General features: G+C 37.0%; 4 protein-coding genes, 2 long non-coding RNA genes, 4 other non-coding genes and 1 pseudogene across 11 annotated transcripts; 5 read left to right on the forward strand and 6 right to left on the reverse strand.

Moving 5' to 3' along the window:
• The first annotated feature begins 26,784 nt into the window (after positions 1 to 26,784).
• TRNAL-CAA (transfer RNA leucine (anticodon CAA)) lies at positions 26,785 to 26,865 on the forward strand. The gene has a single exon. It is a non-coding gene; the product is annotated as a tRNA-Leu (tRNA).
• A 536-nt stretch (positions 26,866 to 27,401) lies between these two features.
• Positions 27,402 to 27,475, reverse strand: TRNAW-CCA (transfer RNA tryptophan (anticodon CCA)). The gene has a single exon. It is a non-coding gene; the product is annotated as a tRNA-Trp (tRNA).
• Positions 27,476 to 27,629: 154 nt separating this feature from the next.
• On the reverse strand, positions 27,630 to 27,703 carry TRNAP-UGG (transfer RNA proline (anticodon UGG)). The gene has a single exon. It is a non-coding gene; the product is annotated as a tRNA-Pro (tRNA).
• Positions 27,704 to 29,207: 1,504 nt separating this feature from the next.
• Positions 29,208 to 29,294, forward strand: TRNAS-GGA (transfer RNA serine (anticodon GGA)). Its single transcript has one exon. It is a non-coding gene; the product is annotated as a tRNA-Ser (tRNA).
• A 20,323-nt stretch (positions 29,295 to 49,617) lies between these two features.
• Positions 49,618 to 65,447, forward strand: LOC18442821 (kinesin-like protein KIN-14L). The gene is made up of 20 exons (XM_088852345.1): positions 49,618 to 49,993; positions 50,087 to 50,244; positions 50,336 to 50,479; positions 51,086 to 51,320; positions 51,448 to 51,545; positions 52,849 to 52,920; positions 55,311 to 55,412; positions 55,644 to 55,718; positions 57,270 to 57,351; positions 58,313 to 58,408; positions 58,490 to 58,669; positions 58,748 to 58,854; positions 59,258 to 59,443; positions 60,344 to 60,501; positions 60,618 to 60,868; positions 60,977 to 61,140; positions 61,830 to 62,408; positions 63,041 to 63,438; positions 64,325 to 64,512; positions 65,109 to 65,447. Exons 1-20 carry the CDS (start codon positions 49,906 to 49,908, stop codon positions 65,186 to 65,188), a joined length of 3,441 nt encoding a protein of 1,146 aa, XP_088708471.1. The 5' UTR covers positions 49,618 to 49,905; the 3' UTR covers positions 65,189 to 65,447.
• A 2,136-nt stretch (positions 65,448 to 67,583) lies between these two features.
• On the reverse strand, positions 67,584 to 70,139 carry LOC18442820 (phospholipase A1-Igamma1, chloroplastic). The gene is made up of 3 exons (XM_006853032.4): positions 69,177 to 70,139; positions 68,567 to 68,845; positions 67,584 to 68,119 (listed from the first exon to the last, which is right to left on the reverse strand). Exons 1-3 carry the CDS (start codon positions 70,086 to 70,088, stop codon positions 67,700 to 67,702), a joined length of 1,611 nt encoding a protein of 536 aa, XP_006853094.1. The 5' UTR covers positions 70,089 to 70,139; the 3' UTR covers positions 67,584 to 67,699.
• On the forward strand, positions 67,980 to 70,397 carry LOC110007987 (uncharacterized). 2 transcript variants are annotated; one of them, XR_002282368.2, is made up of 3 exons: positions 67,980 to 68,866; positions 69,000 to 69,060; positions 69,234 to 70,397. It is a non-coding gene; the product is annotated as an uncharacterized LOC110007987 (long non-coding RNA). The 2 variants fall into 2 exon arrangements; XR_016044824.1 differs by having other exon boundaries at positions 69,009 to 69,060.
• An 8,166-nt stretch (positions 70,398 to 78,563) lies between these two features.
• LOC148783537 (uncharacterized) lies at positions 78,564 to 79,331 on the forward strand. Its single transcript, XR_016044837.1, has 2 exons — positions 78,564 to 78,758; positions 78,845 to 79,331. It is a non-coding gene; the product is annotated as an uncharacterized LOC148783537 (long non-coding RNA).
• A 22,785-nt stretch (positions 79,332 to 102,116) lies between these two features.
• On the reverse strand, positions 102,117 to 102,988 carry LOC18442817 (phospholipase A1-Igamma3, chloroplastic pseudogene; annotated as a pseudogene).
• A 6,326-nt stretch (positions 102,989 to 109,314) lies between these two features.
• Positions 109,315 to 116,939, reverse strand: LOC18442815 (phospholipase A1-Igamma1, chloroplastic-like). The gene is made up of 5 exons (XM_088874695.1): positions 116,699 to 116,939; positions 110,802 to 110,983; positions 110,389 to 110,643; positions 109,779 to 109,795; positions 109,315 to 109,692 (listed from the first exon to the last, which is right to left on the reverse strand). The coding sequence occupies exons 1-5, from the start codon at positions 116,937 to 116,939 to the stop codon at positions 109,416 to 109,418; spliced, it is 972 nt and encodes a 323-aa protein (XP_088730821.1). The 3' UTR covers positions 109,315 to 109,415.
• A 2,552-nt stretch (positions 116,940 to 119,491) lies between these two features.
• On the reverse strand, positions 119,492 to 120,598 carry LOC18442814 (pentatricopeptide repeat-containing protein At4g38010). Its single transcript, XM_088845707.1, has 3 exons — positions 120,344 to 120,598; positions 119,942 to 120,118; positions 119,492 to 119,815 (listed from the first exon to the last, which is right to left on the reverse strand). The coding sequence occupies exons 1-3, from the start codon at positions 120,596 to 120,598 to the stop codon at positions 119,492 to 119,494; spliced, it is 756 nt and encodes a 251-aa protein (XP_088701833.1).
• Between the last annotated feature and the right edge of the window lie 23,581 nt (positions 120,599 to 144,179).

Raw genomic sequence — 144,179 nt, forward strand, 5'->3', positions numbered from 1 at the left:
AGAAACCTTTCCCTTATACTAAAGGACAATAGACGAGAGCCCAACCTTCACAAAAGCACCATGTACACTTAGTCTCTCGGGGATTTATTTTTGAGTAGTTTCTTGATCTAAAATTCAGGGATCCACTTTAAAATCACTGTAGACGATAAAAACCAATGGTTGGGGAAAAATTACAAAATTTTTAAAAAATTAAAATACAAAAATTTACATGGTTAAGGAAATTGTCTATATCCATGAGACAACAAAACTCTCTTTCACTAATAAGAAAAACACTATGCTATCATGGAGAATACAAATGGCTATAATCTCTATCACACAAGCCCTAAAACATAGTGTTTCTCTCTTTCGACTACCCACCCAAATGAAACCTCACCCTCTTTTATTTTGCAATCACTTTCCCTTTACAAAAACAAATTTTATGAAAAAGAAACCTAAGGAACTTTATCTTATCATAGACACATGTGAGTTCTTTCCTTATACAAAAGGGTCACACAACACATAAAACTAGGGAAGTTCCTAAAAATAAGATTTAGCTTCCTCTATAATAGGAGGCATTATGATCACGTAAATATCTCACTATAAAACATGGCTGTACTGCAACATTCTCCCACTTGAACACATATTTTTATTATGACTAAGTTGCTCCAAAAAATTGTTGCGCTCCAATTACTAATCATCAAGTAACCACAAGCTCCAAGGAATTCTTGTACCAAGTGAACATCTCTTTCCTAATAGCTTTAATCAATACATTTGCTGGATTGTCACCAATATGATATTTTCACAATAAAATTCTTCCATCTTTTGCCACATCATAAACAAAATGGGAATCAACATCAATATTCTTAGTCTTATCAATGAAGGCTATATTCCATGCTAAAAACAAAACACTAGGAGTATCAAAATGAAGCAATATACCTTATTGCACAACTTGAAACTCACCAAGTAACCTATTAAGCTAAACTCCTTCTTCAGATGCATGATTAAGTGATATATACTTAGCTTTAATGGAGGAAAAGAGACCACAAACTACAATCTTGATAACCAACTAACTATACCACCTCTCAAAAAAAATATAGCTCATACTAGACATTCTTTCATCTAAATCACTTACAAAATCTGCATCAACATATCCAATAACTTTCAAATCCATCTCACTATAATAAATACTATAGTTCCCTTCAAATAATGAAGGTTTCACTTCATTGCGGTCTAGTGATCATGTCCAAGATGTGCCATATGCTCACAACTCCCATTGCTTATTTTATGTCAGGTATAGTACTAATTATAAAAAATATGAGGCTCCCTATTGCTAATAAATATGACACTCGATACATCTATGTATTCTTTGCTTTAGTGCCAAGATATTGTTTCACAAACACCTTCATGTGTACAGGAAATGGGGGTACTAACTGGTTCGATATTTGCATATTGAGCCGTAGAACGCTCTTCACATAACTATTATAAATTAGCCAGATTTTTTTATTTTTTTATCTCTAAGTAAACTTATCTCAAGAATTCGATTAATAGTTCCCATCTCTTTCATAACAAATTCCCTAGCCAGCTGAGTTTTAAATGTTGCAATATTCTCTTGATTTCATCATGCAAAAATCATGCCATCGACATATAATAATATGATCATAAAGTTTCCATCACTATAACCATGAAAATAGGCACAATGGTTTGGTTGGGTGTCGATCTCCTTGGGTCGTAACACCTTGCGGGGACCCGGATGTGTGCGACTGGCCCGAGATCGCTCTCTCGGAAACTGCAGTGTGTGAAGTGCACGTGCGGGCATGTACCAACCAATGAGAGAGAATTATAGGGTGTGAGATAGGTCCTACTTTACGATGGGTTTGTGACAGGCTCGGGCGTTTGCGGGTGCCCTCTTAGATTACGATGGAAAGCCCCTTAGCCTGAGGCTGGTTTGGCTCTAGCTCTTTTGCTTGCACTTTGCGGCTCACGAACACACACGTATAAAATTGCCAAACAAGTGGGTCAGAAGACCCTGACTTGTCATTAGATTATATATGTAAGAAGTGGGGTGTGGGGATGACAATAGACTATATGTCAGACGGCCTTCCGGTGCCATCTCGATAAATCTTATGCAAATAAATAAATAAATAAAAAGATGATTTATGTAGATAAGTGAGGGATATCATGATGGTGGGGGGGGGGGTTGGTAGAATAAGAGTCGAGGGAGTAGAGGGTCAAGGAGCGAGGGGGGGTTGGTAGAATAAGAGTCTATGGAGTAGAGGGTCAAGGAGCGAGGGGGGGTTGGTAGAATAAGAGTCGAGGGAGTAGAGGGTCAAGGAGCGAGGAGCTTATGAGAAATAGAGGAGGAAAGAGTGTAAGAAGAGAGAGAGGGAGAAACGAGAATGAGGGAGAGAAGAGAGAAGAAGGAGAGAGAGAGAAAGCGAGGAAGAAAGAGAGAGAGAAAGAAGGAAGAATCGAGAAAGAGAAAATAAGGAAGAGAGGGAGAGCAAGGGAGGAGGAATGGGAAAGGGTGAGGAGAAGAGGGAGAAAGAAAGAGACCAAGAGAGAAAGGGGATGAGAAAGAGAGAGAGGGAGAGCCAGAGAAAAAAGAGAGAGAGAGAGAGAGGTCGAGAGAAAGAGAGAGCATGAGAAATCGAGAGAGAGCGGGGGTAAAAGAGAGAGAGGGAGAGACTGAGAGAAAGAGCAAGAGAGAGAGAGAAAGAGAGAGAGAGCGAGAGAAATAGGGTAAGAGAGAGAGATAGCGAGGAAGAGAGGAAGGAGAGAGGGGCCACCGACCTGATCGGGTGGAGAAGGAGAGAGATAAAAGGAGAGAGAAGAAAGAGAGGGGGTGGAGGCTTAGCTGTCGACCCGACCAGATGGAGAGAGAGAGCGATGGGAGAGAGGGTGAGAGACGAGAAAGAGAGGGCTGCCGGCTCGACCCGGTGGAGAGAGAGGGAGAGGGAGAGGGGAAGAGGAGGGGTGGGCGCACCGACCCTACTGGGTAATGAGAGGGGGAAAGAGAGAGAAAGAGAGGGAGAGGGAGGCAAGAGAAGGCTGTTGGCCTGCCTGGATCAGGAGAGAGAGGGGAAAGAGACGAAGAGGGAGGCGGGCTATTCTCACATCTCCAACTCTCACTATTTTACAAGTCATTATTTCCCATGTAAACAATGCCTACATCACATGGTTTGTATTTATAGAACCAATTTTTATGTGGAGTTATGTGAAAAGATGCACCTGAAATAAGTAGCCAATAATGTAAAATTTCCTCTTTATCCACAAACAAAACTTCTCTATTTTCAAGAAACTCATTTTCTTATGGTAGATTTCCTTAAGGCACACTTGAACTAGGCTTCGTATTAAAAACCATATTTAAGGCCTTCCTAGATTCCTTTCTGTGCCTTATAGTGTTTCTTTGTATGACCTAAATTTTCGGAGCCCCAACATTTCACTTTTTTAGATCCTCTCTATTTGGATCTTGATTGACCTCTTCCTATAGTTCTCTCCATTGATCTAACTCGTAGAGGAATCCTGACCAGACTTTTACTTAGATTGTTATTTCAGAAGTGCTGAATTAATGTAATCAAATTTGAAAGACTTCGCACTATTGAGATTCATGATCAATTCATCCTGTGATTATGGCATAGAACAAGGTAATATGAGTGCCTTATCTTCTTCATTAATTTTTATATCTAGTGCCATCAATTTATTAATCAGGATATTAAACTCATTTAAATTCCCTTACAGAGAAGAAACATCACTTATCTTGAGATTATAAAGTTGTCAATTGAAGAAAAGCTTTATTAGGAAGAGACATACCATCATAAGTAATTTTCAGCCTATGCCATAAATGTTTTGCCGTATTTTCTAAGGAGACATTCAATTAAACAAATTTATTTAAAGCCAAAAAAATATCTACCTTTGCCAACACATTCTTTTTATCAAACTCATCATCATCCATCTTTGCAGGTTTCTTTTATTTGCCACTTACAGCCACTAAACATTCATCTTGCACCACATCATTTTTAGCTTGGTTAAAGTTGCCCCAGCCCTCTTCAAATATTTATCTGCCAAAGACCTCTTGCCTAGCAAAGATCTTAAACCTTAATAATCCCAATTGTAGAGGCTAACAACCAACATTTGGAAAAAATAAAAGGGAAAAAAAAAAATAGTAAAAAATTAAAAAAAACAAAAATATAAAGATTTATGTGGTTAAGCAAATTGTTTACATCTATACGGCAGCAAAACTCTCTTCCACTACTAAAAAGTACCACGCAAACATGAAAAATACAAAGATTTACAATCTCTCATTCACAAACCCTAAAATATGGTTTTTAATTATCTAGAATACTAGCCAAAAAGGATACACTCTCTTATTTTGCACTCACTTTCTCTCTCTGTAAAATATCTTTTATAAAGAGAAACCCAAGCAGAAACCCCATGTAAGGCCCATCCTATTATTTCATTTCTTTTAGGACTGAAAAGCTTATCTCTCTATAGATCACATAGCCCATAAAACTAGGGAAGTTCCTAAAAAATAGGATTTAGCTTCCCATATAATAGGAAGCATTGTAATCTCTAAATCTTTCCCCAATAAAACATGGCTTCACCCCCCAACAACTATTAGATGATTGTTTTCAAGAATAAAAATTTGATTTGACTTTTTAAACACTTAGATGTAATATTTTAAAGTTGGACAGTCTCCATTCAATCTTATAGAATTTGTTTTAGGCACATATAAAAGGGTGCAGTTGACATACGGATGCATCTGTAGCTAAAGAGGTAAGGTGCACCTTCAAATTTTATCATGGTATACAATTTTGATGTAAAATATTCTTAGGATTAGCTCAAAATATATTTTTATATCTAATTATAAAATTTTAAATTTTAAAAATGGTTAAAATCAAGATCTATTAACATATGAAAATCTTGAAAAGACGGTGTAGATAATATGTTGTAAAATGCACTAGTTCTAAGACTTAAAATCTTTTTATTTTTCATGGTCATATATCGCGATGTCGAGATGATCAATCAAGGGGTTTTTCAATATTAAAACTACCTTTTCCATAGATTTTTGAGGTGCATCGGAAGTTCCTTATATAAACTTTTTCCCATATAAAATGGGCATAAACATTTTTCAAGAGTTGGTCGGTGGGTTGAAGAGGTTACATCTTCAAAACCTTGGGTCCTTGGAATTACTCCTCAATAAGTCTTCATAAGAGCATACAATATTTTGACAATTTTGACATGATACTTTCTTTTTCATTTACCCTTTCCCTTTTTCTCCCATTGCATGTAAAATTTGTTTTTTTTCAACTGATTGTTCAGTCTTGAAGAGAAAACATTGTTATTGCCTTCATTTTCTATTGTTTCATGCTATTGCAGTAGTTTGCTGGATGGTTGCATCATCTATCAAATAGTGACCAGGGTGACTTAAATCTCTTTTACTCATATTTATTTGAGGCTAGTTTGGAAATTGTTCTTATTTATTGATATGAGTTATTTTTATTTTTGGACAGTTAGCTTTGCTCTGACATTTTTACTGCGTTTCTCCATGCATATTGTCTTCTTATCAAGATGGGGTTATAATGTCCTATTGTTTACAAATGGTGTTGTCTTAAGAGAGGGAATGTATAAGTAGAGAGAATATAAGAGGACAAAGAAGACAAGTTTTCTTAGAGTATTTTAGTGACTTTTTTAAAGAGAAAATAATATTATTAGAGGTTTTGTGGTTTATAACCCTAGTAATTTTCATGCTTGTATGGTTTTTTCTGTTTTTTTTTTCTTTTTATTAGTAGAAGAGAAAGTAGGGAGCCGTCACTCGGTGTGATGGTAAAAAGCTCGGATAGCCAGCACAAGAGCGCGGGTTGAAGCCTTGAGAGTGACCACTTCGTGCATAAAGCAAAGATTAGGACCACTTCAAACCCACCTCTCCCGGGATCTTGTATAGGCAGGACCAGCACCGGTTATGGGTTACAACTTTTTTTTTTTTTCAGCTGAAGTGAGAGTTTGCTGCCCCGTAAATATATTTGACTATCGACCCATATAAATATTTTGTGTTTTATCGTTATGCAAAACTTTCCTTTCTACTTATTTCACCCAAACTTGGTTTTTTATCATGCAAAAATAACAAGCAAGCAAGTTTATGATTGTTCCTTGCTGTTCTTTTGTAGAATGCTGTTCTTTTAAGTATTTCGTTTATATTGTAAAAATATACTTGTGTGGCTAAATCTTGGGACGTGTGTCTTATCAAACATTCCAAGTGCGACAAGCAATCAATTTCATGCCGAAATTTTCATTGGGAGAAAATTGTACTTATTTTTATTTGGGAAAGATTTCTATACTTCCCCTACTGTAGGGTGAAAAAAAAGAGTAATGGGATCTTGTCGGGGAATATATTTTTTTATTTTTTTCTTTTCACTCTTTTTTTTTTTTTAGCAAAGATCACTTACAAGATCTTAAAAACCTTGATGCCACTAAACCAATTTTTTTTTAATCAAAGAAAATATCCACAAATTTTATGCTTGTGAATATAAAAACAATATAATTAAATATGACAATAAACAACAAGAGAGTACAGAAAATTACATCAACCGGACTTATTACACTCCACACCGAGTCACCACCATCCGATGACGCGTGATCAATGATCAACCTTCAATCTCAACTGGAAAAGCAAGTTTAGATCAAGCCACACCAATGAAACATGAACCCCTTTGATCACAAACTCAAACCCTAGGTGAATTCCCTTAGGAACGTAATTTGAGAGACATAGATTCTCTTTTTTTTTACTACACCCTAAAACCTTTAGCCATAAATCTATAGTTGAAAGATGAGAGAAAGAAGAACTCTATAGCCTAAACCTACCCCTTTTCACAATGTGGGAGAGATAGAGATCTCAAAGATGAGAGAGTAGGGCATGCCCCCTTTGGGCTTTCATAAGAGAGAGAGAAACATTATTAAGAGTTAGATATAAAGATAAGGTGTAGAGATTTTGGGTAGAGACAATTCCTTTCTATAGACTTTAAACAAGATTAGAGTTTCTTAGGATTTTCTTTGGCTTGCCTCTCATGTGAGATTGAATAGGAACTATTGATCATGGGTGACTTGTGGGGTGAGAAATTTGAGTTCTTCATTTCATAGATGGGCCATCAGCATCATGAAAGGTGCTAGACCATTTATCCCCCTCTTTCTTTTGATCATTATCCCATCAATATAAATCAAATAAAATAATATACATCATAATGTTGTGCTTTATCCAAAAATATGCACAAGCCTTATCATGTTTTCTAAAAGACTCGGCCAAATCTTTTTCAATCTTATAGTAACTTGGCCTCTAAGCCAAAGTTATTACTCTTATTAACTCAATCCTTCAAAATAGGCAAACCCCCTAAAATTTGAGCATTCCACCCATGTGGTAGCTTTTGTTAGCCCCCACCAATTTAGGCCATGGATGGCCCATGTCCACAATGGGCCATGTGGTGCCTTTTTTGAGCCCCCACCAATTTAGGCTATGGATGGCCCATGTCCACAATGGGCCATGTGGTGGCTTTTGTTAGCCCCCACCAATTTAGGCCATGGATGGCCCATGTCCACAATGGGACATAAAGAGGAAGAAAGGCAGGGTAGAATTTTACCCTTAACCAACCTTCATTCTAACGTCCCAACCATTATCCCTCAAGAAACTTCTTGTTTACTTGAAAAGGAGTCTTCGCCCTCTGCCCCCAGTTCTGAGCCACCTTGGCCAGAAGATGAACTAGAGGTCATTCCTGATATTGAACAAGTCATGGGGATAGAATTCCCGGCTCTAAGGATCACCTATACGCCGGACCATTAGAAAGTCCTGCATATCCCCATTGTGCTCTTGAAAGCAGAAGTGGCACATCAACCGTTGTGAAATATTTTTCAAAATCCGGTTGCTATAAGTATAGAGGATGCTCCTTGATTTTTTTGTAGATTAACCTATTTTTGATGAACACATGCTCCAAATTTCAGGTCATTCTGATTTGTAAAAAAAAAAGAAAAAAAAATGAAACACTACTAGACAATCGTGATTGTGTGATGAACTTTGGACGGTGATGAGGGTAGGTGAAATCACTATTCATTTTCCCCTATAGGCATTTTGTAGTATCTTCATCTAATATATACAAGCAATAGTTTGATAATAGTATGACAGTTTAAAATGATTTTTCATAAAGACTTGGTGGACATTGCAAGCCTATGTGGTTTTCTATAAACCATATTCATAGACTTAGGTTTTTCTCAAGTCATCCAATTTAATTTTAAAATACATGTTTAACTTTCATAAATCATTTTACCGCATTCACCTTTAATTTTCTACCATGTCAAGTTCATGGCCACAAAACAAATCATAAATACCATCTTATAATTTTATCCAAAATAAAGTATGACTAAAAATGGTTATTAAAGCCTTGACACAATACTTCCTTTTTGATAAATATAGAGATTTTATCAAGAGATCATCATCATATGTAACACATCATATTATAGATATTTATTGGGAGGATGGTCACTAAGATCGAGTTTCATCAGAACACTCCCTTCGTGCTTACATATTTGAATGAGCCACACTCATATCTCGTGTTTCATACTTAGGTTCAAAGCCCTTGATCAAACCATATCTCCATTTGTATCACTACCTTAAGTAGTTCATACTCAAGCACAAGGAGGCACAAAAACATAAGGTATTCAAAACTCTCCTTCAAATTTGTTAGCACCTATCACCTAATGTCCATACACTCCACACCTATTCATAAAACAAATAGTCAAAAAACAAAGAAGTTTATGAAATTTAAAATAAAAAGGTTATTGAATCATCTTTCCCTATATGATATTACCACGTAATGTGAGATATATTTCATACCTCAAAACCATGTATTGTGGTACTTGGGTTTTCTTGATTTTTTGCTTTTACGTGTTGACAAGATTTTGTGATATTGGAACAACACGTATTGATGGAGAATTTCACATGTCACGAAGTGTCCATCACTTCGGCACTTGGATTCTCCCTTTTTTACACCGCGAAAAAACAATCTTCTTCATCATATCATTTTAAATATCACAAATTTGATTTTTCTACTGATCTTTAGTGTTTTTTTGCTACCACTACGTCTCTTTATGTATCTATTCATTTCGAACGAACCAAAATGCTTTTATAGGTATTATGTTTCCTCTTCTTTCTGCTATTCTCAGATCGAACACTCTTCATATAGAGCGTCATATCTCACAAACTCTGTATTACCTCTATCTGAAATTTTACTACAATAAACCATACTTGTGACACACTATAAAACTCTTTTTAAATGAGCCTTAAAAAGTTCTCCATTATTAGGAATTCAACGATGTGGCTTATAATGCCGTATTTTTTAATTTACTGCAAAATAGAATATGAGTATCCCATGATAAAATATAATATCTCTCAACTCATAAAGAGATTATCTTCGAATCCTTTTGAATATTGAAATAGACTCAAAAATATAAAATGGCGCTCAGTTTCATCCCTAAATCATATCATTTAGTGAGTCTTCGGTTTAGTGACATTTACGTCACAATGCAATTTTTTCAACAGAAAATCAGGTTAAACACCTCTCAATAAAAAAATTGTTTTTTTCAATCCTTAAATAATGTTTTCCTTTTGTATTGCAAATGAGACTCAAAACCAAATCATAACATCTTGGTATGAATCCTAAATAATTTCGTTTCTTCAGATAAATAAATAAGTGACATTCACGTCACAAAATAAATCATACTCCAGAATTCTAGAATGAACACTATCTAGTAAAATTATTATTTTTCTCTACTCTCATGGAGTTTTCCTCTCAAACGAATTTTATTTGAACTTAGACATATAATGGTAGCACATATGTTTTCATAACCATCATATCACTCTGTTAAGTAGGCTTAATAAATATAGTTATTCATGTCTCAATGAAAAACATACCAAATTGCAGAAAATTCAGGATAACCTCTATTCAATCCAAAATTTTTATTCCTCTCTTTCCATAGGTATTTCTGTCTCAAATAAATTTTATTAGAAATTAGACTCAGAATGTAAGTATAAAAACTTAGTGTAGGCCCTAAAACATTATATTAAGAATAGAAATAAAATCATGACTTCCAAGTTATTGAAATAGTTTTTGTTGCAGAAAACAACACATGTATACCCTTCAATAAATTGACCATATCTTTCAAACCATAAAAAATTTCTTGATAAAACTATTTTTTTTTTAAATTAGACTCAATTTGATGGGGGTCACAGTTAAATTTTAGATAAAAATAAAATTATAAGGTTGGTGGGAAAAATCACAGAACTCAATAGACAGTTCTTGGATTTTGCAGGGTTAGAACTAACACCCTTCATTGATGAGTCCATAACTTACAATTCCCTTAGAATCTCTCACCGAACTTTTGCAATTAGATCATACTCTAAAAAATACATAATATTACTGATGTATGTAATAGAAAAATACATCATTATCTTCTTCATATCAATTCTCTAAAATAGCCCGGAATACCCATTATGCAAAGTATTTTTTCGGTGTTTGAATATGCCAATAATTTTTAACCGTGGGTGTATTACATAACTACAAATGTCATTTTCTGTCTTATATCTCATTTTCAAGCTTGATCTAGACTCAATAAAGAGAAAAGACAACTAATGACATTGAGTATTAATAGCTCTGATACTAATGAAAGAAAGACTAATGGATACCAATGAAAGAAAGACTAATGTAATCTTGACGGGGAATTTTTTTTTTATTTTTCTTCTTTTCACTCATTTTCTTTTCTTTTCTTTTTCTTTTGGCAAAGATCACTTACAAGTAGTTTTATTACAATAACTCTTGCTTCAAAGAAAATAAAACTAACAAATCTAAGATATTAAAAACCTTAATGCCATTTAAACCAAATTTCTTTTAATAAAAGAAAATACCCACAATCCTTATGCTTAGGAAAATAAAAACATTATAATTAAATATAGCAATAAACAAAAAGAGAGTGTCGGAGATTACCTCAACCGGGTTTATTACACCCCATATCGAGTTACCACCATCCGATGACACGAGATCAATGATTAACCTCAATCTCAACCAGAAAAACAAATTTAGGCCAAGCTACACCAACAAAACATGAACCTCTTTGATCACAAACTCAAACCCTAAGTGAATTCCCTTAGCAAATTAGTTTGAGAGAGATGAATTCTCATTTTTCTTGCTACACTCTAAAACTCGTAGCCATCAATCCATAGTTTAGAGATGAGAGAGAGAAGAACTCCATAGACTAAACCCTTAGCCCCTTTTCATAATGTGGGAGAGAGAGAGATCTCAAAGATGACATAGTGGGATGTATCCTCTTTGGGCTTTCATAAGAAAGAGAGAAACATTATTAAGAGAGAGATAGAAAGATAAGGTGTAGAGATTTTGGATAGAGATAATCCCTTTTTATAGGCTTTAAACATGATTAAAGTTTTTTAGGGTTTTTCCTGGCTTGCGTCTCATGTGAGATTGAATATGAACCATTGATCATGAGTGACTTGTGGGGTGAGAGATTTGAACAATCAATTCTATATATGGGTCATCAACATTTATGGAAAGTGTTAAACCTTTATCCCCCTATTTATTTTGACCATTATCCCATCACTATAAATCAAGTAAAATAATATAAATCATAATGTTATGTTTTATCCAAAAATATGCACAAGTCTTATCATGCTTTCTAAAAAATTATTCAAATCTTTCTCAAGATAAACCACATTTCCAAATCTCATAATAACTTAACCTCCAAGCAAAAGTTATTACTCTTATCAACTCAACCCTTCAAAATAGGCAAACTCCATAAAAGTGGTGCATGCCACCCATGGGGAAAGGAAGCCCCTAAAATTTGGGCGTCCCACCAATTTAGGCCATGGAGGGCCCATGTGCATAATGGGCCCTCAATGCTTTTTAAATATTTTCTAAAAATTAATAAAGTATTTTAGAATTAATTTGAATATTTAAAACATTAAAATCAATATCTCATTTTTTATAAATCCAAATTTTATAAATAAAATATCCAGAGATCTAGAAAAATTCAAATAATAATTCTAAAATTATATCATCATAAAATAAAAATAAATAAATTCATTAGACGAGATAAAGACCCATATGATCTAAGAATAAACATTTGGGGCACTCCATCTTCAACGTGGACTACGGTTCACACTTGCTTTATCAACCGACCAAGTGTTTCTCATGACCCACTGTCTATGTACGGGCTCATTAGTAAGTCACCTAAGTCTGGTAGAAGAGCCAACGGGTTGTAATCTCGGTTTGTAGATTTTATATTATCCTTTAAAGACGTGCCAAAGTCACCTAGACCTGATCCAACCATAACTCATATGGCGCATATAGGTATCTCTCATGCATGCATAAGCTTAACCCTAAAAGATGATTCGCTTTTCCAAAATGGCTATCATTATGCATGTCGTGTGATAGTACATGAATGAGGCTTTGGCTCCCATCTTTGAAGGCTACCATTACACACAAAGGTTATAAAATCTATTGGCTCACTCATCCGGGCATACTCCTACCTTATTAAGGGATGATCTATTAAAACCCCTATCGGATAGTTTTCGACACAGGTAAGATATGTTTTTCCCAACTGACTGGCCTAGCACGTCATGCATAGTCTAGTATAAGCGAATATCGTTTTCTTAGTATGGTGCACAAGGGACTACACACCCACATAGTTCATATTCCACTATATCATTTCATTTTACAAAAACTTATAAGGCCTTCAATGGCCACACTCACCCAACATAGGGGTCGTCCAATTTTGATCAAGTGAGGCACTAACTGTTTGATCTATATCTGACGCTTCAGAGGATTTTGTTTTTAATTTTTTTACAAATTATATGATATGAAATTTGGTACATACCATCATCTCAATGGGCACAGCTAACACGAATGTTAAAAAAAATGTTTCCACTAAAATATAATAATACCCCTAAAATTTTGAGGGGTATTTTGGTTACTTTATTTTATTGAAAATATTTTTTTATATTTTTTATTTTTTTACAGGTGCGAGTTTAAGAGAGCAATGGGCGCTCAAAATTTGATGTCAAAATGTTTTGTAGAAAAAAATTAAAAATAAAATTGTTTAGAGACATGACATTGTAATTAGAGCCATATATAAGTTTTATACATTAGAAGAAGTATAGAAAGCTTGCCTTTTTTTTTACAAGTTCTATTGCTTCAAATTGTCTGAACTGCTTTCTCTTACGCCTACGCTTCCTCTCTTGAACCTTCGAAGTGTAACTTTTTTTTTTTTTGGGTAAATCAGTGAGGTAGAAGGCCCTCTACCCATATTTCATTAATAAAAGATAGAAAAAATTACATCCTATTACTTACAACTCTACAATAGGAAATTCTCTCTCTCTCTCATTCTCTCTCTATCTCTGTCACACACATTCGCCTTAAACTCCAATTTCTCCCATGCCCACTATCTAAGCTAGTTTTTTGAGATCAAAGAGAGAAGGGGGAGAATCAGATGATTGTTGAATTTCTCCATTTTTGCCCTCTCTTTTAGCAAGTTCAATCAATCCCCATTTTATGCGCTCTCTCTCTCCCATGTCCATTCTTTGTAATGTTTTTGTCTGGTTGTTATTTGGAGGAATCATTCAAAGTTTATTTGTTCAGGCTTCAAAGTCTTGAAGACCTCTTGCTTTTCCTGCTTATTTCGAGCTTTTCTACATCATCACAACATTTCTTATGAAGCTTTGTCTGGTTTGAAACTTTTAAATTCTGTTTTCAATGTTTTTAAAGTTGGCCGGGGCGTTGGACTCTGCCCTAGCCCGAGATGAGCAACTCGGCTTCGTCCAAGTGTGTTAGTACGGTGGGTGGCCATGAGGCCTCACATGTACCACATTTTTCTCTCTAAATCTAATTAATATGTTTTCTAAAGATACTATGTACTATTTATCTTTAAAAGGTTTTTTAGAGAGAGAAAATGCTTTTTCTTATAGATTGTAAATATCTACCCATCTCTCAGGTATTGAAGGCCACTTCTTAGATAATCCAAGAAGCAAAGCCGAACGTTAGAAAACGACCTCATCTCATCCTTCTATAAGTTAGGGTTTTATAGCCATGGAGGGGCACATAGAGATAAATAAAAATATTCTCAATAGTTCTGAAAAAGCTGTGGCTCTCTGCTATTCATAGTCTAACGACATTGGCATCAATACTTGAGATTTTTGGAGGGTTATCTCCTCACATTAAAAGTTCAACAAAGTGGACTAGATCGAGTATTGCGTGGGGCCTAAAAGGCTCTAAAAAATAGAAAAAGGAGTTAAATTTTGTTGTTTAAATAATGTAAAAATTGTAATAAGTGAAAGTACACCAAAAGATAATATAAAAAATCCAACAAAGCTTTTATATATATAGGAAAAGACTTCTGTGAGCCAATGGGCTCACAAGAAAAAAATGAGCCTAATGACCTAGATTGAATCTGGGCCGATCTAAAGATCATGGATACCCGATAGTATTTGAATTTTAATTTTTTTTTACAAATCCAAATCACTTGAAATTTTAGAAGTTTGTTGATAAAAAATAGATAAATATTCAAAAAATATTAAAAAAATAGTTTACATAAAAATTACCAAAATACCCCTATAAAATTTTGAGGATATTTTAGTCATTTTTAATTAGGATTTTTTTAAAATATTTTTATTAAGTACGGTTTGATGATAAGAATATTCACCTAAAATTTCAAGTGAGATGGATTTTTTTAAAAGAAAATTAAAATTCAAACACTCTGGGTCATTAAATTGGCCCAGATTCAATCTGGGCCATTGGGCTTATACTATTCTGTGAGCTAGTGGGCTCACCCTACCATTTTCCATATATATATATATATATATATATATATATATATATATATATATATATAGGGAAATGATCTAATGCAACGGTTGTTTAGTAGTATAATGCAACCCAACCTATAGAAAACCATATTTTTAGCATTTGTATGACCTCAAATTTTGTACACACATTCTCTTCATCCTCATAATCAAAATTAGTACGCATCCAACATTGAATGTCGATCATCCATTTGGTGAATTTCAAGATCTAGGCCTTAACAAATTCAAAATCACTTTATTCTTTTTTAGCATTATTAATCTAATGATGATAACACTGTATAAAAATTTTGAAAATAAAAAAATCCTTTTGAGGCCTATATCTAACCATCTTAATAAAATGGATAGCTTATATTATTTAGGCTAGAATGAAAACTTTCTAGAACATTTTTTCAAAATTTTATTTTTTGTGTTTCTTCTTCAGAATGAAAACAGTGTACACTTAAAAATTCGTGTCAATAAATGTCTCTAACATGGAATTTGAAGATGGTTGCATTATACTACTATACAACCATTGCATGAAATCCTTCCCCATATATATATATATATGGAAAATGAACTTGCATATTAGTGGGCTTACAAGTAAAAATATGCCCAACGGCCTAGATTGAATATGGGTCGATTTGACGGTCACGATCTCATTTCGTGTTTGAATTTTTATTTTTTTCTATAAATCTAAATAACTTGAAATTTTAGGCGTATGTTCTTCAAAAATAAGGGAATCTAATAAAAATATCAAAAAATAATTTACATGAAATAAATTAACCAAAATACCCTTAAAATGTTTCGGGAGATTTTGGCCATTTTTTTTGCGAATTTGTTTTTTTTCATAGTTTTATTAGATGTACCTTGATGAGAAGAACACACGTCTAAAATTTCAATTTATTTGAATTTGTAAAAAAAAAATTAGAATTCAAACACGAAATGAAGTCATGACTGTCAGATCGGCCCATATTCAATCTGAACCGTTGGGCGTATTTTTACCTATAAGCCCGCTGCCTTACAGTAGCAAAAAATCCACAAATAATTGTAAAAAATGTCTAAATTACGTGTATGATTTTTATATATTTTTTATCCCACATTTGTTATAATTTGAGGGTTGTTTTAATTTCTTTTAAATGGCCCGAGTTGCACCTCATCATTTGGCTCAGCAAGGATCCTGGTCATGGTAAATCGCCCGAGTCCAAGTAGAATCCGAGCTTTAAATCCCTGCATGATATTGATCAAGAAAATGGATGACTCGACCGAGTTTAAAATCCTAATATTGATCAAGATTTTTTTTTAACTTTTATTTTTATTTTCACAAATTTTCACCCACAATTCAATTTAATACTTCTCTTTCCCTAAAAAATTTTTATTGATAGGGGGCTGCTATGTTTTGATTAGAGGGTCATCAACACTATCAATGAAGGGGCGTGTTATATCAAAATTTATGATAGGGTAGGCAAACAAACATATGATGTAAATAAATAAGACTTAGTAACAGGAGAAACAAAATACTCCATAATTTTCTCAATGTAAAATTGAAAAAACTAGAAGTGTTGTAAATGATGAGCTTCTCTAATTTGACGTCCAAACTAGCTCTTAATCAATATCATGATCCAATGTTTAAATTAAGTGTCAATTCTCCAAATAGGACACCTAAGATTTTAGTTTATTTTCAAAATTCCACTTCGAAGAGGATAACTCCCAATATCTAAATTTCATGAAATAATCTTATGAGCATGGAAGGTTTTCAAGTGACAAATACAAATTAGAGTTCAATTAGAAGGTAAACCTCACTGTAATACCCTCATTAGATAAAAACATTAATAGTGGAGCCCATCTGTCAGAGACCGGTCCTCCAACACACCTGACAATGGGTTCGATGCCCAGCTAGCTACGCCCACGCCTAGGTCTGGTCTGGGCCTGAAGTGTCTGTCTCATGTTCTTATTAGGCGAGGCAGTTCTTGCCCTACACGGTCCGGCTCGGTCTTGCATATGGGGTATGCCAAAGCCTAGTCCCTTTGGTTTGGCTGCTGCCCTATCGGACCGGGCCAAGGTCATCTGGGCCAATTGGTAGGCCTCTTGATATCTAGGTTCATAAGAGAGATGGGGTTTTAAAAAAATATGTTTTGAGTCCTAAGAAAAAAAAAAAAAAAAAAAAAAAAAAAAAAAATAATAATAATAATGCAAAAGCACAGAAGAGTTCATTTTCTAAAAACAAAATTTCTAAGCTCTTTTCTAAAGTTTTTAACCTTTTTAACCTAGTGTTGAAATCACTCTTGGAGACCATGGAGCCCTTCATTAGGGCTGGAAACGGGCCTGCCCTATCCCTAGCTCAGCCCGATTTCCCTGAGAGCTGGCCGTGGCCCTATCAAGGGCGAGCCACAACCAAAATTAAAGAAAAACAATGCAAAAAGGATAAAAATAAGGGTAGGGCCTGGCCAATCTTAGCCAGACCCAGGCCCTAATTTTTTAGGGCCCAGGGCGACCAAGCCGGCCCCAGCCCGACCAAGCCCGTTGGGGCCACCCGGCCCATTGTGACCCTTACCAATCATAAATGAATTATGCACGCAACTTATGCTTTTTATTGTGATGTTGGAGGACACCAATTCTAGGGTGCCCTAGGTTAATGTCCCACATTTTTGAAGAAGGCAATCAATCATATCTGTATTACACAGTGTACTTAAAAGTAGTCATGAAAGTGTTGTTTTTGGGAAGAGTCATTGCATATTTGGAAGGAGGTGAAAGAACAAGGTAAAGCTTTCCAGGGCATGATGGGGTCTCAAACAGTTTATAAACAACATGAGATCCTGGTGACCAATGGCAGGAGTCTTCAATATGATAGTAGATCACCATTGTCGTGATTAGGTCTGCTTTATTCTTTGTATGATTGTTCAAAACTATTCTGACTTTATCTTTCTCTCTCTCATTCTCTCGAATGTGTTATTATCCTAAAATGTTAGGTTTATTAGTTTATAAAAGGGAGATTTACAAAAATAAAATAAAATTCCTTTTTAATTTTTAAAGTTAAAAAATTCTCTTAAATAATTTACATTTTATACTTAAATTCCACTTTTTGACTATATATTTAATAAAGCTCAAATTTGATATGCCTATACTACTCATAAATCACACACTTATAAAAATTGTCTAAAAATAAATAACAATTAATAAATGATAAAATACTGCCTATATTATTTGGGGGTATTTTGATAAATTTATTTATTCTAATTTTTTTTTATAGGTATGTGATAGTGGGAGTATGGATCTACTAAATTTGATTAATCAGATACATAGTAAAAAGGTAAAATTAAAATATACTATATACTTTCAAAAAATGGGACTTAATTGTGAAATATAAAATATACAGGGGCTTTTGTAAATGTCCCTTTATATAACTTAGTCTTTTATTGACTAGCACATATGGGGGGGGCATAATGTCCACTTACTCTCTTAGGTGAAAGAGCTAGTAGGAAGATTTTTTGGATCTGAAATTCTGGGATCCACATAAGAATCACAAGTTCATTAAAAAAAAAGAAAGATTTGATTTCTTTGGCACCTATATCTAGTTGTCTAAATATTGTGACAATCTACATTCCATTTTAGATATTATTTTTTTCAAGCTCACAAAGATTGCATTTGAAAATTTTCTTTCGAAGTTGGTTGCCAGGTTGAAGATGATATATACCCAAATATTGATTGTTATTTTCTCAAGCTTCAAATTTATTACTATTATTTTTTATTGAAGACTTATGTCTCAAAAATCCTTACTTTGACATTTTCTCATGAAATATCTGTGTATTTTTTGTGCAATAGATTGGTATCCATGTTTTAAAGCAAGTAAGACTAATGAAGGATGCTTTTGTCTATGCATTTCTTGCGAAAATTAAGAGTCTTCCAACTTGGTTTAAAGTGACAAAACCACAAATAACTACAATTATATCTCCAGAATTTAAGTGAGGCTCATATAAAGGAGCACAAGAAAAAATTTATATCCAAATCTTCTACAAATAACTTTAGAAAGAAGAGGCTCATAAAAAGGAGGAAAAAAGTGTACTTGTTTTTAAGAAGAAAGTGTCTAAACTACATATTTATATTCTAAAGCAAATAGGGGTAGCAATGGACTCAGGCCCAGGTCCAAAAATTAGACCTAGTCGGTCGGGTCCGGGTCCAATCTTGGACTTGAACACTATTTGGGTTCAAGTCTGGGTCCTAAATGGTCCGGTCTGATCTAGGCTAGGAAATATATTTAAACATACATATATTTTAATTTTTGGTTGGGTCGGATCGGGTTCAAGCCAAATCCGAATTTGGATCCGACTCCCATAATATTTTTTCAGGCCCGACCCGAGCCGTTGCCAACCCTAAAAGCAAAGGACTTAAACAATACTTTCTAAAAGCAAAAAGACAGTCTTTCACGATCTATAAAAGTTGTTCAAGATGCTTCCCATAGCATGACTTAAAACACAAGGACCTTTTGAATTTCTTTTGAGCATGATTAGAAAGAGTAGGCATCTTTTCCAAAGGCCAAGAACCGAAAGTCATACTAATTCTCAATCAAGGAGCCCACATGCACCAACTGAAAATCATAAAAGATGTTAACCCTTACTTTAGTGACTATTTTTGTATTATGCACAAGGAAGGAATTCAATGCACTAAAACTTAAGTTCAAGGGATACTACTCTCTCTCTCTCTCGTGTACTTGTGTGGGGAATGATTTTAGAAAGGAAAAGTAGTTTTTGTATCAGGGGATGCACTTCTACAATAATGTCCCTGTCACATATAATATCCATCTTGACAATGGATATTACAAAAGGATGAGGTTTCTATAAGGTGTCAATTTTAAATAATCACAATAAAGTTCACCCCAAAATCTCGTTATAGGATGTATTTTAGGTGTCGAAACTCTTATGATCACCTTATAATGTATTTTTCACTCCTATTATGAAATTGAAAGCTCCAATGTTGGGTTTATGTGGCCTTTAAAGGCTTTATGAGTGTGTATTGAAATACTTTTATTATTGTGAAATATAAATACAATGGGAGTGTGGTCCCTCGAGGACTATAGTAAGCAAATGATGTTTGCTTATACCAGACTGTGCTTATCGGTCTAGGCCAGTCGGTTGGAAAACCCAAGTTACCTGGGCAAAAAGAATTAATCAATGAGGGTTTTGGGTTAGCCTTTGATGATGTCGAAACTTATGCCTAGATGAGTGAGTCGAGGGACTGTGTGACACTTGTGTGTGATGGTAGGCCTACTGAGATAGGGGCCAAAACCTCATCTATGTTCCATCACACGGCATGCATATTGATAGATCATTCGGGAAAACCAGATATCCACCTTTGGTGAAGCATATGCATGTACGAGAAATACCCCTATGCGCCATAGAGCTGTGGTCGCATCAGGTCATAGTGACTTTGACTCGTCTCCATGGGAGGACTTGTAATCTACAGATTGGGATTGGGATTGTGACCCCATGATTTATCGACCTGACTTTGGTGACCCGCTAATGAGCCCTTACTTGGACTGTGGGTCATGGAAAACAATGGGTCGGTTCGATAATACTAGTAATGTATGTAGTCCACAATTGAATGTAGAGTACCCCATAATTACATATTGGATTCCTAAACCCATATAGATCATTTTTCCATCATATTAATTAAATTGTGTTCATTTTATTATTGAAATGATTTTAGTTTTATTATTTGAATTTTTATGAATTTCTCAATATTTTATTTATGATTTTTGGATTTATCAAAATACAGTTATTGATTTTACAAAGTTATAAAAATTTAAATATATATATTAACTTGTTTTATTTAAATTTAAAAATATTTATAAAATTCCATGGGGGGCTCAAAATGCACATGGGCTCACCATATGGCATGTGGGTGGGGGCCCACATGTGCCACATAGGGGTGGCACATCCGACCCCTTTGGATTCTTTTTATTTGCTTTGTGTTCAAGTCTTTAAGTTATGGTAACTTTGTTTTGTGGCATATGGTCAAATCTTGAAAGGGAAATATTGACCATGGCTTATTTTGTTTTATAGCAAGTTTGCTTTAGAGGGATATGGTCAATTTGATTAGATAGTAAATATTGTCCTCATCTTATTTATATTTGGTAGTATTTATTTGCTTGATAATATTTGATATATCCCTATGGAATATGTGAGATAGATCATGCAATTTTATGGAATGCATGACATTTATTTTATTCAAATATATTGATGGGAAAATTGTTTAAGGAAAGGGGGATAATGGTCTAAGAACCTTCCATAATGTTCATGGCCCACTGATGGAATGGATGACTCAGATCTCTCACCCCACAAGTCACTTTGATCAACGGTCTAGATTCAATCTCATGAAAGAGGTAAACTATGGAAAAACCCTAAAAAACCCTAAACCTAACTTTACACCATAAAAGGGGATTTTATTTCTTATCTCTACACAACCTCTCTCTCTCTCTCCTGGAGGGGCACGCTCCACTCTCTTTCCTTTATATTTCTCTCTCTAACCTTCTCTATCCAAAAACTCTCAAAGAGGCACGCCCAACCCTAGGTAGTTCTCTCTCTCCTCTCTAGACCTAAGAAGAAACTTGGGTAAGAAATCCGAAGGAAACCTAGAGTTATTTTTCGGGGTTAGGGTTTGGTAGAGATTTTAAGGGTGGTTATCTAGTTTGGTCGAAATCAGTTTTTTCGGTTCGAGATTGAAGCTAGACCGTAGATCCCGTGCCATTGGATGTTGTGACTCGGTGTGGGGTGTAAAAAGCCCGGTGGAGGTAATCTCTGACATCTTTTCTTTTATTTACCTTTTTTCTTTTATTTTATATTATCAAGCATAATATTAGGTTGTATGAATGGCATCAAGTAGTTGAGTTTTATTGCTATCCAATTTTATTTTGGAATATCTATTGTTTGTAATAAGACCACATGTGAGTGATCTTGTTGCTAAAACATTAGGGGTGATTATTATTAATAACAATAAAAAAAATTATATTTCCCCAGCGAAAGATCACATAGGTCTTTCTTTTATTGGTATCAGAGCTAGTTTTACTTTATTACCATTATGAGTCTTTTCTTAATTTTGCTTGAGAATATAAATATATGGCTACTCGTACCTTCATTTCAGAGATCTTGAAAATCGAAATGTTTGATGGGACTAACTTTGCTTCATGGAAAAAAAAATTCAAATTTGTGCTCTATGAGGAAAACTTGCATGAGGTACTCTTTGACGACCGACCTCGTCGTCCAATTGACGACTCATCTCAAGTCATTAAAGATTAGTACGTCAATTAGAAGAGTATGAGTCAATCCATGACTACTCATATGCTTCTGAGTATGAGTCAATCTATACTGCAAGTGAGATTTATGATAAACCATGGCTATGAGGAGGTATAATGAGTTAAAGATGGCAGAAGGTACCAAGTTTGCAGATCATGTACACGTGTTTCGTGCGCTAGTCAGAGAGCTAGAAGACACAGGCATGAAATATAATGAATCTATGCAAGTGATTCATTTTATAAATTCACTTCCTAATTCATGGGAGACATTCATATCTTCCATCTTAGCTAGAAGGAAAGCACCAAAACTAGAGGAGCTCATCACTACAATCAAAGCAGAAGAGGAGAGGAAAAATTCAAGACAACTACCGACAACAACTCTAAGGGAAGCCGTGCATATGGTAAAATCTCCACCTGCTTTTAAATTTAAGAAGGGAAAAGGAATAAATAATTTTGGAAAGAAAAGAGATTTCAAAAAGAGAGATTTTGGAAATAAGGGAGCAAGGAGATAGACACGAACTTGCTTTATTTGCAAGAAGGTGGGCCACATAGCCAATAGTTGTCGGTTCAATAAATCTGGACGGACCAACAAAGAATTGGCATGTGTGGTTTTTGAGCCTATGCTGGCTGACCCCAAGGAAGCCTCTTGGTGTCTTCACTCGGGAGCTACGGCCCATGTCATAAACACCAAGGATAGTTTTCGTTCTTTCACTCCCATGGGGCCAGGACATCATCATATTTACATGGGAGGAAATCACAAGACTAATGTACCTGGAGTTGGCTCCTGTTATGAGGAAGTGATTAGTTTCGGTTCTTAAGATGTCTATGGCTGGATTCATAATCACTTTCATTGGGGAGAAAGTGGTGGTCAAAAATGGGAAAGATGTGATCATGACTGGACGACTTGTAGATGAGCTATTTACTATTGAAATAAAAGAGAATGTTGCTTATGTCTTATCCCCTAATTACTTGGATGCTAAGGTTAGGACATATTAATATCAAACGAATGGAAATATTAAAAAGGGATGGGATTCTTCAAAATTATACCGGAGATTTATCGAAAGTGTACGAGTTTTGTGTACAAGGAAAATTAATAAGAAAAAATACCACTAATGCAAAAAGAGCTACTAGCGTATTGAAAATCATTCATAGTGACATATGTGAACCTATGAATGTGACCACTAAAAGTGAAAAAAGATATTTTATCTCTTTTATAGATGATCACTTGCGATATGACCATGTGTACCTTATTCATACAAAATCAGAAGCCCTAGAAATATTCAAAGAATATAAAGCCCAGGTAGAGAATCAAACCAACCTGAAAATTAAAGTTCTTAGAATCGATAGAGGGGGAAAATATTTATCTGACCTTTTCAAAGAATTGTGTATTGAAAATGAGATCATCCATCAGTACACCACGCCTTATACTACTGAACAAAATGGTGTAGCTGCGAAAAGGAATATGACCTTAGTGGAAATGGTAAGGAGTATGATGGGGCATGCGAGTTTTGAGGAGAAGTCATATTAACGGCATGTTACATCTTTAACTGGATTCCCACAAACCACTTACTCCTCACGAAATTTTTACAGGTCGTACTCCCTCCCTTGAACACCTGAGAGTTTGGGGTTGCTTAGCCCATATCCTTATCCCACATCAAATAGAACCAAATTGCAACCCAAAACTATCAAATCTATTTTCATTGGTTTCCCAGATCATGGTAAGGGGTATCAATTCTACAACCTTGAAACATGTGTGGTTATTGAAAGCCGCGATGCTCACTTCTTCGAGGAAGAGTTCCTTGAAGCACGGTGAGTAGAAAACAAGCAGACTTTTATGAGGAGGCCAAAAACAAGGATGTAGTTCGAGACCCTGAACCTGAAACTTCTAAACCAACCCAACTTGATCCTAAACTCCCTAAAGAAAGTGAACATTTACCTAAACCAAGACGAAGTAACCGAGTTGTAGACCACCTCTTTACCTATAACAATTTGTCTACCATAGAGAACATTTTGATACGGTTGGGGAAGATCCAGATTTAGAACCTAGAATTCACCGTGAAGCCTTGACCTGTCCTGAAAGAGAATACTGGGTAGACCATGAAAGATGAGTATGTTTCCATTAACCAAAACCATATATGGGAATTAGTACATCTACCTCAGAAGCATAAGGCCATTGATTATAAGTTCAAGAAAATGTTGAACTCTGAAGGAAAAATAAAAAAAATACAAAGCTAGGTTGGCTGCAAGGGTTTTACCTAGAAAGAAATGATAGATTATGATGAAACCTTTTCCCCTGTTGCCGAATTTCCATCCATCCAAATCCTTATAGCTATAGCAGCCCATTTTAACTTTGAGGTTCATCAAATGGATGTTAAAAGAGCCTTTTTAAATGAGGATTTAGAAGAAGAAATTTACATGACCCGACCTGAGGGATTTGAGAAAAAATGGAAAGAAAACTTAGTATGCAAATTAAATAAATCCCTTTATGGCCTGAAACAAGCATCGCGACAATGGTATATAAAATTCTAAGAGACTGTTGCTCTTGCAGGGTTCTCCACAAATAATGATGATTATTGCATATATCAAAAGGTTAGTGGGAGTGATGTGGTTTTTATATCATTACATGTGGATGCTATGCTAATTGTTAGTAACTCAATTGCTCTAGTAGTAGAGACGAAAAATTTCCTTGCAAAGCCCTTCAATATGAAGGATCTTGGAGAAGTTTCATATGTGTTGGGCATCAAGATAATAAAAAATAGAAGAGAGAAGACTATCAAAGTTTCCCAGGCAACCTACTGTAAGAGGCTGTTGGAAAAGTTTGATATGGGTATGTGTAAGTCCATGTCTACCCCAATTGACAAAAAGACGAAGCTTAGTAATAAAATCTATCCTACCGAAGACATGGATATAAGAGTTATGGAGAGAGTGTCGTATAAGAGCGCAATTGGTTCCCTTATATATGCTATGACGGGAACAAGGCCTGATCTGTCATTGGTCATGAGTCTGGTGAGCCATTTTCAAAGTAATCTAGGAGAGGAACATTGAAAAGCTGTAAAAAAAATTCTCAGATATTTCAAAGAGACCATGAACTATGTGCTCACATATAAGGGGGGAACTGAAATAGCAATAGAGGGATATTCAGATGCAAGCTATCTCGTGGATCCAGATGATGTGAAGTCTACATCTGGGTATGTGTTTATGCTTGGAGGGGGTGCGATTTCTTGGAAGTCATAGAAATAAGATATTGTGGCCTTGTCCACCATGGAATCTGAGTATGTGGCATGCTGTCTAGCAGCCAAGGAGGTCGTGTGGATTAAGAAGTTTCTTAATCCACTTAATTTTCATCTTATACCTTGTGAGGCAGTGCGAATTTTATGTGACAACACTGGGGCTATTTGTGTCTTTAAGGAACCTCAGTTTCACAAGAATTCCAAGCATATTAAGCCTTATTTTTATCACCTAAGAAATGAGGTAAGATTGAAAGAGATCAATAGCAGCTACATATCTACAAATTTGATGATTGCAGACCTTCTGACTAAGGGAGTTGTCCCTAATGTTTTTATAAGACATGTGAGAGAGATGTGGATAAGAGAAAGTGAAGAAGAGAGAATGTAAGGCATTCAAAAGCCAAGTGGGAGATGTTGGGTTTATGTGGCCTTTAAAGGCCTTTGCGTGTGTGTTGAAATACTTTTATTATAGTGAACGATAAACTCAGTGGGAGTGTGGTCCCTCGAGGACCATACTAAACAAATGATGTTTGCTTATACCGGACCGTGCTTATCGATCTAGGCCAGTCGGTTGGAAAACCTAAGGTACCTGGGCATAATGAATTAACCGATAAGGATTTTGGGTTAGCCTTTAATGAGGTTGAAGCTTATGCCTAGATGAGTGAGCCGAGGGACTGTGTGACCATTGTGTGTGATGTTTGGGACCCCGCAAATCCATTCTTTTTCCTATTCAAAGATCAGCCCTTTGTCTCTGTGTTTGCACATCGAGAATTCTTTACAGATGAAGAGATGTCAAAGGGGCTTATTACTTCCCAAACACATTCTCCTACATCTATATATGAACGCTGGTTGATCAAGAATACGCAAGAAAAGCACTTCGAATTGTTGATTCATCGCCAGAGATGGCTTAGCACCAATAGTTCATTATCTAATGGATCTTTCCGTTCTAATACGCCATCCGAGAGTTATCAGTATTTATCAAATCTGTTCCTATCTAACGGAATGCTATTGGATCAAATGGCAAAGACATTGTTGAGAAAGAGATGGCTTTTCCCGGATGAAATGAAACATTTGATTCATGTAACAGGAGAAAGATTTCCCATTCCTTAGCTGGAAAGAAAAGATATGTGGCCATGAAATAGGGATTAAGTGGAATTGACTGGGTGGTAGAGTCGTGGAAACACTCGTTTATTCCATATTTTGGACCTTAGCTCCACGGAACAATATGCTACTGCTGAAACATGGAACAATTGAAATCTTAGATCAAATCCAAGCAATTTGATGTCCGACTAGGGCCTATATGACATGACCGATCGATAGAAATACTCCAAAACTCCATCTTTGTCACTTATTCCATATATCACACTAGATAGATATCATATTCGTGGAATACGATTCACTTTCAAGATGCCTTGATGGTGAAATGGTAGACACGCGAGACTCAAAATCTCGTGCTAAATAGCGTGGAGGTTCGAGTCCTCTTCAAGGCATTGAGAATGCTCATTGAATGAGCAGTTCAATAACAGAAACATATCTCGTATTTCTCGTTTTATACTCCTAGGGATCTTATTTCTGTTTTATACTATGGTATGGTTCAAGCATGAAAGATCGATGGAGTCTACCCTCCCTTTTCCAGATCCAAGTAATTTACAATAGAACTCCTTGGATTATCTGCTAACCACTCAATCAATTACTTCTTTCAGTGTCAATTGCCAATTCTTGGTCATTGAGATTCATGGGTGATTCGAAGTAATATTTAGGGATAGATATTACCTCTCTCTTTCTCCCCTTTCAAACAAATTGAAATGATTGAAGTTTTTCCATTTGGAATCGTGTTAGGTCTAATTCCTATTACTTTGGCCGGATTATTTGTAACTGCATATTTACAATACAGACGCGAGGATCAGTTGGATCTTTGATTGAGTAAGATTCACTTTTTTTACCTACTCCATACCCAGGAGTAGGTTTAATTTCATTGATGGTTTCAGTTTCAAGTTACTGTGATTCAGTACAAGAAGAAAGGAACCACGCTCTGTAGGATTTGAACCTACGACATCGGGTTTTGGAGACCCACGTTCTATCGAACTGAACTAAGAGCGCTTTCTCACGACAGTAGATATAGTTGAAAAAGAAAAGGGTTCTTTTTGTATCCCTAATTTAGCATGTATATATATATAGTCTCATTAAGGATTCTGTCTAATTCTAAGTGATTTCCAATTGATCCCTCGTTACTGCCCATAAGAGAAGTAATAGGTAGGGATGACAGGATTTGAACCCGTGACATTTTGTACCCAAAACAAACGCGCTACCAAGCTGCGCTACATCCCTTTCAATTGTTGTACAGTGTCATTGTAATTCTTGTTTTTTAATAGTCTGGGGAATGGAAACTGACCTACCCTTTGGTCCTGCCCGAAAGGGACCTTCCTTTTTTGAGCCCATTCATAAAGAACTTGAAAAAAAGTTTAAAAAAGGAAAAAGAAATGGTTTTTATTTGTAAGAATTTTAAAAGAAAAAAAAATATGGGTTACCAAAAGAGTTCTATTTATAAAAGGAGTAATGAAAGAACTTACAAAAGCAAATCCCGTTTTCTTATTCGGACTAAAGAGAGTCTATGATGGAAGTGAAAATAGGAAAGATTCCATAAGTAATAATAAGACAATTTCTGAATCACCTATTAGAAAATCACCTATTAGAACTGGATCGATGGATTGGACAAATTCTTCACTGACAGAAAGAAAAAGAAAGGATCTGTCTGATAAGACAACCACAATCAGAGATCAAATAGAAAGGATCAGGATCACAAGAGACAAGAAAACAAATTTCCTAACTATAGATATGAATAGCAGTCCTAATGAGACAAGTTATAGTGATAAAAGATCGGAATCACAGAAACCTATTTGGCAAATATCCAAAAGAAGAAGTACTCGATTAATCTATAAATGGTGCTATTTTATGAAAAGTTTCATTGAAAGAATACATTATTGGACCTTTTGAGTAAGAGTCAAGAAGATCTTAGGAAAATTCAACATTTTCGTGTAGAGGATGTCAAACGGGTATTGGACATTCTCAAGAAACGTTTTGCAATGAATTTATTTACCTAATATAATACCTAAGAATAAGTTTTCAATCCATTGTAGTTCTTTCTTTTCTTATCCGTTTTGAATTTTCAACACGGACTGTACTTCATGAGCTATTCGCAATTGAAGAGGTCTTATCGATAAAATTGCCATTTATCCGAGATCTAGGCATATTTAGCAAATCCACTTTACTTTATAATTATTCTCATTTCCCCTCGGGGAAACTGATCCCACAAACAAAGGAATTGTATAGTACGAAATGACATGACATAAAAACAAACAAATTTTCAAATAAAACAAAACAAAAAAGGTGGACCTTTCACTCAATTGGGTTCTTTTGAACAAGGATAGATAGGAAATCTTCGACTCAGATTGGATTGAATTTCAATATTCAAATTGAACAATATTCAAATTTTATTCAATCAAATTGAGTAGTATATCATACTCTATATTTTTATTTTATTATTTTTATTTCAATTTCATCGAAGTTGAAGAATCTAAAGAATTTTCTCTGATAGCTCGAGAATTTTTTTTGATCCAACCGGACCGGAAAAAAATGTTTTTTATCCCTTGAGCCTCGAAGGGAAGATCTTTCCTTAACGAAAATTTTTATTTTCTAATAATTAGAATATTCTAATTCTACTAATAAATTAGAATATTCTAATTCTACTAATAATAATAGATTGGTCGGACTTGTACTGCAAGAGTGACTCGCAATTCACTTGGTTCCTGAGCCATAATCATAAGATTTCGTAGGAGAGATGGCCGAGTGGTTCAAGGCGTAGCATTGGAACTGCTATGTAGGCTTTTGTTTACCGAGGGTTTGAATCCCTCTTTTTCCGTACCGTCACCTAATTTACCAACATTACCGACGGCAATGTATCAAATGCCAGTCGATAGCATTATTCCAACAAGTAATACATTTCCTTTACATATATAGAAATTTTCCATTCCTTACTTTTACTGCGGCCTGGCTGTGGTACGGAAAAGAATGGGGAAAGAGCGGACAAGGAATGAGTGATCCAATTATGTCTTATGTTATGGGTGAATAGGAGAAAAATCTGGATCAGACCCCTTAGCCTTAGATAGATCTTTTTTTTTTTTTTTCATCGAAAAAAGAAAGTGGCAAAATTGTCCGAAGCTTTCTTATTTCTTAATTTTAGATTTAAGTCTGACGGGAATAATATTCTACGATTAATAATTCATTGATTTTAAAACCGATTCATTTACTATCTATTATTTGATTCATTTATGTATGGACGATTACTCGCCCACTGTCCCTTCCAAAATATCGGGTTTCAAAGATATAGATCCCACAGGACAGACCAAATGCATGCTTTCTCGATTTAGTTATTGCTTCCTATTCCTACATCTGATTCATGAATTGTCTTATGCCTCATCAATCAGATGAAATTTATTAAAAAACTGTCAAGGAGCCCTTCTCTCGCTACCAGTTTCTTCTCAGATCCTATCTCCCTGTTCCATCAAACGAATGATTCTTGGATTTTATTCGTGATATTGAGAAAAGAAAAGATCAATAAATATCTCTATTGATCCTCCCAATTGTATACTAGACTTAGACTACTATAATAAAAAAGAAAAATAGAATAAAAAAAAAAGAAGAAAGAATATGAATTTTCATTGTATCGTATGTATCATTTCTTACTCTTTCATTCTTTATTTATTTTTTATTGTCTTGTCATATTTTCATTCGTATGAATCTCAAATTCCAGAGTTTTTCTTGTCATGGGCGAAAGAAACTTCGAATCTTTTCCCTTTTACTTACCTTACCCGACAGAAAAAAAGGGAGATACTTCTCCAGTTTTTGTCCCAGTACCCATTTGTCTTTGTACCCATACCTATCCTATATACATATTTTGGACCTTAGCTCCACGGAACAATATGCTACTGCTGAAACATGGAACAATTAAAATCTTAGATCAAAAAACTATGTATGGATGGTATGAACTGCCTAAACAAGATTTCTTGAACGGCGAACAACCAGAACCTATTACTCACTACATCAAACAATTTCCGTTAATGAAATAAATCTATTGGAAAAGAAAAAATACGCATGTCTGATGAAATGGTTGTTGCTATCTGCTCTAATAACGAATCATTGGTTTAACTGAATAACTAAATCAAATAGATAGACCTTTCTCTTCGTCTCAGGTCGATAGATCTTCTCAATTGGAATATCTCCTATATGGATAATACACATTCCAGTTGACCAAGCCTAATTCTAATTGTTTTGTTCCGAAGCAAAGCAAAGATATCAACGTAGGCCGGTTTGTCCTATTCAGATATTCACGACCAAGAGGCGCTGAATTCTCTTTCGGATAGGCCCTGGAAGGAGAAGGAAGGCTGGAATGCCAACAGACGTCTATTATCTAATTCACCCGATCCGATAGTACCCATTTTGGGAACGTCAAGTGCCAAAGTCACTGAATGGATAAGTGGCAATCCCTAAAACTTACTATGTAATGTACTCTATCTGCTGGGTAACGATGGGGCATTTTACCAATCTCTTCTCTTTTTTTTTCAATTTTATGTTTCAAACAAAAGAAACAAGTGCTCCTTCTAACATAAGATTCTAAGATTAGGGCCCATTAGATTAGACGTAAGAATTCTTATTCTAGATATTAAAACATACAAGTCCATCTACTATAATGATGCGTTTAAACATATTCATTAGATCCGAATTATTTATCCTATAAATCATGGAATTCATTCATTGAACCATGTTGATTCAGATGATTCCAAGGGTTTATTATTTGTTTGTTTTTGTTGTTATTTGTTGCACAAAAAAACTTTTTGAATGCCCGGTAGAAACAGATTTACCTAAAGAAAAAGCTTTTACAGCGGCTTTATATCCCTTTCTCTTCCAATAATTTCTACGAATATGCTTTTTTGACATAGAAGTACGTTTCTTTGGGACTGCCATTCAAAAAAAGGTTACTTATTCATTAGTTGAACGTGAAAACCTCATCCGTGTTCCATGTTCAACCTCATCCAAGTTCCATCACACGACATGCATATCGATAGATCGTTCGAGAAAGCTAGATATCCACCTTTGGGTGAAGCGTATGCATGTGCTAGAGATACCCCTATGTGTCATAGAGCTGTGGTCGCATCAGGTCATGGTGACCTTGACTCGTCTCTAGGGGAGAACCAGTAATCCACAGATTGGGATTGCGACCCCTTAATTCATGGACCTGACTTTGGTGACCCACTAATGAGCCCCTGCTTGGATTGTAGGTCCTGTGAAACACTGGGTCGGTTCGATAAAGCTAGTGTGGTCTGTAGTCCACAGTTGAATGTGGAGTACCTGTAATTACATATTGGATTCCTAAAACCATATGAATCTTTTTTCCATCATATTAATTAAATTGTGTTCATTTTATTATTGAAATGATTTTAGTTTTATTATTTGAATTTTTATGAATCTCTCAATATTTTATTTACGATTTTTGGATTTATCAAAATACAGTTATTGATTTTACAAAGTTGTAAAAATTCAAATATATATTAATTTATTTTATTGAAATTTAGAACTATTCATAAACTTTCATGGGGGGCCCAAAGTGCACATGCGCCCACCGTGTGGCATGTGGGTGGGGGCCTACATGTGCCACATAGGGGTGGCGCACCCCACCCCTTTGGATTCTTTTTATTTTCTTTGTGTTCAAGTCTTTAAGTTATAGTAACTTTGATTTGTGGCATTTGGTCAAATCTTGGAAGGGAAATATTGACTATGACTTATTTTGTTTTATAGCAAATTTGCTTTAAAGGGATATGGTCAATTTGAATAGATAGTAAATATTGACCTCATCTTATTTATATTTGGTAGTATTTATTTTCTTGATAGTATTTGATATATCCTTATGGAATATGTGAGATAGATCATGCAATTTTATGGAATGCATGATATTTATTTTATTTAAATATATTGATGGAAAAATGGTTTAAGAAAAGGGGGATAATGGTCCAAGCACCTTCCATAATGTTGATGACTTAACTATGGAATAGATGGCTCAGATCTCTCACCCCACAAGTCATCTTGATCAACGGTCTAGATTCAATCTCATTAAAGAGGCAAACTATGAGAAAATCCTAAGAAACCCTAAACTTAACTTTACACCATAAAAGGGGATTTTATTTCCTATCTCTAGACAACCTCTTTCCCCCATAATCTCTCTCTCACCTCTCTCTCTCTCTCTCCCTCTTTTAGAGGGGCACGCCCAACCCTAGGTAGTTATCTCTCTCCTCTCTAGACCTAAGAAGAAACTAGGGTAAGAAATCAGAGGGAAGCCTAGAGTTATTTTTGGGGGTTAGGGTTTGGTAGAGATTTTAGGGGTGGTTATTTAGTTTGGCTGAAATTAGCTTTCAGGGTTCGAGATTGAAGCTAGACCGCAGATCCCGCGCCATTGAATGTGGTGACTCGGTGTGGGGTGTATAAAGCCCAGTTGAGGTAATCTCCGGCATCTTTTCTTTTGTTTTATATTCTCAAGCATAATATTAGGTTGTATGAATGACATCAAGTAGTTGTGTTTTATTATTATGCAATTTTATTTTGGAAGATCTATTGTTTGTAATAAGACCATCTATGAGTGATCTTGTTGCCAAAACATAAGGGGTGATTATTATTATTATTAATAATAATAAAATTATATTTCTCTGGCAAAAGATCACATAAGTCTTTCTTTCATCCAAAAATATTGACAGATCTAGTAAATCTATGAACCCTTAAATATCTTGATAATGGACGATTTATATAATGCGTTACAAGATGTATTATTATTAATACTTGAAATTCAATTTTTCTTTTATATTCATACATATTGAAGTTAGTTCAAGTGGAAGGATTGAAAATGACAAGGGTTAGACCCAAAAAGACGTAGTTGGAAGTAGTCCGAAAAAATTTGGAGACTTATGGTCTCACTGAGGGTATGACCTTAAATAAAGTAGAATGACGGATTATGATTCGTGTTGCCGATCCCAATTAAATTGAGAAAAAACTATGATGATAATTCATACATACCGAAGTAGAGGTGATCAATTGGAGGGTTGTCTAACGACGACAACCTTTTCTGATGAGATTTGAGGTGCACTTTATTTGTACAGTATAAGGTTGACACCTTATATAAACTCTTTCCATTACAAAAATGGTAGCCCCAAAAAATACTAAATCGACGGTGTTAAAAGTTTTTTACTTCCTATTTTTGATGTTTGAGAGATTTTAATTCTCTCGCATTTTAAATCGAAACCCATCTCTAAAATAAATTTTGGACGGAGGACTCATTTAAATGAGTGAATAAGTTAACTCAAGAGGGCCTTGTCCTTTTAGAAAACCTGACAGGGGTAGATGCTTTATAATAGTGGTCACTACCACTATCACTTCAAAATCCCTTGCACGAGAGAGAGAGAGAGAGAGAGAGAGAGAGAGAGAGAGAGAGAGAGAGAGAGAGAGAGAGAGAGAGAGAGAGAGAGAGAGAGAGAGAGAGAGAGAGAGAGAGATCATTTTTCATAATATATACATACTTGCTGCATGTTTTGTTGAAAAACAACAACTTGCTATTCTCTCTTTCTTTGGAGTGACCTCAAATCCACAAAAATGCATAACAACCCATGGATTCCCACCTAATCTTCATTGTATCAAACTCAATACACTTGAAAAATGGATTCCTTTTGTCTTTTGTGGTTTTCCATAGTTTCATTGTATACATATATGTTTGTGTTGATTCTTCATTGTCTTTTGTTATTTGTTCTTTTGTGAATTTAAGTTTCTTTTCTTTTTTTGTATATTGGTCACGAGACCCCAACTCGTCAAAATTTGGAAAGAATGTTCCAATTCACTATAGACATACATATAGCAAAGGGCTTTTTAGGAAAAAAGCCTTGTAAGAATTTTCTTTTATGGGTCATTTGGGAATAGCAAAGGGCTTTTTAGGAAAAAAGCCTTTTAAGAATTTTCTTTTATGGCTCATTTGGGACTATTTAGATAAAGGACCCGGTTTCTATGGGGCCAAGCCCACATATGTAATGCATGCCCTATTAATAAAGATATTTTTAGGTCAATTTTTTGACTTAATTTTTAAGGACATGGAATCTCTAACATGGAGATCACGAATATAAAAAAGAAGTAAATTTTAAAAATTAGAAATAATAATTCTAGTAAGAAAACATTTCGATCGTTAGCTTCCATTGTTTTTAGATGGAACACCTACCTGCATCTATACTTAAGATGGATGCTTTACACCTTTTGGATAGCATATATAGTTCTGCGGTCTAGACCGCATGAAATAATTTCCTTATATAAATGGGTGCAGTTTGTATAAAGCCAAGGCTCTAAATAATCAAAGTAGAGCGCACCTTCAAATAGTGTAGATAAATGTGGTTTCAATACTGAAAATCTTTGTGATAACCTTAAAATATTTTTTTATCTCTAATTATAAAAATTAAAGTTTAAAAAATAGTATAGATTGAGCAGATCTATGAAAACTTGAAAATCTTGAAAATTCATGGTAGAAAAGTATATTACAAAATGCACTATTTCCAAAACTTGAAATCCATTTTTTTCATCATGTACATGCAACTTGATATCGAGATGATCAATTTGAGGATATTTGAGTGTGAAAACAGCCTCTTCTAATGAAATTTTTGAGGTGCACTCTAATTTGATTGTTTAGAGCCTGGGCTCTATATAAACTTTTTCCTATATAAATATCTTGGATATGAATAACCTAGTGAGTCCTCATGAGATTTTGTTTTTGAATTTGGCTCTCCCACTTTTTATAGAGGTAAATAGACCGATTTACCCTTGTTATAAAAATAAAATCTTAAAGCTTCTCATCTCTCATTTTTTCCCATGGTTTCTTCTTCCCTCCCCTCACATCCTCTATTTGGAAAATCAAAGCATTCTTCCCTTCTCTCACATTTTGTTAAAATGGTTAAAATGTATTTTCTAGAAATTATTATGAGTGATGTAGTGAGGTTATAATTTGTAGTTTTGTGTAATAAGAAGTTATGAAACTACTAGATGGTTAGTAGTTATTATTGTAAGTTAGTGGTTATTGTTGTGAGTGGGAAGTTATTGTAGTAAATACGGTTGCAAGTGCCTCTATTTAAATAAAGGTGTGTGGTAAGAAAATTGGGTCACTTGTGTTAAAGTTAATCTTGGGTGTCAAGATTGTAATGCTTTTGTGTACTCCATTTTTCATATTTGAATGAAAGATTAGTTTTTCTTTCACCTCATTTTGGTTCTTCATCTTCTTTCTATTTGGTTGAGTCTTGGGCTAATATGACATTGTTACACTAATTGAGAAGCGGATTGTTATAGTGTTGTGGCATCCGTCTTTCTCTACATGGTATCAGAGCCACAAAGGTGGTGGTGATGTTGTCTTGACTCCAGTGGTGAAGAAGATCGATTTTTTCTTAAGATGGATTCGGAATTTAGTTGCTCAACAATCAAATTATAAGATATGGAGCTCATGTATGGGGTCTTATCTTGTTGGTGAAGACTTATGGGAAGTTGTCAGTAAGAATGATATGGATGCTACTGTATCATGCTTACGCATTAAAAAAATGGAAGGTAACAAATGCAAAGGTAGAATCCATCTTGAAGATATCTATTTCTCATAATCTATTTGATCATATTGTGAATTGCAAATCAGCTAGTGATATTTGGACTACTCTTGATAAGTTATTCAATAAAAAAGTTGTGGCTCGATTACAATTGCTGGAGAATGAGTTGGCTAACTCAACTCAAGGTAATATTTCAATTTCTCAATTATTCTTAAAGATCAAGAATCTTTGTTCGGAGATTTATTGTTTTGATCCGGAAGAACCTATTTCAGAGGCTCGAATGAAGCGACACATCATTCGTGGTTTAAAGTGGGAGTACATTCCCTATATTATTTCTATTCAAGGGTGGGCTAGGCAGCCATCCTTGGTAGAGTTTGAGAATCTTCTCACTTCACAAGAATCTTTGGCCCGCCAAATGGCCGGATTTTCAATTTCAGGAAATGATGCAAATGATCGCGTATGCATAGTCTCATTTCTAGAAAATCACTTTAAGATGGAGTGTTAAAATTGTTAAAGTGCGTTTTCTAAAAATTATATTATTCTTTATTTTATTTTATTATGAGTGATGTAGTGAGGTTATAATTTGTAGTTTTGTGTAATAAGAAGTTATAGAACTATTAGGTGGTTAGTAGTTATTGTTGTGAGGGGGGTTATTGTAGTAAATACAGTTTGTAAGTGCTTCTATTTAAAGAGAGGTGTGTGGTGAAAAAATTGGATTACATGTGTTAAGGTTAATCTTGGGTGTCAAGATTATAATGCTTTTGTGTACCCCATTTTTCATCTTTGAATGAAAGATTAGTTTTTCTTCCACTTCATTTTGGTTCTTCTTCTTCTTTCGATTTGGTTGAGTCTTTGGCTAGTGTGATATTGTTACACTAATTGAGAAGCGGATTATTCCGGTGTTGTGGCATCCGTCTTTCTTTATAATTTTGTAACATTCTCTCTCTAAAAAATATGAAAAGAGGCGATAATGGGGTTGGGCTTGGGGTTGAGAGAGAATGTGAGTGGGAGCAAAAATGAGATTGGGTTTCTAAAGAGAGAATATGAAGAAGGCAAAAAATAGGTTAAGTTTTTAGAGAGAGAATGTGATTAGAGGTAAACATGAGATTAGATTTTTAGAGGGAGGATACTAGATGAGACAAAATTGGGTTGGGTTTCTGAAGAGATAATGTAATAGTTGAGAAGAGCATGTTTGGTGTTTAGAGAGAGAATGTGAGGTGAAAAATGAGGGGGTTTTACACAAAGCAAGAGAGAAGAGCTTAAAAAATTAGGCTTTTAGAGAGATGGGCAAAGGGGTGGGAAGAAATTACGAGAAAAAATGTGTAAGATGAGAAAAAATTGTGACTAGGAATTTATTTTTAAAAGAGGGCTAAAATAGTCCAATTGCCCCTTTACAAGAAGGAGGGGAGCCAAAGCCAAAAGTACATTTTCGACAAGTCCAATGTCTTAAAAATAGAATATAGTAAGCCTTGTTCCATAAAAAGCCCTTATAATTAAGAAGAACAAATATTTTTATATTTCTAAACATTATGGCAGATATTATAAGCTTTTTCTTCAATAGTATAGTGTTTTAACTTGGCATGGATATTCCAATTTAGGCATCTGATTTGGGCTATTGTACTCATGGTTTTCAATTTCTAGCCAATATAATGGTAAGAACTTATTGAAACTCTAACATGGGCTTATGAATGCATACCTTTCGCTAATTTGATTTGATGAAAGGATAAGCTTGTAGTCATTTATATTTGGGTGCAGTTTCTATAAGGCCTAGGCTTTTATGAAAACAAAGTATGGCTTCACCTTGAATCCTCATACGAAAAGCACTTTGGGTACAAAAATCTCCATGATAGCTCTAAAATTAGTTTCCAACACCCACTATGAACTTTGAAGCTCAAAACCGATCTTATGGATCCATAAATATTATTTTTTAGGGCGAAATGGATCATCTAGATAAGTTGTTAAAATATACACTATTTTAAGGGCATGAAATTCTAAATTTTTTCCGTAACCATAATTGTCAAAGTTGAGATGATCAATTTGAAGGTTTTTTGTTTCCAAAGCTGGAATTTTCGGTGAGTTTTGAGGTGAAGTTTACTTATTTTGATAGGGGAGCAGCTCTATCAAAATATTTTGCTTTCAATTTTGCAACGAGTTAGTTATATGTGACTATCAATTACTTCTTAAATTTAAGCAAGTAACACATGGTAGTAAATAATTTTTACACTATATAAATGTTATCAATGATTGGTTAGCGGAATTTTTTATTAATAAGACAAGCATATACTAATATGATGTAAGAGGAGATTTTTTTTACAAGGTTACATAGGAATGAAACTTGAGACACTGTGCTATGAAAACCAAGCATCTACCGCCCAATTTCTATTGTATGGGGATATTTTATATTTACTGTCAAATACTCCTTAAAATATCTTCAGAAAACGAATAACCAGTGATTTTGGCATTGTAGAAAAATCATCAAAGCTTTTTTTTTTTTTTTGCTGAATTATTGGGGGTTTGTGCAAGAAACCACTCGCTGTACTAATATCTATGAAAAAATTCTCTATTGATACATCATTTATAGTAAGCCTTACTAGTAGTCTCTCTATCCACATAATGACTCTATCCACATAATGCTAAATTGGCTCTATCTCATTCAAGTTCAATTGGAAGGTTATATTTCTAATCTTCCATTTTTTTTTTTTGAAGGTAGATTTGGGTAGGTTGGCTATGTATGGTGTATATCTAGTACAACACTTGTTAGGAGGTATGAGTTAGTTCAAGTGGATAGCTAAAAAAGGACAAAGTGTTTGCCTAAAAGACATGATTAGAAGTAGTGAGAAAAGATATGATGACTTATGGCCTCACTGAGAGTATGACCCTTAATAGAGCGTAATGGCGAATCAGGATTTATGTAGCGACCCCAATTAGTTGGAGAATGGCTTTGATAATGATGACGATGAACTTCCATATATGTTTTTTTCTCTTCTATTCTTGAGAGGGATTTTCTCTTTTAGGATGTTATTATGAGTACTCGCCAATTTCTTTCTAGTCATGTGACCTAAATTGAAGTAAGGAGATGTATCAAAGCTTTGTTAAGAACTTGTTTTTGAGCTTCTTTTGAAACTGTTTATACTCGAAATTAAGGGTAGGAGACTATACCCCCGCTTTGATTTCGGGTGCAAACAAATATAAGTTGGTAGAGTATGGGTCATGTCAAATTATGCTCCGAAGGAAAATCAGATCCCAATATCTTATCTCTCTCGGATCACCGACAAAGCCGGCTTCCCCTTTATCTCAACCTTGGAACTCAACCAAGAAGATTTTGAAAAAGGTTTGAAGATAAGAGGAAGATTTTAAGAAAGTAGCTGTGAAAAGAGAACGAAAGAAGAAAACCAAAGATAAACAACAATGCTAAGAAAGTACAAATAAACAGAAGTAAAAAATCTAACTACTAGATGTAAAGAGAATAAGAAATTAAAAAGTATGGAGGCAAAAGAATATGGCTAATCTAAGCATGCGTAACATAAGATAAAGGAGAGAGATAATGTCATGGCGATGTGGGCATGATTGCGAAGAAGGAAGAGGATGGGGCCTTCATCAATGAGGCATAGAGATATGTGAATGAAATGCAAATAAGGATAATAATATAGCATGATGATAAATGAAATGGAAGAGAGAGCGAGAGAGAGTGGAAGACTAATATCAATGAATGATGTATAACAAGAGTAATAAAACCAAATATAAAAAATAAATAAGAGGATAGGATGTAAGAAAAAGAGTTAGGATGAAAGAAATGGAGAGAATTAGGAAGTAATGCATTGGAAGAGGGGAGAGAGATGAATAAGCACAAACTATTGACAAAAGATAATAAAAGGTGAGAAAGAGAGATGTAGCTACAAGAAGATGAAGATGACTAACCTATTGAATAAAATGTAAGGGGAAAAGATAACATTAATATAAAAGAGGGATAGAGAGTGAGAGGAATGAAGGAGATGAGATTCACATCACAAAATAAAGTGAAAGAAAAGAGGTAAAAATAAAATATCCCTAATTAGAATGAAAGAACATAATAAAGAAGAATCAACAATCTTTATATAGAATACGTGAGCTACATTATTAAATTAATGAAAGGGTGGAAGAAGAGTAATCACAAACCATCAATGAAATGGGTGAAACAAGGCATGAAAATACTATTAACGAATAGAAAAGATAAAGGATCAAAACAAGGATAGAGAATCTATGTTAGCAAGAGAGAGGAAACAAGAAGAGACATCGATATAACAAGCCAAGAAGAATACATGCTATAAAAGGAAAAGAAATGCCTACTTAATGAAGAAGAGAATGGGGGAGAATGATCTACCCCCACATTACTATAGTAAAGAGAGGAAGATGAAAAAACACAAAGATCTTAACTAGAAATAAATACATCCCAAGGAAGGAATGAAGATTACTTAATGAGGAGAATGAGAAATAAAAGAGGTTTATTGAGAAGATGAGATCTATATTGTTAATCAAAGAAAAAAAGAAAGATAATAAATAACACAACAGAAGAATAAATACAAATTAGCAAAGGGAAAGAATGGGAATAGATATAACTATCGTAGCACAATAAAAACTACAAATGAGAGAGCATTAAAAGAGGTAAAAATAAGAGAAATGAAGAAAATGTGCAAATCTAGCAAAAAGAAGATAAATACAAAGTTTATAAAAGGAAAAGAAGACTTAATCAAGAAATGAAGAAGAGAATGGGGACGAGAGAGAGAGATATATACCATTAAATGGGGAATCAAAGATCTCTATGTTTAATGGAAAATTTGAACAATCAACTCGAACTTTCTCGGTTCTTAACGTGGCAAGTAGAGATAGGAAGAAGGGGGCTCGAAAAGTTTGATTATCAGAACCACTTTCAGTTTGAAGTGTGGCTTGAAGGAGTTTGTATTTGTAACTTTGGATTGAATGGTTTGATATGATGGGGATTGCTCAAAGGAGATCTTCTCTCAAGCTCAAGCTTGGGCTTAAGATCAAGAAATTATTGGGCATAGTTTAGGCGCAAAAATTGCTAAAATATGAGGCAAGTATAACCGTCGTACTGACTATAACTCCGATATTGAATCTCTAAGTGATTGCTTAAAAATCTCACCCACATGTGTGATGAAGAGGTGGCCATGATTTATCAATTTTACTTAGGGAAAAGGGGCTGAATCATGGTGATAGCACCTCCACGCCCTAGTCAACACTTTGTGGTTTTCATTCCCACACTACCCTACAAACACTTTCAAGAACCTAACTCCTAAACTATTTGAGAAAAGGAGTAAGGCCTGTTTTTCCTATTGAATTACCCAAAAAATAAATATAAAATACTTAGGGGATATCTTGTACAACCAAGGTAACCCCATTTTCACACTCTATTAGAGGTTAGCCCATGAAGCCCTCAAGTTGTATTGGTTTTTCCCATATAGCCTTAAGCTTTTTAGTCTTGTGCCCATATTCTCAAATAATTTCATGTGCATTTTTGAGGTAATTTCTTCATTTTCACTAGTCACACATTTGAAATTATCTTCACCACTTCTCATTAAATGAGTTCTCATTTCAAACATTTGCTTTCAAGTCCACAATCGCCTTTTACTTGTGGCGTAGGGAAGCCACCATGTAATTTCATCCCTAAATTGGGAGATTGTTGGGGATCTTTTAAGGTCCAGGTCCCTTATGGTTACTTTCCTAAAAAAGTCATACAAGGAAACCTCCTTGAGCCATAAATCAAACCAAAAACAATTTTAGAGCCATATGTGGACACTCCTTTGAATTTTTGTTGAGGGAGTTCTCAAGAGAAATCCTTAACCTGAACCATTAGGGATGATACGAGTACAATAATCCTTAGAAAACCATAATCATAGTCCACACCTAAAAAAAAGAGAAAATATCTCCATAGACCCTATTTTTAGGTTTCATTTCTCCATACACCCAAGGCTTCAAAACCTATCTTAAAGCATAGAGATTCTATCTATTATATCTTCTAACCAACTTTGCCTACTTTTACCCCATATTTTTATCCCAAATAAATTTAAAAACTGACATCCTTTCTAACCCTCTCTCTCCATGTGTTTTTCTTTCTCTTCTCGTGAATCTCCCAAACTCCTCTCTCTATAAATTTGGGATTGAGATGGGGAGAGAGAGAAAGACTTGGAAGAACTATGGAGAGAGAGAGAGGGGTTTGGGAGATTCATGAGGAGAGAGAGAAACACATGAGGCGAAAGAGGGGGGTTAGTAAAAGATGTCTTTTTTATATTTATTTGGGCTAAAACAATATGATAAAAATAAGTAAAGATAGTTCAGGGTTTGGGATTGAGATGGAGAGAGAGAGAAAGACTTGGAAGAACTATGGAGAGAGAGAGAGGGGTTTGGGAGATTCATGGGAAGAGAGAGAAACACATGAGGCGAAAGAGGGGGGTTAGTAAAAGATGTCTTTTTTATATTTATTTGGGCTAAAACAATATGATAAAAATAAGTAAAGATAGTTCAGGGTTTGGGATTGAGATGGGGAGAGAGAGAAAGAGTTGGAAGAACTATGGAGAGAGAGAGAGGGGTTTGGGAGATTCATGGGGAGACAGAGAAACACATGAGGCGAGAGAGAGGGGTTAGTAAAGGATCTCTTTTTTATATTTATTTGGGCTAAAACAATATGATAAAAATAAGTAAAGATAGTTCAGGGAGTTAGAAGATATAATAAATAGAATCTCTATGAAAGTAGATAGATTTTGAAACATTGGGCCACCAAATATATCAAATCCTTCCAATACTATTTTAGATAGCAGGATAAACCTAGAAACATGTAGGTCCTTATAGAAAATCACTGACAAGAACCCTAAAGCGAGTGCAAATCTTATTGAACCACCACTAAGTGGAAGCCACATGATTTCTACATGGTCTGGAGCCACAGGCGGCTTAGTGATGCTAGATCGTGTCGTTAAAGGCTACCCACCTTCCAGAGGCTTCTAGAAAGTCAGTACTAGTTTCTAGAAACCTCTGAGCTATAAATAGACCCATGCGATGCAATTTCAAGATAAATGCAATAGAACATTAGAAACCTTAGAATTTTATCCTCCTTTTCCCCTTTCAACTCTAAACCCAATTTTTTCAAATAGCCCTGGTCATAAAGCCTTGAGCTTTTGAAATTTCTAATAGTCATTGAAGCCCCATAAACTAGAGAACCATAGGAAAAAGACAGCCCGAAGCCTCATTCCAATTCAAGATGAAGCCCTAGGCCAATCCTAGGTCGAATTCTCCTTTCAAGCTCAAGAAATTCTCTAGCTCAAGTGAAATTCAAGACCGAAGAGAGAGATGTCTCAGTATTTTTTGTTTGAAAAATACTTGTATGTATTTCAAAACAACAATATGGTTCTATGGTTATTTCCTAAATTGTTTTGTAGAGAAAGAAAGATATGGGTTTGAGTCCCACATTAAAGAGAAGAGAGTTTATTGAGTTGTATTTAATAACACGCATTCCCATGCATTATACTCTTAATACAAAAGTGAGAGAATGGTGCATGTGTGGAGTACGTTAAGCGTGTGACGTGCATGTGCGTGTGTGAGGGAGCAAGGGCGCTTGATGCATGTGCAAGGGCACTTGATAACGTGTACGAGGGCGCAAGGGCGCTTGATGGCATGTGCAAAGGCACAAGGGTGCTTGATGGTGCACTTTACACTTCCGCATGCTCACATCGGTGCCCTTGCCCGAGCATATGTACATGCTCAAGGGTCAATCTCTTTTTGTGAGCCCAGCTCGTGTGGGATAGCCAACGTGTGCGAGGGCACAAGGGCGCTTGATGGCGTGTGCAAGGGCACAAGGGTGCTTGATGGTGCACTTTACACTTCCGCATGCTCACATAGGTGCCCTTGCCCGAGCATATGTACATGCTCAAGGGTCAATCTCTTTTTGTGAGCCCAGCTCGTGTGGGATAGCCAACGGTCATCTAGCCGTTGATACGTGTGGAACATCCAATTGTCATCTAGTCGTTGATGAGATGGAGGCTAATAACATCAGCCATCAAGTGTACGTAAGTTGTAGCTATTGGTGGTGCATGTAACCACCACTACACTAAATGGGTAGCTTCTTGGTGCTCTATAATAAGGGCCCGCTTACCCAAATAAGATAATTACTTAAAACATATATTTGAGCCTCTCAACATCACACCATTCTCTACAATTCTAGGGAGTAAAACCTGTGGCCTAACCTCTCTCTCCTCTCAATTTTGTATCTTTCTCGCTCTAAACTATTAAGACTTTGGTGTTTAATGTGTGGGTTCCAAGCTCAGGTGCATAGAGCTTAGGAACATCAAAGAGATATCTCTATTTTTCTTGTATCCTGAAGATGAATTGTCCTTCTTATGCGCATCAAATATAGAATAGAAGGTGGGCAAATATCATATTGAGATAGTGCTCCTGCATATGCGAAAATACGAAGAGTTCAAGCTTCTAATTTTTCAAAATCATACCATCTTCTGCCCCCATTTCACCCACCAATTTTCCAACAATCTCTGTCACATAAGTCAGATCCAAGCTTTAAGTCTAGGCGTGGGTTTGCCTAGCCAAGTATATTGTTTACCTTTTTCTTTTAATTTTAGGAAAAGTATAAAAAATATAAGTTTTTTAGATTATTAGAAATAAACATCAAAATTTCCAAAACCTCATCCATACCTCTTTTCACCGCTTTTTGTATTTTTTACTAAAATACCCTTTACATAAGTATTAGGTTAGTGAAGGCATCACGGTTAACCCATAAGGGTTCAAATGTTCTTAGTGTGGGATTAAATCATAATGATTTTATTAGGACTGTGACAACGGGGCAGCATTAGAACCATTACGGCACTTAGATAACCGTGATGACTACTTTGATTATTATGATTTTTTAAGTGCCATGATGCTTCAAAAACTTAAACTCAATACAAATTGGCTTAGAACCCATCATTGTACTTTAAGTGCCATGGCGCTTTAAAATTTAAACCGAATGCAAATTGGCTTACAACCCGTTGGGATCATCACGGCTCTCGGTTGACCGTGATGCCTTCACGGATCTAAGACTACTGTGAAGGGTATTTTCGTTAGAAATACAAACATTGATTAAAAAGGGTATGAATGAGGTTTTAGAAATTTGGAATTTATTTTTAATAATCTAAAAAAATATATGGTTTTGATAATTTCCCTAAATTCTATTTTTCATCTTTACAAATATTTTCAAACCTTTATTTTGATTTCTTTACAACAAAGTAACTTGTCTCTTTTTTTCTTTTAAATTCTATTTTGCTTCTTTACAAATATTTCAAAACCTTTGTTTCGATGTCTTTCAAATACATTTTAAAGTTTTTATGCGGTTTTATGCGATTTTAAGCCAGCATGCAAAGGTGTATGAGAATCATTATAATGGATGCATCTTCTTATATGTTTAATTCAACATAATTTACTTCTATGATGAATTTTAAATGATTTAGTTTAGAGAAATTATAAAAATATATTTTAATTTTTGCCTAATTGAAAAAAAATCCTCAACTTTCATAAACTCCGTCCACACTATTTTTTCCTCAATTTTGACATTTTTGATTAAAATAGCCTTTACGGTAGTCGTATTATTGTAATGACTACCGCATTACGGTACTTTAAGACCGTAATGACCAATCTAAGCATTACTGTACTTTAACTACCGCATTACGGTACTTCAAGTACCGTAATAACTAGGCTAAGCATTACAGTACTTTAAATACCGTAATGCTCAAATTTCCAGGCATTTCGGTACTTTAAATACCGTAAGCACACTGTAATGCTCAAAATTCAAATTGGTTGAAATGCTACAAAGTACTCTTGAAACTTGCTCAAAAAAAAAAATTGGAGAAATATTTCTTACCTTAAAGGAGAAGTCTGACGAGATGTGACAAATGAAGGAGAAAGAGACCTAGTGAGCATTACGATCTTTAAAGTACCATAATGTTTAACATTGGTAATAATTACAATAATACGACTACCGTAAAGGTTATTTTGGTAAAACAAATGCCAAAACTGAGAAAAAATGGTGTGGACAAGGTTTATGAAAGTTGAGGGTTTTTTCTAATTAGGTGAAAATTAAGGTTTATTTTTTTATAATTTCAAGTTTAAAATACAAATCAAAGATAGCTATATTAGAAATCTTTAAGATAAATTTTGGAGAAAAAAAAGTGTAATTCATCGAGAATGGCACGTTATTGATTGTTTGAAGTAATGTTATTATATTCTCTTCTTGTTTTGGATAGAAAAAGGAAGCACTTCGGTTATTTGGGAAATTTGGGGGGAAGTCCTTGGATGTATATGTTAATCTAAAATAATGTATAACTTAGCTTATGTGAATTTTTTTACTAGAAAGGCGCATCTTATAAAAGGAAAAAGTTTATAAAAGATGTCAACTTTTTATTGTACAAATAAGGTGCACCTAAAAAACCCACTAGAGAAAGTTATTTTTATGCTGAAAAACCTTCAAATTGATCATCTTATCCTCGGTTTATTGAAAAGAAAAAAAAGGGGATTTTTAATTCTAAAAATAGTTTATACATTATTTGAACCGTCCATTTTCAAGATTTTCAAGTATTCATATATCTGCTTGATCGTCATCATTTATGAAACATTAAATTTCATAATCGAGGGCAACAATAGATTTTCATATCATCGCAACACTTTGTGGCACCAAAACTGTATTTTCGGAAGAGTTTTGAGGTGCACCTTACATCAATAGTATAAGCTTAACACCTTATACAAACGTCACCCCTCATAAAATTATGAATATTATGAGTTATACTTTCTAAAATTTTCTTGATATGTTCATTTTCATGGGGAAGTAATTCACTTTGCTTCGTGCCCTGAGGATGAAGACTTTGACAGGGGAAATATGAGAAATTCCTCGGGAAAATTACAAAAAACACCCTAAAATGGACTATCTATGCAACTTACCCCCACTCAAATCTTTTCTCTCACTTTTTCCCCCTAAACAACATTTCCTCGCAAATAACCCCCCAACCCAAAAGTAGCATGAGATAAGACTAAACTACGCTTGTTTGTTTTCACACGACCTTCCCTCTCCTGTTTTCACACACGCTCCGGCAATACAAACACGTGCTCCGGAATTCAATACAGGTTTGAGCCACAGCGCTCTGGCATTATGAGAACTTGCTTCGGTAGTGCAGAGACGTGCTCCGACATTCCGCTCCGGCAATGAAGTCTCTGGAGCTATAGTGCTTCGGCAATGGAGGACAGCGTTTCGGCAGTATAAACAAGCACTCCGGCATTCTAAATGTGCACTCCGGCAATACATGTTTGAGCCACAGCGTTCCGACATTATGAGAACGTGCTCCGACAGTACAAAGACGTGCTTCGGCAGTGCAAAGACGCGCTCCAGCAGTACATTACTTGGGACGCGCAAATTGATTTGGTTTGTACGGGAAGGGTATTTCCATAAAAAAAGTAACAACTATTTACCTTGGGGGGTTTTTGTGAGGAAATGTTGTTTTGGGGAAAAAAGTGAAAGAAAAGATTGGGGTGAGGGTTAAGTTGCATAGATAGTCCATTTTATGGTGTTTTTTGTAATTTTCCCAAATTCTAATGTGGTTTGAAGGTTTAAAGGGGATAATGATAGCCACAAAAATATCTTTTTAAGGGGTGATCTTTATGGAAAAGGTTTCTATACTTCCCATATAGCATAGAAAATTTATGCTTCCCCTACCATCCAGCCATCAAATTTTGATCAAGGGAGCCACTCATCATTTGATCTTAGATCCGACGTCTCAAAATATTTTATTTTTAGTTTTTTTATACAAATTGTATGAATATGAAATTTAGTACGTGCCATCTTCACATTGGGGCGCACCTGTAAAAAATATTAAAAATAATGTTTCGATTAAATATAATGACCAAAATACCCATTGAATCTTACAAGGGTATTTTCATAATTTTATTTTACTGGAAATATTTTTTTATATTTTTCTCTAGTGCGAGTTTAATAAAGGATTAGACGTACAAATTTTGGTGTCAAAATAGTTTATAGAAAAAATTTAAAATAAAATAGTGACATTGTGATTGGGGCAATCTTAGCCCTCCATTCAGAATGGACGGTTAGATAAGGGGGAAGTATATAAGTTTAATGTTGTAGGGGAAGCATAGAAAGCTTGCCCGATATTTATATAAAGTGCACGCCTTACACTATACATGTAAGGGAATATCTAAATTTTGCAAGAAGATTTATTTCCAGTATGGGAAACCTTACAATCATCTTCAACTATAAATATAGAATTTGAAATTATAAAAATAATACAGATTGAGCAGATTGTTAAACAGATGAAAATCTTGAAAATAGATGGTCTACATAATTTATTGTAAGATGCACTATTTTTAAGACTTGATATTCTTTTGTTTTTTTTAAAATCTATAAATCTTGAGGTTAAGATAATCAATTGGAAGGTTTTTTAACTTTAAAACATCTTTTTTTATTGGATTTTTGAAGTGCACCTTGCTCCTTTACTTCTGTAAGGTTGCAACCTTTTAAACTTTTTCCTTTTTGAAAAGGGGTGTTTTTGACACCTAATTGTGGGAGAGGAGGTATGTCATAAATTTTCCAATTTTAGTTCTAATATCTTTTAGTGGCCCCCAAAGGCAGCTTTAAAAAGATGGATTAATGTGTTGAATTAGTCGCATGCTCAATTGATTGGGATTGGCGATTTTGATCTGGATTGACTGATTTAATGTTATTTGTTAATTAAAAAAAGTTAAAACAATAATAAAAAACCAAAACTTGATGGAAATGGGCATTACCCATTGTTAGAAAAATCAGACGATCTAACCGCTAACCGCCTAGTTAGATCGTAACTAGTCGGTGGCCGGTTCCGGTTTTGGGCAGTTTTGGTGATCGATTGGTATTTAAAAAAAATTCAAAAAAATTATATAAATTCTCAAAAAAAAGAATTTGGTTTGTAATGTATTTTAAAATATTATTTACATTATAGTAAAGATTAAAAATTATTTTTATCAATAATAGTCAGTATAATTCAAAAATCGATTCGTTAAAATCTATTTTTTCATTAATTTTCAACTTCATTTGAAAGTGTTTGGTTTTAATCATTATTTATATGTTTTTCATATTTTAGTAGATTTTTTTTTTTTATCTTTTTTATTTTTTCAACACTTTTTGACCACCCGAGACTTGCCTAGTTAGAACGGTTGAATCGGCTGGTTTATTGGTTAGGTCGGTTAAACCGCTTCCGAGCCTATATCAGGTTAACCATTCTGGTTCAATTTTGCATAACACTGACTTTACCCAACAATTCTATTTCGGATTCTGATCTCAATTAGCAATTTTCAAACTTTGGTAATACCATTGGCTATATACTGATACAATGATGGACCATTGGTTAAAAAGTTCACCGTTAATGTGAAACAAGGGCTGGGATCTCAGTTCCCAAGCGATGGCAACCGTCAAAAAGCTGATTTCCCATACACAAGGGACGGTCCGGATCATCTTCTGTCCCTCCGCAGTTTGAATTTAAATCATCAACGTCACTCTTCCCGAGCCTCAGGTTTGGGTCCGGAGTAAACCCATTTAAAAATGAGGCTTCTCTGACCTAACACTGCAATGATTCGATTTCGACCGTTGTATTTTCAAAGCTCAGCTGCGAATACACCGAGGCTCAAGCCCCTAAAACCAAACCCTAAAAAAACCCTAGAATTGCAGAAGAAGAAAGAAGAAGAAGTAGAGGAAGAGGTATTTCCTTGTTTTGTTAAAGGAATAAGAAGTTGCGCCGCTGTTTTTTTTAAGAAGAAAAGAAGAGGAAGAAGAAGGAGAAGAAGAGGGGTTTCTTGTTAATGGCGATTTCTTCGGCTTCAACTACTCCATTGCGTTTTCAGAGATTAAGCGATGGTGATTTGGCTTCAAGAAAGGCTGAAGAAGCAGGTTTTTAATTTACTGTTGAACCCCGAGAGTTTTCGATTAACCTTGTTTCTGCATTTCTTTTGTTTATGGTCTGCATTATTTTCGTATTTTCAGCGAACCGGAGATATTTAGCGGCTTCATGGCTCGAAAGCATGGCTGGGCCTCTCAATCTATCGTCTCATCCATCTGAGGAAGAGTTTCGGTCTTTCTTGCGCAATGGTCTGGTTCTCTGTAACACGATTAACAAGATCATGCCTGGAGCTGTACCTAAGGTTGGGGTTATCCATTCCACTTTCGAACCCCTTTTTGGTCATGATCTTGATATTCGGTTTAATCGTTTTTTATCTTACGGGATTATGTCAGGTGGTGGAGAGCCATGGTGTTTTTCTTCCTTCAGAAGGGCAACAACCATTGCCAGCCTACCAGTACTTCGAGAATGTGAGGAATTTTCTTGTTGCTTTGGATGAGTTGAAATTGCCTGGTTTTGAAGCTTCATATCTTGAACAAGTAAGTTCACCCATATTTTCATTTCTCCAGATACTCAATTTATAGAAAACTATACTACACTAACTGTTCTTTGTAATATTTCTCACTCTGCTTAAATTAATACTATTGCTTTCATTTGTTGCGGGGTGTTTACGACTTTCAAAATTTTTCTTAGGTTTAATGAGTCATTTCATTAATGTATTTGAACCATTGTTTGAAAACCCAGGCTCGGCTCGGCTCCAGACTGGTCCTGGTTCCAGGCTGCGGGCCCGAGTCAATTTTTGAGTCTAGACAAGTTGTCTCAATCTGCAAAATTTGGGGTGAAAATAATCCCCTTAGAGACTGGGTATAACACCACTTTTCTTTACCTGTGCTCACTGCATTTCTTCCCTCCTAAAGAAGCTATATTTCCAGGGTTTTCTTCGAAATTTGTTCCACAAGAGTATGTGCCAAATTTGAGTTGAATCATAGATACTGTGGCATCCGGTCCTTGGGCTGATAAGAAGTTCTCCTTTTATTTAATTAATTAAACAACCCATCTTTTGGATGTGTTGTTCTTTGTCCTGGTTCGCATTTTTTATTTATATTTTTATTTTATTTGTGATTTTATGATTTGGGTTTTAACAGGGGACATTGGAGGCTGGATCAACTGTCAAAATTGTTGATTGTGTCTTAGCACTCAAATCATATTATGAATGGAAACAGTGTGGAGGAAATGGGTCGTGGAAATATGTAGCTTCCATGAGATCTCCCATGGTAGAAAACAGGCATTTGGACATGTTTGCATGCAATAAGCACTCCATGGATGCACCAGATAAACCTAAATCCAGTGATCAGAATGATGAACATCAGGCTCATAATGGTTAGACAGGATTTCATAGTATTGCTTCCTTAATTTGTGTCTCTTGTTTGTTCTTTTTGGCAGTCTTACGAGTTGACAAAAGTTATTAGTTTTTATATTTATTGTTGTTTACAATTTTCTTTTGAAGACTTGAGCCGTTTGTTCAAGCAAGTTGCCAAAAGCTTGTTCAATACGAAGGAGAACATTGATCAGAAGTTTCTGGTTTCAGGTCTCTGTGAAAATGAGGTGAGGTTGATTGCTCTTTGTTCTGTCTTTTTGTTTAATTCGAAAAAAGACCTAAGATTATGGCAAGTAACCAAATCAATCTGTATGTGTTTTGAATGCACCAATTATGTGATGGAAGGAATATTAGATGTCTAAAAGTCAGGAGAATATATATATATTTATTTATATATTTTTGATTAGTGGGTACTTGTCAAATACAAGAGCTTATCCAGAATGTCCCTATTGGCTCTCTCCATTTTCTCAGAATTACCATTTGTGTTGAGCATGCTAATACAACTGCTTCAAAATTTAGGTAGTTTAGATAAGGAAAGTGATAAATAGTGTTCTTTTCTCTTTCCTGGAAATAGCTAAAATATATCACCCTTTTATAAAATCTTGAGAAGGCATTCCTTTCTTTGATCAGTGGGCCTTCCTCATTCAAAGTGGACTATTATGTTCATACTTATTGTAATTTCTGGCTTATAGAAACAGTGTCCCAGATATTTAAGAAGGGTTGGTGAGGTTAAATAAGGTGCCCTTCTTATATCGTAAAAGTAAGGCACACCTCTAAATTTTTCCTGGAGATGTTTCAATGTCGCAAACCTTATGAGGGCTTGAAAATCTGTATTCGTCATTGGTTACAATATTTAAAATTTCGAAATTGCTATAGATCGAGCAGATCTGTAAACACAATTTTTTTTTTAAAAAAAATAGTCGGTCTAGATAAACTATTTTTTTACTTAAAATTCTTTTTTTTTCTTCGAAGCTGAGATGACCAATTGGAGGGTTTTCCAAAGTTGGTACACTAGTCTAGATGATTTTTGAGGTGCACGTTACTTCAATAGTATAAGGTTGACACTTTACTTAAATGTTTTCCATTTATAAATGACCAATATGATGCTAAAGCTTCTAAGACTATATACAATGACAAGTTTGTCTTCTATCGTGAATACGAAACATTCATGTTAACAACTGTGGGACAGTTTGTGGATGCATATGGAAAAATCTTGCCTATATTTATTTCTCAATTCAGTAGATAGAAAGGAGAGGTTTCGATTTTTCTTTTCTTCGGTTTATCAGATAAGGATATCTATGTTACATTATTGCTTTCCAATAAATTCAGTCCTCATGTGGTCATTTTCTAATCGCATGGTTGCCTTTTATATAATGATTACTGTTGCAAAACAAGGGTTATACTTTGCAGAAGAGATACGATTGGGTTATTAAGTCATCCATGAAAAGACTGGGATGCATTGTCCTTGATACAAAATGATAGTTTGTAACTTTATATGTTAATTTACTTATCATAATACTTGTTTTGCAGGATCCAATCAAAGTGCTTGCCAAGATTCTGTCTAGTTGCCAGCAAGAACAGCAACGGAATAAGTTTCCTCAGGTGAGCTAACTGAGAGTTGGTATTCTTTTTCTTGCATTAGTTGAACTTGAAATCTTAGAGTAGTTGTATGACTGTCCCTTAAATATTATTTTCATTAGTAAGACAAATACAATGAAGAAATTTAGGAGGGGGTTTTCATTAAGGTTGTTTAGACTTATGGGAAATCCACTTTATGGATGATTTTTCATCGTGAGTCATATCAAATAATCCATTTAGTTGGTGGTTTGGGAATTAACAGAATCAAAATGGCTGATATTGACTTAGTTAGCGTTGGAGATTTGAGTAAGAACAAGGAGGGCTATGGAGAAACACACTGTTTGAGGTTTTCATCTAAGGGCCTGTTTGGATAAACAATCAAAATATTTCTGGAATGGACTATCTTATCTAAAATTTCTATCTGTGGATAATGTTATTTTGTAATGTTATTTTGTTTGTTGTTTGGTTACTTAGTATGTACCTTGCGTTATTTATATATTATTTTATTTAACTTTTTTTATTATTTCCAGCTATTCTTTGGCTAAAAACATGTGATTTTCAGCAAGTTATTTTGAAATATGTTGGGGTTGTTGGATTCCATTAGTTTGATAAAAGGCATGATTTTATGAGTGTCCTTCTTCATTTGTAGACATCCATTCACTTGATGGAATTCAATCAAAGGATTCAATGAGGCCAAGAAGGGTTTCCAGCAACTGTTATTTTAGACTTGAGAAGGAACTGGGAGTATTATGGAGATAGGTATTGAGGCAGAATTATGAGGATTTGGGTTTGGGGGGGTGTTGCTGTATTGATGCATTTTCTGAGTTCTTGGGCTTGGAGCAAGGATCTACACTATTGAGCACTAGAGTACCAGGTGAATTAGGGTCTGTAGTTCATAAATAAGGGTAATTGAAAAGAGTTAAGTTCTGTTTGTGTCTGCTTTGGGGCTTGAGTCCAATAGAAAGCCTCTATGGGTGCATTTTCTAAGGCTGGTCCTTGGAGCAAGGATTTACACTATGGAGCACTTGAGTACCAGGTCAATTAGGGTATGTAGATCATGTGATAACTGAGATGAGTTAAGTTTTGTTTGTGTCTGATATGGGGCTGGAGTCCAATCCCAAAGCTAAGCTTAGGGTATCCTCCCTTTAGAATGGATTGGGGTAATGATGAGGTCAATATATTGCCCCCTTGACAAGTTGGATGTAATGTGATACAGTCCTCCACCTTTAACCCAAGACCTTGGGCTGCATGGGTTATGGACCCTCATCTCACATTCTGAATGTGTAGGTGGGAAGAACATGATTAGCATTGTGCGGAAGATGTAGTGATGCTCAAATGTTGACCTATTCGCTACTCGTCTTTCAGTGAACTGTTTCGAAATATGGCCTTTTGGTGAAACTCCTAATACGTCTCAAGTGTTTAAAACAGGATCAACAAAGGTAAATTTATTAAGATAGTTGATAGAAACTCTAGTGTAACATAATGATTAGAACTTGAGTCCTGTATTTCTGTTAATATTTAATATATTTCTAAATTATTCCTACTTGGACATCCTAAAATGAATAGACGTAAAGTTCAAGCTCTTCAAAATAATTTGAGTCAAACTATGTAGAGTTTATGAACATATGATCATTTTTGTAGTTGACTTCCAAGATATTTGTGCTTGTGGCGTGTGTCAATGCAGTGCACACCGTAATGATGGGCATTAATAAAGGCTTGAGGCCTTTCATGCAATCAGATATTTTTGATGCAAACTAAGACAAATGCTAAATACACTATAACTTGTGACCAAATCTTTGTGTTTTCTTTCCCCCTTCGCCGTTCCGGCCCCACAATGCCCCTGAGCCACACACATTGGATCAGCCTGATATGATTATAAATTTAAGGATTTTGACATGTAATGTACGTGATAAATAAGTTGTTTTTAACATGTAAGGAACTAGGTCTATGTGTTAACTTCCCCTCTTGCCCTCCACCAAGACACCCGCAATAATAGCAAACACGAATTGACTTTATATGCTTACAAATTTGTGGATTTTAACATGTAAGGAAGTGATTGCCAAATTGTTTTTCGTGTGTAAGTGGTTGCTCAAGTGTAAAAGAAGTTTATCAGAACATTTGTAGCTTTACACTTTTTGGTCTTCTGTAATATTTACGTGGGAAAACTAATTTTACTTAAGATTTCCTTGTAGCAATAATTCTTTGCTAATTTTATGGATATTTTATATATGTAATACTGATACTGACATGTGACCGGCTTAGATGTTGCTAATGCTTGAATGTTTTGTTTAAGCATTTAGTGCATGATTTGGATTTGTAAACCATATGAGCTTTGGAGAAAACTTCTACACACTACAAACATTGTGTCCAATAATAGAAAATTGAAGAAACTGATTAATTTTCTTTGTGTGTAGATAGATGAAGTACTTAAAGAGATATTTGTGGAAGGACATAACCCCTGTGCAAGTTCAGCACCAAGGACTGCAGATGACACTTCAACAATTGAAACTAACAAGGTATGAATTTTTTATTTGTATTTTGTTTTGTATGTTCTTTGTTAATTTCGTCGAACTATGAAATCAATTGGTAATCTTTGAAACGGAAATTAGGAAGTCCCTGTTTGAAGGGTTAGAAAAGCTTTTTTGGTTTAACCTGGTTTTCACCAGTTCGTGGTCGTTGGAATAGCCTACCATCTTAGTAGTTTAATCCGATTAGTTTTTGACATAAGCCTACCATTTTATATGCAGGGTTGCAAATCATGCCGAGGAGATGTCTATTGCACCCACTGGAGTCTTTTACAAACACAGGAAAAGGACATATCAGTAAGTTTGTCAGTCTTGGATAATTTCTTGCACTCCCTTCATTTGAATGTTGGTAAGATGTGCTTACTATATGTAATGTTTTATTATGAAGTTAACCACCATTACCCTTATGAACTGCAAAAGAGGCTTGTTTGAGTGATATGATGTGGGACAAATTAACAGTTTAAGATGCTCAGTTGTAAAAAGGATGCTTGAATTTCACCAGAGTGGCTGTTAGTTATGCTGATCAATTAATGGCCATTTTCTTTTTAAGCCCCCAAACCATAGTTGTTGGAACACCTAGGAACCCAAATCGTTTTAGGAACCATAATTGCGGAATCGCAGCCGGCTAGAAGATTATTGTCTTAGGAATCGTTGTCCATACAATAGGAATAGCTAAGAACGTGATTCTTAGTTTTAGCAAATCATGTTTCGATCAAAATAGATCCAAGTTCCACATATGGAATCGAGATTTCAACCTCCTTGGAATCGAAATTCCCATCCCCCTGGAATCGACACTCCAGGAGTCAAGATTTGTTAATATGCAGAATCAAGTTTTCGACATCTATGGAATCGAGTTTCTGACATATGTGGAACAAAGATATGCTGCTGTTTCGAATAGTGATTCTAACATATTTGGAATCTAGTTTCTGAAGTATATAGATCAGAGATCTATGCCAGTTTGAGATCGAGATTTACAATAATCTGGATTATGGAATGTGTTTGACGACCCCTACTAGGAATAGAGATTTCATTTTTATGGAGAAGGAAGCCACAAGCACATATTGAGCCTCATCAACTTTAGAAACTATATTGGATATCTCTTATTATAAGGTTACCCAAATTTTAAAGTGATTGTGTTGACTATTGAACTTACGGTCATTATATATAAAAGACAAGTATTTCTAAATTGTGATTTTGGCTTCATTATTATAAAGACAAAATAGGATTATGTCTACGCCATGGTTTTACTTTTAATTATATGTGTTGTATTTACCAGTTATATTTTAAATATAAAGCAAAGGCCATCCAAGGTTGCACAAGTAAAATAATGAAACCCTGCAACCACTAGAAGCATTCAAAGGAAGACTTCTACTTCATTTGACGTGGAATCAAGATTTAATCCTCGTTGGAATGTAAGTTCGATATATTTGGGAATGTCTACCCACAATTAATGGGTTCATGTTTCTAAAGAAGTGTTGGATCAAGATTCCGAAATTAAGGAATTGAGTTTTCTTGGTTCCGATAAATGATTTTTAAAGATGTATTGAATCGAGATTCCGAAATTAAGGACTCAAGTTTACTTGGTTCCGAAAAATGGTTTATAAAGATGTGTCGAATAGAGATTTTGAAATTAAGGAAACGCGTTTCCTTGGTTCCGAAAAAGGTTTCCGTGGAGATTCCTTAACGGAAACGCGGAATCGTTCGGAACAGGAAACGCGAGGTCGGTTGGAGAGATTCCGGTAACTATGGCCCAAACATCAATTAATAACATTTCAAATGGGAGATGTCTTGGAAGCTTACTTTTAACCAACTGCCATAGTTTGTTAAAGGCACTCTATTATTCTGCAGGAACTCAAAGCTTTATGCCAAAGAGCAAGGAAGGAATTTGAAGCCCTTCAGAATCAATGGCAAACTGACTTAAGACAGCTGGGTAAGGTCTTGAATGAAAAGAAAAATATCACATGCGGACAATATTTCTATCAGTTCTTATAATAAACTACAGAATATTACAGAGCTTAATCTTCAAATCCACTACCTGCATGAAATTGAGATTTGAATGTCCTTAATTTCCTCAACACATCCCTCAATCTGCAGTTCCTAAAACCATGTAAAAATGGAAAATTCTTTATCATTATTTAAAGAACAATTGTTTCATGCGGGCTGGACCGCATTTGTACAATATGCGGTCTAGAGGTATAAAGCATCATCCTAAAGATGGATGCAAATAGGTGGTTCATCTAAAAACAATTGTAACTAACGGTCCAAATATTTTCTTAGTATAATTATTATTTCTATTTTTCAAAATTTATTTATTTTTTCATATTCATGATCTCCATGTTGAAGATTACATGTTCTTTAAAAATTAGGATCAAATTATATTCTAAAAAAATATTTATTGCCAAGCCCGTTTTTCTACATGTGCGGGCTTGGCCGCATGCTAACCGTGTCCTTATTTAAAAGGTTATTTCTGGGGTCTCATAGTTTGTTTCAAGGAACAAATTTGAAGCCCTTCATAATGACTGGAAAACTGACTTGAGACAACTAAGGTCTTGTATGAGAAGAAAAATATCACATGCAGGACATATTTCTATCAGTTCTTATAAATAACAGAATATTACTCAGCTCAATGTTCAAATCTGTTACCTGCATGAAATCGAGATTCTGAATATCCTTAATTCCCTCCACACATCCCTGAATCTAAGGTGCCTAAAATCCTTTAAAAATGAAAAATTCTTTATTATTATTTGGAAGGTTATTTTTGGGCTCTCACAGTTTCTTTGATTGTTAGTCAGAGAATCTTTGAACTGTTTGAGTTGCTTAACTGCTCGGATGTAGTGGAAAATTCTTATGAAAACTTTAAATACTGTCCCCTCTACTTTATTCTATCCCAGGGAACCAGGTTAGAGACCTTTCAAGTGCTGCGGTTGGGTATCATCGCGTGTTGAAAGAAAACAGAAATCTCTATAATGAACTTCAAGATTTGAAAGGTTGGTTTTACTATGTTCTCTTATAATTTCAAGGGAGGTTAAGTATCAAAGACTACAATTTTCTGAGTGTTTCCGATGCAGGAAACATTCGAGTGTTCTGCAGGATCAGACCTTCAATCAGAGTTGGAAACCCGACCCAGAGTACAATAGATTCCATTGGAGATGATGGCTCTTTAATTATTGTAAATCCCCTAAAGCTACAGAAAGACTCAAAGAGGACTTTCCAATTCAACAAGGTCTTTAGCCCTATAGCTACTCAAGGTAAGTTTTATTTTGTGTGTATTTCCATTTTAGTTAATGCTGGTATTGTATGTATCTGAACATGATTTATTTCGACAGAGGAGGTGTTTATGAACACTCAGCCTTTAATTAGGTCTGTCATGGATGGATATAATGTATGCATTTTTGCTTATGGTCAAACTGGGTCTGGGAAGACACACACCATGGTAAAACTCCTAACCAGATTTCCTGGCCAGATTTGTATATGGTCCTGTCATCACCGTCCATTGAAGTGATGGACTTATAGACTTATAGAGAGAGATTGGCACCTGCCACTGTGGTAGTGTCACATTCTAGTGGATTCCCCTCTCTCTCCATCAATGTCTATCATTTCCATGGAAGGTCATGGTCCGGTGCACTGTGGGACATCACTGTCCATTGAAGTGATGGACTGATAGAGAGAGATTGGCACCTGCCACTGCGGTTGTGTCACGTTCTAGTGGATTCCCCTTTCTCTCCATCAATGTCCATCATTTCCATGGAAGGTCATGGTCTGGTGCACTGTGATTTTTCCTTAGTTTTGCTGGTTAATGTGTTTCACATTTGTTTTTATTCTGGAGCTTCTTTCAGTGTGGGCGTTCTGGGGGCTCTGACACTGATTTGGGAGTCAACTATCGAGCTCTCAATGATCTCTTTGAGATATCTCGGAGCAGGAGAGATGTTGTGAATTATAAGGTTAGAGTTCAAATGGTGGAAATATACAATGAACAAGTGAGAGATCTACTGGGAACTGATGCATCAGCCACCAAATATCCTGTCTATGTGTATACACACTTATACACATTTAAGCACCTATTGTCACTCATTTTGTTTCAAGTGACTTAAGATTCTCAATTTTTGATAATTGGAAATGATTTCCTTTTGAATCTTCTCCTCAATCTTCTATGTAGATGGTAAACTCCACTGTAATATCACATGCTTTCCATCTCCTTATGAAGCAAGCTTTCATTCTGTTTAAGAGTTTTTGTGGCATCATTTTTTGATTTATAATTGCTAGAATGTTCCTGGAATTGCTTTTATTTAGGTAGGTCTAGAAATGATCAAAATGATCAAAATGTTCGCAGTTTTAGATGGATTAAAACTCTATTTGAACCAGGTTAGGTAATTACATTGTAAAGAAAAATGGCAACAGTGGCAGTGCTATATTGCCTGTACAACAAGGCACTATATTGATTGTACAAAAAAGGGGTCCAGGAATCTTTATGAACATATTGTAAACACCACTTTTCGGAGGTAGTTTACATGATCTAGTGATTTGGTTTGGGGGCTCCAAATCTTTAATGTTGACCGCCTAAGGTAAACTAAGGCATTACGCCCTACTACACTGTTTTGAATTTACGAATCCACTTGAATGAATATAATTACAGCTATGATTAGGAATGATTATAATCATCATAGTTATGTTCTTTATTAACTAACAATGTTTTATTCATTTTCTATTTGTTTTCTTTGAAATTTGAGAAGAAGTACCCGTACTCCTGCGTAACCATCATACATAAAGCCAATTGGTTCACTTACGCACGTTACGATCCAGAATTAGTTCCCTTCAGTTGGTTTCTTATGGTTTGAGCAGCATTTACCAGCAAATTGTCTTTTGTGTAATAGTAAACCAGAAATTCAAATATTTAAAATGCCTTAACTCCTTGCAAGTTAGAGATAAGGATTTGTCCAGGAAACAATGGGTTGAGTGTACCTGATGCCAGCTTGCATCTTGTTCAATCGAGTGTGGATGTTATTAATTTGATGAACTTGGGTCAGAGGAACCGTGTTATCTGCTCAACAGCCCTTAATGATCGAAGCAGTCGATCTCATAGGTTGGAAGCATACATATAACTTATCTTGGTGTCTTATTCCTTTTTTTATTTTCTCTTCTTATTAACTGATGCTGATGCTGATTATGGTATGTTGTGATCTTGGTGTTTTCCTTCAGTGTCTTGACAGTGCATGTGCAAGGTAAAGATATGTCAGGATGCATTCTGCGCAGCTGCTTGCACTTGGTAGACCTTGCAGGTAGTGAGAGAGTGGATAAATCAGAAGTTATGGGTGATAGGCTGAAGGAAGCACAGTATATCAATAAATCACTGTCTTGCCTGGGAGATGTGATTGCAGCACTGGCTCAAAAGAACTCTCATGTACCATATAGAAACAGCAAACTGACCCAGCTCCTGCAAGATTCTTTAGGTTCTTTATTTATATTTAAACCTTCTTAATCATGTTATAGTTTGATAGAGAAATCAATTCGGCCATTCTGATTTCTCTTATTTGCCTATGACTCATATGCAACTCCAGGAGGGCATGCAAAAGCCTTGATGTTTGCTCATGTAAGCCCAGAAATAGATTCATATGGGGAAACAATCAGTACTCTGAAATTTGCTGAGAGGGTATCCACAGTTGAGATTGGTGCTGCTCGTTTGAATAAAGTAAATGGTGATGTTCATGAGCTCAGAGAACAGGTACATGAGACTTGCTTATGAGTTGCTGTAAGGAGGTGCTTAATCAAGGAAATCTGAAATGTTTACACACCTGTCACACACGCACACAGAAACATGTAATGTGTATAGTTTCTAGAAAATTAAGTTGTTCACACATGCACGTAAAGAATTTCCTGTGTCTATGCATTACTTTGAAAATTTGATATTTTATTTGCAGTTACTTTCAGAACAATTACAGATGTTTTTAAACATACTTAGCATGCACAAGAAATCACGATTGCGCATGGTAATATAAACATACTCAGCTTTACCTCAAGAGAAAGTGAATGTTGTATAAACATGCTCAGCTTTACATGCATTCATGAATGAAAAGAAATTTTCAGTAAACTCTCAACAAACTGGACACACTCAAGACATTCTTGTCATGCATATCCATCCATGCATGCAAAGAATTTCCCATCTATGCATTACTTCAAATTGGTATTTTATTATTTGTATTGAATCAAGAAGAACTACAGATATTTAAACATACTTAGCAACGCACACGGAATTGCCCTTGCACACAAAATTACCTCTAAAAAAAGGTGATTATCACATAAACATGCTCAGCACTACCCCTGCAGTATGTGCATGAAGCTTAAAGAAAATTGACAACTTTTGAGTATGTGATGGTTTCACTCTATATCCATCATGCCTGAATTAATGTGCAGGTGGAGAGCCTGAAGAAGGCATTAGCAAGAAAGGAAGCAGAAATGGTGGCCTCCTCACAGAAAATGAAAGAACTGAGATCCCCAATCACGAATCCAAAAGTAAGAAATGAGCAATCACTAGTGCGTCCACGAAGGTTGAGCATCGAGGGCCCAAATCAAGGGACAAAGGAGCAGATAACTAAAGAAGAGGATATAAAGGGATCCCAGTCTCCTCTAAAGCCAAAAGCTGTGATGGAGCACCCTCCACGCTCTCGAAGGTTGAGCATAGAAAGACCCAGTAATATTGTGAAGAATGACCAGCCAATGAAGCAAGTCGATTCAAAAGGTTCCAAATCTCCTCTGCTTAAACCAAAACTAAGTGTTGAACACCCTCTTAACCGTTCTCGGAGAGTAAGTATAGAAGGCAATAACATTGGTTTGAGTGAGCAGACAGCAAAAGCTAATGATACAAAGGAACCAAGATCTCTTCTTCCAAAGCCAATGTCAACATCTGAATGCACTCCAACTAGAGCTCAGCAGTCCAGTTTGGGTGACCCTGAAAGTGGAAGGAATGAGGACCGTATTCGAACACCACATACTGTAATATATTATTTCCAACTTTTATGAAGTCCTTTAATGCTACTATGTTATGTCCATCATCATTGCAATCTTTTGAAACAATATTCAACACACCTGACATATAATAGACGATTGCAGTACAAGAAGCTTGTGATATTTATATTCTTTTTTCAAAATTTAGGACTGGAGTATATTTATATTCTTTTTTCAAAATTTAGGAGTGGATTACACAAAAAGCTACCTAGTTTTCAGAATAATGTTTATTTCGTTTTCATTTTACTTTCTTCTGCATCAAGTCATGGAATTCACCTTTCTTTGCCTTTTACTTTTCTCGGGGCACTAAACAAGCAAGTTATATAAATCATGATCTCTATGTGAGAATTTTCTGTATCATGTTACATTTTGCGTTCTAGTGTGTTATTAATTGTCATGTATTTTAACATGTCTTGTAAAATTTTGAGCTGAGTTATTATTTATCTATTGTGGTGGAAATAGCTTATTTTGTTATTATTTTCCCAAAACATTATGTTCTTTTTTTCTAAACCTTTTATTTATTTATTTTATTTTAAATAAAACTTATTTTTATTTTAAATAAAACTTATACTTTTAGTTCCTACTAACCATTTTCATCTTGACCACAATTCCTCATGCAGGCCCAAAGATGTATGATGAATGGCATTGCCATGAATGAAGTGTATTCTGAGGCCTCTGAAGTTAATTCTCGAACTGCATATGGAAAACATCAGGAGACCGTTGCTAGAAGCACAGCCGAGAGGTGCCTTCAGTACATGGCTGAAACTACTCGAACTGTTGTTGACCAGGATGTACAGCTAGCAAAATTAGGGAGTGGCATAAATTTACAACTCCAACTCCAAAAAACACCTGAGCAGCTAAGACAAATAAATAAGGATGATGACAACAGTGAGAAGCAAAGAGAAACAAGTTTTATCCCCAACTATTCACAAACGAGCTCGAATTCCAGTAGAAAAGGATCTCAGCTTCGGAAATCATTTCTAACAATTGGGAGACTTATCCATGGCTCTGAGAAAAGGTAATAGGACATTTGTAATTCTATTCCCTGAAATGTGGTGTTTCCCATACATTTCCTCAGTATGGATTTTTTTAGTAAGATATGTTGTCATTGGGAACCGGATCTTATGAGTGTTTTACCTGGGGAAATTATCAGGAAAAATAAAATAAACTTATACTTTTCTCTTCTGTGTCTCTGTGTTGCGCACATGTCTGTGTGTGCGTGTGTGCGTGCATGCATGCCTACCAGGTGCGTGCATGCATGCCTGCCAGGTGCATGCAGTGCTCTGGTGGGTGGTTCACATACCTAATTGTTTTGGGCGAGTGGTTCACATACCAAATTGTTTTGGGCTGTTCCCCCGCTGGCTGCTGGTTGGATGGGCGGGGAGGGATCCCAGCCATCTAAAAATTTAGAAGAAAAATTATATGGTTCTATAGTTTTTGTTTCCCTTATAGTAGGACAATATTATCAGTTGTAATGGATAATTTGGAAATAACTTGTATTGGATATCGACATTTATGTTCACATATGTGTGCATACATGTCTGTGTGTGTGCATGCGTGCATGTATGCGTGCGCATGTGCATGTAGTGCTCTGGTGGGTGGTTCACGTACCTAATTGTTGTGGGCGGTTCCCCTGCTCTCTGCTGGATGGATGGGCAGGGGGATCCCAGCCATCTAAAATTTTAAAAGAAATACTAAATGGTTCTATAAGTTTTTGCTGTCCTTAGTAGGGCAATATTGTTTGTTGTAATGGATAATTTGGATATTCTTTGTGTTGGATATCAACATGGACATACATGTTCATATATGTTTCTACGAATTTGTATTCTTGTTTTGATTATCACAAGAAACTTCTGGAGTTTCTCAAAAGAATTGTAGATATTCATTTCTTCTATCACTTGCAGAAATCATCAGTCCATGTCACAAACATCGTCACCAATGTATAGTAATGGTCCCATCAAGGGTGATGGGAGATCCCCTACGTCCTCGAGCATCCCAGTTTTGCTTAAGAGGCAGTCACTGACTGGTGTGCATTCTTTGGAATTCGTGAGCTCAAGGAGATCTTCTCTTGGTGGGAGATCCATTGATTCATGTAAGTTGATTTATGCAGTTAATTTTACTGTTTAGATTCTGATTGATTGTATTGTTAGGATTAAGTTTGCATTTTCATTGAAACTGCTGGGTAGAATGTTTTCACTTGCTTTGTTGCATGTCTGTTCATCCATTTGTGTGTGTGTGGGGGAGAGAGAGAGAGAGAGAGAGAGAGAGAGAGACACTATCCATTGAGTCTGTTCCTTTTCCACGAGTCCCTTTGCATTGTGTGTGTGTGTATGAGAGAGAGAGAGAGAGAGAGAGAGAGAGAGAGAGAGAGAGAGAGAGAAAGAGAGAGAGAGAGAGAGATAGAGAGAGAGCAGGGCACATGTATATTATTTTGTTTCTTATGGCATATGTAACTTGCTTATTTAGTTTTTTTTTTCTTTGCTCTTTTGCTGATGTCAATGGTGTGCAAGAGGGGGAGTCTACTTTTTCTCTGTTTTTGCTTTTTTACTGATTTAATTTCTTTTTTTGGGTGGGGGACGGTTGGGGTTGGGGTTGGGGTTAGAGAGAGAGAGAGAGAGAGAGAGAGAGCGAGAGAGAGAGAGAGAGAGATGGCTCTAGAGTAATTTGTTATGTTCACATGATCTGCAGATGTGGATGGGGCTTGCAAAACTCCAACAAACCCCCAACCACTTAATTCTTCTGCTCAATCATCAAAGCGGTGGCTCTGATTGAAGCAAGTGCTGATGAAAAATTGAGAATCCTTGTTCTCTCTCTCTCTCTCTCTCTGATGTCTTGAAGGCATCCTTTGAACCATACAAAGAAGTTGCAAGAGAGCAACCAGTAGGTGGTCCATTTGGGAAGAGACTGAAGGAAGTGTACAATATGCGAATCCTGTACAGGAAAGTCTGATCAAATGAATCAAATTTTGTTTCTTTCACATTCTTCTGCAATGAATTATCTGCCCAATAAGAATTACATTTGCATGGAGATTTCGTCTTGTTTTCTTGTTCTTTCATTTCCAGATGGTTCTCTCGCATATGTCAACGATCGTCTTAGTTGGGATTTGATTCAAGGAGTGCACTGAATTTTCGTACATTTCTTTAACATCAACCCAGCTGTCAAATGTCAGCAAGGGATGGCTCGGGTGTCTCGTTCTTCCTCTGAATGTTGCTAAAAAAATTCACACATTGTGCTTTTAGTTGAAGATTTTTTAACACATTGTGCTCTTAGGAAACTGCTGTTCTTTAATTTTATATGAACTTTTATGATGCTTTCATCCATGGCTCAATCTGGACTGTTCCCTACACTCAGAGAGAGAGAGAGAGAGAGAGAGAGAGAGAGAGAGAGAGAGAGAGAGAGAGAGAGAGAGAGAGAGAGAGAGAGAGAGAGAGAGAGAGAGAGAGAGAGAGAGAGAGAGAGAGAGAGAGAGAGAGAGAGAGAGAGAGAGAGAGAGAGAGAGAGAGAGAGAGAGAGAGAGAGAGAGAGAGAGAGAGACGAGAGAGAGAGAGAGAGACCTGTTAAATTAATTAGATTAATGGGCTCGAATTGGGCCTGAAGGGAGTCTTATCTGATTGTGATATGTGAGGCTATCTCTTTTTATTAAATATCTAATGAAAACCAAGGGATTGTATTTTATGAGACCATGTATTCTTGTTACAAGGAGATCACGATTGCTATTGACCACTAGATGTCAATTTCATGATTTGGGTATGTCACAGAGTATATTTTTTTTTTAGAAATTTTTTGTTTAGTAAAAAAATCTAATGTACAAAAATGATTGTGGCCTCTTTGCATAAAAAGTAAATCTCCCCTCTATATACTTTTCCTAAAAGAAATAAAATAGGGGCTTGTGATGTTATGATGCTATTTTATGTAAAGGTGGTTTTCATCATAATGTGGTGCTCCACACATATGATGTCTCTTTGCCATGACTTGGCCATTTGTTCATTGTCTTTTTTTGATAAGTTAGGCATTATTTAATTGTCCCCACCTGTTGGTTTGAGACCTTTTTATTTGTTTTTTTTTTTTTTTGGGTAAATAAATTGGTGTAAAATTTACCTATCTTTCCTCTTACAATTTCTCAAAATTTGGGGTTGCACAATAATGAAGGGGAGTCAAAAGCAAACAAGTGGAAAAAGCAAACAAGTCCTGCCGTTGCACAATAATGAAGGGGAGTCAAAAGCAAACAAGTCCTGCCGTTACCTTGCAGTAAACATTGTTTCCATTTTATAATGGAAAAGGCTTGCGTAATTCTGTGGGTCTTTTAAAGCTGCAGACCAAATTTTATTAGACAATGTTATGCTTGTCATATGATCGCAACCTTGACAATCACATATTTTCTTTAAAATGGATGTCAGAAAATAGTGCATCTTGTAAAACATTACATAATCCTTTGTTTAAAAATGGATGTCAGAAAATAGTGCATCTTGTAAAACATTACATAATCCATCTCTAAGATGGTACATCTTGTAAAACATTATATGATCCATCTTTGTCCGCCAATTATATACTACTTTAGAGTTTTTTAATTTCATAATCACCAGGTAGAAATAGGTTTTGAGGCTATCATAAGAGTTTCATCAAAATTTCATTTCTTATGGTGTGCAAATTTACTAAGGTTTTGAGGTGCGGCCTTATTGTAAGGGTGAGGTTTGTTTATGGTGTCCAATTTATTCAAGTCATATGTATTATTCAATTTTGCCGATAGATCTAATTCCAGCATTGGAAACCTTACGATGGCTTGAAAATCCATATTCAACCATAATTATGAAATTCAAAAGTTCCAAAAAACGTTATGAATTTAGATCTATGAACGTTTCAAAATCTTGAAAATAGACAGTCCGGATGACTTATTACAAGAGGAACTATTCTTGGACTTGAAATTATTATTTTTTCTTTATATCATACATTTCAAGGTCGAGATGATTAATTGGAAGTTTTTTTAACCTCAAAATACTCTGTTCTACTGGATTTTTGAGGTGTACTTTAATTCTATGGTATAATGTTGAAAGCTTATCCCCCTTTTGGACTGAGTTACATTTTATGTACCATGTTTTACTACCCTCACTGATGTACATTTCCCTAAAGATTATACAAAAAAAGTGGGAGATACACTGTTGACTATGGATTAACATATCCTTGTGACTCATGCATGAATCAATAAACAAGTTATCTTGTGATTTAACTGAACACCAAACTTAACCAATAAACAATTATTTATTCACACCCACTTATTTTAATCAGAGCAGCTTGATCTGATCTAGGTGCCCTTTTATATCAAGAGGGTGGTCCTCAACCCTATTCCTCTCAGGTTGCACCCATCTCCCATGAGGCCCCTTGACCATACCCTTGTTCCTCTCTTGCCTCCAATTTGGTGGAACCATGTGATGCTCCTTCAAAAAATCACTTGCCTTGTTGACAAGAGCAGGGTCTCTGCCACTAGCCAATACAAACCTCTGCCCCCTTCCATGGTAGCCATCTAGCAGGTGCAGGTGAGCCTCCAAGTTATGGTAGCAGCTTGGGTCTCCAGTTTCCTTTAAAAAAGGCGATCTTCGGTGGTCGAGTGTGAGCTCGACTCCGACATGAGCATAGCTCCATGGTAAGCCATCTGTGAGTGCTTGTGGTACTTGCACGTGCTCGTTGATGAGAAAGCCCGGCACCTTGTAGAAACAAGGGCAAATGAAGATTCCCACAAAGAAGAAAGAGTTAGGCCATGATCTAGGCCAGACAGACAGGAAGCTTGTGGTGAAAAACTATGTAGAATGCTTTTTTTGTTAGAGAAAGTACAGTTTGTTCCATTGAAACACTATGTAGCATGTTTTTTAGCTTGAGAAAGTACAGTTTGATCCATAAACTTATGGGAATAATATGCCATGGGAGGCATCACCATCCAATCAATGAGTTTCGACAGTGATGATACGGCGATGTACTCCTAAAGTCATTGCTCCTTTAGTGGGATCCGTTCCGATCCTCATCACCATCCACCACATCTATAAAATGATCATAACCCCTATGATAATACTGTTACCAGAATCATATACTCTCCCACTTGCATTACAATCTTTTGCTTTGTGATTCAACAAGTGGTATCAGAGCTTTTAACTTACCTTAGGCACAGTGTCATGCACATTTACGACGCGGAGCACGTGGACACCGAGCTCCTCGCACCGCTTTGCGAAGTGCCTGTTGCCTACTCGTGGTGCAGCAAAGGAGAAGACAGTAATCAGAGCGCGTGTGCCGTCAAGCCGCAGGTTGAGCCCGGATTCTGCTATGTCATAGGCACTGAGCAGGGCTAGTGCACCTCCAAGGCTGTGGCCAGTGACTGTGATGCTCAGCTCCGGCTCATCTTTGTATCTTTCCATGAGACGACGCACCTCAGAAAGCACCTGCAACAGGTCTAATAAATGGTATTATGCCCGCTACGAGGATTGCTACATTTATTTGAAACTATTTTGTCTGTGAATTGTTTTTTTTTTATTTTTTTGGGTAATTCAGTGGTTTGAAATTATTGTCTAAGAATTGTTTTTTTTTTTTTTTTAGGTAATTCAGTGGAGAAGAGAGGCCTATCCATTTCTTCAAATAGATTATTCAGATAGATCAGGTAGTTAGTTTTTTTTTTTTGAAGGTGTCTTGTAAATAGGATTGAAAACCAAAATATAGTAACTAGGTAATGAGAAGTTTTATAAATAAGTAATTACCATTTTAATCACCACCCACCTGCTCGCGTGCCGAGTATTTACTGAACCGGCAAGCGGGGTCTTTGCTCAAGTACAGATCCAAAAACCCAGACTCCACCTTCACCAAGCGGTCTCCATGGCTCAGCCCGACAGGCTTGAGGCAGTCCATTAGGTCTGCGATCCACTCTAGTCTCGTCACTGTCCCACGCCAGGCGACCACGATATCACGTCTTCCAAGCTCACTCTTTCCGGTATCAATCCCATCCTTACCACCAGCACTGGCAACATAGCCAATCCAGTTTGCCGCTGTGCTCCAAGTCCTGGGCCACTGTGATCGTCGAAAGAAGTTACGAAGGTTTGGATTGGAAGTTGCATATAAATAACGAGTGACTTCATAAGAACAGTGATTATCGAGAGTGAGTTCCTCAAAGAAATGTCGTCGGTTGTGTCTGCAACTTCCACAGTAGCGGGAGAAGGGATCATAGTCGAAGGCATCATAGCATGCCTGTGCATGCTCGCCATAGCGGATGAGCTCGCTTCGTAGGAGGGGGTCCATGGGTTCGAGAAGGCCTGTCCAGTGGTTCTCACCCTGTATCTCTCTCCACCTCTCTGATAGCTTGCCTACTTTATCTCCTTCTTGTGCCAATTCTTCCATCTCTTCCTCTTGTTCTTCTCTCTCTTGGCCTTCTTGTGTTTTTTCTTGTTTTTGGGGGAGGGCGGTGGTTGTGGTGGAGAGAGAATCATCAAGGCCTGGTACTGCTCTTGCTACTGATGAGCTGATTCTGGAGATGGATTTGTAGATTATTTTCTTGGCCATGGATGAGGATGGTGGGCTTGTGGTGGATGTGAGATGCAGGAATTGGGTTGAGAGGATTCTTTTGGTGGAGATGGGTTTGTGCTGGTTGTCATGTGATGCTTGTTTTAGAGAGGGGTTGGGGAGAGTGAGCGCCATGGATTTGCAGAGAGAGAGAGAGAGAGAGAGAGAGAGAGAGTTGTTGCCTTTTGGTATGGCTGCAATGGTGGGTTGGGGTGATTTAATATGGGGAAGACTTCGTGGAAGATGGAATACTAGCAAATTAAAATTCAGGAAAATTCAAGTAATTCTAGAGATGGCCTACAAAATTTTATATGGGAAAGTATATAATAGCATCTTACTTTTAGTACAAGATGATTGTATTGATCCTTTTAGCCATTGGATTCAAAATCGATATTAAGAATGTGCCATTGACAACTTATCAACAGAGTTGTTTGAACCTTGTGGTATCTCCCTAGTCATCTAATTTTGTATCAGTGGGCTTAGAATGGCTTGACCTCTTACAAAATTAGTAGTCTTATTACTTGCCAAATCTCACCCACAGCCACCTTATTTTACTAATAAAAAAATTTTTTAAAAAAAAAAAAAAAAAAAAAGAGGAAGAAAAAAAGGAAAAAGAAAAGAAGAAGAAAAGAGTAATGCGGCATTGTAAAAAATAATAACCTTACAGTATATACAATTCAGATGTATTGAAAAAGAAATTGAGAAAGCCTATGACACTCTATTGAGATTATGCTACGTGTAATTCTTGTCCATCGGTTTCTATGACGAACGGCCGAGATGAAATGTTGACTTCAAGACAAAATTTTAATTCCATTGTCCTTTCTTTGTAATGGACATTTAAAAAAAAAAAAAAAATTGAAATAGACCATTTACTTATAACACAAGGAGGTTACATTCTTTTTTGTCCTTTTGATTTAAAATCGGATAGTTGTGAGCATTGTTATTGACCATATTCAAAGTTAAAAAAAGAATTCTTGATCTTCTTATCATACCCGAAACCATCTAATTTGATTCTTATAATTGTTACCTCTTTGTAAAAAAGATAAATAATGCCGTAGCATACAATCCCAATAACGAAATTCCAATTAAAAAATTCCATGGATATCTCTATAAACCAAAAGCAATCCCTAAGTACTGATAAAAGATGAATAATTTAAACAAGTCAACCATGTCCCAAGTAAAATAAATATTGAATGGGACCAAACTTTAAAGTTATCACACACAAACCGAAGTAGACAGACAATTAAGATAAACAAGTGCCAAGTAGGAGGCATGGGTTGGGAGTAGGGTTAAAAGTTCGGTTAAAAGTTTCTTGGACCTGAAGCTTTTTTCATTTTATACTTTGTCAAAGATTGTATGTTCCCGTGGGTGTACACTCCCTCGAGTTACCTCATCGACTTAGTAACTAGGGGTGGCAATGGGGTGGGTATGGGTCACGTCCGGCTGGACCCGGACTTGAACTTGAATAGTATTTTGGTCCAAAATTTGAACCGGTACCCAGACTGATCGGGTTCTGGGTCTGGTCGGATCCATTGCAACCCTTTGACTATGAGCTTTGGTTTTTTTTTTTTACCATCATATAGCCTATGCCTATGAGTTTTTTATTATTATTATTTAATAATACTATAAATATTGTGACAATATGAACACCTAGCTTGCACCTAAAGATACATGATGGCCATCATATGCCCCTATGACTTCGGGTATCGGTTGGCTACTTTAGGTAAAAAATTTGGAACCATATTCAGACCTGAGATCGAGTATACCCGTCAGTTCCTGGGTCTAATCAGGTCCATTGTGATCCCTACTAGTTGTTAGAATTTTAGGGAACATAGAATGGAAAATTGAGATAGAAGAAAAGAGAACATAATGTTTACGTGGTTCAGGCCAAAGCCTTACATCCACTGATCCAAAACCCCATCCAGCTATATCTTCACTATATTGGATGAATGTTTACATCAATAAGTTCCTTTTTATATAGAGGACAATCACATAATTAGAAGAGATAATTATGGTTTGATAACTTGATGACCAAGTAACTTAGTCTCAATCTTCCAGATATCTAACTTTATCAAGAGATATGTACATATACATCCATAGTGATGTATATCAATATGAACCCAAGATATCTATATCCCAACACTAGTAACCAACTTCGAAAAAAAAAAGAAACGAAAAAAAAACTCTGCATGCACATTGTAAGATTGAATGGAGATTATTTAATTTTGATCTTAGACACTCAATTCCAATTTTTTTTGAATTCTTATTTGAGGATAAGTTGAGTTTTATTGGAGAGAGTAAATATACACTGTACTACCGTAGAAACACACTATATGCTCTTATTCTAGACATCAAAGTCCAAGATTGCCCTTTATTTATGCTGGCCCATTCTATTATTATACTAGATCATGGCACATGCATTACGGACCCCCACGTCGAGATAAAAGACAAAACATATTTTTAAATGTTTTTATTGGTAAATTAAATTTTTTTTATATTAGTAAGCCATTAAATATTACTTGTTGTAATGTTCTACTAAGTTTTTTTTTCTAAATTTTGTTCTTAAGTTTTTATTGGATAAACAAAATACTCAGACATTCTTATCTTTGGTTAGAATAATGAACATATAAACCCCCTTCTAAATTTTCATGAAGTTTTTCTTTTCCTTTTCACCCCTATTTCTTCTCTAATTGAATATTTTTTAAAGATCAATAGGATAAAGCATAAGTTCTAAAAGAGAGATCCACACAAAATCTTCTTCTTTTTGACTTATGTCATTAGATTGAGATTACTAATTAAAGATATTTTAAGTAAAGAGATTCTAGGGTTTACAATTTAAAAGAAGAGAAAGAAAACAAAGAGATTTTAAGAAAATTGGAGGTACAAATACGAGTGAAGAATTTATCTGCCACTCCTATATGTAGAAAGAGGCCACATCTCAAATATTTGCAAACATTGTTATTTTGGTGCTAGAAAGTATCAATTAGTGTTCATAAAATTGACTCAGAATGGTTAACTAGACATGGGTCTGGAAGTGGTTTAACCGGCCTAACTAGTAAACCGGCTGATTCAACCGTTCTAACTAGGTAAGTCCTCCCGGGAGGTCAAAAAAGTGTTGAAAAAGCTAAAAAAAATATAAAAAAAATCTACGAAAATATGAAAAGTATATAAAGAATGATTAAAACAAAACAAATTCAAATGAAGTAAAAAATTAATGAAAAAATAGATTTTAACGTATTTTATATTTTCCAAGGTCTATTTTTAAATTTTTTTAAAAAAGATAGGATAAATATAAAAGTTAGTATTAATGACCAATATTTTTTTTTTTAAATTTACCATCATAATTTAAATTATATTTAAAAATGTATTACAAATCAAATTCCTTATATTTGAGAATTTATATACATTTTTTTGAATATATATATATTTTTTTAAATACCGGTTGATCACCCTAGCCTCCCAAAACCGGAACTGGCCAGTGGCCAGTTCCGATCTAACCTGGCGGTTAGTGGTTAGATCGAGTGATTTTACGAATAATGGCATCAACCAACTATGTAACCAGAAAAGAAATATTTTAAACCCTAAAAATAATTTATCTTGTAGCGTATTATTTGAAATTCCATTTTCAAGTATTCACAATGGTCATCCATGTACCCTTCTTTGAACTTCAAATTTTATGACAAGGGTCAAAAGTAGCATTTTTTTTACCTATGTCGAAACTACATTTTTTATAAAAAACTATGAGAAGTCGGTAGAGTCACGAAAAACCGTGGCTTTTTTAGTGAGTGTATCGACCACCAAATTAGCCTCATGATAGATATGTGAAATATACCACTCACGTTCAGTAAGTCTCTACCTGCAATTGGCATCAACAATGTGAAGACGTCATGGGGCCTTGCATCTATCTCGAATAAGAAGAGATGAATCACTTTCAATTTGTAGAGGAAGCAGTCTAACTCGATGGCAAGATCCACTCCAACTTGAAAAAAATGAAATTCAGCATAAAATATGATGCAACTCCAAGGGGTTGTACAAATGCAGCAATAAAAAAACCATCTTCACCTCTAATGATCCCAACTCCACCTGCCCTTCCTGATTTTGTAGAGAAGCTCCATCAACATTGAGTTTGAAATGGCTTGGGCGAGGAAATGACCATGCAATTGGGATAAAAGATTTCATCTTCTCTTGCCACCAAGTGATGCGAAGATTATTTGTTATGGCTTTTTCGGATACATGAAAATCCTAGTTGTGAAGAAGAGAGAATGCCATAGCTTAAGCAGACCCACTGATTTGAACCTATAGGAAATCCAAGTTCTTAATATAAATGCAATAGGTTAGGTTGAGTCATGAAATTGTTTGCCACAACTCCATGCAAGGGATTTCTAAATACCCTACGAGAACGAGTATTAAAATAATAGGTGGCAGATATCATCATCATTTGATTAGCAAAAGGGGCATACTTTTGCCATGGTGATTCCTCTCAATTGTAATAGGGAGGTAGTGCGGAGGCGTTGATGGAGAGCCAACTAAGAAAACAATTTTGCAATGGGATGGCAATGAGATGCCCATATAGATATGAAAATTGGTTGAGGGGTGCCCCGACATCGAATATGATCCCATGCACCTTTGACGGAGAACAAACCGTTGGTAGAATGGATCCATACTAAGAAATCACTCTAGGGGGTGTAAGGGAAGTGTGAAGGTCGCAATCTCTCTCAAAGCTTAGATGAGGGGGGCCAGATGTAGGAGTAGGGAGACTCCATACCTTAGGCAGCCCTTGCAAATAGTATGCCTAGATCATTATGTATCTGACCGCCATAAGATTCCCATTAAGATTGGTTAGATAGCCATGGGACCATCCCTGATTATCCATCTAACATTATGATGAATATAGGATAACCCTACTGGGATGCACTTCCACACATAAGAACAATTCCTCGTCCTATAGATGAGTCCTTAAATATATGTGCTTGAAAAAATACGATATGAGGAAAGAAGGGTTAGTAACAACTCTCCAGGCTAATTTCATTATGGCATCAATATTGAATTTTGATATCTCACGAATACTAAGTCCCCCCTATGAAGTAGTAAGACAAACATTCTTCCATTTCACCAAGTGAATTTCTTTTTTCCCAACTGAACTTCCCATAGAAAATTTCGTTGCAACCTCTCTACTGCATTACATGTGCGCTTGTGTAGGATAAAAGATAGGATCCAAAAAGTCCCTTAAGAGTCAAGAACAGGTTTTCATAGCTGTAAACGGCCTACATAAGAGAGATACAAGGCTTGCCAAGTCCCAATCTTGCCAATGATGTTTCCCACCAAGCTAGTGCAGTGATTATGTTTAAGTTCTCATGAAATAGTGGCAATCTCAGATATTGTACTGGCGGGAAACCCTCACCAAATCCCAAATCCTTCAAAATCATGTGTTTTTTCTCTTGTGTTAGCGCAAAGAAGAATGCCTTACTCTTGTCTACTTTAAGTTGCTGACCTATAGCTCATTCAAAAATTTTCAATACAGAGTGCACAGCAACAACAATATTGTGTGAAGCTTCACAAAAATTAACTGCATCATCTGCATATAAAAGATGCGACACACCATAATCATAACCAGATGGAAAGGCTAAAGGAATCGTACCTTGCATTATAGAGTGGTCCAATTGCCAGCTTAAAAAGTCCATAACCAGTAGATAAAGATAAGGAGACAATGGGTCTCCTTGTCGTAGGCCTCTTTCCTTTTTGAAAAATCCCTTAAGAGAGCCATTGTGAAGAACTGAGAAATCAAGCATGGTGATGCAGTGGCGAATCCAAGAGATGAAGAGAGCAGAGAAACCTAAGACCTGCATTCTAGCAAGTACAAAATTTCAAGAAACCAGGTCGCATGCACTACTCAAATCTAACTGAAGGCACATTTTGGGTCTAGTAGAATTCTTATAGCAAAGAGAGACTAATTCATTTGCTATGAGTATATTATCCGAAATGAGCCTCCCTTTGAAGAAAGCAGCCTATCTAGGGTCAATAATATCGATTAGAATGGGATTTTATGTTGATCTTTTAGTATAAGGCAATCACAATATTCCATGGCCATTAGATTGGAGGTCAAGTGACTAAAAGTCTGTTGTGAAATTTCTTGGCAATGTTATTGATCAATTCCATGATGGGGATTGTTTTACCCACTCCAGCTCCCCCAAATAGCCCGATTTTTGCTCCACGAAGATAAGGAGCTAAAAGATCCAATACTTTAATACTTGTTTCAAGGATTGATAATTTCGTATAGAACGGTATGCATTAGTTGACTTAAGCTGTACCATTACTGTTGGGGTGGGGCTAGGCCTCCGAACCGTACATGGGATGAGTTTCTCCCTCATATAGTTTGGGTTGAAGACCGGGGGAAGATAAGGAGAGATGGGGAGACCCCCGGTCAGACGAAGGGCTTTTTTTTTTCCAAAAAAAAAAAAATTACGACCTCAACAAGGCTTCTGTCCTTCTTTCAACTGCAATGTAACCAATTCTCTTTTAGATTCCATCACTTGAATTTATTTTTGTTCCATCATCAATTGACCTGCATTTTTTAAACTTTGAAGACAGTCAATGACGTACTCTTCAACAACTGATTTCACATCCAATAGCTAGGAGTGACTATAACCTTCTTATATCAAAACTAAATAACCTTCTTATATCAAAACTAAACTATCTTATTGTATACTCGCCTTTTAATAATTGCCTACTTATTGAGTCCTTGTACACACTTATAGAATAAAATCAACGAAGGGAATGGTGTATAGAATGTAAGAATATCTATCGCACCCTTGAAATCTATTTTAGCGACAAATGCCACAATTGCCCTATTATTACCTTTGAATTAAGGCCACATTTGTTTTGTGTGAAAGTATTACTCGGAGAATATTTTCACGTGAAAGAATTCCCTCATGCAGCTAGATGTGGGAATAATTTCACACTATTTGGTCCTAGTGCATCTTTTCACACCAATTGGCAATTAATTGGTGTGATAATCATAAGAGGGAATTTTTTCACGTAAAACTATTTCCTGAGAAATATTTTCATATGAAAGAATTCCCTTGTGTGGTTTGGTGTGAGAATATTTTCATACCAATTGGTCCCGTATTTTTTTCAACCCTAATTGATGTGAAAATATTCTCACATCTAACCACATAAGGGAATTCTTTCACGTAAAAATATTTTCTGAAAAATATTTTTACGCAAACCAAACGTGCCCTAATTATGTTGAAATTTATTACTTGTCGCACTGAACTGAATCAATATCAAGACTCTACTTCTCATGTATAAAAGTAAAAAGTAATTTTCTCTCATGTGAAATGGATTAGAAGGTCTAGCAAACTAAAGGACATGGGTTTAAATTTGAATTCTCTAATTATTACAAAGTAATATGCCAATTAAGGCTCCATTCATGAAGAACAATTATTTTTACTATTTGGATATTATGGTGTTGGTGGTTAAGGGAAGAGTGTTAGCCCCTTTTTCTGTTGGAACTCCATCCTATAACAACTTTTATAATTAGGAAGAAATGACCTCATAAGGTTATTCCTATTGTACCACTAACATTGGGGGCACGGTGCTTAGGGCCTGTTTGGATGGATCGCTTATGGGTTTAACACTATTATCTTCTGGTTGTTGTAGGTTGCTTGTCTGCGTCCTTCTCTTTTGGAACCCTGCTTGATAATTATTGGGGGAGAAAAACTCATTGTCTTTAGAATATCCTTATTGTGCGAATGATTAAGTTGGGGCTAAAAGTGTAAGACGGCAAAATCCAAGGAATTTATGGTGTAAGATTGTTTTGATTTGGTAAGGTCATAATTGTTTTTTGGCTGTTAGATGTCAAATCAGACAGATAGGGAGGATAATGTATGTGATTTGTTTATTTTTGGTTTCAATCATTTTTTTCTCTTTTTTATTTTTGGTTGGATAGTTGATTTGGTTGAAAAAGACAACCTAATTTGGCCAATCCAAATTGGTATACTGGAGGGCTGATCTATATTTTAAAACCATACAAAAACCTTTTTTTTCTTGATCTCAAATTTTAAGACAGTAATATGTTCATCCTAGCGCTTAATGAAAAAAAAGTCGAATACAAGCAATTTTGGGGTAATTCAATGGGGAAGACAGGCCATAATTTACTGCTTTATGCACAATGGCATATTATTAACAAAGTAACTTGATCTTGTAAAAGAAAAGTAGAATACACATTAAACGAGCTTGAAAAAAGTCGTTTCATTTCTTTCTTGACAAAAAAAAAAAACAAAACAAGAGCTTCATTTCAAGATAGATGATTCTAAGTGATTTTTTAATGTGTAAACAAATTGTCCTTAGTGAGGCGTTTTGCACGAGGGAGCAAGTCAACAATTTGCTCTATTTTTATCATGCCCATTAAAAATGTGGATAGTAGTTGGACTCTTATTTTTGGTGCTGGAAATATTATATATCAGGTCTTGATTGCTCAAGAATGTATACATGCTAGATTACAAAGTGGTATTCCGGATATTCTTATTAAGTTTGATATGGAGAAGACATATGATTGGGTGGAGTGGGGGGTCCTTGGCGAACTTCTTTTTAGAATGGGTTTGGGCTCTAAGTGGAGGTAGTGGATTTCAAGATGTCTATCTACAACACATTTTTCTATTTTTCTATTTTGGTCAATGGTAGTCCTCGGAGGTTGTTTCAAGCTTTGAGGGGAAGCCTTTATCCCTTTCCCTTTATCCCCTTTCCTATTTACCTTAGTAGGAGAAGCCTTTAGTTTGATGTTAAATAACGTGGTGACTAATCAAGGTTTCCAAGGATTTCAAGTTAATTCTACTGCTCCTTGTATTTTACATCTTCAATATGCAGATGATACTTATTATTTTGTGGTGCAGAGGTGGACCAAATTTTGAGTGTCAGAAGATTTCTAAGGTGTTGTGAAGTTGCTGTGGGACTGAAAGTTAATTTTGAAAAAATATCGATTATTGGAGTTGGTTGCCAGGAATCTGTGGTTTCTAATTTGGAGGGATTTCCCTATAAAATATTAGGGATGTTGATTTCTGATTCGAGGCTTCCCAACGAAGTTTGGGATTCGACGGTGCAGAGAGCCAATTTCAAGCTGGATACATGGAAGGCAAAACATTTGTCTTTAGGGGGCAGAGTCACCTCGATCAGGTCTTCTTTTCCAATTTACCTATTTATCTCATGTCTTTACTGATAATGCCATCATACATAATTAAAAAATTGCATGGCCCAACACCAAAACGAGAAGGAGGTTTAGATATTTGAAAGCGCAAATTTGATCAGGCTTTGATATCTAAATGGTGGTGGAGATCTTTACAAAGTGACATTCATTTATGGAAAGAGGTACTTTTAGTAAAATATGGTGTGCATGCTTTAACTCTCTGTATAGCTCGGGTTAGTGGGAACTCTCAATCATCTTATGTGTGGAAATTGATTGCTTCAATGAGGTCATTCGTTATTATACGTACGAAGTGGTCATTGGGTGACGGAGATCGTATTATTTTTTGGCATTCTAAGTGGGCATCTGAAATTCCTTTTAAAATAATGTTTCCTGACCTCTTTCAGCGTATTTCCCAGCCATTGGCTAAAGTTTCTAAGGTGCGTGTTACCAATGGCATGTCTATAGTGTGGAGTATTAATTGTCGATATAATTGTACTCCTCATATTGTTGCAGATCAATATTTGGAGTTGCTTAAATTGATGGAAGATAATTTTTTTACTGGTTACACAAATGGCGAGGTGGTCTGGGATCTAGAACATGATGGTATGTTTTTCTGTAAAATCTGCTATTACATTTTTTTTCATGATCGTGTTAGGTGGAATTTGCCAGTTCTTAAAGATATTTGGCGATGGAAGATCCCTTACAAGATTTAGGTTTTCATATGGATTTTGGCTCAAGGGTAATGTTTTTTAGCCTTAGAAAAAGGGGAAAAGTGTTGGTTAATGTTTGCTTGTTCTGTAAAAATAATGAAGAAAATGGAGATCATTTAATTTTTCATTGCCCATATGCTTATTCGCTTTGGTGTTGGGCCATGCAAAAAATAGGTGTACTGTTTGTCTGTCCACCATCAGTTTCTAATCTTGTTTCTCAATTGAAAATCGTTGGTCTCCCTAAGGTGGGTGCTATGCTATGGGATATGTTTCGGGGAGCTTTATTTTAGGAGATTTGGTCGGAAAGAAACATACGTACTTTTAATGGAGTATCGCTTGAGGTACAAGAAATTAAGAACAAGATTTTATACAGAGTTTGGAGTTGGTTCAATATCACCAAGGAGGGAGGGGGGTTCTCGGTTTGAAATTGAAAATAATACATCCAATTTAGTTCTGTTGTGGTTGTGAGAGTTCTTCCTAAAGTGTGTTGGATTCCTCCTTCGAGGGGATACCTCAAGTTAAATTTTGATGGATCTTCTCTAGGCAATCTAGGTAGGGCTGGTATTGGGGGTGTATGTTGCGATAGTGAGGGATTGGTGATTATTGCTTTTGCAGCTCCATGTGGGATGGTGACTGCCAAATATACTGACATGGCGACTTTTCTACAAAGGTAATTTGGAAGGATAAAGATTTGGGGAATGCTCTGATCATTGAAGGAGATTCCTTAAATATTATCAATTGGTTTAATAGACCTCCATGGCATATGAGATCTATGTGGCTGAAAGTAATGGATCTATCAGACTTATTCCTTTTTACCTTCAATCATGTATATAGAGAGGTAAATTCGAATGCACATGACTAGCAAAAAAGGGTGCTGGCTTAGATTCATTAGTGATTTCAGATTCATTATTGTAATTTGCTATGTTGTGTAATGACTTTTTGAATCAATAAAATTACATACTCTTGTCAAAAAAAATAAAATAATATGATTGTTTTGAGAGTGGTAAATCCTGATGCAAAGGTGGCAAATGTCTATTATATCTTCGGAAGTCTATTGGTTTGGAATTTGCAGTTTCCACACAATTGATTAGATGACTTTTGTCACTTAATACTACATTGATGAGGGAGCTTAAAGAGATTTACTTCACTCTGGGGATGGAAGTGAAGTTATTTGGGATGTCGAAATGGATGGACAGTTCACAGTTAAATCGATCAACTCTCTATTATTTCATGATAGATGGAGATGATCGTTGCCTCAAATAGTACAGATTTGGAAATGACCTATTCCACACAAGGTGCAAGTCTTTATTTGGTTGGCTTTGCAGGAGAAAGTGCTTACAGTTGACAATCTTATTAAGCGAGGTAAATTTTTTCTCAATGTATGCTTATTATGTAAGATAGATGGGGAGTCTTGTACACACTAATTTGTTCAGTGTTCTTTTAGTAGTAAGATTTAGAATGCTTTTCTAAATCAATTAAGAAGGAGTGCGGCTCTACCTCAAAGTATATTGGGTATTGTCTCTCATTTAAGCTTTCCTTTATCAATTGTTGGTGGCATAATTTGGAAAGTTGTAAGAAAAGCAGTTTTATGGGAAGTTTGGAAGGAACGAAATAGGATAATCTTTGAGGGGAATGTTTTTCCATTTGAAAGGGTTCTCAATAATATCAATCACTCTATTTGGAGTTGACCGAGTGTTACCAAGGAGTGTCGAAGTATCTCACAAGTGGATGTATTGTTAAACCTTCCCAATGTTCTATCTAATAGTTGTCAAGAGTAGGCATGTAGATAGATGGATACCACTAATGCAGGTTCTTTTAAACACAAATTTGATAGTAGTCCTTTTGGTAATCCGGGAGGAGCTAGGATAGAGAGACTAGTGAGAGACTCGAATGTAAGGGTTATCTTTGGTTTTACTGGGCCTTTGGGTCAAGCTACAGCCAATCATATTGAATTAGCAACACTTTTACAAGGATTAAAGCTATTAAGTCCAAGCGTGTAGGTGCTAGTTGTGTGATAGAGGGTGACTTAATGAATTTGATCAAATGGTGCAATAACGAGCAATGTGTGCCTTGGATCTTAAAGCCTTTGTGGTGTGAGATCCTTGATTTGGCCGGAGGGCTTATGGTATCCTTCCAACATCCCTACAAGGAAGCAAACTCTTGGGCAGATTTTTAGCTAAAAAGGGGGTGTCTTTGTCTATGCTTTTGGTTTCTGATGATACAAATTTATTGTAATACCTCTTTTAGAGTAATAAATTTATTAAACTTGTTAAAAAAAATGATTGTTTTAAAATTGAATAAGTCGTTATCAAATAAATCAAAGGTAAAACCCTAAAAGAAATCAACTGCCCAAAGGTTTGTGGATTGGCTACATCGGGCATATAATTGGAAATCACTATTGCTCAGAGTTAGATACATATGGACACAAAAATAAAAGCAAAATATAAAAAGCTCCTTGCAAAAACTACATGAAAGTTCGGTCTATTGACGTTCTTTTTGCCTAGAGTACCTTCCTGTCCAATATTTCTAACATTAGGCTGTTTTGAACTCTATTTTATGTAATTGTTTATGAGATTGTGGCTGGTCCATTGTCCAAGGTTTAAGCTGTTTGAGGTTTACAACCTCATAGTGGTAATTTGACGTCCTATTGCCAGAGTAAAGCGGTATGAGGTTTTGAACCTCTGACTACTCTTTGGACTAAGCGGTTCGAGGTTAGTGACATCTGACCGTCCTAGAAGTGAGAAAAAGTAATTAAGAAGATATTGAAAACTGGTCTAATGCTGGAAAAAAGGGAGCCAATTGACCGACCTTGCGTATAATTTTTATGGAAAAGGATGCCATAAAGGTCCCCTACGACACCAAAAACTGGGCTAAACTTTTCAAAAGCCCACCAACTTTTGTAGAACCGTGGCAAATTAGACTTAGGTCGGAATATTTGATCCTGGGGAAGCATGTTTTGTATTTTCCCTTTTGTTTTTGTGTTTGTATGTAAATAAACATATTTCTCGATAACGCCCCTCTCCTACCTCTACAAATTGTTCATCTCTCTCTCGAGCTCTTGATGAGCGCCAATAGTGTACTCCCATGTGTGCATGTCAATACCCTCGCGCAAACGGGTTATCCACATGAAAATTTTAGATCTACATAGACTTATCAAATAAGTCACTGGGGAATGATGGATGGTAATAATGAAGTGAAACTTCAGCCCCCATTGCTACTGACTATGCCGTATATGATAATATCGAGAAATGTAGTTTTTCTTGATACTCAATTGCAATGTAAAATACCCCCTGTACCTTTTATATTTTTTAATAAAAATTGCTTACCTTTAACAAAAAAAAAAAAAAAAAAAAGTGAATAGACTCAATTGGGGAAGCAATGAAAGTGGTGCGCGCACACGAATGGGTCGGTTAGGGAAGGTGTGTGTGAAGATGCACGTAAAGGGGGTGAGGGCGTCTTTAAGGTCATGCCTCCGGGACATGTGCAAAAGAGTTTAACGTCATGCGGTCAGGAAGAGCACTATGGTTTAGGGTCATATAGCTTGGACCGAGGCTATGCAGTTTAAAGTCCTGCAGCTAGGACCATGTAGTTTAAGGTTGTGCAATTAGACCTCCACTACAGTTGAAGGTTATATATTTTGGACGATGCAGTTTATGGACGATGCAGTTGAGGGTCTTGCACCTTGACCGCTTTAGGTGGGTTGCCATGTAGGTGAAGCTCCATGGGGAATAGGCCCGTGGATAGCAATTCGACTCCTTTGGGGATAATGATGGTTAAACCAATATGAGGTTTAGATGTCGAAGCAAACTTCACTGAGGATTAGGGGACAAGTATGGTTCCTTAAGGTGAAAGATGAAACTCCATGGCTCGTGGGAAAGTAACCCAACTCCTGGGGATAGGATGGCTTGATGCGCGCCTAACCCAAGGGGATTGAAGGGGTAAGCACGTTACCACAGGGATAATGAGCAATAATATGTATGTAACTCCGTTGAGAATGTCAGGTCGGAGCACAGGTGCAACCGTACTAGGGATTGAAGAGATAAGGATGACCCTAACTCCACGGGGAATGATGGGCCGCTATATGGATGTGACTCCTATCGGGGATAAGGGGGGTGCGTCTATTTCACATATTAAAGTCGTGCACATGGATTATTTGTCGCGTCATTTTAACATCTTGCTATAGGGAGTTGCTTGGACTATGTTTATGCAGTTTAAAGTCCGTCAGCTATGACCATGCAGTTTAAGGTCGTGCAACTAGATCTCCGCTACAGTTTAAGGTCATATAGTTTGGACCATGGTGCTAAGCCTTTTAACGTCATGCGGTCAGGACGTGCACTACAGTTTCTGGTCATACAACTGGACCAAGGTTATGCAGTTTAGAGTCATGTAATAAGGACTGTGTAGTTTGAGGTCGTGCAACTAGACCTCCGCTACAATTTAAGGTTATATAGTTTGGACAATACAGTTTAGGGTTGTGTACTTAGACCATCGATGTGCAGTTTAAGGTCGTGCTTTAAACCATCGATGTGCAGTTTAAGGTCATGCAATACAGACCATTGTGTTGGTGGGGAATGTGACTCCATGGGGAACAGAGCTGTAATTGGAAACTTGACTCCCTGGGGATGCAAAGTGGTGGCCTGCTTGTGGGGATGCCAGGTCACGATATGGGGAACGTGGGAAAAATCTACAGTTGGCAACGCTATAGCTTGCGCACGGCACTAACATAGGAAATGTAATTGGTGTGGTGCACGACGTTTAAGCCTTTGGTGAGGCGCGTGGTGACAACACTTTGGTGCAGCGCGCAACGATGTCCTCATGTGAAGGGCGCGATGATAACCTCTGCGTGAAGCGTGCGACGAGAGCCTTTGAGCGCAGTGTGCGGTGATAGCTTCTAGTGAAGCATGCGGCGATAGTCCTCTATGAAGCATGCGACGATAGCCTCTATGAAGCGTGTGGCGATAGCCTCTGTGCGAAGCGTGCAATGATAGCCTCTGTGCGAAGCGCGTGGCGATAGCAGCGGGTTCATGAGGTATAGGTGGCAATGACTTGTAATCGGGCCTTGGGCTTGACCCACCCCAGCTTGGACCTATCGCCATTTGAAGACGAGGATTGGAGCGTCGTTTGAAACTTGTGGGGGGCACTTCGCGGCACTGTAGAGGAGAAAAGGAGGTTAAGACCCATTTTACTATTTTACCGAACGGTAAAACAAAGAAGAGAGCTTTTTAGAGAGAGAGAGAGAGAGAGAGAGAGAGAGAGAGAGAGAGCCGGAGCTTCTATCAAGAGAGTTCCAACAAGAGTTTCCTGGCCAAAACTCGTAGCATGCAGGCCTTCCGGAGGTCGTGGGTCTTCGCAGGTCGCGGGTCTTCACAAAGTGCTTCAGATAGTGCTGTGACCTTTTGAGCAGGGAACATGGAGCTTCACAGGGCTTCACCGAGACTCTGGCGAAAATGCGAGAGTTGCAGTGGTACTCTGCCAGAATTCCAATGATTTTCTAGTAGTTCTGTAACTTCTCGCAAGTTGCAGAAGGGTCAGGGGACTCCGATGGTCTTCTAGTTATTGAAAGAGAAGAAGGAGCAGCAGGGGCTCGTGATTCTTCCCAGCCTTTAGGGGTAATGGAGCTTGAGAAAAGGGGGCTATGGAGTCCTTTTTACAAGTAAGTTATTCTTGCTTATATAGAGGATTCACCAAACAAGGGTGAACGCTCAAAAGTCAAGCTTAATTATAATTAAACAAATTCATAACAAATCCAAAAATTAGGCACAAATGACTAAAATGTCCCTGTGATCTTTTGCCTAGTTGACGAGACCGTCCCTACATGTAGGTTGTTCCGTCACGGGAGGACCTTGGATGTTGGTCATGTAACTTGTGGCAACTGGTCAGCTGTTTCAGCAACATATCTTTGTTCTTCTCTCGATTGTGAGCATTTTGATGCCCTTTAATCGTGTTGTGGTGGCCTTTTTCCTTGGGATAAAAGTCCGGTCATTTTTGACAACTTTGTTTGCCAATGCATCTTTGAGCTACATCGTTTTGGCTCCTGACTCTGCTTGCAAGTTAGAGAGGAGGCTGTTGCAGTCGTTTTGTACCAAGTTTGGGCTGATTTGGTGTAAATTTGTGCCTTGACCTAATTTGGTAGGTTGTTGAAGAAAGGGATTTCGACAACCTGCTGGATTTGCTTCTTTGGTGACCTGAGGACTTGCATACATCGAACCACAGATTGAATGCAAGAGTTGTACCAAAATGTAGCTCTTTGCGATGTGGTTTTATTGAACTCATCATCGCGTTAATCCACGGCTTGGATATGGAGTTATGCTTTACCGAATCCAGAACTTGCTAAACCCTATTTTTTCCTTAGTTTCTCCGATCACTTCCTCTTCAAAGCAATAGGGGCTCTCGGTCACACCACAGTGTGCACCATAGGTCAAAATGACGAGGCTGACGTGATCGAGAACATGTCAACGTTTGAGCTCTGTAAGGTTTCGGAAGAAGGTGTCATGGGTTGGCAAAGTTAGCATCGGAAACCATCGCAACAGTCCCCATTTTTGGGACTAGTATGGTGAAGCGGCACCGCACGATGGTAAACCATGGGTTGCGAGGCCGTATGAGCATAGAACCCACTAGGGAGGTCTGATTGAGCCCAAATTTGGTCCTCGAGAGTTTTTCGACGTTCTAAGCACAATGGCGGTGGTCTGGTCCCCTGTTGCAGCTGCTAGCATAGGTCTATAGTGTAGGGCCCTTATTTGGTGCGAGGGAACCGCACTTAGGTCACTAGACTGGAGGCTTTATTTTCGGCACAATCTTGGTCTGCGGGTGTTTCATGAACTCGCGATACCTGACTGTCGCCGACTATTTCCTTATTGGCATGGGCTCATGGAAGTACGTCAAAAATGACGTACAATAGGGTATAGTGACTAGATCGGCATGAGGGCTAAACCGCTCGATGACAAGACTGGCACGACAGCACAAGGCTCAGCCTGCCTTTTGGTCAAGCAAGAAAAGAAGAGAGAGAGGAGAAAGGAGAAAGAGGTTGTGCTCGGTAGTGTTTATTGTTGTGTGGGACAGAAGCAAGAGAGAAGCGGTAAGGGAGAAAAGGTCACGCTTGGCAGTGTTCACTTCCGTGCACAACAAAAGGAAGAAAGAAGAGAGAAAAGGTATTGCTCGGCAATGTTCACTGCCATACACCTCAGAAGGAAGAAAGAAGAGAGAGAAGGTCACACTCGGCAATGTTCACTGTCGTGCACGACAGAAGGAAGAAAGAAGAGAGAGAAGGTCACGCTCGATAGTGTTCATTATTGTGCAGACAAAGAGAAGAGAGAGAAGGTCATTCTCGATAATGGCACTACCATGTGGGACAGAAGAAAGAAAAGAGAGAAGAGAGAGAAGGTCATGCTCGACAGTGCTCATTATCGTGCACGACAGAAAGAAGAAAGAAGAGAGAGAACATCATGCTCGACAGTGCTCACTGTCGTTCGACAGAGAGAAGAGAGAGAAGGTCCTGCTTGGCAGTGGCACTGTCGTACGAGATAGAGAGAAAAGAGAGAGGAAGAAGAAGAGAGAGAAAGGAAAGAAGAAAAGAGAGAGAGGAAAGACGAGAGAGAAAGAAAGAAAAAAGACAGAATTAAAGAAGAAAAGAGAGAAAGAAGAGAGAGAAAGAATAGAGAGAAAGAGGAGAGGAGAGAAGGAAGAGAGGAGAGAAAATTACTTTTGAGGCCTAAGGATACCTGTTCATATTTTCTCTCTCCTCTCTTTCTCTCCAAGCCGTGATCTAAGACTCAAACAAAAAAAAAGTTAAAATTTTATTGATTGAGGAAGGATCTTTTACATGAAGAGAGTAGTGCTTATATAGATTTTAGGCCCAAACATGGGTGGACGATTATTCTAACCTAATTGATGAAAATTAACAATTAAATGAATTAAAGTAAATTAAGAAAATAGTAAAAAAATGACGATTTTTCCCCTTACTCACAAATCCTGAAATTCCAAACAAGTCTCTGTCATGGCCATGCAATCTTTACAATCTTTCGGGGTCTGTTCGATGTCCTTCTGGCCTTCATCGGGCCAAAAGATTATTCTTTTCTTGATCGGCTCGGGAAGATGATCATTTTTATACCCATTTCGAGCCATGGATTGAATTTTCGGGCCACGATCATATCGCGGCAAAACATGTGACCTTAGATTTATGATTCATCGAGTTTCACAGTGTTCTTCTCTATAGCATAATGAGAAAGTTGCCACGATCATTCTGAAAAAAGAATGGCTCGATCTGGTGCCCGGACGACTGTTTTCCAAATTCGAAAACTTTGGTCGGAATTTGGATTTCGATGGTCGAAATTTGTGACTATTCATCCCTGATTTATGAGAAATCTGACCATCAATCATGCGCAAGGTTTGACCTGGAGGAAGCTCTCGACCTTGTGGTTATAACGGGTCTTATTTCGCGACAATCCTACGCGCAAGCGAAGTGATGTAGGCGTTCGATCAAGAGAACGTGCTGTTGGAAATTTCCTGCTACTTTTGGAACTTTCCAGTGAACTTCTCTCTTCGATTTCTCTCGGCTCGGATCATGTCATCATGTGTATTGCATATCAAATCGACCGGGTTGACGAGACGAGCATGCTCCCAAAATTTGGCTCAATTCAATCTTGGGATGAGGAAGATACGGTCATGTGAAGTTTTCCCCAGAAATCGAGAACCACAGTTTCCATTAATAGAAACTGGTTCACCGAGGGTGCACCGTAATAGTGTACGACGTACCCATTTTAGGTAAATTGGCCATAACTTACTCTAGAAGCATCCAAATGCGTCGAAAATTGGTACCCAAGGATTTTCAAGCATTCTGAATCCAACAACGATGGTTTGGAGACCATTTGACCTTCCAATATTGTGTTGTAGTTCATAGTCCATTTTTAGCACGATAGAGGCAGAATTTCCCGAAACTGTTTTGTCGTTTGCACTGCTTAAAACTCATCGGATTGCGAAGAAAGTTAGCAAGTGTTTTAAGGAGACCCTTAGGCACGATCTTGAACCTTCTTGGGTCATTCTGAGACTTTAGAAGTTTCACTTCTGGATCAAGGCTTATTGTCCTATGGCTTCCATAGTCCACATGTATTTTGGTACCTGTGGACTTAGGTCGTGAACTACTCTCCACTTATTCGTATCAGGGATACAAGTGATTGAAAATACCCTCAAACATTGGTCTCTTTCAGTAAGAAAATTTCATGATCTTGATTTTGTGAAGCCATTTTTTTTGTGATTATGTTATACCATATGTTTTGTTGAAAATATCAAATATCATTGTAGACTCTCTCTAGAACTAAAATATATTCATATATTTATGAAAATTACTCTTGTGCAAGAATTGCATAAAGTATTATGTTGCCTTATTTCTTTTTAGTTTCTTGCATCACAACAGTGCGGACAAAAACTGTTCGAGAGAATTCGTCGTTGAAGTCACTGCCCATAAATAGTCGAAAACCTAGTGATTTGGTTAACAGACAACCCTTTTCTTAAACATAATTATTTTTTGAGTTTTTGGGAATTATGTAAAATTTAAAATGGCATCTAGACTAGTCATGTTAGAACTATCAAAACTTTAAAAATCGAAAGAACATTGACAAGACATGCTTTTATTATAAAGAAACTAGACACATTAAGTTTAATTGTCCTAAGTTGAAATATAAGAGCCGGAATAACAATGTTCGAAATAATAATAGTAATCAAAATAACAGAAAGGACTTGATCTGTATAGTCCTAGAATCTTTAGTTGTTGGCCATGATCTGAGGAATTGGTGGGTCGACTCAGCTTCCACTCGATATGTCTCGAGGACTAAAGATGGATTCACATAGATGAAGGAGATCGTAGTTGGTAACTAGCAAATTTATTTGGGAAATAATACCTATTGTGTTGTACTTGATGTTAGTACATTTAAGCTGTGTCTTACCTAGAGGAATGAATCTTATACTGACTAATACTTTGTATGTGCCCAATATGAGGCACAATTTACTTTTTGTTCCTAAGCTACAAGGCAAAGGTTATACAATACGGTTCAAGTCTGGTTGAGTTACCATTGGTAAAAATTCTCTAGCATTGGTGTATGGTACTAAGGTTAACAATTTGTACCGATTGACCAATAACGAAAGTTCATCTTATTCTGGTTATATTTATGCATCTTTTGATGCTTATGTGTGTATAGATGATTCATATTTATGACAATCAAGATTATGACATATAAATAAAGATAAAATAAATCAAATGGTTAAAAGAGGCTTGCTCCCCAACTTAGGAGAAATTGCATTCAAAACATACAAGCGATGCATTTTTGGTAAATTCAATAAGAAGCCTTTTCCTAAAGAAAAAAGGTCTAGTAAAATGCTTAGTATTGCTTACTCAGATATATGTTGCCCATTAAATGTAAAAACACATAGAGGTATGGAATATTTCATAATATTTATATATGATTATTCTCGTTATGGATGTGTATACTTCACTAGTAGAACATTATGTGTATACTTCACTAGTAGAACATTAGAAGCATTAGAAATATTTAAAAAATATAAAGCTGAGGTAGAAACGATCTAGGTAGACATATTAAAATTCTTAGAACAGATAGGGGAGGTGAATATTGTTTCTTCTTATTTACTGAATTTTGTAAGGAGTATAGAATAATTCACCATACCACAATGCCATATACACCACAACAAAATGGTGTAGCTGAAACAAGAAACAGAACTCTAATAGACATGGTTAGGTCTATGATGAGCTATTCAAATTTATCACCTCATTTTTTGGAGAAGGCTCTCAATACTACAATGTACATCATTAATTGTATTCCAACTAAATCCATAGACTTAACCCCCATAAATTATGAACTGGTTGAAAACCCAACTTACCATTTTGAAAGTTTGGGGTTCTTGGGTACATGTACTTATACCTTCATAAAATAGAAACAAATTACAAAGTAAAACTTTAAAATGCTCATTTATAGGTTATTCCAAAAATTCCAAGGGCTATAGATTCTATAATCATGATACTAGATCATTAATAATTGCTCATTTCTTAAAAATATAGATGATGAACATACTTTAAATAAGCCTATATTGACTTACACGAAATTGATAAAGATAAAGATCTCGTAGACTCTATGTCTCTATCTTCCTCTACAATTGGTGAGAATGATTTAATTGAACCTAGTATATAAGATAGACTTAAAACAACTAGAGCCCCACCTATGACTTTAGAAGAAGTTTATGTGTTTAAGAATGAAGATAATTATTCTTCAATGAGTTAAGATTCAATAGATGAACCTTAAAGATACAGTGAAGCTATTAGCTCACATAAATCAGCTGAGTGGACTCAAGCCATAGATGACAAACTTGATTCTATTAAATGAAATAAAGTTTGGGAGTTGGTTGTCATCCCTAAAATTAAAAAAGTCATTGGTAGCAAATGGATCCTAAAGAAAAAACTTAATGCAAATAGATACATTGATAAATATAAAGCTAGTCTGGTGGTCAAAGGATTTACCCAAAGGTAAGGTATAGATTATGTAGAGACTTATTTTCCAGTAGCAAAATTTTCAATTATTAGGATTATCCTAGCATTAGTTACATATTATGATCTAGAGTTATTTCAAATGGACGATAAAACAACTTTCTTGAATAGAGAATTAAAAGAAGATATCTATATGAAACAACCAGAAGCATATGTAATTAAAGGCCAAGAAGAGAAATGATACAAACTAAAAAAACCTTTATATGGTCTAAAATAGTTTTCTAAGTAGTAGTATTTTATTTTTCATAATGTAATCACTGAAAATGGTTATGCAGCCAATAGATTAGACCATTGTGGATATGTCTGGAATAGTGGGAAGAATTTTGTTATCTTATCATTATATGTAGATGCTAGCTGATAATAATATTGGTATGATTAACCATACCAAATTATACCTAAGTTCCCACTTTGAGATGAAAGATATGGGAGAAGACTCATATGTAGGGAGAATTAAGATTACAAGAATTAAGATTACAAGAGATAAAAGTTGTGAGACTTCCATGTTTATCTCAACAAAATTATTTAGAAAGTAGTTTAAAGATATTAAAGATGGAAAATTGCAAGTCCATAGATACATGCGTTTGTAAATACTTAAAATTGTTAAAGAAAATGCTTCCCTTAAATGACAGAGACAAAGTTGAAATGGAAGGAATTGTATATACTCAAGCCATATGATGTATAAATTATGTCATATTGTGTACAAGACCTGATTTAAGTTATTTATATGGTATTGTGTAGATTTCAGAGTAATCTGGTGATGACTCATTGACACGCCGTAAAAATGATACTCAGATATATTTAGAAAACTAAAAATTACAAGTTGTGTTACTAAGCCTATAATTTAGAGGTTACTGGATACTCTGATACAGACTTTGCAAGAGATCTAGATGATAGAAAATCAACATTAGTATTTGTATTCTTCTTTGTAGGTGGATGTGTTTTTTACGGGTCTAGCAAGAAACAAGCTTATGTAGCTCAATATACTATGGAAGCCGAGAATATTGCTTGTAGTATTGCTAACAACGTATGCTGTCTAGATTAAACACTTCATAAATGATTTGAAGCTGGGTATAGCCGACAGACCTATTAAATTTTTTTGTGATAATTAGGATGCCATCTCATTAATTAAAAATGGAGTTTATAGTTTCAAGGGTAAGTACATTGAAATTGATTACCATTACATTTATGATATTGTTGAAAATAATGAAATAATAATAAGTTATTTGCCATCTTTATATATGATTGCAGATCCTTTAACAATGAGATTAAATGCATAAATATTATCAAAACATCTAGCTCTGATGGGACTAAAGTATATTTAAGACAGGAACTTCCAAATGAGATATTTTTCTTTGACATCTTGGTCAAGAGATGCGTAACCACACTAACGTAAAAAGCCTCATGACAATGATATGCTCATAAATGTTAAACTCACTAAATGATATGGACTTTATGATATTTCAATGTACCAGACCCTCTTGGCCAAGTGGGAGCAGGTAGGTGGCCATCGGTCTTCAATTGTACCATATTTTTTTTTCTTAATGTAATTAATATTTATCCTAAAATTATAAGATAGTCTTAGTATTTATCATGTAAGGGCTTTTTAGAGAGTGAAGATATTTTTCCAATGAATATAAAATAAATACCCATCTCTCAGTAAAAAATGGTCACCCTCACAAAGATTATAGGAGGAAAGCCGAACGTTGGAGTACAGCCTCTTCCAGGCCCTTGATAAGTAGGGTTTCATGGCTATAGAGAGCCACATAGAGAAAAACACTGGGTTCTCAATAATTCTAGAAATCCCTGCTCTCTATGATTTATAGTCTAACGATATTTTCTTCAATATATTGGATTTTGGAGGGTCATCTCTTCCCCTCAATAGTTCCACATTTTAAAGAGATAAAGAGAGATTAGAATTTTAAAGAGAGGGAGAGATTGGGTTTCTGAGAGAGAAAATGGGTTTTTAGATAAGTAAAGAGAGATTGGGTTTAGAGAGGGAGAGGATATTTAGAGAGAGCAAGAGAGATTGGGTTTCAAGAGAGAAAATGGGGTTTTAGAGAGTGATCTTTTTAGAGATTGGGTTTCTAAAGAGAATGGGTTTTAGAGAGAGATAGAGATTGTGTTTCTAGAGAGAAAATGGGTTTATAGATATTGAAAGAGAATGTGTTTTTAGAGAGAGAAAGAGACTGCATGAGTTTTTAAAGAGGGAGAGAATGAGATAGCATGAATTTTTAGACGAAGAGAGAGGTTGGGTTTCTTGAGAGAGAATGAGTTTTTAGAGAGAGAAAGAGAGATTGAATTGTAAGAAAGAGAGAGAGAGAGAGAATAGGTTTTTAGAGAGATAAAGATATATTGGGCTTCTAGAGATAGAGAGAAGGTTTTAAATTTTTTTTAGAAATATTTTATCATTTATTTATTTTGCTTTCAACAAAAAACAAAGTTTGAAAAATGAACATTTATTAAAAAACAAATCCATTCTGAATAGGCTAGGTCGGGCTTTTATTTGAGTCGGGTCGTGATATGATTCAAGCATTTTGGGCCAACCCGGCCCTTTGAGCTCATTTTTACGGGCTTTTCGAGCCAATTTGGCCTAGCGTGAAAGCTAGAATAGGCCTGAAATCAAGCCAGCCCAGAGACCCAAACCAAAACATTGACAGCACTAAGGATGATATTTTTAATCTGAAATTTGAGAATCACCTAAAAATCATTAGATGATTATTACCAAATGAAATAACTTTGAAATTTGAATTTTATATTCAATTTTGAGACACTACGGTTTTACAAAGCAGTGCAGTTAGGAACTTTTTTCTATTGAGGTTAATCCACGAGTAGAAGAAGTTACATCTCCAAAATTTGGGGTATTAAAATTGAGAAATAATCTAATGCAACGGTTGTATCATAGTATAATACAACTATATTTTTAGAAAACTATGTTTGTGGTATTTGTACGACCCAAATTTTTGTACACAAACTCTCTTTATCTCAATAATCAATCTTAAAAAATTAAAATTTCAATTTGAACCCTAGATATGGTCAAAATGAGTCCCCTCCAACAACGAATCTAGACCATTCATTTGTTGAATTTTAAGATCTTAACATTTGCAAACTCAAAATCATTTTTCTTTTTTTAACGTTATTCATTTAATAATAATAAAGTCATCTAAAAAAATTGAACAAGAAAAAATCCTTCAAGGCCTAGATCTAAGCATCTTATGAAAATGGACGGTCTATGTTAATTGGGCTAAAAAAATGTATTCTACGTTGTATTTTCAATTTTTTTTTTTTTTACGATTGTTCATTAGAATGAAAAGATTGTATATTTTCAAATTTGGATCAAACAAATGACCTTAATATAGTTTTTGCAGATTGTTGCATTATATTACGATACAATAGTTGCATGAAATCATTGCCCATTATAATTAATGCTCGGTGGGGTTTGACCCGATGGAGAAATTTATGTTATAATTTTAAAGTTATTTCATACTAGATGTCATTAACTTTTTTTTTTTTTAGCAAATTACATATGGACGCTTTTGAGATGGTTCAATTATCAGATGAAATGTTATTTGTCTAAAATTATGATGACCTCCCCCTCCCGCTGTTTGTTTTTTTTGTTTTTTTTTCTTGTTTTTTTGTTTTTTTAAGGTGCCCTGGTCCGGCAATACAAAGACCTCTAATGAACTCCCCTCCCCGTGTCTCTCTCTCTTTCTTTTTATTTATTTATTTATTTATTTTATTTTTTTTGCCCTGATCCGGCAATACAAAGACCAGAGGTCTACTGTCTACGTACTCATTGTTGTCCGGTACTTCAAATACGAGCTAGCTAACAACAAAACTCACTCCCACCATGACCTCTCTCTCTCTAGAATCTATGTACGTAACTCCCCCCACCTGCAAGCACCGCACCAAGACCTTCGCAACTTTCACAGCTTTAGGCAGCTACATGCGATTTCACACCACCACCACCAATACTAACCCCAACCCTCTTCCTCTCTCTTACTCTCTCTGAAACAATCCCAAGGAAACTCGCCCTTTCTCTCTCTACGATACTCAGGCTTTACCCCTCACCAGAGTTCTCATCCCCCAAAGAAATCAGGCCAAAAATCTGGCCAAATTCGCTGCTATTCCAGTGACACAAATATTGAGATTTCGAGCTCCTTCTCCGATGCGGCTTCAGTTGAGGAAAACGTAGCTGTGAGCCTCATGGTCCTATCAAGAAGCATTCATGAGACTATCTAGTGAGTTTTCCAGCGATTTTCTGCCAAATTCCGGTGTCTGTGAATCATCAGAGCCGTACAAGAAGACCAAGTTCGAATGCAGATCTTGCAAGAATATCTTCAAGTCCTATCAAGCTCTAGGGGGTCACAGGGCTCGATAAATGAGGATCAAGGGTATCTCTGCAACTTTAATAGAAAATGGGGAGCTTTTGGGTTGCTTAAATAGTCGTGAATTGAGGAGGGGAAGATAAAAAATTCTGCAACAACAATGGAAAATGGGTAATTTTGGGGGTTTTCTTATAAGGGGAAAGTTCCAAAGAAACCAAAAAGATCGGGGGCTCAGTGAGGCAATCTTGGGTACTCTGATTAACCAAAAAGATCGGGGGCTCAGTGAGGCAATCTTGGGTACTCTGATTAACCAGAAACTCCAGGGAAATAGAAGAAAGTTTGATTCTTTCTCTGTAACAACAATGGAAAATGGTGGAATTTCTGGATTTCCCAACAAAACGAAATTTCACCAATGCCCTTATTTTTACATGGTTTTTGGGTATGATCAAGCTTTAGGAGGACATAGGCAATCGCATGGGGCATCAACTAAGCTTGGATTGAAACCACCATCAGAGGCTGAGAGTGCTCTTGATCTAAACAAACCAGCGGCCGGTAATAAAGTTGAAGGAGATCAAATCAGTAGAATCCAAATTATGGGCTAGGAAGATGAAGTAGGTTCAAAATGCTCTGGCAACGGTTGTGGGGTGGAAGATAGAGCGGAAAATGTAGAGAGGGGCAAAAAATAGAGAGAATAGGGCTAGTTGTCCGGTATTTGAAGTACCGCACCGTGAAGAGAAGTTTCTTAAATAATAGCTCCCTATACAGCGTTTGCATTGCAAAAAAAAAACCCATGAGAGGGGGGTGGTGATTGTAGTTTTAAGCAAATGACACCCATTGGTTAATTGACCCTTCCAAAAAATGTCCGTACATAATTTGCTCAAAATATAAAGACAAAAAAAAATATCGAATTGCAGCGCCTTAAATCTTCTGAGATTAAATCTCAGCCGTTAGATGGGCAATTGTGCAATTCTCCTTCCATCTTTCCCCGTATATTCAAGACGCTAACCTTGGATATAGGAGCTTAGTAAGCTTATTAATGTAGATGGAGTTCTAGTGCTGGAGCATCTCGTAATCTCATTCATAATCCATGCTAGAGATAGATTTTGGACTGATCATATCAACCGTTGCAATCAATAAAACCTTAACATAGTTTATTTTAAACAATTTGGACTATTGATTTTAATTCGTCACATATCATCACAATTATGCTTTTTTTAAGAGAAAATCATGTCCACCCTTTGATTAATGGAAAAAGCTTATACAGAGTCGAGGCTCTAAACAATCAAATTAGAGCCCACCTCAAAAATTTCACTAGAAGAGGTTGTTTTGATGCCTAGACATCCTCAAATTGATCATCTCGATATCAAGATACAAGGACATGAGAAAAAGATAGATTTCAAGGTTTGAAAATAGTGCATCTTGTGAGGCATTTTTTACCATAAATTTTCAAGTTTTCATAGATCGGCTTGATATACACCATTTTTTACGCTTTAAAATTTTATAATTAAAAATAAAAATACATTTTAAATCTATCACAAAGATTTCCAGTATTGAAACCACATTTATCGATACTAATTGAAAATGCGCTTTACTTTGATTAACCGATGTACCTGTTTATATGCATCTCCTCTCTAAAGTCCATCTTCCAGACGTTAGAGGTCGATAATATCGACGATGGCAATCATGAATCTAGAGAAGCAAATAAATTCTTAGATTCAAAAATATTATTTATTGATTATTTGTACCATTCATTTTTACTTCATCCAACAGCTCTACATCATTTTGGAGCTGCAAAAAGTTGTATTCATGATGGAACTATATTTTCCCTAATTGTCTTTATGTTTTAATCCTAAATTTCATCTAAAACCTTGTTCAACTCATCATTACTGAGAATCACAATTGACTTTTCTTTATCTATTATCTATTTCATTATCTTTGGCTCAAGTGGATTTGAATATTTGTTATTCCTCCTCATTTCAATACAAAAAGAAAAAATTAAATAAAAAACTATGGTTGCAACCTTACCTTCACAGTTACAGATGCACCTCAAAAATCCATAGAAAAATATAGTTTTAATGTTGAAAACCATTTCATTGATCATCTCGACATCGAGATGTATGTATGACTATGAAAAATAAAAAGATTTGAAGTCTCAGAAATAGTGCATTTTACAACATATTGTCTACACAGTTCATTTTCAATATTTTCATATGTTTATAGATTTACTTGATTTTAACCACTTTTGAAATTTAAAACTTTATAACTAGATATAAAAATAGATTTTGAGATAATCCTAGGAACATTTTACATCAAAATTATATACGATGATAAAATTTGAAGGTGCACCTTACCACTACGGATACATTCATATGCCAACTGCACCTTTTATTTTATTTTGTTAATACTTCTATTAACACACCAAACGGTAGAAATGCAAAGCAATCGGAATTTCATCCCTGAAGCCATGGGTATTGCAAAAGATTAACGAGCTCCAGAAGCACAGTAAGCAGATCGATTTGTAAGCGGTTGAGGAGGAAGCGAGCTGTCTCAAGAAGATGCAGCGGTGGTAGCAGGGGAGGCAGCAGGTCCAATTTTGAGTGCATGGTGCAAGTGGTGGTCGATCTCAGGGGGTTATGCATCGATGCTCGTCCTCTCAGGCATCACCCACCGTCCGTCTGGCCCGTACCAGGCCCTTGTTCTCATCCTGACGCCAGGACGGCGGCATATGAAATTTGTTTTTCAGAATGTTGCTGCTCTTGTTGAGCAACGCCGGGTCTCTCCTGTAAGCCGGTTTGAATACACCTTTCGGCCCATTGTATGCATTCACCAAGTGCAGGTAGAGCTCCAAGTTTTACTGTCCCGGGATGGCTAGCCCGTCTTCTACGACCGGGATACTTCGTGGTCGAGTTCCAGCTCTACCCCCATGTGTGAGTAGCTCCAGGGCAGGCTGTCCGTCAGAATGTCGGGCACGGCGACGTCCTCGTTGATGATCATGCCTGAAACCTGGTATGAACAATGGCAATGGAGTGAACTTACAGATAAGAATAACGCCAAGTTTGAATGAGCCATTTAATCACGAATAAGTCTAATTTTCCACTATCTTCCCTCATATTCCCTAATTGGAAAACCAGCTTGCGAATCATGAATGACCCGTCCCCCATATTTTTTATTGGGAAGATCCTTAAAGTAGGCTTGGAAATTGGGTTAGGCGGGACCAGGCCGGATCTTGGTATACGACCATTTTTTAGATCGTGCAAATCTAGAAGTATGGATTCAACTGTCTGTTCAAATTCGTTTGCGTCCAGCTCAAACCTAACCAGTTGGGACCCATATTGTGTCATAATAATAATTATATTTCATAATATAAACAATATATAATACGAGTAATGATCCTATGAGACCTTTCCACATCCATGTGTATAAGATCTTAAAAGATCACCATTAAATTTGGCATCAAATCCCACACCCATGTGATAACTTTTACAGAGATCTATGTCAAATTTGATGGTGATCTTTTGGGGTATTAAACACATGGGTGTGGGAGGTCTCATAGGATCATTACTCATATAATAAATTATGATATATTAATTCTTTCGATTTTGATTCTAATAATCAAAATTTGGGATTCATCTAAGTATCACCAAATCACTATTTCTAGTAAAAAAAATTTGATTTTAACTTCTTAAACACCAAGACTTGGCTTAGAAAATGCGATGACTCCAGTTTTTTTTTTTTTTTTTTTTTTGAGGTACAATTGATGCTTTTTCCAACTTGGGGATTAATTTATTTTGAGGGACAGTTATTGAAATGCTTTCTTTTTTTTCTTTTTTTTTTACCTTCTGTGAGGTTACTCATTACTCATTAGGCTCTAGAGGTTACATTCCCAAAATTTAAGGTCTAAAAAATATTTATAAAATGAGTTTCACCTGAGGGAGCAACTACACATTTTGTTCTAGTGTACGATGCAAATCCTATGAGTTTAGAAGAGCCCGTATAACTTTATCCCATGGAAGCATCCCCAAAATTGGAAGGATTTTTTTATCTGAAATTTTAGGATCCAATTAAGTATTAGTAGAATGGTGAACCATGATTTGTGTAGTCACAATTAATTGGAAAAAAGCACTGATAGTAATGATGATAATGATGATCATCTAAGTATCAATAAATGATTATTTCGACCACCATATGAGCTGAAATAATATGGCTATAGCTTTTGTGAAGGCCACCTTCTCGCGCTCTAGGCCACCATATTTTTTTTTCTATCTTCTATTAATGAAAAATGGGTAGGGGCCTTCTCGCCTGCTAATTTACCCAAAAAAAAAATAGATGATTATTTCCAAGAAATAAATTTCAACTGAAGTTGAAAGTATGGATGCTCCGAACTGGAGCATCATGAGATATATAAGAAAAAGAATAAAATTAAAATACATGATGATGATGATCTACGTATCAGCAGATGATTATTTCAAGCAAAGAAATTTCAGCTAAAGATGGAAGTATGGATGCTCAGAACTGGAGCTTCATTAGATATGTAAGAAGAAGAATAAAATTAAAATACAATATGAAAGTGGGACAAATGTAAAATACAAAATGTATGGGATTATTTTTAAAATTTGAAAATAGAGAAAGAATTTGTAGTTAATTTTCATATAAAATTGATGAAAATACCTTTTAAATTTTCAGAGGTATTTCGTTATTTTGTACTGAATTTTTTTTTTATTGTGTTTTCCTAACAAAGATGCATGCAAGCAACTTTGATATGCATTCTCAACAAAAATCAAAATAGAAAACAAAATCAATTTGTGTGGCCTTTAGATAAACCTGTCCAATATATCAACAGTTAGCCTAGATCCAATATGAACCATTGAAGGGTTTTGGTGCGCACTCATTTTAAACCGTCTGGTTAGATCGGATCCAGTCACTGGCTGGATCTGGTTTGGTGAACTGGCCTGGGTATTTTTTAAGAAAAATTCAAAAAATTATATAAAATTTCAAAATTAAGAGATTTTGTTTGTAATGTAATTTTTTTTAAAAACTTTCCATCATTTGAGCAAAGATTGAAAAAAAATTTCACTATTTATATTTATTTTTTCATTTTTCCCATCGTTTGAAAATTTTCAAACATACCTTTGGGCACAAATCGATTATTTAAAATCAATTTTTTCTATTAATTTTCAATTTTATTTAGATTTTTTTTTATTTAATCATACTTTGAATATATTTTTATATTTCATTATTTTATTATATTTTTTAACACTTTTTGACTGCCCGAGACTTGTCCGATTAGGCCGGCTGAACCGACTGATTTACCGATTAGTACTGAGTAACCACTTCCGGGCCCATTCCAATTAATCATTCGAGTTTGATTTTTTCTACACTGTAAGAGAGAATGAATTTTATGAGAATAGTAGAGAGCATTTCCACAGTGAATTTCAACGAGTGTGCAATGGAGCATTCTGTGTGTACCGTGGGCACTTTGTCATGCTTGTTAAACACAAGCAGGACGAGTATGCCAAGCTCATCGCACCGATCTGCAAACCGCCGGTTGCCGACCCGGGGGCTGCCAAATGTAAACACGGTGATCAGCACACGCCGGCCATCAGGGAGGACATTCAGACCGGTCTCGGCAATGTCGTGTGCGCTAAGCAATGCAAGCGCGCCTCGGTGATAGTAATGCTCGATTCATTTCCTTCGGCCTTGCATCGCTCCATTAGGCGGCGCGTCACCAGCTCGAGGTTTCGAAAGACCCCCATTTTAGATAAGAGGATTATCACCATACAAAAATATCAACTCGGACAAGGTACTCTTTTTTGCTTACCTCGGCGGAGTCCAGGGCCCCAAGCTTGCCTAGGTGGAATCCATGCATAGGCCCTCAATAAATTGAAGCAAAAATTGTAGAAAATTCCAAAAAAAATAAGACATATTAAAAACAAAATATTACAAAAAAAACCTTAAGGGCCCCAAATAGGCATAAAGATGCATTTTAAAAAATAAATTTAGAAATCCAAAAAAGATAAAATAAAAAATGGAGATTTATGAAAAAAAAAAAAAAAAAAAAAAAAAAAAAAAAAAAAAAAAAGAAAAGAAAGAAAAGAATACACTCACCCTTCATTGCCTAAATCATACGAATCATACACCAAAAAGATCATTCTCACATTTTTTATAATATTCCAAAATTTAAAAAAATTTATAATATCCCGGAATCGAACACAACTGGGGAAACTCAAGTCTGGCGCATACCAGACTCGTCCGAGTCCTGGTACTTTCAGCACAAGCTTACAGCGTCATAGAAAACAACGTGTCCTCCGTTTGTTTTCCTAAGATATCATATTGAGCAAACAAAAAACGGCCGTTATTCACCAAAAGTTTATGACTATCAAAACCTTTTTCACATCGCTATTACCGTGACATAACATAACGCCGCTGTTCATTACGGTAATAACAACCGTTATAACGTTTTCGTAGACCATATACCTGCTCACGGGCCGAGTAGGAGCAATACTTGCAGGCGGGCTTTTGGAGTTGTACAAATCTAAGAACCCTGACTCCACCCTCACCTTGTCGTCCGGGCCAAACTTGGGCTCCATCTGATAGTCGATCAGGTCCTCCACCCACTCCAGGTACGTCACCGTGCCGCGCCACACGCACATGATGTCCCGCCGCCCGAGCTTCTGCACCATGTCGGGGTCAGTCGCCACCGCCACATAGCCGATCCAGTTCGCATTCTGGCTCCACGCCCGTGCCTGCAACTATTTCTTGAAGAATTTGCGCCTCAAAGTTGCATACAAGTAGCGGCTCATCTCGTAGCCAAGGTGATCCGTGCCGAGCGCTCTGAAGAAGCTGTTCATCGGGTAATTGCAGGTGCCACAGTATTTGGAGTAGGTATTAAAGTTGAAAGAGTCATAGTACGCCTGCGCGAATTCTCCATAACATATAATCTCTCGACGTAGCCATGGGTCCATGGGGTCGAGCAACCCTTTCCAGTTGTTCTCGCCCTGTATCTCGCGCCACCTCTCCGACAGGAGACCCTGCTTTTTCTCTGTTTCTTCCTCCACCAGTTTACCTACGAACATTTCCTGCAACTCTTCGAACTGTTCCTGGTTGTAAGATAGAAATGATTCGGTTTTTCCACTCTTTAGGGTGAGTGGCCACTGCCGAAACTTCGATCTCGATGGGAGGAGCGGCTGGAAGGTAGTGGAGATGGTGGTACGTGGGAGAGAGAGAGGTAGCGCTTGGTGGAGGGGAGAGGGAGCTTTTAGCAAGGAAGCCATGATAGAACCAGCGGAAGCTTTCAAAATTGGAGGCTCTCGCCTTTTTTTTTTTTGTTATACTTAGGTTGTTTAGGTTGAGTTCATGGTATGGGCTTGGGAGTGCTCGCTTTTTAGGGTAGGTATGGTCCATATGTATGATGTGGGCTACTACATAAGTGGGCATTGGTTTGTTGTTTTTAAAATACGAAATAAATTTTTTATAGGCACAAATTATAAAGATGGTTGGTCAATCCGTTTTTTCTTTTTAGGCTACAGTACTTGATGGTGTAGACCTTTGAAGTGCTTAACTTTTTTTTATGCTAAAATACTCTTGAATTGTAATACAAAATATTTCAAGTAAAAGCATTTTTGGTCATTTAGAAAGGTCGAATAGATATTTTTATTAAAAAAATAGTGGCATTCTATTAATAGTTAAAAACAATTAATGCATCTTGTGGGTAATGTCACACACCATATCGGCAATGTCATTGTCCACTATAGTTAATGAATGTTTTTCTTACTATTAAGAATTTCTAATTTACCCTTGACTAATTACTTAAAATACCTCTAAATAAAAAATTATTATACTATAAGATAAGGGTATCTAAATATCTAAAAATATTGAGCACTTTAAAGTCCACACCATAAGTGGTGTAGCCTAACAAAACCCTTTTTTTATTTTTTCCAAAATCACCTATTAGTTTGAGGATAGAATCCTCAGTATGAATTTTAAAATTTTTGTTTTCTTTAGTAGGGCAAGCTCCGAGCTTTAGGGTGGTGCCCTACTAAGGAAAAAATTTAAAAACCAATAAAATTCGGTCGGAAGTTTTCTTCGGACCTAAAGATAGTTTTGGAAAAAAAAAATAAAAAAGTTTACTAATCTTTGTAATTTCTACTATAAATACACATTGTGTATTTTAAAAAAAATTTAGGATCCACAAGTAAATCACTCTTCCCTAGAGGTTTTAGCGGGGAACAAGTCAAGGATCCGTACGATTCTCAAACCGGTTCAAACAATGATCTAGATATTTATCCGGATTGAAAATTCGCAGTCTTGAAATACTGATTCTCCCTAATAAGTTTGTTGTTCATTTCTCTTTCATTCGAGTCGTCATTGTGCATAGTCTGTGCTAATCTCACTCTCTATGGTTCTGAGTTTTTGGATCTCTCTCCTGCTTCCGTAATGATTTATAGGCATATGTTGGGATAAAATAGTAATATACAAGTGGGAAACAGCTCAAAGTTCAAAAAATCAAAATTCAATGACAAAAGGTTTAAAGGCATACACGAGTACGTGGTTGTGGGGTTTCTATTACCAGAAGTTTTTAAGGCATTTTGATTCGCCTTCCGATCAAGTATTCATTATTGACCCTTTTTTAGGTCACTAATGTCCTACCATTTGTTGGTTTTAGGGGTGACAATTTCATCGGGTGACGACGGGTCGACCCTGACTACAGGTACACCTCACATGGGTCCTATACAGATAATCGACCTGGTGGGCTAGGTTCAGGTCCATATGACTTGGACTTGACGTGGGTGAGGTCTAGATTATCAGTTTCGGTTGGATCTGGGTGAATGTTGACCCCACTAGATGCAAACTTTTATTCATATATATGGTAGAGGGGGTCGCAATGGACTCGGACATCTGACCTGAGACCCGAGGGGTGGACTTGATCCAAAAATTAAACCTAGCGGGTTGGGTCCGAGTCCAAATCTTGGACCCGAACACTATTCGGGTATAGGTCCGGGACCTAATCCGACCCGTTCCCACCCCTAATATATGGATTGTATACTATAAAACTATTTAGTTTTTGTTCAAAGAGGTGATAATCATTTTTTATTTTTAAAGGTTAACTAAACTTTATATGGTTACAAGGAGGCTGAGAGTGCCTCATCTGAGCAAAGAAAAAAAGATAAAAGAACAAAGAAAATAGAGGAAGAAGAAGAATGAAAGAGTGGAATAGAAGTTAAGTAGGTTGGATAAGGTGAAATCTAATAATTGAAAGTGTGTTACAACATTGGAGAAATTTAATCTTGGATATTGTGCCCAATGAATGACATATCTTTAACCACCCAATTTCAAATCCAACGGTAAATGAAAATGGTGTCCTCCTTATGTCAAAAGTAAACAGTCTCGTTTTATACATTTCTTTATGTACAATATATGTGTTTATTTGCATCATTGTTTTATGGGTGAGGTTTGCATAGAGCCTAGGCTCTAAACAATTAAATTATAGCCTACCTTCAAATAGTATTGAGAAGTGTGATTTAAATAATGAAAATCTTTGTGATACCCTTAAAATATATTTTCATATTTATTTACAAAGTTTAAAGCTTAAAAAATGCAGTACAAAATACACTATTTCCAAAACATGAAATCCATTTCTTTCTCATGTCCATGCATCATGAACTTGAGATGATCAATTTGAAGATAATTGGACATCAAAACAACCTTTTCTAGTGAAATTTTTGAGGTAGGCTCTGATTTGATTGTTTAGAGCCTCGGCTATATATAAACTTTTCCCTTGTTTTATATACTATAAAATATTTATAATGAAATTTATTTTTCTTTTGACCTGGACCTCACCCAACCGGGCAGGTCGTGGTCCAACTATCGGTTTGAGTATATAGGGTCTTTCTTCGAGAAGGCACTCTTTAAAATTTTACAATGACTAAACGGACGTACATTGCCTCTTTAAAGAAATTTACAGTAACATACCCACTTTAAAGAACATAATTTCAACGTTACATACCTTTGAAGTACCAACATGACACTTACATTGATCCACAAACCAGTTCGACTCAAAACACTATACTTGGAGATTGACTAAACACAGAAAACTCAACTTACACACAATTTCTAACAACATACAAATCTCTCAATTGATACATTCATGTACATAAAGGACAAAGACAAACAAATTCAATCTTTCTCTACTTATGATATAGAAACACAATCTTAGATATGGTATGCATATCTTCTCCCTCTTGAATTTTAATTTTCCTATATATATCATTATATGATACGATAGGTTAATTTTTACTTCTCCTATAGACATACTTACTATAATAAGATAAGATAAATTTTATTACTCATATATATATATATATATATATATATATATATATATATATATATATATATATATATATATATATAAAATCAAATAAGATAAATTTTCGTATTTCTCAACTTTTAGATTGTTGGTACTTTCTCTCCCTCGTGATTGGTTGGGAACAATAGGGGTTGAGTTGGGGATAGGTACTATTTTAGGAGGTTTGAAACAAAAGATAGGGAGAAAAAAAAAATGAGGATAACTTGCATTCACAATTTTTAAGAAAGGGTGGGATAAAAAAAAAATGCAATATCTAATAGTTTCGAACTTTAGGATGTTTTAAAAAAATAGAAAGAAACAATGTTGAGATAAGGAGGATATGGAAATCTTTCTCTCTTGTGCTTCTCTAACTAAAATATAGAAATAATAATAAAAGAAGGATAGACATGAAAATCTCTCATTATAGAAAGAATGTTGATCTCTCTTCCATTCTGCCCTCTCTCTCTCACTCAAATTAAGACATGGAAACAATGGGGAGATAAGCATGGATGTGAAAATCAATCTCTCTCTCTCTCATTAAGAAATGGAAACACAATCTTAGGTATGGTAGGCATATTTTTCCTTCTCTTGAATTTTATTTCTCCTATATATACTATTATATAATAAGATAGTTTAGTTTTTATTTTTCCGCTATATACACTTACTATAATAAGATAAGTTAATTTTATTGGCTATATATATATATATATATATATATATATATATATATATTGCTATAATAAAATAGGTTAAAATTTTATATTTCTTGAATTTTAGATTGTTGGTACTCTCTCTCGTGATTGGTTAGGGGTTTAGTTGGGAATAGGTACCCATTTTAGGAGGTTTGAACCAAAAATTAGGGGAAACAATTGGGGATGACTTGCATGCACAACTTTTAGGAAATGGTGGGATGCATGATCTAATTGTCACCAACTTTAAGAGGCTTTAAAAAAACAGGAAGAAATAATGTTAATCGTTATTACTAGAGAATATTACATCCGTACCATTTCATTAATCCTTATTACTAAAACCCCCTATAAGTAGGAAATATTACCGTCATACCTATTTTGAAAATGTTTGGTTTTTTTTTTTCCAAATTGACCCAACTTCAGATTTTTAGATCTGAAATTGTCGAGTATTTCATTTTGCCCATATATTACCGGAAGTTGTTTTTGGGTTTTGCACCAACAAATTTTGGGCTCCAAACCCCAAAATTGTTACATGGAATCTAATTGACAAAAAAGTGAATTGGGGATTTAAGTCCCTAACATTATTATTAGGTTTCCCACCAAAAAATTTTGGGGTTTCAAACCCTGAAATTGTCACTTGAATCCAATTGACAAAAATACAAATTTTGGTACACAAAACCCCGAAGTTGTAAAAAAAATTTTGTTTTTCAAATGACTGAGTTTTTGGTAAACTTTGGATTTTTAAAATCCAAAAAATCATATAATTGCAATAGCATTTTAAATGGGAGAATTTAATAATAATGGTTAATAAAAGGGGTGCGGATGCAATTTTTCTCTATTTTTAAACATCATATTTGTGTTCCTTTTAAACTCACACCATCATAGCTCTATAGGAGAAATACATCTAGGGTGACTTCGGATATGTTTCTCTTAGCTAAATGACTTTGGATATGTTTGAGATCTGAGATGTATCTCCAGTTTTCAATGATTGTCTATAAAGAGACCATTTATCTTTTATACATAGAGGTTACAATCATTTCCGCTCATTTAAATTGGATGGCTTGGAGAGAGGCACAAAGTCCGAGATTTTTTTGTGGAACTTTATGTCTATTCACTAACACTCTTACAACAACTATTTTTAAAGTTTAAGAGACAATAATGATTGTGACATCCATGTATAAAAGATAAATAGTTTCTTTGTAGACAATCTCATTTTTCAATGGGGCCGCATTAAAACACTATGTTATATTCAAATTTCCCCTATTTATTTCAAAATTTTTTTTATATAAGGTGTCAACCTTATACTGTACAAGTAAGGTACACCTACAAAACCCACTAGAGAATATTGTTCCTATCCAGGAAAACCCTCAAATCGATTATCTCGCCCTCAAGTTTCATTGACATGAAAAAAAGGCAATTTCTCGAACTAAAAATAGTTCATCTTTTAACACATTATCCAAACCATCTATCTTCAATATTTTCAAGTGTTCATAAATATGCAAGATCGCCCCCATTTCTGGAACTTTAAATTTCATAATTGGGGGAAGTAATAGATTTTTATATCACTGTAAGGCTTTTGTAGCACCGAAACTGTATTTCGGCATAGTTTTGAGGTATACCTTACTTCAATAGTATAAGCTTGACATCTTATACAAACCTTTGTTGAGAAAGACATATGCCACAAACACCAGAACAATCAGCTTCTCAATTAGTGTGACAATGCCACATTAGCCCAAGACTCACAAGAAAATTGAAAGAAGAAGAAGAATCAAGATAAAGTGGAAGAAAAACTTCATTAAAGATAAACATGGGGTACACAAAGGCATTACAATCTCAACACACAAGATTAACTTTAACACATGTGACTCATTAGTACACAAAGGCATTACAATCTTGACACCCGAGATTAACCTTAATACATATGACCCAATTTTTTCACCACACACCTCTCTTTCAATAGAGGCTTTTACAGTCATATTTCCTATAATAACTACCCACTTGCAATTCCTAGTATACAAACTTACAAGTGCAACCTTACTACATCACTCTTGATAAAATAACATAAAAACTAATATAATTTCTAAAAAATTCAATTTAACAATTTTAACACTCCCTCTTAAAGTGATTTTCTAGAAAGAAAACCATACATACGTGTTCATCTCCATCATTTCTTAAAATTGAAAACCGGCCATTTAGAAGGCCACCAAAGAGATTCTTAAATTCCACCAAATAGAGCTGCATAACTCACCATTGAATAGACGTGACATTGTGAATATATTCCCTCTTTAACCCATGAATGATAAATAACTTCATTTGTGCCTCCGAATAGGTTCTTCCATATCAACGAGAGATCCCCAAACAATACTAGATCTTTAAGAAAAATTGGGAAAGAGAAAGAACGCCTTGAGTTGAGTTTCCAATTTAACATTAAAAACATTCAACCTTCCACTCGAATTCATCTTCAAAAAGACAATTAATCTTCTTCACCAAGGGGGTCCAGACTGTTGTGCTTTGATACCACTTATTGTGCGCGTGGAAGTAATAAACCCGATGGGCCAATATATGGAACATAAATTATGAAAAACAAAACGTGAAACACATACAAAAAGAACATAAAGATTTACGTGGTTCACCTCAGAAGGGCTACATCTACGAGCGTGGCAACTAGAAATCCACTATTCCAATGACAGTTACATTAAAGATTTTGGAACGAACCTCGACCCGGGGGCTGCCAAACGTAAATACAGTGATCGGCACACATGGGCCATCTGGGAGGACATTCAGACCGGTCTCGGCAATGTCGTATGCACTGAGGATTGCGAGCGTGCCTCCGAGGCTGTGGCCGGTGATAGTGATGCTCAGTTCATTTCCTTCGGCCTTGTAGCGCTCCATTAGGCAGCGTGTCTTAGAGATCACCTGCTCAAGGTTTCGAAATCCATAACTATTTTATGTAAGAGGAACACCATTATAAATAAAATCAACTCGAACAAGATACTCCCTTTGGCCTAACTTTGACAGAGTCCAAACGTAGGCCTGTCAATAAGCTGAAACAAAAAATTACAAAAAGGAGAAAAATACATTAAAAACAAAATAAAGCAAAAAAATTTAAGGGGCCAAATAGGCTAAAAATACTATTTTAAAAATAGATTTAAAAATCCAAAAAATAAGGTAAAATAAAAATAGGGATTTATGACAAAAAAAAAAAAAACCACTCACCATGGCTGAAATCATATGAATCATACAAAAAAAAAAAAAAAAGATAAATCAATTTCATATTTTTTATTATTTTTAAAAATTTTAAAATTTTTATAATATCTCTGAGTTGAACGCACAACTTGGAAAAACTCGGTCCTGCCCAAAGAAGAATCCAGTGGATTCGGCCGAGTCCCGGTCCATTCAAGACCGGCCTACAGGGTTATAGAAAACAACGCCTTCCTCCAATTGTTTTCCTGAGAGATCATATTGAGCAAACAAAAAACGGCAATTATTCACCAAAAATTTCTATCTTAGACAAAAGCTTTTTCACACCACTATTAACATCACATAACATAACGTCGCGATTCATTACCGTTATGACAACTATAAAAACGTTTTCCTAGAGCATATACCTGCTCACGGGCGAGCAATAGGTTCAGGCGGGCTCCTTGGAGTTGTACAAATCTAAGAACCCTGACTCCACCCTCACCTTGTCGTCCGGGCCAAACTTGGGCTTCACCTGGTTAATTTTCAGGTCCTCCACCCACTCCAGGTATGTTACCGTGCCGCGCCACGCGAACACGATGTCCCGCCACCTGAGCTTCTTCACCACATCGGGGTTGCTAGCCACCGCCACATAACCGATCCAGTCGCTTTCTGGCTCCACGGCTGCACGAGCAACGATTTCCTGAAGAATCTGCGCAGGTTAGAGCTCGAAGTCGCGTACAAGTAGCGGCTCATCTCGTAGCCGAAGTGATCCATGCCCAGCGCTCTGAAGAAGCTGTTCATCGGGTAATTGCAAGTGCCACAATATTTGCAGTAGGTGTTGAAGTTGAAGGAGTCTTAGCATGCCTACGCGAATTCGCCATAACGTATGATCTCTCGACGCAGTAATGGGTCCATGGGGTCAACCAAACCTTTCCAGTTGTTCTCCCCCTGTATCTCGCGCCACCTCTCGGACTGGGGACCCTGATTTTTCTCTGGTTCTCCTCCTCCACTTTTCCTACGAACATTTCCAGCAGCTCCTCGAACTGTTCATGGAGATAGGTTAGAAATGATTCGGTTTTGCCACTCTTTAGGGCGAGGGGCCACGGCCAGAGCTTTGATCTCGGTGGGAGGAGAGGCTGGAAGGTGGTGGTACGTTGGAGAGAGAGAGATGGCTCATGGTAGAGAGGAGAGGGAGCTTTTAGCAAGGATGCCGTGAAAGAACCAGCTGAAGCTTTCAAAATTCCTGGTTCTCTCCTGTTTCTTTGTGGTTTAGCTTGAGTTCATGGTATGGCTTGGGAGTGCTCGCATTTTATAGTAGGTGTGGTCAACGTGTATCACATGGGCTTCTACGGGCTAATGTACTATCTACAGTGTGATCCACATGTATCACGAGGATTTTGTTCGAAGTGTCTCCAATTTGGCCGAATTTTGGTTAAATTTCAAGAAATTTTTGAAATTTGAAATATGATGCAATAATACTGAATTCCTGTCCTTCGCCCAAACGAAAGAAAATTTTGATATGTGCACAAATCTCCAACTTTTATTCTCCCGAGGGTTTAAAAAAAGGAAAAAGTTTATATAGAGCCGAGTTCTAAACAATTAAATTAGCGGCCATCTCAAAATTTTCAATAGAACACGTCGTTTTGATGTCTAAATGCCCTTAAATTGATCATCTCGACATCAAGATGCATAGACATGAGAAAAAAAGGGATTTCAAGTTTTGAAAATAATGCATCTTGTAATACAACTTTTTACCATCAATTTTCAATATTTCAACTGTTGGATATACACTATTTTTGAAGCTTTAAATTTTGTAATTAAAGATGAAAACATATTTTGAAGCTATCACAAAGATTTTTGATATTGAAACCACATTTTTCAATACCATTTGAAGGTGCGCTTTACTTTGATTTTTTAGAGCCTCAACTCTCTACAAACCGCACGATTAAAAAAAAAAAATAGTGGTGGTATAGACATCCAACCCTAGGTGATCAATGTTCTGGATCGTTCTCGGATCAGTGAAATAAAATAAAATTTAAAATGGGGAATTGATTTGTTTGGGGGAGGCGTAAGTACAGACAAGTTTAAAGAAATAGAAAAAGAAAAGACAATGAAGGAGGGTTGATCCCTAACTGTGATTTGGATCCGGATCTGGATAGGAAGTTAATGGGTCTTCAAATACTGATTCTTCCGAAATTATGGGGTCTTAAAATACTGATTCTTCCTAACTTAATGGGTCTTAAAATACTTATCTGGATACTTATCTGTTTCATTCGAGTCGTCACATGCTAATCTCCTCTCTATGGTTTTGACATAGGTTTAAAGGCATATACAGCTCACCTCAAAAACTTGAATAGAACGGGTTCTTTTGATGTTTAAATATCCTTAAATTGATCATCTCGACAAAAAATGAATTTCAAGTTTTGAAAATAATGTATTTTGTAACATATTTTTTGACCATCAATTTTCAATATTTCATCCGCTCGATCTAAACTATTTTTAAAGCTTTAAATTTTATGCTTAAAGAAGAAAATATTTTTTAATGTTATCACAAAGATTTCCAGTATTGAAACCACATTTCTCGACACCATTTGAAGGTGCGCTTTACTTTGATTATTTAGAGCCTCAACTCTATACAAACCGTACCATTAAAAAAAACATATTGGTGTGATAGATCATCCAACCATAGATGATCAATGTTCTGGTTCATTCTCCGATCAGTGATCCCAAGAAAAATTAATAAATAAATGAAATAAAATAAAAATTAAAATGGAGGTAATTAAGTGGGGAATTGATTTGTTTGGGGGAAGGCCTAAATACAATATTAGATAAGTTTAAAGAAAGAAAAAGAAAAAGAAAAGAGAATGAAAGAGGGTTGACCCATATCAGTGATCTGGATACTTATCTGGATTGGACATTATTGGGTCTTAAAATACTGACTCTTCCGAACTTAATGGGTCTTAAAATACTTATCTGGATACCTATCTCTTTCATTAGAGTCGTCACATGCTAATCTCCTATGGTTTTGACCAAGGTTTAAAGGCATACACGAGTGCAAATACACTTGCAACAGACAAATACACAGACTTCATGGAGCTCATGTGGGCCGAGCCCAACAAATACACAACTTCATGGAGCTCATGTGGGGCGAACCCAACAAATACACACACTTCATGGAGCTCAGGTGGGCCGAACCCGAAAAATAGTACCATTGTCCACACTGGGAAAGTACTTAGAGGTTTTCATGGTATCTTACCTTGGCCTTCCGATCAATTCATTCATCAATGACCTGTTTTTAAGGTCACTGTTGTCCTAGCTCTTAGTGCTTTTAGGGGTGGCAATACGATCGGGTCGACCTTGATGATGGTCAACCCCAATGGTAGGTCGACACCACATGAGCCCTATCCAAATATTGGACTTGATGGGTTAGGTCCAAGTTCTTATTGCTAAGAGAGAGATTGTGTGACTGTATTTTTAGTGATATTATATAGGGTATTGTTTTATTTTTTATTCTCAAACGCATTTCTGTCTATTGTATATGTAAACTATGAGATTAGTATGAACGAAATACACAGAGGTGTTCTATCCATTTTTGTCTCTCTAGGGTTTCATAAGTTTGACACGGTCTCAAAGCCACTAACAGGCTTCGTCACCCACTTCTCTCAGCAACATTTCATAAGTTTGACATGGTATCAAAGCCACTAACGGGCTTCATCACCCACTTCTCTCAGCAGCACTTCATAAGTTTGACACGGTATCAGAGCCACTAATGGGCTTCATCACCCACTACTCTCAGCAGCACCATTTGCATTTGTTAGTGCATCCTCCATCTTTCTCTTCTGTATTGCTAAATCTATTATCTCGTAGAGTCCCTGCCTCTTAAGTGGTTTTGAATACAGTGGTTTTATCTCTCTTTTAGAAAATATGTAGTTTCTCTCTCTTCTCTATTGTAAAAGTTGTTAAGTGGACTCTCTCTCTATATCTTGCTTTGCCTTTGTTGGAGATTTGTTGAAAAGTCATTCTCTATCTCTTTGTTTGGAAGTCACTTTCTCTCCTTTCTCTCCCACTTGTAAAAGCTATAAAGTCAATCTTCTGGTAACGTCAGTTCTCCCTATTCTTAAATTTAACTTAGCTACCAATTCAACCGAAGTAGGTTCTGTTATGTGCTTGACAACTTCGGCACCCCTCATACCATAGTAAGTTCTGGTTCGTCAACTTCAGCACCTCTCATCGAAGTTGATTCTGATACCTCTTTTACAAAAGTTGATTTTGAAAGGTCAGTTTTTTACTTTGGCACCAATTCAACCGAAGTAAGTCTTAGCTTGTTACGTAAACTTCAGAAAGTATGATACCGAAATACTCCCCGTTGTCTCTCAAAACCTTAAGTCAAGTAACATGTCCTTTCATTTATGGCCTCACTTAATTTTTCATCCTTTATTTTCCATCCTTTATATCTATTAAATAAGTCAAGTAACATGTCCTTTCATTTATGGCCTCACTTAATTTTCCATCCTTTATTTTCCATTCTTTATATCTATTAAATTAAGTAGAGACAACTGTCACAAATGGAAGGCTCAAGTCTTGAATTAACCAAAAGATGGTTCAGGCTCTAACCCAAAACTATCAAAGAACCCCAAATTTCTAGAAGGGAAGATGAAGGATAAAACGTTATTGAGCTGGTTTCTCTCTATACTCTCTAATGACTTGCTTACTGAAGTCATGTACCTAAAGGCAACTCAATAAGTGTGGGAGACACTTTATAATACATATCAAAGTGAAACATTTGCCAATGTTCTCCAATTTAAAACTTAATTGATCAATTTACAAAAAGGGCTTCAATCAGTGACAGAATATCCGAATAACTATATGTGACCATCTTACAGCTATTGGTTGTCCAATGACTGATCAAGATATGGTCCGCTATAGTCTCAAAGGCCTTGTCTAAAGTTTGTCCTTTGAGACTTCTCGTTTGACCAAACCTCCATTTATGTTCCTCTCAGAGCTTCGATCTTCCCTTATCACATACGAAACTCGATTTATATCTTCATCAATCATTGAGAGTAATCATCATGCCTTGATGAACACATCACTAGGACATAGAGGAGGATATGGCCAAGGATGTGACCGTTACGAAGGTAGAGATCGCAACCAAAATCAACAAGGCATTCTGGGAGTCAAACTATCTAACCATCAACCTCTTCAGCCAAGAATGGGTATAGCACGTGGTGTAACCTGGTAGTATTGTGGACGACATGGGTCTATTGCTAAAAACTTTTGGGACATAAAAAATGTTTCATCATCTCACAATGCGCTAGTGCATGATTTTAACAACCTTTAGATCACTACCCCAACTGATCAATAATGGGTTATGGACTCTGGTGCAATTGTTCATATGACATATGACAACTCTCAACTTTGAGTTGTGATTCCTTACCACGGTCTTTGCATGGTTTTCACTGGAAATGGTACTGCTTTACTTATAACCCACATTGGATCTGTGATTGTTTCCACCGCTCTTGGTTATTTAGATATCCCCAATGTTTTACTTGTTACCAAACTAAAGAAACAACTTATATATGTATCTCAATTTATTAAATATTTCAGATAAGCGGACTAGCACTATACAAAAAATCGACTCGGGCAAGGTACTCTTGTTGGCCTACCTCGGTGGAGTCCACGCATAGGGCCCTCACTAAATTGAAACAAAAAATTGTAGAAAACTCCAAAAAATAGAAAATATATTAAAAACAAAATCAAACAAAAAACCTTAAGGAGCCCAAATAGACTTAAAGATGTATTTTAAAAAATAAGTTTAGAAATCCAAAAAAAAAAGTAAAAAAAATAGAGATTTATGGCAAAAACAAAACACTCACCGATCATTGCCGAAAAGGTGCAGTTGGCATACAGATGCATCCGTAGGTGTAGAGGTAAGGTGCACCTTCAAATTTTATCATAGTATATAATTTTGATTTAAAATGTTCTTAGAATTATCTCAAAATCTATTTTTATATCTAATTATAAAATTTTAAATTTCAAAAAATGGTTAAAATCAAGTAGATTTATAAACATATGAAAATCTTGAAAATAGACGATGTAGATAATATGTTATAAAATGCACTATTTCTGAGACTTAAAATATTTTTATTTTTCATATTCATACATCTCGATGTCGAGATGATCAATCAAAGGGTTTTTCAACATTAAAACTACCTTTTCCGATGGATTTTTGAAGGGCATCCGTAGTTCTACATTATAAGGTAGCCTCCTTCTATAAACTTTTTCCTAGCCGAAATCATACCAATCATACACAAAAAAAAGATCAATCTCACATTTTTTATAATATTCCAGAATTTTAAAATAAATTATAATATCCCCGAATTCAACACACAACTAGGGGAGACTCAGTCTCGCCCATAACAGACTCGTCCGAGTCCCGGTACACTCAGGACCGGCCTACAGGGTTATTATAGAAAACAACGCGCTCCTCCATTTGTTTTCCTAAGAGATCACATTGAGCAAACCAAAAACGGCCGTTGTTAACCAAATATTTCTATCAAAACCTTTTTCACACCCTATTACCGTGACGTACCATAAGGCCGCGATTCGTTACCGTTATAACAACCTTTCTAACGCTTTCCTAGGCCATGTACCTAGTCGCGGGCCGAGTAGGAGCAATAGTTGCAGGCGGACACCTTGGAGTTGTACAAATCTAAGAACCCTGACTCCACCTTCACCTTGTCATCCGGGCAAGACTTGGGCCCCACCTGGTACTCCATCAGGTCCTCCACCCACTCCAGGTACGTCACCGTGCCGCACCATGGAAACACGATGTCCCGCCGCCCGAGCTTCTGCACCACATCGGGGTCGGTGGCCACCGCCACAGCCGATCCAGGTCGTGTTCTGGCTCCACGTCTGTGCCGACAACGATTTCTTGAAGAATTTGCGCAGCTTAGGGCTCGAAGAAGCATACAAGTAGCGGCTCATCTCGTAGCGGAGGTGATCCATGCCCAGTGCTCGGAAGAAGTTGTTCATGGGGTAATTGCAAGTGCCATAGTATTTGGCACATACGGCGGGTAGCCATTGGGCCTTCAAATATTTATCTTCTACCTGTGCATATTGTTAGTATATTTATCTTGGCAACACTTAGTCATGCCATACCTTCTACCCATTGCAAACCTTAGTGCTTATCTACTTCTTATAAAGCGTCCATTTCCCACAATCGAGCCTGAAGCTGAGCGAAACAATATGCAGACTTCCCTATGTACATTATTCGTTTTTTTTTATGGTATATCGATAATACATTTGCACCGATTTATTGCTATATATTAAATGTATTAGGATATAATGACATGTGTCTCATGTTAAATGCTTAGTTCTTTTCATTTTCAATTGGTTATTGAACTAATGTATATCTTAAATTTTCGATGACTATATCAATTTGGATAACAATGCAAGAAGTCAAAGCAGAGGCCATAACTTTAAGAACAAGATTGTAGTTTTATGTATAAGTCCAATGGTCAACTCTCAAGCTCATTATCTTAGAAATATTTTGCAAGCCCAATGCTCAACAATCAAGCTCATCATCTTAGAAAGTTTTTGCGACCCCAATGCTCAACAATCAAGCTCATCATCTCAGAAAGTTTTTGCAACCTCAATGCTCAACAATCAAGCTCATCATGTTAGAAATTTTTTGCAACCCCAATGCTAGTGGAGAAGACTTTATCTTGGAATGGAGCTTCGAAATGGAATTTTTGTATAGCTTCCATATATTGCAAATTCATGTTGCAAGTAGAATTTTGTATAGTTTCAAAGTACATGTTGATAGCTTCAAATGGAATTTTTGTATAGCTTTCCATTTTGCAAATTGATGTTGTAAATAAATTTTTTGTTAAGCTTCCATATGTTGCAAACAATATGTAGATCTTTGGCGCTATCCCATGACCTAGCTATCTTACTCTCTTTATCACTCTTTGGTGTGTGTGCGTGTTTCTCACTCTCTTTCTCTCTCCCCCCTACAAACTCTATGGATGGTTTGTGCTTCCAATAGTACTCCACAGATTTTAATACTAAAATAATAGTACACCAAATTCATACAATAGATAGTATGGGTGTGGAGATAGCCTTTGTTTCTAATTTATGTCAGTTAAAAATGCTATTTCTAATTCCCCCAAATTCATACACTAGATAGTATTAGGTAAGAAGTTGATATCAAGGTAGAAGCATACATGCTCGCAGAAAACTACCCAAATTTGCTTCTAGAACCTTGATAAGAAATTAAAACTACCACTGATTGTCCATTTTAACATTTTCACTGCGTAGACCAAATTCCTTGAATCAAAAGGAAACACCAAGCCTGAATCGAAAGAAAATTCCCTGGGAACCCAGTTTGAAAACTTGAATTGCAATCCATGATTCCCACAAAAAGAATTAGTATGTATTTAGGGGCCTGTCCTAAATAGAACTCACCAAGAAAAGACATTGCCTCAACTCCCAATTCACCAGGAAAAAGACAAAATATAAGAAATAGAATTCATTTGAGAAAGGTTACTGTCTTAAATAGATGTTGCACGTACATAGAGTAAGAGGGCAAGGCACTATATCAAAATATGCCTGCAAAATTGAGTTTGTGCATATCCAACTACAAGACTTTAAATTACAAATATGTAAAAAGCCCCTACCTAAGTACACCCTTCCCCTTCACCCTTGGTGCTTGCGCCCTGGTGTTTCAAGAGATTAAAAGTAAAAAAAACATTATTGTTGTATTATGATCACAAGAAAGTGAAAAAGACTAACATTGCAGACAATGAGATACAATTCTTAGGCCTGAGAATGTTCTTTGTAATAAAACAGCATTTGGATTTATGAAAGGAAGCTAAAGAAGTAACATTTTTCCTTTGTAATAAATAATATTGTTGATAATGAGAGATAAATCTGAGGCTTGGGTATATGCAATTTACAAAGTAAAGGCCCAGCATGTGATTAGGCAGTGAATTGAGCACTGAGCAAAGAAGAGCTCAATATGAGTCTCCTTGCTCTTATATATTTCCCTCAATATTATGGTCTCCCTCCTTTTCGCTGCTATTTTTCTTAATTAGCCCAGCTTCTTCATTTTTGTTGTTATGTGCTCGAAAAGAAACTGCCTTTTTGAGGTAGATTAGCTTGTTTATCCATGATTAACCTCCAATACCATGGTGTCTCCCAAAGTTCTTTGCACCACTTAATGCCACTTGCTGAATCTCCTTCCACATGCAATGTCTATCCTCTTCAGAAGTCTCCAAGGCTCTGAATACACTCCTGAAGGTCATACTATTATCTCTCATTATTTCAGTTGAATCCATTCTCTCCCTTTTTCTCGCAACCTCATCCGACCTATTCTCCTCTGCATAAATATTTGCCAATAACATATAATACCCACTATTACCAGGCTCTAACTCTAATAAATTATTGACTGCAATTTCAGCCAAACCGACATTGCCATGAATCTTAGAACCCCCTAAAAGAGCACCCCATATCACTGCATTAGGCTCCATTTCCATGCTTTCCATGAGCCTTACTGCCTACTCTAAGTGACCTGCTCGCCCTAAAGGATCGACCATACAGCCATAGTGCTCAATCCATGGCATAATGCCATGCTCATGAGTCATCCCATAGAAGTATCTTCGGCCTATTTCGACAAGACCTATATGGGCACAAGCACTGAGAACCCCAACAAAGGTCACCCCATTTAGTTTAACTCCTGATCTTTCCATCTTTTCAAAGAGCTTGATGGCTTGCATGTCATGTCCATGCATGGCGAGCCCCTCGACCATTGAGTTCCAACAAAAGAGGTTCTTCTCATGGAGCTTGTAGAAAACCAGAAGGGATCTCTCTAAGCTCCCACACTTTGCATACATATGGATCAAAGAGGATCCTATAAAGACATCAAGATTGAAACCATTTCAGCTAACATAGTTATGTCTCTCTTTCCCTAAATCAAGGCCCCCTAGGTGTGCGCAATCTGAGATTACTGTAGCCATGGTTACTGAATCAGGGCTCACAGCTTGGGCCTCCATCTCTTGGAATACAGCTATAGCCTCTTTAAACCTTCCATATTTTGAAAATCTCGAGATCATGGTGGTCCAAGAAACCAAATCCTTATGACTCATTTCATCAAAGAGTGAAGCCGCTTTTTCTATATCACCACCCTTTGAGTAAGCATCAATCAAAGCATTCTATGAAGCTGTGTTTTTCTCAGGCATGGCATCAAAGAGTTCTTGAGCAAAACTCAGTTCACCAATCTTGCAATGACCTGAAATCATCATGGTAAAAGTGACTGCGTCCCTAGACTCCATTTCATCAAACACCTTACGATCATTTCAAATCTCACGACGATTTGAGTACAAATCGATCAGCGCAGTTCCAACAAAGACCTGAGAATTCAAAACCCATTTCAAAGCTTGGCCATGAATGGATTCTCCTACGCTCAAGCCCAATACTTGGGTGCCAGCATTGATCACAGAAGAGAAAGTGTAACTGGTTGCTGAAACAGGGGAAACCAAGAGCTTCTTGTACATGGAAATGGCCTTTTGATAAGAATGCCAATGCACAAAGCCTTTGATCATGGAGTTCCAAACAAATATGTTGGCCTTTTGCAAATGGGCAAACACGGAAATTGCATAGTCCATTGAGCCTGTGCTCGAGCAGGCAGAGACGAATTGGTTTACTGCAAAAGAATCGTGAGAAAGAGAAATTTTGAACATGATGGCGTGTATCTGTTTCAGTTGGGGTGCTTTCACGCATTTCTTCAAGAGAGAGAAAATGAGGTCATGGGGTGCTACTAATGGAGAATGGGTAATGGAGATAACAGCTTTTTGGAGGTGGGTTTTAGTAATGGAAGCAAACAAATTAGTTGTAGAGTCATCGATGTAGACAACCAGTTTGCTCTCTCTCCCTCCAAGAGGCCCTCTCTCCCTCTAATCTGCGTGCTCTCTCTCTCCTCAAAAACACCCTCTGTCCCCATCTTCTCCCGTGCTTTCTCTCTCTCCTTAAAAATTGGGTACTCTTATCCCTAGTATGGACTTATTTCATATGGGTTACCGGTTGATAATGTGCCCTCATTTTGTGACAATTTGAGGGAACGCGTGTAAACGTTCAATTTTAAGCCAATGGTTAAAAAGGTCGGGGAGAATAAAAGTTCAATGACGTAGATGAGTATAGACAGCTTTCCCATTTTTTTAAATAGAAAAATAAATTTGGATATATTTTTTTTCAAGATGGAGTAGATTATGTCAATCACCAGTTTTAGAGTCTAATGTCAATGGTCAAGCCAAAATACGACTTGACAAATAGTTAGAAGATGATAAAATAGCTAGGACTACTACTTTAAGCTTTATGAAAAATGATTTAATTAGAGTTTTGAGGATCACACTACATCTCAAAGTATGATGGCTGTCCTATCTTAAAAGTATGGGACCACTTCTGAGACCCATATGAAATTGTTGTTAGAAAAAGACAATTATTGTAGAATAAAAGAATCAGACTCAGTGACCAAGCATGTCAATAAAATGGTAGTGTTCGCAAAGGACCTTATTACGGCCGGGAATACAGTCCCTGATCGCATGCAAGTGTCTATTGTCCTAAACAGTCTCCTCTATCTTGGAAGTCTGTTGTAATTGCTTTGAACCACTCTACACAAGGGATAACTATATTGAATCTTCCAATGCACCTCAGTATTGAAGCTGATAGAAGAATGAGAAACAAGTCTAATGAGCTCAATTTTTCTTGAAATTTATTTTTTTAGATTTCCCAAAAACCTTTATAATAATAAACAAAATAATAAAATATAAAACAATAATTTATAAAAATTAAGGTAGGCGATGAAGGTAGGCGAAATCACTTTTTATTTTCGCCTATAGGGGTTTTGCAGTATCTTCATATATATATATATATATATATATATATATATATATATATATATATATATATATATATATATATATATATATATATATATATATATATATATATATATATATATATATATCATAGGTTAAAATTTCATGTTTCTTAAATTTTAAGATTGTTGGTTCTCTCTCTCTATTAGTTGGGCCCAATGGGGGTTTAGTTGGGAATAGGTACCCACTTTAGGAGGTTTGAACCATAAATTAGGGGGAAAAATCAGAGATGACTGAACAACTTTTAGGAAATGGTGGAATGCATGATCTAATTCTTAGCAACTTTAAGAGGTTTTAAAAACACCGGAAGAAACAATGTTGAGATAAGGATGTTATGGAAATGTTTCTCTTATGCATCGTTAATTAAATTATAGAAATAATATTAAGATGAGGAGGATATGGAAATCTTTCTCTCTTGGGCCTCCCTAATTAAGATAAAAATATAATGTTAAGATAATGATGGATATGGAAATATTATTAAGATATAGAAAGAATGTTGATGTTGATCTCCCTCTTTCTCTCTCTCTTGATCTCTCTCACGTTGTGGATGACTTGCATGCACAACTTTTAGGAAATGGTGGGATGCATGATCTAATTGTTACCAACTTTAAGAGGTTTTACAAAAGGGAAAAGTTTATATAAGGTTGCAACATTAAAATGTAGAAGTACAAATGCACCTCAAAAATCCATCGAAAAAGGTTGTTTTAATGTTGAAAGACCTTCTAATTGATCATCTCGACATCGAGATGTATGAATGTGTAAAAAAAAATATTTTGAGTCCAAAAATTAGTGCATATTGCATCCATTATCTAGACCGTCCATTTTCAAGATTTTCACATGTTTATAGATCTACATGATTTTAACCATTTGTACAGTTTAAAATATAATAATTAGGTATGAAAATACATTTTTAGATAATCCTAAGAATTTGTTACACCAAAATTACATATTATAATAAAATTTGGAGGTGCGCCTTAATTGGATTGTTTAAGGTTGCAACCTTATTGAAACCACACCTTTTAAAAAAACAGGAACAAACAATGTTGAGATAAGGACGATATGGAAATCTTTTTTCTTATGCTTCTCTAATTACATTATAGAAATAATATTAAGATAAAGAGGATATGGAAATCTTTCTCCCTTGTGCCTCCCTAATTAAGATATAGAAATAACGTTGAGATAATGATGGATTGGAAATATCGTATAGAAAGAATGTTGATCTCTCTCTCTCTCTCACTCTCTCACTCTCTCAAATTAAGATATGAAAACAATGAGATAAGCATCAATATGGAAATCTATCTCTTTCTAATTAAGTTCTGGAAACACATTCTTAGATATGGTATCATGTATCTCTCTCTTGAATTTTATTTCTCCTATATATATTATTATATAATGGGATGGATTTATTTTTATTTCTCTATATATATATATATATATATATATATATATATATATATATATCTCCTATATATATTGATATAATCAAATATGTCAAATTTTCATAGTTCTTAAATTTTAGATTGATTAGTTGAGCACAATAGTGGTTGAATTGGGGATATGTACTTATTTTAGGAGGTTTGAACAAAAAAATAGGGGGAAAAAATATTAGGGATGACTTGCATGCACAATTTTTAAGAAAGGGTAGGACCAAAAAAAAAAAAAAGAAGAAAAGGACAAGAAGAAGCAAGATCTAATTGTTGCCAACTTTAAAAGGTTTTTAAAAAATAGGAAGAACAATGTTGAATAATGATGGATAAGGAAATCTCATTAACACATAGAAGAATGTTGATCTCTCTCTCTCTCAATTTAAAATATAGAAAGTTAATCATCGATATGGAAATATCTCTCTCTCTCATTAAGATATGAAAACATAATTTTTGATATGATAACATATCTTTCTCTCTCTTGAATTTTATTTCTCCTATATATATTATGAAAAATTGTTTCATGCCGATTAGAACGCATGACTACATATGCAGTCCAAAAAGTGTAAAGCTTAATATGGATGCAAGTAGGTGTGCCATTTAAAAACAATGGAAACCAATGGTCCAAATGTTCTCTTATTAGAATTATTTTTTCTAGTTTTTTAAATTTAATTATTAGTTTATATTCATTATATCTATGTTAGAGATTACATCTCGTTAAAAAATTAAGTCCAAAAATCCATCTCAAAAACATATTTATTAATATGCCCACATTTCTACATATGAGGGCTTGTCCGCATAAAAACCGGGTCCATATATTATTATATAATGAGATATGTTAATTTTTATTTCTCCTATATATGCTTACTATAATAAGATAGATTAATTTTTATTTCTCCTATATATTATTAAAACTAAATAAATTACTTTTTTTTATTTATCAAATTTTAAATTGTCGGTACTTCTCTTTCTCGTGATTAGTTGGGCACAACAAGGGTTGAATTGGGGATAGGTATCCATTTTAGGAGGTTTGAACCAAAAAAATAAGGGAAATTTTTTTTTGGGGGATGACTTACATGCACAACTTTTAGGAAAAGGTGGGATCAAACTTTATGAGGTTTTAAAAAAATAGGAAGAGACGGAGGATATGAAAATATTTCTCTCTTGTGCCTCCCTAATTAAGATATGGAAACGATGTTGAGATAACAATAGATATGGAAATTGTTGTGTGCAGAAGCTCTAAACCCGATGGGTTAATTTTTTGGCAATTCAATTACAAGAATTATACAATGAAATGCCTGCTACAAGAATACAAAGATTTATGTGGTTCACCCTAGAAGGGCTACATCCACGAGCAACGACAAAATGAAATCCATTATACTAATGAAAGGTACATCAAAGATTTTGGACCATAGTTACCTCTCTAACCCTCAACTAGACAAAACTTAGTAGAGCAAAACCTGCTATCCTAAATGACACCATAGCTGATCTCTCATCTCTATTCCATAACTAAACCATTGTCTAGGAAGATACCCTAACTAGACCACTGTCTAGAAAGATAACTTTTAAAGCAACTGAATTTTATCTAACAAAAAGAGAAAACCACTCAAAATCTCCATGGGAACTGCTTCTCTACAATAAACCAACCTTTCAATCTTTAGGAGTCAATAAGAAATCTCTGTGGGAACTGCTTCCTTATAAGAAACCAATATCTCAATCTTCAGGAGTCCACAAGTTAATTAAAAGGAAAAACCACCCAAAATCTCCATGGGAACTGCTTCTCTACAATAAACCAGCATCTCTCAATCTACATGAGGAACAATCATAGTGTTTCTCTCCATAAGAAGCTCTCTTCTTTCATAGTGCATCTCATGCACTGGAAGGCGCTACTGGTTAAGTGCCTAGATCTCACCCTCAGGTCGGAATGACCTGGTGGCATGGTTACGGGTTCGAGATAGACCCAGGACCTGAGACCGCTCTCTTGTGAATCGTGTGAGAAAGACACAGGCACGAATACCAACCGGTGAGAGAGGAATTAAGGTGTGAGGTGGGATTGCCCCCTAGGTTTGTGGCCAGTTCAAAATCATCTCCTTTTACGTATTTCTTCTTTTCCTATAGTCACACGCATATTAGAATACAAGACAAGTGGTTCTAAAGAACCCACCTTATCATAGGGGTGAGCGCACACATGCATGCGTACTCAAAAGAAAATGGAAAAATATCATGATGGAGTCCATGCTGATTTGACAGCCTTACAGTGTCTCCTTGACAAGGGACTCTTAGTACAAATTTTAAAGTAAAGGGGGAGAGAAAAAGGGTTAGATAGAGAAAAGACATTAGAAGGAAGAGAAAGAAAGAGAAGGAGATAGAGAGAGAAAAAAAGGAAGGAAAGACACAAATGGCGGCTTGCTGCCATCATTGAAGAGAGAAGAGAGAGAGACCATAGACGATGGCTTATTACCGTCTATGAAGAGAGAGAGAGAAAGGTGATGAGCACATACAGTGGCTTACTACTGTCTGTGAAGAGAGAGAGGATTGTAGAACACAAAGAGCGGCATGCTGTCATCTCTGAAGAATAAGGAGAGAGAGGAGACATAGACAACAGCTTGCTGCCGTCTGTGACGAAAGAAAGGAGAGAGAGAAAATACAAACAGTAGCTTGCAACCGTTTGTGAAGAGAGAGAGAGAAGGAACACAGATGGCGGCTTACTACTGTCTCTAAAGAAAGAAATGAGGGAGAGAGAAAACACAAACAGCGGCTTGCTGTCGTCTTTGAAGAGAGAGGGAGAAGGAACACGGACAACGGCTTGCTATCGCCTATGAAGAGAGAGAAGGTGAGTGAGCACAAATAGTGGCTTACTGCCGTCTGTGAAAAGAGAGAAAGGTAGAACACAGACGGCGGCTTGCTGCCGTCTGTGAAGAGAGAGGACACACAGACGGCGCCTTATACTACTGTTTGTGTCAAACAAGGGGAAGAGAGAGAATCAACATAGGCGGCAACTAATGCTACCATCTGTCATAGAAAAGAGAGAGAAAGAGAGACAGAGAAGAAAGAAGAAAAAAAGAAGAGAGAGAAGAAACACAAAGACCACAATGAGGCCTGCCAAAAAGGGTAGGCCCACGTTGCTATCCCTGAGAAAGGAGAGAGATCGAGAGAGAAAATACAGAGGCTGCATCAAGGCTCGTCAAAAAGGATAGGCCCACATTGGTTTCCTTGTGAAGAGAGAGAGAAAGAAAGAGAGCAGAAAGAAAGAGAAAGAAGAAGGGAGAGAAAGGGAATAAAAAGAGAGAGGAAAGAAGAGATGAGAAAGAAAAGAAAGAAGGGAGGAAAGAAGAGAGAAAGAAGAGATAGAGGAGAGACAGAAAGGGAATAGAGAGAGAAGAGAGAGGAAGAGAAGAGAAAGAAAGAGAGAAGAGAAGAGAGAGAAAGAGAAGAGAGAGAAAGCGAGAAGAGAGAAGAAGAGAGAGAATACAAAGAAGAAGAGAGAACACAGAGGTTGCATCGATGCCCGCCAAAAAGGGTAGGCCCACGTTGCTGCCCCTATGAAGAGAGAGAGAAAGAAAGAGAACAAAAAGAAGGAGAAAGAAGATGTGAGAGAAAGGAAAGATGGAGAGAAGGGAAAGAAGAGAGGAGAGAAAGGAAAAAAGAGAAGAGAGAAAGAAAAGAAGAGTGAGAAAGAAGAGAGGGAGATAAAAGAAGAAAAGAAAAGAGAGAGAATAGAGAGAGAAAAGAGAGAGAAAGAGAATAGAGAGAAGGGAGAAGGAGAACGAAGACAGAGAAAGAGAATAGAGAGAAGGGAGAAGGAGAGAGAAGAGAGAGAAAGATAATAGAGAGAAGAGAAAAACTAAAAGGACAGAGAGAAAGAAAAGAGAGAAGAAGAGAGAGAAGGGAGAAGGAGAGAGAGAGAAATAGAAGAGAGAGAAGGGAGAAGGAGAGAGGGGAGAGAGAAAGAGAAGAGAGAGAAGGGAGAAGGAGAGAGAGGAGAGAGAAAGTTACCTAGGGGTGTCCGTGCAAATTTCTCTCTCCTTTCGTGTCCTAACACTCGTGCAAGAAAGGATTTTTTTTATTGATAAAAGAAGGGCCCTTTACATGTAGATGGTATGTTGCTTACATAGAAGTGGGACCCAAACATGGGTGTACAATCAATTTGTGACCTAATTGTTAAAAATTAGGCATTAAAATAATTAAAGAAAATCTAAGAAAATGGGGCAAAATTGCAATTTTGCCCCTGCACTAACAATATAAATAATTCCAAATCAGTCCTTGTAATGGTCGTTCAATCCTGCAGACTTTTTGTGGTTGATTCGGGGTTTTTCTGGTCACCATCTAATTGAAAGATTACTTTTTCTTGATGATCTCAAGAAGACGATCATTTTGGTACTAATTTCGGGCCATGGATTTGAGTTTTGAACTATAATCATGACATGGAAAAAACATAGAAAAATGTGCAATCATAATTTTAAGAATCAACCCGTTTCTCAGTGTATTTCACTGATTTCTTCATTAAAGCATAACGAGCAAGTTTCCACGATTGTTCTACAAAAATAATGGCTCGATTTGATGCCCGGATGACCATTTTCTAAATTGGGAAACTTTGACTGGAGTTTGGATTCCGGTGGCTGGAATTGCAGCAACTTCGGACTCATCATGCGTCGAATCTGACCATCCGTCACACGTGAGGTTAGGCTCAGATGAAGCTTATGTCCTCATGCTCATAATGGGTCTAGATCGGGGCCGATCCGAAGTTCGAGCACTGTGATGTGGGAGTTTGATAGAAGAGAGGCATGGCTGGAATTTCCCTGCAAATTTTGGGTTTTTCCAAAGAACATCTCTCTTCGATTTCTCCCGGATCTGGCCATGTCACTGTGCGTGCCACATATCAAATCGACCGGGTGGACGAGACGAACGTGCTCTCAAAATTTGTGCTCAAGCTGACTAGGGATGAAGAAAATATGACCTTGTGAAGTTTGCCCTCGAATTGGTGATGCACAGTTTCCATTAATGGAAACTGGTTGACGGAGGGCGTACCATAATAGTGTACAACCTACCTATTTTGGGTAATTTAGACGTAACTTGCTTTAGAAGCGTCCAAACGCGTCGAAAATTGATGCCTGGAGGCTTTTGACCATTCTGGATCCAATGGTAATGTTCTAGAGAACATGTGATGCTCTGATAATGGTGATGTAGTTTAAAACCCATTTTCAGCATGATAAAGGCAAGATTTCTCGAAACTGTTTTGTCGTCTACACTTCTTTAAAATTATCGGATTGCCACGAAACTTGGCAGGTGTTCTTAGGAGAACCTTAGCCACATTCTTACATGTTGTTGGGCCATTTTGAGACTGACGAAAATTCCACTTCTGAATCAGGGCTTATTGTCCTACAGCTTCTGTAGTCCACAGGCATTTTGGTAACTGCGAACCTAGGTCGCAAACTGCTCTCTCCTTATTCGCACCGGGGATATAAGTGATGGAAAATGACCTCAAACAGATTGCCCCTCCAAATGTTGTGCTTTAAGAGAAGCGAGAAGTATAACATTCGGAAACAAAATTGTTCCTTCGACTTTAGTTTTCTTCTTGGACACTGGATCACACGAACGTAAAAGGGATACTTGTGCAGTTACTTCCCGGAGGGGTGACCAAGCCGCTCAGATGGCTGGGGACCTTGTTGTAGACCTAGTCGTGGAGACTTTAGGGATGATTTTAGAGTCTACACCCCATTGGACGTACAAGATGCTTTTAGACTCTTCACCCTCGTCGAACGTTTTGTGACATTGTTTGCTGTTACACCAGTCTACACCAGGTTTCACTGTGCCAGGTTTTTATTTACGAAAATCTCTCACTCATGGTTTCGTGACTATGCCGATTCGTCATTTTTACTCATGACGTTCCCCTTTCGGGTTTACACCATGCCCATTTTTTCTTTTTTTTGTGAGGCGTGTTTAAGGTCCTGACTCTGGGACTTGGGCAAAGCAGTTTAAAGTCATGCGGCCAGGACATGCACTATAGTTTAAGGTCATACAACTAGACCATGATGGCGATGGATGACAGTCTGTGGAGGCCATAGGGTGAGTATGGTGGAGGTTTGACTCACTTGGGGGAGATGGCACGAGACTATCTGTGAATGATGCATTGTGTTTTTATGGAAGGTGGACAAGGGGTAACCCAATAGCTGTCGGTGAGTATGGATGATGGAATGGCTCATCGTGGTTTTGTGAGAGTGGGTTCGACCCACTGGGGAATATGACGAGTTCATAAAGGGTAATGGAAATGGACTCACTGAGAAGGAAATGAATGTCGTAAAAATATGCATGGAGGTGTGTTTAAGGTCATGCCTCCAGGACCTGAGCAAAGTAGTTAAACTTCATGTGGCCAGGATGTGCACTATAGTTTATGGTCATACAGTTGGACCATTGTGAAAAACAGTTTAATGTCATGCGGTCAGGATGTGCAATATAGTTTAGGGTCATACAGCTGGACCGTTGTACAAAGAAGTTTAACGTCATGAGGTCAGGACGTGCACTATAATTTACTGTTATACAGCTAGACCGTTGAGGGTCATACAATTGGACCGTTATACGAAGCAGTTTAACGTCATGTGGCCAGGACGTGCACTATAATTTAGGATCATACAGCTAGACCATTGTACGAAGTAGTTTAACATCATGCAGCTAGGAAGAGCGCTACAGTTTAGGGTCATGTAACTGGATCATTATGCGAAGCAGTTTAATGTCATGCGGCCAGAACGTGCACTATAGTTTATGGTCATACAGCTAGACCGTTGTGCGAAATAGTTTAATGTCATGCTATCAAGACGAGCATTATAGTTTAGGGTCACACAGCTGGATTGTTATGTGAAGTAGTTAAACGTCACGCGGTCAGGATGTGCGCTATAGTTTATGATCATACAGCTGGACCGTGATGAGTCACCATGTATGTGGGTTGCCAATAAGGGGTGGACTCACTAAGATATGTGAAGTGGATGAGGTTCCATGGGGAATGGGCTTGTGGATGGTAGTCTGACTCACTGGTGATGAAATGGCCGAGACGATTTATGGGCAGTGGCTTCAGATGGTGATGGTGGCTTAGTTAGGGATGGTAGGCGGAAGCGGACTTACTGAGGATTAGGAAGTGGGTGTGATTCCCTGGGGATAAGAGATTAGGGCATGAATGTGACTTCCATGGGGATGGAGAGGTGGTGAGGGTCGGACCTTACCGATGCGCAAACGAATAGGCCGGCTAGGGAAGGCATGCATGGAAGCGCATGCAACAAGGCATGCATGGCCATCATCTTAGGGACTTATGCACAATAGTGGACTTTGAGGTGCGCATAAGGTGGCAAAACGCAAGGCTCACGACAACAGTCATGCGGCAAAAGCGAGCTCAATGATAGTATTTTTGCACAACAGACTGGGGGTCGAAACGCACGTGACGGCAGAATGCGTAGGACAACACTTTGTAGAGGGAACACGCTTGGCAGCATGGGTGAGTGGCACGCTCAGCAGTAAGCGAGGGGAGACCGGCTCGGTGGCATGCGCTCGACGATCTGGACAGAAAGAAGCACGCGGTGGGCCTTCAACACAACGTACACAGTGGCGTTATCTTAAGAGACACGCATGGCAGTATGGACAATCGTGCTGGTAAGAATGTGCACACGGCAGTGAGGTAGCATTACCCTTCAGTAGTTGCGAACCATTAAGTGCTACGTGTGTTCCCACACGTATCGTTTTTACTCAAATGCCCTGTTGGATTTTCGTTTAAGCCCTTCGGACATGTGCCATTTTTAGGTTTCACAGGACCCTAAAAACGTTTTGTGGCACGTGAGTCCCTTTCGGATTTTTATTTGACGAATTTTTCCCACGATAGTTGGTGATGCTACCATGCCCCGTCATTTTTCTTTTGTTTCTTTTTCTTCTTTTCTTTGACACTTTTACCCATGGTGCCCTTTCTGGTTTCACCATATTCGTCTGTTTACCTTAGGTAGATTGATCATCCCCTTAGATGAGAGAGTTTCAAGAATCTTGGGGATTATGCATATGTCCCTTGTGTCAGCTTTGTCTTGCGGAGTGCATGGCATTGTACTTGGGGAAGTCGAGTCTTTGGCCTCCTTGTGGCAATAAAGTTTGATCATAAGCTGGGTGAGGCTTCTGGTAATGATTCACCTTCTCTGTCACTGAGAGATCGCATATTTTTATGCTTTGGCTACCAGGCTTTGTCAATGAGGGAGGCGAGGGCTGGACTATCTCTTCTCTCGATGACCTTATTTCAATGACCAGACGCGGTGCTTGAGGGATAGTAAAGAGGGATTGGTGCTCAGAGGGGATACGCTCAAGTCTACGTGATGTCGATAGCTCTTGACGCAAGATTTTTATGATTTCATCCCTTGATCTCATCTCAGCTTATATTTGCCTTAATGTGGCCTTAAGCCGTGCGATCTCGTCTTCATAGGATTCTGGTACTTCAGTGATCATCATAGTTTCGTCACCAACTATACTTGAGGGCTCTTTACCATCAAGAGAGAACCTGAACCTCTCATAGGACAACAAGCATTTATTATCATCCTTAAAAACGCATATGAGGCATTCACGGTATAGAGAGAGCCGGCAGTTGACTTTGTAGGGAGTCATGGTGTTCTCAGGGCATGGAGGGTCTGCTTGAGCAGGGCTGTCAACAGGGGCACAACTCATCTCATTCAATACTAGGGAGCAGCTTTCCTCGAATGAGAGTGACGAGTTCTCATCAGAGGTAAAAATGTCTAGGTAAGAGCAAGCGAGGAAGGCCGCATCATTTGAACCAACGAGAGCAGATGATTGTCCATCACGTCTCCAAGATTATATGATGAATCTATGCAAAGACAGAAGGAAAGTGGATAGTGGCAAAGTCCCCTTCTTGTTCAAAAGGTCAACGTCGTCAATGAATTTCTCAAACCCTTGAAGCGGCTCAATTTTCAGCTACATCCTTGGGAGCCGAGATGTCGAGGCAGACTTTGGGGGGACATAGTAGATCATTCTTTTGCATTATGGGAAGGGGACCTTTCTCTCCACAGATCAAACTCTCCACGATAAAGGGGTCATGGACAGTGCAGTCGGTGGGTTTGGCTTCCATCGTACTTGAGGCACCGGGACTGCCCCGTAGTGGTGCCTTCCAGCTCAACAGGAGTCTAGGGGAATGTGATTCAGGCCCACGAGCTGCCCCGAGCTCAGTCTACTCAAAGAAACCATTGCTCTTAATGTCCTGACGTGAAATGGGTTTTGGTGTTTGATCGGGTGATGGCGCAATTGACTCAAGATTGATGGGGTCACTGGGGTCAAACTAGCTCTTTGCCCTGTTCGTAGGCTGGTCTTTGCCCCGGGTGGGACTTGGATCTCCATAGATAACTAGCTTCATCCTACCCCGAGTAGCCTTTTTAGTGTTCACCTCATGCCATGCCTTTCCAGCATCATCCGCATCAAGGGGAGTTAGGGGGGAGAAGAGGCTCTCATCTCCGAAAGAAAAGTCTTCAATGATGTTCTTTTCTTTGCCCTCAGAGTAAAGGAAGTTTTGGATCTGTGCATGTGTGCACAGTGCAAAGGTGTGCTAAGGGAGGGTGGAGGGATTGGCATGTGTGCGCCCCTTGAAGAAGGACTACGGGTGACTTTGGGGTCAACCCTAGCTCGAGTAGCATGTCCGGCCGTAAGAGCCTTACTGTCGTGAGCATGTGTGTGCGATGGAATGGCCGTATGACCATCCCTCACAGAGTGAGCAGGCATGTGCTGGGAGAGGGGACTAGGAGGTTCCTCCTCGTGTGCTCGAGACGACGCAGCAGCAAGGCTGCCCCGAGCTATGTAGTGCATACGCAAGGAGTGCGCAAGGCCAGATCCAAGAAGAGCCGAACCCTGACCATACCCAAAGGTAACCTTAGAGTTGCACCGAGTGTTGCAATGCATAGGATGTATAGGGCCAAGTTCAAGAAGACTCGAACCCTGACAGTATCCCAAGGTAACCTGAAGGTTGCCCTGTGTGGTGCGGTGTGCATGCAAAATATGTGCAGGGCTAGGTTCAAGAAGATCCGAACCCTGACTATGTCCTAAGGTAACCTGAGGGTTTCCCCGAGGTGTAGCTAGTATGGATGTTCCACTAGATTTAGTGGGTGTGTGTGAGGTGGTGGCTTTAGAGCCGCCACCTCCTGGTGTCGAGCCTCTTGTTATAGGGTCCCAAGGTGATAGAGGATGGGGGGTAACCTCGCGGTGACCCGTTGGAGCAATGGCAGATGACCGGCCAGTCGCAGGAGAAGAAGGGGCGGCTTTCGGGTGGCCTCAAGCAATAATTAGGCATTAAAAGAATTAAAGAAAATCTAAGAAAATGGGTAAAATGACAATTTTTCCCCCTCACGAACAATCTGATTAATTCCAAATCAATCTCTGTAATGGTCGTTCAATCGTGCGAACTTTCTATGGCTGATTCAGGGCTTTTCCAGTCACCATCCGGCTGAAGATTACTGTTTTCTTGATGAGCTCGAGAAGACGATCATTTTGGTACCAATTTTGGGCCATGGATCTGAGTTGTGAACCATGATCATGATGTGGCAAAAACATGAAAAAAAGTGAAATCTTAATTTTAAGGTTCAGCCTGTTTCTTAGTGTTTTCTGTTGATTTCTTCACTGTAGTGTAACGAGCAAGTCGCCATGATCGTTCTGCAAAAGAACGATTCGATTTGATGCTCGGATTATTATTTTCCAAATTGGAAAACTTTGGCCGGAATTTGGATTCCGGTGGCCGGAATTGCAGCAACTTCGGATTCATCGTGTGTGAATCTGACCGTCCATCACATGCAAAGTTCAGCTCAGATGAAGCCTCTTACCTCGTGCTAGTAATGGGTCTGGTTTGGGGTCGATTCGATGGGCGAGCACTGTGATGTAGGAGAATGATCGGAGGGACGTGTGGCTGGAATTTTCCTACAACTTTTGGGTTTTTCTGGCGACCTTCTCTCTTTGATTTCTCCCGGCTAGGGTCATGTCACCGTGGGTGCCATATATCAAATCGACCGGGTCTACGAGACGAACGTTCTCCCAAAATTTTGGCTCGATCTGTCTCGGGATGAAGAATATATGACCTTGTGACGGTTTCTCTGAAAAGGGTGATGCACAGTTTCCATTAATGGAAACTGGTTGACTGAGGGTGCACTGTAATAGTGTACGGCCTACCCATTTTGGGTAATTTGGCCGTAACTTGCTTCAGAAGTCCAAAAGGGCTGAATATTGATACCTAAAGGTTTTCGACTATTGTGGATCCAATGGCGATGGTCTGGAGACCATTTAACGCTCCAATAATAGTTTTGTACTTCAAAGCCCATTTTCAGCATGAAAGAAGCAAGATTTCCTGAAACTGTTTTGTTGTCTGCACTGCCTTAATATTGTCGGATTGCAACAAAACTTGGTAGGTGTTCTTCAAAGACCCTTAGCCACGTTCTTACATGTTCTCAATCCATTTTGAGACTGATAAAAATTCCACTTCCAGATCAAGGCTTATTGTCCTACGGCTTTCGTAGTCTACAGGCACTTTGGTACCTGCGGACCTAAGCCACGAACTGCTCTCTCTTTATTCATACCAAGTATACAAGTGATGGAAAATGACCACAAACACCTTTTCCCTTCTCTCCCAAGAGGAAGCCACCTTTCCCATATGTTGATCCAAATAGGGCACACAAATTCTCCGCTCTTTCATCCCCTATATATAAGGTTAGGTGTAACGACCCAGATTTTTTGAGCTTGGAGACACACGTGGCAGTGACGAGAATGCACACGATAGTAAGAGGGAGAAGAGAGAAGAGCAACCGTCGTGCGTTTCAGCTGCCTTGAGTGTCAACCGTCTTGAGTGTTAGCTGCCGTGAGTGTTAGCATTGAGCATCAACCGCTGTGTGTGAAGAAGAGCGACTGTCGTGATTGCAGTCGCTGTGAGTGTCAGCATCAAGCATCAATTGCCGTGTGTGAAGAGGAGCAGCCACCATGAGTGTCAGCTGCTGTGAGTGTCAGCATCGAGCATCAACTGTTGTGTGAAGAGGAGTAGCCGCAATGAGTATTTTGGCTAGCCATTGTGTGTGTAATGTTAAGCCCATGCATGCCCCATAGGAGCCATTTGTCCTATGCATGCCATCACACACGCCAATTGTCCATTTGCATGAGGATGGGAGTGACACCTGGCAATTTCAGGCTGCCACCTCCTTCTCTTGAGCTACTTAAGCCCTGCCTCTCCTCTCCCAAGATTTTGTTTTTCTCACCCACTCTTGGAAACCCACTCTCAACACTTAGAGCTTCCACCCTTTGAAAAGCCTTTAATAGAAAGCTTGGGGCTTGAACTGCGTAGGGAATTTTGGGGACACATTTGATCACAGGTAAATGGATCTTACACTCATGTCTCCTTAGTTTTGATTTAAGAACAGTACGAGCATGGGGATGTGGCTGCAAATTAGTAAACTTGTACGTGTTTGGGCTGTTTTTCCAGGTTTAAGGCTCTCATTTGCATGATAAGTTGAGCACTGAAAATACTTTTGTTGGTTATGAAAAGAGGGGAATAGCACTCAGGTGCATCTAATTTAAGATGAAAAAGGTCTTAAGTTAATACCCATTCTCATTTGGGAGTTTTTTATCATTCTATAATGTATGCCACGGCTTTATTGTGAAATTCTAGGAACTTTACACGTTTTTGAAATGAACTATTTATCGATCAAAAGGTATCCAAATAACTTCAAACTGCCTTTATTTGAAATATGAATGTGTATACTTCAACTTTGGTTTTGAAACTATCTTGAAATTCTTCATGAATTAGGAATTATGCCCCAGAATGTGTGGACATGTCACTATCATAAGTTGCAGAAATTAAAACTCATTTTGTACTAAGCTTTTGCTGACCAAACGGTGTCCAAATGACTTTAAACTACTTTTAAATGAAATTTATATGTGTCTAATTCAAATTTGGCCTGAAACTATCTTTAAATTCCTCATGGATTAGGAATTATGCCCCAGATTGTGTGGACATGTCACTGTCATAAGTTGCAGAAATTACAGAACTGTCACTCATTTTGTACTGAACGTTTGCCTGATCAAACAGTATCCAAATGACTTTAAACTAATTTTAAATTAAATATATGTGCGTCTATGTCAATTTTTCTTTGAAACTATCTTTCAATTCCTAATGGATTAGGAATTATGCCTCAGAATGTGTGAACATGTCACTATCTTACTGAAATTGCAGAACTGTCACTTATTTTGTACTGAACTTTTGACTAATCAAACAGTATCTAAATAACTTCAAAATTCTTTTAAATTAAATATATGTGTGTCTAATTCAAATTTGGTTTTGAAACTATCTTTAAATTCCTCTTGGATTAGGAACTATGTTCCAAAATGTGTGGACATATCACTATCATAAGTTGCCGAAATTGCAGAACAGTTACTCATTTTGCACTAAACCTTTGACTGACTAAACGGTATCCAAATTACTTCAAACCATTTTAAATGAAATATATGTATGTCTACTTCAAATATAGTTTGGAAACTATCTATGAATTCCTCATAAATTGAGACTTATGCCTCTATTTGTGTGGGTATATCACTGTTATCAGTTGCAAAAATTTCAGAAATATTGCTTGTTTTATGAAAGACTGGTATATGACCAATATATCTCTGATTAAGGGCAAAACCCTTCTAAATGAAAGGTGGATGAGTTTTTGTTCAAGTTACTTTTGGGACTGTGACTAAGATCCCCATGGAAGGGAAGTTAGGTCGTATTTTAAGAGGCTGTCATGATGAAAATTATGTTATGTTATGAAGTATTGAATATGCATGCTTATGATATAGTGAATGCTTATGAACTCTTGAAAAATTGTGATTTGACATGCTTGGGCATGAATGAATTAATGCTTGAGTTATACATGTGCATGGTTATGATTTGAAATGATACGAACCAGTATGCAATGGGACATCCATTGGTAGTGGGACTCTGTTGTGATAAGCCTGTGATATGAACCTCTACCCAATGGGACATCTATTGGTAGTGGGAATCTGTTGTGATAAGCCTGTGATATGAACCACTACGCAATGGGACATCCATCAATAGTGGGAATTTTTCGTAATAAGCCTACGATATGAATTGCTACACAATGGGACATCCATTGGTAGTATGATATGAGATTTCTGAGACTTTTGATATAAGGCACTACACAACAGGTTATCCATTGGTAGTGTAATCAGTTCTGATGAGATAAGATGCCGACAGTTATGATCCTACCCCACCCCAATGATAGGAATGGAGTCAAGATGTGAATGTGAATATTTGGGAGGCTCGTGCCCCCCTAGATCGATATGGGCATTGCGTATTGGGTCACCCATTGATAGTGCAACGCCCTCTTGCCTAGAAGGCGTAAGGATAGGGTCGTGTCTTGCATGACCACAGCCTATTGAAAGATCCAAAGTGCGCTGAAGATTGTGTGTGTACGTGAAGAAATTATGAAATGGGTTCCCCATTTGTCATTGTCTTCCCTCTTGAATGAGAGTAGAAGTTCCAAGTTATAGGACTAGCCTAGCCTGATCGATGGGATTTCTACTTCTGAAGTAGGCAACACTATGATTGCCTGTACACACTAAGTAAATTGCATGTTATTCTGATCTACTATTATGACTAATGATGGAGTAACTGTTAGCTCATGCGATATATGATATTCTAATATCTGATTTTATGGTTCGCACACCATTTCTGAAAGAATTGTGACACATGAGTCCATGTTCTGACACCTGCTTGAATTTTTGGGTAATGTTTATGAATATCATTTTGTCGGTCGGAATGCATGATGTTGATCCGCTTACTAGGCTATATAGATCATCCCTTTTATTTTCTTTCTCTATGTAGAGTGACAACCTACGGTCCTTGAGAGAGAGCAGCTGGGCACTGGTGGTTGTTGGCTGAAGTTTTGGGCTTGACGAGAGAAAGCTTTACCTTAATAGTAGGTGTCTGGTTGTTGTGGCCACATAGTTGTTTTGTGAGAAATCTTATATTTTGTTGTTGGGCCTGTAGTGCCTCGAATGTGATTGAAATTAAAATTTGAAGCCTATATATATAAGTTGATTTTATTTTGTCCAGATCCTTGTACCTTTGTGTTTGGTTTTTTATTTCTTTCGTGGTTTTCTTTGATTCTGCCTTCTAAAAAGCGTTGAGCGCACTCCCACATGAGTGTCATTCGCTACGTCCAATCGTAGTTCCACACCTTTTTCCCTCCAATATGTACGATTGGAGTCAGGGGGCGGAGTTGTGACAGTTATGGGATCAGAGCAGCCAAGATATGATTCTTGGCCTATAGAGTCTTAGAAGTGTCCTTAGGGTAGTTCTTGTGGATAAGCTAGTATCTTGGTGTTCATGTTTTAGGTCAAGATGACAAGGGCTCGTGCTAACAATGCGAGTTTGAGTAATGAGAACACCGAAGCTTTAAGAGAATTCTTCAAGACTTTTGGGGCCATGACTCAGATGGTGAAAGATTCTATGCCGGCCCCGTCTACCTCTGCCCCAGACCAAACTGATAGTTGTCTAATATAGAGATTCAGGAGGGTAGAAACTCCAGTGTTCTTGGGGCATGGGGGAGTGGAGAAAGCTGAGAGATGGAGATGGCTAGTGGAAAAGATATTTGAGGTATTGCATTGCTCACATGAACAAAAGGTTAGACTGGGGACCTTCATTTTGGAAGGGGATGTTGAGCATTGGTCGGGTTCAGTGAAGCAATCATGGGAAGGATTTGGGACCATGGCGACTTAGGAGAATTTCTTAGAAGCTTTTAAAGATAAATATTTCTCGAATTCGATCAGAGAGAGAAAAGAAGTGGAATTCATTGAGCTGCAGCAAGGGAGATTATCAGTGGAACAGTATGCAGCAAAATTTGCGGAGCTCTCCCATTACGCGCCACACATCATTAAAAAGAGGCACGAAAGGCGAACAAGTTCGAGAGGGCCCTCAGGCAAAACCTAAGGGGAAGGGTAATTTCAGCTAACCTGAAGACCTTCTCTCCCTTAGTGGACTTTGCTATGAAGATCGAGAGGGATTATGAAGAAGCCCGGTTGAGGAAGGAAGGAAGAGTGGGGCCATGCCATCTGGAATTTTAAGAGAAAGGCTCGACCACCTCCCAGGAGGGAGTTTAAGGGAAGGAACAATCTGGGAAATGCAAAGATTCAAAAGGCCTTCCCGAGTGATACAAGGGATAATCGGCGTCTGGCCTGCTCTTACTGTGGGTTAAGCGGCCATTCTGGGGCCGAGTGCTATAAAAAGGCGGGGTCATGTTTCCGATGTGGCAAGCATGGCCACCTGATCAAGGACTGCCTGGCAAAGGGGTCAGAGAACAGACCAAGGACGCAAGGTCGGGTGTTTGCACTCATGGAGTAGGAAGCCAAGGCGTTTACCTCTGTAATCCGAGGTAAGCTCTCTGTTTGTGGTATGGAAGCTAGAATTTTGATTGACCCTGAATCTTCTCATTCTTTTGTTGCACCTCACTTTGCATGCCACATAAATGCTAGACCTTCACTTCTTGACAACATTGGTAGTATGCACGCCTATGGGGGAATCTATGGAGACTGATATGGTTTATAAACAATGTGGGGTTTTGCTTTAAGAGTGTGTTCTACCTATAGATTTGATACTTTTGAATATTAATCCTAAGTATCTTGGGCATGGACTAGTTGTCCACACATCTTGCTATAGTAAATTGTTACAATAAAACTGTGACCTTTAGACACCCAAACCAGCATGAGTTGCTTTTTGTTGGTATTAAGGGAGCTTCCCCTCTACAACTTATCTCTTCCCTTCAGGCTTCCCGTCTTCTGGCTAAAAGATATGTTGGGTACTTAGCCTACATAGTAGAAAATCGGGATGTCCAGTCTAAGTTAGAGGAGATACCAGTGGTAAGAGAGTACTAAAAAGTTTTTCCTGATGAGTTTACCTCTTTGCCCCCAGTAAGGAAGATAGAATTTGAGATAGATATGGTCCCTAGTACTACTCCCATCTCCAAAGCCCCTTATAGGATGGCCCCAGCCGAATTAAAGGAGCTGAGAAAGCAATTGCATGAATTGTTGGAAAAGGGGTTCATCCGACCCAGTGTATCACCTTGGGGTGCACCTGTCTTGTTTGTGAAGAAGAAAGATGGGTCCATGAAACTGTGTATAGACTATTGGCAGTTGAATCAAGTCACAGTAAAGAACACATACCCCCTGCCTATGATTGACGACCTCTTTGACCAGCTTCAAGGGGCCCAAGTATTCTCTAAGATTGATCTCCGATCGGGCTATCACCAACTGCGAGTCAAGGAGGGAGATGTTCCCAAGAGTGCATTCAAAACCCGATATGGCCAGTACGAGTTTATAGCAATGCCGTTTGGGTTGACTAATGCCACAACTGTTTTCATGGACCTGATGAATATAATTTCAGACCCTTTCTAGATACTTTTGTTGTGGTATTTATAGATGATATTTTGGTGTATTCGAAGAACCTAGAAGAGCATGATCAACATCTAAGAATGGTCCTTCAGACTCTGAATTCAAAAATGTTGTATGCTAAGTTTAGCAAGAGTGAGTTTTGGCTTCCTAGCGTGGCCTTCCTGGGGCACATTGTTTTTAAGGATGGAGTCGAGGTTAACCCTTGTAAGATTGAAGTTGTACTTAAGTGGGGAAGACAAACGAATGTGACAAAGGTCCGCAGTTTTCTTGGATTAGAAGGTTATTATAGACGCTTTTTAGAAGGATTTTCAAAGCATTTCCCCTTACTCACTTAACCCAGAATGAGGTAAGGTTTGTGTGGTCAGATGATTGCGAGAAAAGTTTTCAAGAACTAAAGAAGAAACTGACTATGGCTCCGATACTAACCTTGCCCGAAGGAAATGAGGACTTTGTGGTCTACACCGATGATTCTCATAAAGGGCTCGGGTGTGTGCTTATACAGAGAGGAAAGGTTATTGCTTATGCCTTCAGACAGTTAAAGATATATGAGCAAAATTATCTAACTCATGAATTGGAGCTTACGGCTGTAGTATTCGCCTTGAAAATCTAAAGATACTACCTCTATGGAGCCCAATTTAAGGTATTTACTGATGATAAGAGCCTAAAATACCTGTTTTCCCAGAAGGAGTTGAACATGTGGCAAAAGAGATGGATGGATCTATTGAACGATTATGATTGTACCACCAATTACTACCCAAGCAAGACTAATGTAGTAGCAGATGCTCTGAGCAGGAAGCCCATGGGATCAGTGACACATTTAATGATTCGAGAGATAAGATTGTTAGAAGATGCGGTGGAATGGCACTCAGCTCTTCCCCTTGGTGATGAGGTAAGTATGGCCGCTTGCATAAGGATGGAGCCCCAAATCTTTCAACAGATCCGAATGGCACAAAAGAAGGATATCCAGCTCATGAAAATTTTGGAAGAAATAAAACCGGAAAGAAAAGATGATTTCTCTGTAAGTGGTGATGACTTGTTAAGATTCAGGGATCAGGTCTGTGTTCTTAATGACGAAGATGTGAAGAAGGCTATTTTAGAAGAACGGCACCATTCTCGTTATGTTGTGCACCTAGAGAGCACAAAATGTATCAAGATCTAAAGAGAACCTTCTGGTGGATTGACATGAAGGAGAAATAACAGTGTTTGTTTCTAGGTGCTTCACATTCCAGCAAGTGAAGGCTGAGCATCAGAAGCCTGTCGGATTGCTGCAACCCTTGCCCATGCCAGAATGGAAATGGGAGCACATTGCTATGGACTTTGTCTCTGGTTTGTCAAGGACAAATTCTGGACATAATAGTATTTAAGTCGTTGTGGACTAGCTGACCAAAGCTGCTCATTTCTTGCCGATCCGCATGACCTATACCTTGGATAAACTATCCTAGTTATACATCAGGGAGATAGTAAGGCTGCACGGAATACCAGTCAATATCGTGTCCGACCGGGACACTAGATTCACCTCTAGATTTTGGGCTAGTCTGTAGTCAGCCTTGGGGACGAGACTTACTTTTAGCACTGCCTTTCACCCCCAGACTGATAGACAATCAGAGAGAACCATTCAGACCCTGAAAGATATGTTAAGGGCACATGTCTTTGATTTTAAGGGGACTGGGATGATCATCTACCTCTGATTGAATTCGCCTATAAAAACAGCTTCCAAGCTAGATGGTCCCTTTTGAGCCCTGTATAGGAGGAAGTGCAGGTCACCCATTTGTTGGAATGAGATTGGTGAAAGAAAGCTCTTAAGCCTCGAAATTGTTGAAGTAACCTCAGAAAAGATTTCTTCGAGTCAAGAGAGGCTCAAGATAGCTTAGACTCGACAGAAGAGTTATGTCGATAACCGAATAATAGACCTCGAGTTTGAGGTGGGGGATCAGGTTTTCTTGAAAGTATCTCAAACTAAGGGCATTATCAGGTTCGATAAGAAAGGAAATTTGAGCCCCCATTATATTGGACCTTTTGAGATCCTGAAAAAAGTTGGAAGTGTGGCGTATCGACTTCCCCAACCACCAGGGTTGGCAAACGTCCACAATGTCTTCCATATATCTCTATTGACGAAGTATCAACCCCATCACATATTCTGAATTATAAGCCAATTCTGATCAGAAAAGATCTGACTTTCATTGAGCGGCCAATTGAGATACTGGATAGAAGGGTATATGTGTTGTGTAACAAGGAGATCCCTCTGGTCCGAGTGTTGTGGTAGTACCATTCTCGGGAGGAGTCGATCTGAGAGCGAGAAGATGGGATCAGGGATAAGTGCCCCCATTTGTTTGATTAACGGAGATGTGATTTTGAGGATAAAATATCTTTTAAGGGGGGGGGGAAGTTAACGACCCAGATTTTCGGGCTTGGAGACACGCGCGGCAGTGAAGAGAACTCGCACGACAGTAAGAGGGAGAAGAGAGAAGAGCAGCCGTTGTGAGTGTCAGCCACCTTGAGTGTCAGCCGCCTTGAGTGTCAGCCGCCGTGAGTGTCAGCATTGAGCATCAACCACCGTGAGTGTCAGTTGCCGTGAGTGTCAGCATTGAGCATCAACCGCCATGTGTGAAGAGGAGCTGCCACCATGAGTGGCAGCCACCATCAGTGTTAGCTGCCGTCAATGTTAGCATCGAGCATCAATCGTTGTGTGTGAAGAGGAGCAGTCGTCGTGAGTGTAATGTTATGCCCATGCATACCCCATATGAGCTATTTGTCCTCTGCATGTTGTCACACATGCCACTTGTCCATTTGCATGAGGATGGGAATGCCACTTGACAATTTCGGGCTGCAACCTCCCACTATTGAGCTACTTAAGCCCCGTCTCTCCTCTCTCAAGCTTTTGTTTTTCTCTTCCACTCTTGGAAACCCACTCTCAACACTTAGAGCTTCCACCCCTTTTAAAAGCCATTAATGGAAAGCTTGGGGCTTGACTTGCATGGGGAATTTTGGGGACACATTTGATCACAGGTAAGTGGATCTTACACTCATGTCTCCTTAGTTTTGATTTAAGAACAGTATGAGCATGGGGATGTGGCTGCCTGTTAGTAAACTTGTACTTATTTGGGCTCTGCTTTTTCAGGTTTAAGGCTCTCATTTGCATGATAAGTTGAACTTTGAAAGTACTTTTGATGGTTATGAAAATTTGTGGAATAGTACTCATGTGAATCTAATTTAAGATGAAAAAGGTCTTAAGTTAATACCCATTTTGGTTTGGGAGTTTTTGATCATTCGATAATGTATGTCAAAGCTTTGTTGTGAATTCCAAGAACTCTATACGTTTTTTAAATGAACTTTTCATTGATCAAACAGTGTCCAAATGACTTCAAACTTCCTTTATTTAAAAAATGGACGTGTCTAATTAAAATTTGGTTTAGAAACTATCTTGAAATTTCTGATGGATTAGG

Source organism: Amborella trichopoda, chromosome 1 (genome assembly GCF_054954075.1).
Source record: "Amborella trichopoda isolate Santa Cruz 75 chromosome 1, AtrichopodaSantaCruz75HAP2 v2.0, whole genome shotgun sequence".
NCBI classification, from domain to species: Eukaryota; Viridiplantae; Streptophyta; class Magnoliopsida; order Amborellales; family Amborellaceae; genus Amborella; species Amborella trichopoda.

What these genes read in the sequence shown, in the direction of transcription:
- LOC18442821 (XM_088852345.1), top strand. Translation starts at nt 49,906, where the DNA reads ATGGCGATTTCTTCGGCTTCAACTACTCCATTGCGTTTTCAGAGATTA. An exon ending in CTGGGAAGACACACACCATG is followed by an intron (nt 58,855 to 59,257) that starts GTAAAACTCCTA and finishes AGCTTCTTTCAG; the next exon opens with TGTGGGCGTTCTGGGGGCTC. An exon ending in GCTCCTGCAAGATTCTTTAG is followed by an intron (nt 60,869 to 60,976) that starts GTTCTTTATTTA and finishes ATGCAACTCCAG; the next exon opens with GAGGGCATGCAAAAGCCTTG.
- LOC18442820 (XM_006853032.4), bottom strand. Translation starts at nt 70,088, where the DNA reads ATGGCGCTCACTCTCCCCAACCCCTCTCTAAAACAAGCATCACATGAC. An exon ending in AATACTCGGCACGCGAGCAG is followed by an intron (nt 68,846 to 69,176) that starts GTGGGTGGTGAT and finishes GACCTGTTGCAG; the next exon opens with GTGCTTTCTGAGGTGCGTCG. An exon ending in TGCATGACACTGTGCCTAAG is followed by an intron (nt 68,120 to 68,566) that starts GTAAGTTAAAAG and finishes TGTTTCTACAAG; the next exon opens with GTGCCGGGCTTTCTCATCAA.
- LOC18442815 (XM_088874695.1), bottom strand. Translation starts at nt 116,939, where the DNA reads ATGGATCACCTCCGCTACGAGATGAGCCGCTACTTGTATGCTTCTTCG. An exon ending in AGGACCTGATGGAGTACCAG is followed by an intron (nt 110,984 to 116,698) that starts GTGGGGCCCAAG and finishes ACCTATCTCCAT; the next exon opens with GAACAGTTCGAGGAGCTGCT. An exon ending in TACGTTATGGCGAATTCGCG is followed by an intron (nt 110,644 to 110,801) that starts TAGGCATGCTAA and finishes TAACCTGCGCAG; the next exon opens with ATTCTTCAGGAAATCGTTGC.
- LOC18442814 (XM_088845707.1), bottom strand. Translation starts at nt 120,598, where the DNA reads ATGGACTATGCAATTTCCGTGTTTGCCCATTTGCAAAAGGCCAACATA. An exon ending in AATGGGTTTTGAATTCTCAG is followed by an intron (nt 120,119 to 120,343) that starts GTCTTTGTTGGA and finishes GCTTACTCAAAG; the next exon opens with GGTGGTGATATAGAAAAAGC. An exon ending in ATTCAGTAACCATGGCTACA is followed by an intron (nt 119,816 to 119,941) that starts GTAATCTCAGAT and finishes ATGTATGCAAAG; the next exon opens with TGTGGGAGCTTAGAGAGATC.